This window comes from Xyrauchen texanus, chromosome 21 (assembly GCF_025860055.1).
Source record: "Xyrauchen texanus isolate HMW12.3.18 chromosome 21, RBS_HiC_50CHRs, whole genome shotgun sequence".
NCBI lineage: Eukaryota > Metazoa > Chordata > Actinopteri > Cypriniformes > Catostomidae > Xyrauchen > Xyrauchen texanus.
The window spans coordinates 5,617,586-5,761,764 of NC_068296.1; the positions used below are offsets into that span (position 1 = coordinate 5,617,586).

The following is a 144,179-nucleotide window of genomic DNA, read 5'->3' on the forward strand; positions in this document are numbered from 1 at the left end:
AAATTTCTAAGAGAAACTGTAGCTACTCTAGTAATGTGAAATGGCATTTAAGGAGAAAGAAAGAAAATGTTCACAATGTATTCCAAATGCTCACATGGCCACTCCACATAATAATTTTTTTTTTTCTATTAGAAAGGAAGAAAAAGTAAAATAAGACAAGGATAATCAGCTGGTCATTATGGATCATTAACAAAAGGGTCTTGAATCACCATGTCGGGGTTAATTGTGTGATAATGACGGACTGACTGTACATTTCCCCCTTTATTACAGGGTACGGACAAGAAATCTGGATTTGAGCTTTTGTTTTATTATAATTATTATGTGAGAAGACAGTGACCAGTGTGATATGGCATTTATTTTTTTAATTGAGTGACTAAATAAGTGGGTCCATGTTGCAGAATATGTGTCCAGAATCTCTGAATCTAGTCATTAAAAATGGAATTAACATTAAAAACGAAACGTGACAAATTTTGACATATTAATGTTTGAATGCACAATTTTTCAAATTAAAATTGTGATCTGTCCTAGTGTACTTATTAAGTTGCTAAAGGCTTTTTTGAAAGAGTTATTTAAACATGCCAAAACATATAAAAAAATGTCCGGCCTGGAATGGAAACTTCAAAGTAGAATATACTGGCTGTAGCATTGTTATCGGAGAAGCCAGTATTTGAACTTATTCTAATTCTCTAATGACATATTGTAATTTTATGCGTGATTCCGCACACCCAGCCCCTAATTAGGCTGATGAAGCACGAGAGGGATAAAGGCGACAGAAGACGGCAGTGCGACAGAGTTACGGGTAGCTACCTGACACCTGTGTGAATTTGTCTTTTTGGTTAAGTTTATAAATAAACTATAATTTAAATTGTCATGCCGGTTCTCTCAAATAAATCAAGGATGGCCTCGACATCATCTTCCACCCCCATCTTCAGGAGTGTGGGTGGGGGTAGGGGGCTGTGGTTGTCACGGCCAGGGCTCTCTCCTGGCCGTGGAGGTTCCGGATCATACGCCGGGCCTCTGCTTGAGCTCGCAGGATCTCAAAGAACTGACGATCTTGGTCTTGGCTTAGCTCAAGTAGGGATTGATGGTTGGCTTGATGCAAGCTGTCGAGGGTCTGGAGGATCTCAGCTAACTGCGAGTACTCCATGGGGCAACTTCAATTCCTGGGTTGCGGCACCAGTGTTACAAAGTTCAGTGGAAAGGAGGAATCGAGAACCGGCTTGACAATATAAATGATAGTTTAATTATAAACTTAACCAAAAATACAAATACACTCAGGTGTCGGGCAGCTGCCCGTAACTCTCTCTCTCTTTCGCACTGCCATCGTCGTTCACCTTTATCCCTTCGGGGCCGGGTGTGCGCAATCATGACCCGGTTCCGCCCTCCGCCCTGCCACAATATTCAAAACGGCCATGACAGTGTTTTTCTGGGACTTAATTTAATGTTCACTATAACACTAGATAGAGTTTGGGCATGGAATTCATTACTACCTGCTGGTGGACTGCAAACTGCAAATGAGGAACTTGAGTTGCGCTGAGTTAAGAGGTGGTATTGAAACGTCTTAGCATAATGACTCAATTGTGCTTTGCACCACTTCATTTTCACACAATACACCCACAGTTTGTGCACCTACACCCACAGAAGGCAGGACACTCCCAACCATGACCATTTGCGCTTTGCACTGGCAGGAAAATTTAACTTAGAATTAACAAAACACTTAGCTCTCACGAAAATTAGATAAGACGTTACGCACAGTCATAGCGCAGTCGTAGCGCGTAGTGGTGTGATTTGTGTACTCACGAAAATAGAGCCCCATGTCATTTCATGTCTCTTCTTTGACTCTTTTGTCTCAATTGTCAGCTTGAGTGCTTGACTTGTCTTGAATGGGATCCTCCAATGACAAAGTCCAACACTATATCTGGTTAGCTATCGCAGAAGGTAATCACGTTGGAAATGTGTGTAATCTGAATTAGTGGGTCTGTAATACAAGCTTTAAATGTATAATTTTTCAAATGATGTTAGAGTAAAAGTGCTATGATATCAAAACAGCAGTGAGTGAGTGAAAGAGCAAAACAATAAGTGTTAATACAATTATAATCAGCCGTTGTACTTGTGATTTGTGAAAGTGAATAAATCTCTAGTGCTAATTTTTATCAGGAAACTACAGCAAAACGTAGTTTTAGTTGCATTAATTATTGAGACTAGGTTGCAAAAACTTATTTTTTTCCTCCAAAATAAGAGTTTCATTTAAATGGAAATAAGTATACTAAAAATACTATTGTAGTTGTAAGTATGAAATATTCTCTGTAATAATAATAATAATAATGCATCAGTAATAATTATATTATATTTTAGCAATATCTGACATCCGTGATGATCTGTTGTGCAGCACTTTATTTGACAAAAATAACTCTAATGTTGTGTTTTGGATTATGCTGTGAGGATCTGTAAAAAAGCTAAATATAATGCAACGCTATGTTGAAAATTTTCATTTGATTAAAGTTTTAATTAATTAATTTGTTAATTTGACACTCTTGATGATAAAATGTAATTAACATTTTGAATACGAAATTCAGAAAATGTTTTATGGAAAACACTGAATTGGTGAAAAAATTACAAATAAATTAAAACAGAATTTGAAAAAATAAATAAATCTGATTTCATAGGTCCCTAAATAAGCAAATACATCTTAGAATGCATTTTAAATATTATCTTCATTGTGTGTTAGTAAATAGGTCTCTTTTTTAATTTTTTATCCCCTTTTCTCCCAATTTCGGAATGCCCAATTCCCACTACTTAGTAGGTCCTCGTGGTGCTGTGGTTACTCACCTCATTCCAGGTGGTGGAGGACAAGTCTCAGTTGCCTCCGCATCTGAGACCATCAATCCGTGAATCTTATCATGTGGCTCACTCTGCATGACACCACGGAGACTCCACATGTAGAGGCTCATGCTACTCTCTGCGATCCATGCACAACTTACCAAGTGCCCCATTGAGAGCAAGAACCACTAATCATGACCACAAGGAGGTTATCCCATGTGACTCTACCCTCAAAGCAAACAGGCCAATTTGGTTGCTTAGGAGACCTGGCTGGAGTCACTCAGCACACTCTGGATTCGAACTTACGACTCCAGGGGTGGTAGTCAGCGTCAATACTCGCTTTAGCTATCAAGACCCTTAGTCTCCTTTTTAACATTTCACTTTAATTTTTAATACTAATAATATGTATAGATCAGAAACCCATGTTCTTCCACAGTAGCAGACTGTAGTATACTCTAAGTGTGTTTGTATGATTTATTATGAGCCTGTCTCACTTAGTCCTTCATAACTGTCTCTCATGTCTGATTGTGATGTTACCTTGTAAATGGCTGCATTATTCAGAACTTCGTATCGGTCCACACAGCAGGACTTCCATCTAAGAGGAGCTCCATCAACATCAAAGAGCTTTCCATCACAAAAGATCCCTGGACTCGTTTTATTAAACGAAGCCTTGTTAGAAGAAATCAAATGGCACAGATTCTGATTCTGTCTTTTTAGATTACATTAATTCAAGGATACTTTTATCCATCCTTTATTTTGTGGACCAAACGGATGGCACTTATTTCCGAATTAATTTTTTTTTTGGAGCACTTTTCTTTTATCTGATTTTTTTCCTGAGTGGGGGATTACGCAGCACAGTAGGTGACTTCTGAAAGTGAATTATAATTTACGATTCTAACAGGTAAAAGCCAAACAACATGCCTGCAAATCATCCTCAAGGACAGCTTGCCCCAGTGAGGACCCACCTGCTACCCCATTAAAAAACACAGGCATCTGAAAGCCATTTTTAATTTTAATATCTCACACCCACACTCATACAATTAAAAGGTGTAATTCTGTAGCACATTGGGTTAACCAACACTGTTCTTATCAAGAACATTTTTCACTGAATGGAGTTCTTGAGTTGGCTATTTAAATACTACTCTATGCATAAATACTTATCCATTTAAATAACGTTTTTTCTTATTAACGTAATGGGAATTAGTGGTTGTTGGGGGAAATGTACTTAACTGTCACATGGTTATAAAATAGGCTTCATTTTCTTTATATTTCAATATATAATATTGCATTTTTTTCCTTTTGATTTTGGGGGTGCAATATGACCCGGACAATGCAATGTTGACCAGCTTTGTAATATGCACTAGCAAATTTCCACCTGTAAAACCAACCATTTGTATTTTGTGTATTGCATATGAAACTGAAGTTAAAGTACTTGCTTCTAGATACCAACAATCATAATACCCATAAATAAATCATGATAAATAAAGACAATGCAGCTCATTGACCAATTACATCTTCAGCTCAACCTTAATATCTTTTAACTTGAGAGCTATTCAAAGTTGAAAAAAAAGTAGAAGAGTATAACAGCATAGCTAGAAACATATTGCTGTCATCAAAGGGTATTCTGAGGACAGTGTTTCAAACATTAAGAAAAAAAGTAAATAAAGTGACAAGCACCATAGGTCTTCCAAACAATTTGAAAAAGGGTCTTATGAACAAGCGGTGCACTCTGCATTTAACTGCAAGGCCAAAATAAGCTGATTTTATTTATGTCCTTTAAAAAATGGCAACAGTGGAAAATGGAGAATGTACAGAATGCATAAGTGCTGACTGAATCACAATACACTATTGATGTTCCTTTTCTAGTAGTCAACTCTCTTTGTGCCAGTAATTGAGATATTTCTCCTTGGCTTTATCCTTGTGTGTTGATGTGTATATACTTGAGCAAACATATAGCTAATAAATGGGAATAGATGGTAAAGGTTGGTTAGCAGTAGACAAACCTATACTGCTATTTTATTTGTATAGTTTTGTAAAACTGTCATATTTAACTCAATAATTTCCTTTGTTTATATCCATTGCTAATATTCGCCATCTGTTTGCCATCCTATGTTTGTGCGGCAAATTAATAGTTGACATTTGCTGAAGTGAATCCATATGTTTTGGTGGTCTTCGGTAATCGTGTCACTTGGTGTCAAATTCAAATGCCACAAGGAATTTAGCTGAATTCTAAAAACAAACAAAAAGCACAGAAAGGAAAGACAATGGGCCATTCCAAACTTTGTATATGATTCATCATTGACCTTTCAAGCATTTCGTCTGCTTCCTATTGCTGGCCTGCTTGCTGGAAAGAACAAGGGGCAACGATGAAGGAAGGGGGCTAATTAAATCAAACCGCAGAGCAAGTAACCTCTATGTTCGGTAATTATCTGCTAGCTGTTTTTTCAGGGGGTCAAGGTGAGAAACAGAGGTAAATCGCTAATAGAAGACTGAGCAGATAGAGGATTTTGGCATAAAAAAAGAGATCTAGATGAATCATGCAGTGTTACGCAAAGCCAGGCAGTAATTAGAGTCAGGTAATTAAATGCACTTGGTCCATGAAATAATGCTGCCACAGCTTTTAAAGATTTTGTCAATGTCTCTTCCCATCTCTCACCTCCCTTGTCTGATCACAAACCACATTTTGTATGAAAATCTGCATAGAACATTTTCAGGTTTTATTTCACCCCAAAATCAAAAGAAAGCTAATGAAATTGGCAAGTATTTACACATTACTGCAGTAGTGTACTGTTGTACTGCCTTTAATTGATGCTGATTATATATATATATATATATATGTATAGGTATGTTTTTGAGTAAAATACAATTTTTGGGTTTTATTCTATAATGTACTGGCAACATTTCTCCCAAATTCCAAATAAAATTATTGCCATTTAGAGCATTTATTTGCCAAAAATGACAACTGGTCAAAATAACAAAAAAAATATGCAGTGTTTTCAGACCTCTTATAATGCAAAGAAAACTAGTTGATATACATTTTTAAACAGCATAAAACTAATATTTTAAGTTAGGTTCAGAAATTCATATTTGATGGAATAACCCAAATTTTCAATCACAGCTTTCATGTGTCCTGGCATGCTCTCTACCAGTCTTTCACCTTGCTGTTGGGTGACTTAATGCCACTCCTGGCACAACAATTCAAACAGCTCTGCTTTGTTTGATTGGTTGTGGCCATCCATTTCCTCTTGATCTGTTTTCTTAAAACAGAATTCATTTTTATTTATGTAATATACAGTATATATACAGGGTTGGGGAGTAACAGAATACAATGGGATTCATATTCTTGATAATATTTCTTGTATTGTTTTCCTGTAAAAATATCAAAAAATCCTTAACCTGTTAACCTGCACCAGTGCGCAGTCGCACCGAAGAGTCCCCCCCCCCGTTTAATGTTTATGAATATATTTAACGTGAAAGAACATCATTAATCTTGGCAAACTATATATCATTTTAAAGGTGTAAGCCTCAAGCATCGATGATAGAGCTCTGTTTTTCGATGAAAAGCTTATAACGAATGTATTTCTTGCATTTATGTAAGCAATACAGATCAAACAAACGTAATCAAAAACGGAGTACTTACCAGTATTGTCGTAATAACGAGCCACACACGCATCCACTGCTAAAAGTTCCAGATTGGATGGAAAGGTGAGGGTCCACTGAATAACATCCCATAGAGCATTTTTAGTCCAAAGAAACAATAACGTTGTAACATTGATGGTTATTCCTTTGTTTACATCGAGTTTCTTCAGGGTGAAGTATCATACTTGTCGGTTATGCAATAACATTATGCATAAAAACAGACTCCCGGTAGCCGAACGTTATATGGGTGTGTTGCTTAGAGAGTAATGAACAAATTAAGACCGCACACACACACACAAATACAAAGATAGGCAATATATAGGTCGAAATATCCAAACACTGCCGTCAGTTTTTTTGACGTCATGATATGCTGTTTTGTCTTTACAACGAAAGCCAATGAAAGAATTGAAATGATATGACTGATAGGAAATTTAGCCAAGCAGTGCACGATTCCAACGATATCCGGGAAGTTTAAATTCCTCGCGAACAAGATGTTTTTTTATTTATTTGAATCAGCCACTCTAACCTGCGAATTAGGCTGTGACCACACCCCGCCATTTGACAACAAACGAGCCATAGTAAAAAGACGGTTCCCCAGTCAACATCTGTTTTCGCGTCTTACTTACTGGATGGATTATCTCATCAAATGGATCGTCAAAAGAAGTTTTTTTCTGCTGAAGATGTTTTATTTGAGATCACTCGAAGCAGCGATGACGAAATTGAGGAGTGAATACAGCGACGACGGTGATATACTTGAGGACGGAAAAGATGGTCCAATTTTACATCGGTGAGTTGCTATGTAACATGCACACATTATACGTGTGTGTGTGTGTGAGAGAGAGAGAGAGAGAGAGAGAGAGATAGAGAGAGAGTGTGTGTGTGTGTGTGTGTGTGTGTTTGTTTTCCCATTTGATTTATATGGTAAATGCATTGTGGTCTGAAAAGACCAAATATAAAACAAATGGCTTGTCTGATGGCTGGCCATCAGTGTGATTGTTTGTTGGTTCTATGTCTGACCATCCATATGAATGCTGTCTGTATCACTGGCCATCACCAGCCATTGAATGTTGAATGGGCGACTATCGGTATGAATAGTGTATATGACTAAAATAGCTTGCAGTACCCTTCATAACATTTGATCATTAGGTTGCTTTTTGAGGTATCCAAGGAGGCTTCTTGGTACCTGGACATAGTCTTGGAAAAAATATTGCAGAAATCTCATTTTTCATAATATCTTCCTCAAATGTGAAATATAAACTGATGAGACTTGTGGCTTTCAATCAATTGCCTAACTGGATTCATCCAGGTTTGTTTTCATTGATTTTTCCATAAAATAATGAAATGTTACTTGCAGTACAAATTATCTTCAAGACACTTTAAATTCTATAAATTTTTGTCTGTGTAAGTTTTTTCAACTTTTACATTTGGGTAATAAACTCCAAAGTGTCTTCTTTTAAATATGTCTAAATTGTGCATGTAGAGCAAATTGTTCAGTAACTACAATTATTTTAGTTTGGGGATGTCATTTCTGGGGATGTGCCTCAGGCAGGGGAGGTAGAAAGGGAACCGACATAGTCTTGGAAAAAAGCTTGCAGGAACCCCATTTTTCATTATATCTTCCTCAAATTTGAAATATAAACTGATGAGACTTGTGGCTTTCAATCCTTTACATAATTGGATTCCTCCAGGTCTATTTTTATATATCTGTACATGAAATAATAAAACATTTTTTGAAGTTCACATTATTTATGAGGCACTTCAACTTTTATAACTTTTTATTTGTTTGAGCATTATCAACTCTGATTTGTTGTTAGTAGAGTGCCAAGTGTCTTCTTTCCAAAGAGACCTTAATTGTGCCTGTGGTACACTGTTCTCAGGAGCTATATTTATTTTAATTCAGGTATGTCATTTTCAGCTGTGAGCCCCTGAGTGGGGGTGCAGGTTAACAGGTTAAAACAAGATACATTTTATTTATATTGTTTTAGAAACAACACTGCATAAGATATTTAGGTTGTTCAGAGAAAATATTTTTAACATGTGTATTTTGTCTTACTGTACTGGCAGAATTTTTATAACCCTCCCAACCCTGTATATATATATATATATATATATAAGATTCAAAAAAAGTTGAAAAGTTGTTTTCGCATATCCCAACTAAGCTGGGGTCAGAGCGCAGGGTCAGCCATGAAACACCGCCCCTGGAGCAGATAGGGTCAAGGCCCTTGCTCAAGGGCCCAACGCTGGTATCTTGGTGGTGCTGGAGCTTGAACCCACGACCTTTCAATCAGTAACCCAGAGCCTTAACCGCTAAGCCACCACTGGCCACTGACCATACATATATATATATAGATTTAGGGCTGAAACATAATCTATGCAAGTATTTGAACGCAAATGCTTTTAGCAAACTTGATTCCATGCATAATTGCATTCCGAAATGTGTCAAAAGGCAATTCATAATGCAAGTACCAGTTGCAATGTAAAAATTGTCAATGATAGGGGTGGTAGGGTGGACTGTCTTTAAGGTCAACTACTCAACTACTTCGGGTCATGTCGGAGCATCCGGTTAAGAGAATCTTTCAGGGCAATTTAGTTAAAGTTATTTGTCAACATGTTATTCTGGTTTAATGCCACAGACATTTTAGTTAACTCTATCACCCTTTTAAGTACTGAGGTTTGTTACCACAACATTAGAACTGACATTAAGTATGTACAACAGGACTGCATGTTTACATGCGCTGCCAATCGCCTGCAATTGCATACCTGCACAGAGTTTAGTTTCTGGCCTATGGAGTGAAATGTAACATAAAAATGTTTTCACAACATTAATCAAACTTCCTCTGACTATATATACTTTTGTTGTATTCTCTCAATCACTTGGTATTTTCTTCTCTTGGTTTCTCACAGTTTATTTCCGCATGAGTGCATCAGATGCAAGAGTATTAGATTCTTTCAGAAGTCACATAAAGTTCAAACAAAGTCACAAAGAGGATTAGTGCATGGTGACAGAGTTAAAATAGAGAGAGAGAGAGGGAGGGAGACAGTGAGAAAGAGAAAGAGAGAGAGTGAGAGAGAGAGGGAAGATTTCAAGAAAAAAAATAGAGAAACATGCTATAGCAAAAGGCTCTCGATCTCTCAGATATCATTCCTCACACAATATGAAAAGCAAAGAGATACTCTTGCTTCTTAGCACGCAGGGATTGCTAGATCAGCACCTTGCTTTAAAATTTGCCAGTCTGTCAGGAGGGTTTTAAGGTAAGCTGTGTTATATACAAGAGAACTGACAATTCAGCACCAAGGACAGCAGCTCTCTCCTCACACTGAACTGCTACCTGAATGCAGCTGGAACAAAAACACCTACTGCTACAGTATATCTAAGAGGGTTCAGAGAGGTTTATAAGGAAACCTTTCAGCTGTGTTAACTGACAGATGTCTGTTGCAATAAGTGGTGCTTACTAAGGTGTCACTATAATTATTGCTCAAAGGTTGGATTAGGGGATTAATCTAAACCCCAAGTATCAAACTTCAGTGCGTAAATCAAGTGTTATAAACTAAAGTGTAAGAGCAGTGCAGATGTGTACAAAGCAGCTAGATGTGCGTCTTTTCATTTTTCCCTCTTACATTAAAGATTTTAGCCAGTAGGTGGTGAGAAAAGACAATTTTTATGTGTTGCGAACAAGTTCAGTTGATGATATTCATTTGAGTCCACACTGTCAGTTAGCAAGCGGGTTTATTTGAAGTCATCATCATTGTTGCTCGCTCCATGATTGCTCAAATTACTACTACACTACAGCTGGGAAACAGAGTTAAACTAACAGCTTTAGCATTAAGGCTAATCACAACTGATGAAGTAATCACACATTCTCAATGTGCTTACCTTCCGGAGTTTCCGCATTGGGAGCAGCATGTAAACATTCCACATGGCAGAGGAGAGAACAAACTAGCTACCGAGAAATACTCAGGGAGGACCCTGCTCGGATGTCTATTTTTACACAGAGAAAATAGGATGTATTTACCAAAATTCTATTCTATCTTCTAAATTCTATCTTCAGTAAGCTGATAAACACACAGCTGTGCCACAAGAAGACAAAGAGACCCAAGAGCAGAGGAAAGTTCAAAGTTATTTACAATAAATTATAACTTCAACTGGGCTGGTGAAGCGTGGAGAACCCAGCACCGGCTGCGGTAAGAAAGTGATGGGTGTGTTCGTCGATGAGTGCACGCCATGGCTGTGCAGTTAGCAGATCCGTGACTCCGTGAGCAATCCTCCATTGAAGAGTCGTGGGTGCAAAGAGCAAGCAGACAGCAAACTGGAAGGTAGCCACACACACACAAAATTATAGCAACCAAAACAGATACATGAGACAGGACCAAATAGGCAGAGAGAGCAAGGTGAGTTACTTTAACACCAAACAACAATCTAGCAAAGGTACTGACAACAAAAGGATTAAGTAGGCAGTGAATCAGCGGAGAAGCAGGTTAATTAGTGGCATGATCAGCGTTTCCAAGGGAACAATCAGTGTTCCCATGGAAACACTGATCACGCATGCCGGCAGCGACTGAGACACACGAAGGCGAGAAATAACAAAACAAACAGAACAAACCAATGGACTTACCAGGAACGTGACAAGCTGAGGAATAGAGTTAAACAGCTAGAGCTTTACTGTTCATCTATGTTTAGGAGTCGCGACAGACGCAGGTAATCGCACACACTCAATATCTCTCTCTCTCTCTCAAACATACACACACCCACATCCTTGCTTCTCCAATAACTGGTCCAAATTTTAATTAGTTCTAAAGTAACGTTTTTAATTTGGTAACGGAGGCTTGGGGACATCTTTTGAACTAGCAAATGTAGACCCTGTTCCTATGGCCTATGGCCTTGTGCTTATGGCCAAATCACAGCCGTGCTGATGTAAGGCCATACAGCAATCTTGCTGGTGTGATATTGCTTTATTATACATATTAATCTGTCATAAACTACTAAGCTAATACAGATATACAGCTTATACAGTTACTATTGAAAATGGAGCACCTTAGCACCTTAACAAAGCCATGGCAACCACCAATAACACCCTAGCAACAGCATATCATTGCATTAAAAAGAGTGAGAACACCTCAATAACTGCATAACAAAGCCCTGGCAACCACCCATAACACCCTAGCAACCGCAAATCATCACACTAAAACAGATAGATCACATTACCAACTACATAACGAAGCCCTGGCAACAACCACTCACATTTTCTTCAGGAAATGTAAAACATTTAGTTTTCTGTTACACCAGCAAATTGTATGTGAAAATGTTTAATGTGGTACAGTAGAATATATGACAATATATTGAAATAAATATATAAATAATATGCTTAAAGAAACACAGGTGCACATTTCATGAATTAAATGGTATACAAACTACAAAAATACACTCAAAATTAATTTGCAAGTATTTTAAATGTTGTTTGCCTGCCAGTCTCTGCGTCACTGTTCTCCATATTGAGCGGGAAAAAAAAGATGTCACCTCAATAATGCACATGGCCCAGTGGACAACACATTAATACTGGTGCTTAAAATCTAGGCACACAATCTCTCACCCATTCCATTTCAATCCTGTCACTCCTTTCATTTGCTAACGGCTTGCTGATGAATAAAATATGGCACCAAATTTAGTCATGTGTTGATTTGTTAGATACATATGAAAATCTCCTTTTTTGCTTTAGAGAGAAGAATGTCAACTGAGATGTAAAAGCTGACAGCGGTCTGATGAGGAAATATGTAAAGGAGAAATATGTTATTCAAACAGAACAAAGGGTTTAAAACGAGGCAAGTTCTAAGTTGTTTTTGTTTACTTTGAATGTATAACATTTACACTTAACATTGCCAGGTTTGACCAATTGTGCACTCTAGAATGGCAAACGGACATTTAGGTCCGCTCAGAAAGCTAAACTTAACCTACTAGAAATACTGTAGTTTGGGATTTTTAATTACCTGAGATCAATTGAACTGTTTGGATTATGCTAAACTGATGGAAAGCAATTTTCTGGATTATAGACGATTGTGGATGTTAAAGAAATAAAATGAGATGTGAAAATTCAACAGTGGCAAATTCCAATTCCAACTGCACAGAACTCATATCATATCTGATACACATAGATACAAATTGCCCAATCCAAAGCACTATTTCCTAAGTGCTACTTAATTGAAAAACATATAGCTATATGGAAAACCTTTTTGTTCAGAAGAAATAAGAGCCATGAAGTAATGAGAGTGTAGATTGTATCTGTAGCATGTTACATTCTCTTATCTATAAGCTAGTGTATGTCTTATATTTGCATGACAGTATGATTGAGAGTAAATGGTCGAGAAAGACAAAAGAGAGAAACACTGCTTTTCATTCCCGGCATCAGATCATATACAGTGCATCCGGAAAGTATTCACAACGCTTCACTTTTTCCACATTATGTTACAGCCTTATTTCAAAATGGATTATGTTCATTATTTTCCTCAAAATTCTACAAACAATACCCCATAATGACAACTTGAAATAAGTTTGTTTGAAATGTTTGCAAATTTCTTAAAAATAAAAAATGAAAAAATCACATGTACATAAGTATTCACAGCCTTTGCCATTACACTCAAAATTGAGCTCAGGTGCATCCTGTTTCAACTGATCATCCTTGAGATGTTTCTACAACGTGATTGGAGTCCACCTGTGGTAAATTCAGTTGATTGGACATGATTTGGAAAGGCACACACCTGTCCAGATAACAGTGCATGTCAGAGCATAAACCAAGCCATGAAGTCCAAGGAATTATCTGTAGACCTCCGAGACAGGATTGTATCGAGGCACAGATCTGGGGAAGGGTACAGAAATGTTTTTGCTGCTTCGAAGGTCCCAATGAGCACAGTGGCCTCCATCATCCATAAATGGAAGAAGTTTGGAACCACCAGGACTCTTCCTAGTGTTGGCCGCCTGGCCAAACTGAGTAATCGGGGGAGAAGGTCCTTAGTCAGGGAGGTGACCAAGAACCCGATGGTCACTCTGACAGAGCTCCAGCATTTCTCTGTGGAAAGAGGAGAACCTTCCATCTTCAACCATCTCTGCAGCACTCCACCAATCAGGCCTGTATGGTAGAGCGGCCAGACGGAAGCCACTCCTCAGTAAAAGGCACATGATTTCCTGCCTGGAGTTTGCCAAACGGCACCTGAAGGACTCTGAGACCATGAGAAACATAATTCTCTGGTCTGGTGAAACCAAGACGCCTGAATGGCAAGTGTCATGTCTGGAGGAAACCAGGCAACACTCATCACCAGGCCAATACCATCCCTACAGTGAAGCATGGTGGTGGCAGCATCATACTGTGGGGATGTTTTTCAGCGGAAGGAACTGGGAGACTAGTCAGGATCGAGGGAAATATGAATGCAGCAATGTACAGAGACATCCTTGATGAAAACCTGCTCCAGAGCACTCTGGACCTCAGACTGGGGCGAAGGTTCACCTTCCAACAGGACAACGACCCTAAGCACACAACCAAGATAACAAAGGAGTGGCTACGGGACAATTGTGTGAATGTCCTTGAGTGGCCCAGCCAGAGCCCAGACTTGAACCCGATTGAACATCTCTGGAGAGATCTGAAAATGGCTGTGCACCGAAGCTCCCCATCCAACCTTATGGAGCTTGAGAGGTCCTGCACAGAAGAATGGGAGAAACTGCCCAAAAATAGGTGTGCCAAGCTTGTAGCATCATACACAAAAAAGACTTGAGGCTGTAATTGGTGCCAAATGTGCTTCAACAAAGTATTGAGCAAAGGCTGTGAATACTTATGTACATGTGATTTTTTATTATTTTATTTTTTATTTTTATTTTTTTAATAAATTTGCAAAGATTTCATACAAACTTCTTTCACATTGTCATTATGGTGTATTGTTTATAGAATTTTGAGGAAAATAATTCATTTAATCCATTTTGGAATAAGGCAGTAACATAACTAAATATGGACAAAGTGAAGGGCTGTGAATACTTTCCGGATGCACAGTACATATTAGACAAGAGATAACTATTTCAAAATATTTTTTTTCATCCTTAGCATTGCCTTCGATCATACATCTTTGTGACTTGTACTTAATTCAAGAGATGATATTGTTTGAAGATGTAGTTAATACACTCACAATGCACATCATTAAAATAACTATTTACAGTAGAATGTAATTCCTTTCTATTTGAAAGATTATTTGTGTTGAGTACACACTGTTCATGACTACTCATCTCAATAACACTAACCTCAATATTGTTTTGTTTTTATGAATTTATGTGTTTTCTTTAATTCTTAAATTCTTGAATGTATTATTTTTATTTCTTTTTTCTCTCTCACTCTCTTTTTTTCTTGAATTCTTGAAATCTTTCTTTCTTGAATTCTTCTTTCTTTCTTTAGAAATTGTTCTTTCTTTTTTTCTCTATTTCTTTCTCTTTTTTTTGAATTCTTGAAATCTTTCTTTCTTTCTTAAATTCGTAAATTCTTGAAGGTTGTAATGATTGAATTCTTTCTTTCTTTCTTTATTGTTTTTAAATAATTTTTTCTTTAATTCTTTATTGAATTCTCTTTCTTTTTCTTTCTTGAATTTTGTTTTAAATTCTTTCAATATTTCTTTCTAAAATGATTTCTTAAATAATTTCTTAAAAGTGTTTATATAATACAATATATATATATATATATATATATATATATATATATGTATTTCTTTCTTGAATTCTTAAATTATTGAATTACTCCTTTCTTTTTTATCTTTCTATTTCATTCTTTTTTCTTTCTTGGATTCTTTCTTAAATTCTTGAATTCTTAATTTCTTAAAATCTTGAAATCGTGTTTCTTTCTGTCACATATTCCCTGTTGTCTTTTGGTTTTGAGCTTTTATGTTGAAATTCTTGTTTAGTTCCCACTTTCCTGTTTCCTTTTTGTTTTGTAGTCCTTTTGTAGATTTATTTCACGATTGGTTCTCCCTGATTGTTTCCCCAGGTGTTCCTTGTTTTCCTTTGTATATCTAAGCCCTTGTTTCCCCTGGTTTGTTGATTTCTTTCTTTCTTTCTTTCATTATTTCTTTAATTTTGGAATTTGCTCTTTTTTTATCTTAAACTTCTTGCTTGAATTTATTAAATTCAAGCTTTTAAAACTACTGTTTTAGACTTGGCTTTATCAAGCCAATATCACAGTTTGCCTTGATTAACTTTATTACATAGATGCTTTTAAATTTTTATGTTGCTACATACATACCTGTGTGTTTGGTCCCATTCTTCTGCTGAAAAAACTAGCTGTGTGCCTCAAGTGGAAGGTGTTTATAGCAAACACGTTGTCATTAGTGACGCACACTGCTCATGTCTACGTCAATGCAATTATGGAGAAAAAATTTACAACATGGACTTCTTTGGGTTGCAAAAATCCTGGGGAGTATATGCAGGGATTCTGGATAAATTGTCAGAGTTTGGAAGGTTGTATAGGTATTTTTGCTAAACTGGGTTAAAAAAAGTACTTCATTCATTACGTGTCACCATGAATTTTGACTGCATGAATTCTTAAATAAAAGAAAAAAAGAAAAGAAACAGCCTAAAAGTCCAGTACTTTCCATTAAATACACATGTTTTGTAATATGAATGTTGTGGCGTGTGAATACATTTTTTTTTTAGGATATGAAAGTGCATGATGCAAGTTCAGTCCTTTCACAAGAAAGACATCTATTGCTTCACTGTTTTAGCTTTTGAAAAATGGGGTGTTTCAGTTTCATACTGGGATAAAACAGAAGAATTTGTCAGAGCAGATCTAACAAGCGCTCCAACTTCTTGTTTGCGTGGACAAAAATGGGCACTGTGGAGATCTGTGCCCTTTGGCCGATCCAAACACAACTCATATTGATCAAAGCCACAGCTTATTCCATTACCAATACTACTGAGCCATGCATGCCTTGAAGGAACACATTATTATACAAGCCTAAATGCTCCATTAAATCAGTTGGACAAACACTTCATACAAAACGAAGCTTCCTTCCAACAAAAAGCAATCGTGTTGTCCCCTAACCCTTGTGTTTTGTTGACTGAACTGTTTTATGTTTGGGGCCCCAGAAACCCCAATGATTTACATGAAATTATTATTATTTATTTTTTTTTTTGCTTTTTCCTCTTTTCCTCTCATTCTGTCTTTCTTTTTCTCTGTGAAACTGTAAGCCCTAATGTGTATAGTGTGTTTATGTATATAGGCACATGCGTCAAATATGTTCAAAATTATTATTATTATTATTATTAGTTATTCAAGAAGAAAAAAATTAAAATTGTATCTTTTTAACTGAAGCACAAATTTCCATCCTATTATTTGAAGGACTGCTATAAATTTCAATTTCACAATCATGTAAGAAAATGTTTTCTCTGAATGAAACTATTATTTTGGCCACACGATACACTATGGCAAGCTTTTCTACATGTTTGGAATAACAAGTGCGCTGTTGCAAAACATTTTGAGCTGCTTCCTTTTCAACACTCATTCAACAATTTTAAGGTGGAGAAAGAAGAATATATATTCAATATAATTTCTTGGTCAGGCTGGGAGATGACTTAAAAGAATATTCAATAACAAATAAAAGGAAAAGAAGAGGAAAAGCTAAATCAAAAGCATATGTGGCATTATGTTGATTAATATATATATATATATATATATATATATATATATATATATATATATATATATATATATATATATATATATTAGTCTTTTCTTTAAAAACAGACACTTACAATAGAAGTGAATGGGGCCAATCTATAATCATTCAAATACGCACTGTTTCAAGAGTACAGCCACAAGACATAAACAATATGTGTGTTAACATGATTTTAGTGTGATAAAACTGTTTACTCACCTTGTCTTTGTAAAGTTATAGCCATTTCACATTTATGTTGCCATGACGATGTAATGTCAACAAACCCTAAAATGACTGTAAAAATACCAATTCACTTACATAGCTCACTATAACTTAGATTTTTTAAGAACATTACAGACAATTTGAAATCATTTTTGTGGTAATCAACATTATAGCACAAATGCTGTGGATTGAACTTAACTTGTATTGAACCTGGAATATTCCTTTAAGACCAGCAAATCAGCTTAGGCTGGTTTAAGATGTTTAGTTCAGCAGGAAGCTCCCTAGCCTAGGCAGAATGTGGAAAGCACATCTCCATAAGGCAAAGGTGATATTTAATGAGATGGCTTTCATTTGCAGCTTCTCAATTTAGGCCAAATGACACTTAAACACATGCAAATAGCCTGGAGTGGCAGACTCCAGGGCTTTCATTCTGCTGTAATTAAAGACCTTCCAATGACACCAAAATTACCTTAACCTCACTTTCCACTCGGTGCCGAAATACAGGTCGATACAATCTCCTAATATTCAGACTCAATTACAGCTGGACCAAAATAAACTTTTGTTTACAGATCCATATGCTGGACTAAGTGTGACTGGAACACTCAACTCTAGATGAGACAAACACACTTTCAGCAATGTCTTACTGGTGTCATCAATTACAATTTTAAGTAAATTTAAAGAGCATAAAGTTACAGTATATGCTCCATGTTAATTTCTAGAGCAATTAATAAACGATGTTGCTGCCTTCCCTTTATTAACCTTCAAAAAACTAATGTCAATGGTTCTATCATTGTTAAAAATAATTGCAAACAATCTTAAAAACTTAAACAAAACATTTAAGTTTCATGGAATTCTGAAAAAAGTTTACAACATGGTTTTAGAGCAAGTGAAAATGCATCATTAAAATAAGACACTAAGATTAATGAATGCTGGGCTCATTTTCCCAGGAGAGAAATCTGAAAAGCTTGAGACTTAAAGGGGTGGGGTATTTGTTCGCTGTCCTTTTCTGCATATTGCGGCGCCATTTTGGGGTCGTTCTGCATAACGCAGTGGCTCATTTTTGCTTATCGCAGCCCATTCGACACGTTTTGCGGACGTATCACCGGCCCATTCGTTTCTCCCGCTGGCCAGTCCACCCATGGTCGGCCCCAAAGTGCGTCGGCCCACTGGGAAAATGTCTGGTATGCCAGATTGCCTGTCCAGCTCTGCTCACCCCTGTGTTTTTATTTTATTCATAAAAGGAGAATTGTGAAAAAGTTTGTGCTCAGTGATGTCATACAATGGAAGTTTATGGTGACCACATCTTTAAGCTTCAAAAAAAGCAAAAGTATAATTCAGAAGTCTACTAAATTATTCCACGAGACTCATGATTGTTATGAAAGCATACGATAAGGTTTGGTTTGAAACAAACTGAAATCGAATGTATTTATTTAGTTAAAATATTCACTGGTGTTTCTGTTTCATATTGGGATAAAACAGATGAATTAGTCAGAGCAGATCTAACAAGCACCCCGACTTCTTGTTTGCGTGGATAAAAACGGGCTCTGTGGAGATCTGTGCCCTTTGGCCGATCCAAACACAGCTCATAATGATCAAAGCCACAGCTTATTCCATTACCCAATACTACTGAGCCATGCACACCTTGAAGGAACACATTATTATATACAAGCACAAACACTTCATACAAACACTCACCCCTGTGTTGTTATAACCCTATATGACTTTCTTTTTTTTATCACAAAGGGAGAAATTGTGAAAAAAGTTGTGCTCAATAATGCCATACAATGGCAGTTTATGGTGACCACCTCTTCAAGCTTCAAAAGAATTCAAGAGTATAATTGAATCCTCATAAATTATTCCACGAAAGTCATGATTGTTATGAAAGCATACGATTAGATTTGGTGAGAATCAAACAGAAATTGAATGTATTATTTAGTGAAAATGTTCACTGAGAGTTGATCTCCTGTGCGTGTTCATGATAGGGTATGAGAGCAACAGTTCACGTAACCCCTCGCGACATTGGGGCGTTCACTCGTTTTCTTTATCTAAAAACAGGCTGGACATAGAAATGCATCAATTCTTTGACTACAAACTCTTCAGTTTAGTAAGTTCTGTTCTCTGTTTTGTGTGCAGCTGTGTTGTGTTCTGTTGTGACTATTGCTGTTGAGGACCTGTTTATAGATAAACAAAACAAGTTTTCGCTTGTACTCCCCAATGTCGCTAGGGGATTGTGTAAATTGTTGCTCTCATGCCCTATCACGAACATGCACAGGAAATCAACTAATTAACATTTTCACTAATTAATCCATTAGATTCCAGTTTGTTTCTCACCAAATCTTATCGTATGCGTTCATAAAAATCATGAGTCTCATGGAATAATTTATTAGAATTCAATTATACTGTTGTGTTCTTTTGAAGCTTGAAGAGGTGGTCACCATAAACTGCCATTGTATGACATCACTGAGCACAACATTTTTCACAATTTCTCCTTTTGTGTTAAGAAAAAGAAAGTCATAGTGGGCTTTAATGCTATAATAACACAGGGGTGTGTAAACAATGACTGAAATTTCATTTTTTGGGTGAACTAATCCTTTAAAGGTGCACTAAGCTTTGATGTCATCTTGCACTTACACTGACACCTAGTGGTGTGGATGCAGCATTATTCAAACTCAATAGTTTTCAGTTACTGATGCCATTGCAGAAATCCTCTATTAATAGTTAGCCATGATTAGATTAATCCATTAGTGAAATCTCTCTCTCTCTCGCACTGCAGCTTCCAGACGGCCTTTATCCCTCTCTGAGGCTTGATTAGGCTGATTAGGGGCCGGGTATGTGGAATCACGACCCGGCCCCGCCCTCCACCCTGTCACGATAGGTTATGTTTCAAAATGATTATTCATTTCCTAAGGAGTTCTACTTTTGTAATGAGGAACAAATACTGAGTGTCCCTTTCAGCAAAATCTCCATTTGATTTCCATGTAATCTCAATAGTCTCTATGTGAGACAATTGATGCAATAAGAGATCTAATTTACAATGATATCTATGATTATTTTTTTTCATGCGCACTAATTTCTCACCTTCAAAATATTTTCATCCAGTTCTACACAATTTATAAACCTGTCGTTCTATAAACTGGCTTGATTGCCTGTAAAATTATCGCTGTTGCCAAAATTAAACACTGATATTTTTGTTTATAGTCATTGAAAACTACTCAGATGATTTTGCATTAGCTTGTGCACTTGATTCGCATCTACAACGGCAGTTGATTTTGTGTGACTTTGCACAACACTCTCTTAACTGACACTCTGAGTGCCATTAAGTCAGGTGCTGTGCTTCACTTATTAATGAAATGGCTCTCTTGGCATACCCTGTGATTTAAACTGCCAACAGGAATCCCATTCAATATCAGGGACTGCCTGTGGAGTGAAAACAGAGAGAGGCATTTCAGGCTAAACAGCATTGCTTATTTGCTCAGTCATAGATGTTTGGATCACAGGATTTGTAGTCTTGCAGAAGGTGTTCAAATTGATTTCATGTCATTTCATGGAAATGGTCTCTCCAACTCAACTTTAACATTATTGGCATCAATAATAAATCAGTAATTGCCAGTCAGTCATTTTATTCATAAAGCACATTTAAAAACAACAATTGTTGACCAAAGTGCGATACAATTCTAGCAATTAAGAGAAAACATTACAATAAAACAGGAGTGGTGGTGGCGTAGTGGCTAAAGCACAGGGCTGTTAATCAGAAGGTCCTTGGTTCGAACCCCACAGTCACCACCATTGTGCCCTTGAGCAAGGCACTTAACTCCAGGTTGTTCCGGGGGGATTGTCCCTGTAATAATTGCACTGTAAGTCGCTTTGGATAAAAGCGTCTGCCAAATGCATAAATGTAAATGTAAAACAAAATTAACACACAAAAACAAAGATGAATATAGAAAAACACTGCTACTGTAAGTTTTATCCATAAGCTACAGAGAAAAGGTAAGTTTTAAGAAGTCAATCGGTTCATTCAGATACTAAAAAGTATTTTAGAAATGAATCAGATTCAAGTTCTTGTGCCATTTTGAGTTTATTTTATAGCTAACAATATTTTTTTTACTAGGTTTTTAATGGTTAACAGTTTATTTTAAGGGTGCACAATAATGCACACTTCAGCTGTCAATGCTAGGAATTAATATTTAAAGATTAAAGATTTGTTTGCCTAATTTGGCATACCTTTTGGCATATCATTATGTTCTTTCCATGGTGTTGATGCATTTTGAGAAGTATAGAATATGTGTTTTTCATGCGAGTGAGCAGAGTATAGAGCGCTGTTTCATATTTATTTGCACATGTATTTTGCTACGAGTATATCCCAGTAGAAACAGCACAAGACTCCCAAACCCATCTTCTCTTTTTATTGTGCCTGGGTTAATGCCTGGATAATATAACACAAGGTACAGTTATATAAATACACTTGGAATAATGTACATTAAGAATAACATGTATAGTATAAAATATGATGCATAATTTCAATATAATATAAAAGAAAACACTGGCTCACTGTATTTTCTTTATTTAAACTATTGCAATTTTTTTTTTATATTATCCTTGAAATAAAAATAGCAGTGTGGTTCTGCAGTCCATTTGTCTACAGTAAAATATTGCTTGTAAAAAGTATTTTTAAGGGCTATTTTACAACGAGCTTAGTGCAAACAAATTGCCGAACCTTGCTGCTATTTTAATGCCATGAGACACACTGAAACCAAAAGGCACACTGATATACAGTACATATTGAAAAATGTACATTAAGACTAAACACTAAGAGCACACTTTCAAAAACAGACCAGGTTTATGCTTGCAGTACAAAGGGTTCATGAATTGCAACTATTTATTTTTAAGTATGGCCTTCAGGGGCGTATAGCAGCTGCACTTCCAATGCCGATGTTTGCCAGTTTATTAGCGCCACCAACTAACTGAATTTAGCAGCTGCAGATTACTATTGTTCATTGTTCATGCTAGTTCATAATATATTAACTAATGTTAATGTATTACTTTTAATGTAAAAAATTTGTTCGTATATGTTTCATTATCTCTTAAACGCATACCTTGGGTCTTTTGAGACCTGGGACCTCATTCCACCCCCTGTACAATACCACATACTTTTTTTGGAGTTGTGCCCACACATCTTTAGTATTCCTCAATCTATCTCTCATAAATAGTGTAACACACACACACACACACACACACACACATACACATATACACAAACATGTTTTACATAGACATAATGATTTTTATACTGTACAAACTATGTATTCTATCCCTTAACCCTAAACCTACCCCCATACCTAACCCTCACAGAAAACCTTCTGCATTTTTACATTTTCAAAAAACATAATTTAGTAAGATTTATAAGCTGTTTTCCTCATGGGGACCGATAAAATGTCCCCACAACGTCAAAAAGTTCGGGTTTTACCTTGTGAGGACTCTCCATTGACATGATGATTTTTATACTGTACGAACTATAGATTCTATCCCCTAAACCTAACACTCTTACTGCATTGCATTATCTCTTTGATTAATTATCCATTTTTGATAGTGCCGGGACTCTAAAGACCCAAATATGTAAGAGTGTAAGGAAAATTTGTATGCATTTCAGGGTTTACTAAGATTAATTAGTGCTGTAAAAGTATTGTTTGTGGTTGGTTCATGTTATTACACTAATGTAGTTAACTTACGTTAACGAATAAAACCTTAATGTGTTATCGTTATTCAAAATAATAAAAATAGAAATAATATGATCTAATAGTTAATAATAATTATTTCATTACAAATATATTTTCCCCTTAAATAGCTCCAATGTATTTAGCTACTTATTGTTTATACCTAACCTTTTTCAAAAGAGTAGCTCAACGATAGTGTAAGGGCTTTAAATTATGTAAGTAACTTTCATTAAATTGTTCATAGTCTGATACAGAGCAAACAGTATTGGGAATGAAGAAATAAAGCTGAATCTACGCTCTGAAGGTGCAACATCTGGTTTTGGTAGTACATTAAATGTAAAGGTTCACACAAAGGTGTTTCTAGAAGCAACAGTAATAACCTGACTGTGAGCTCACTTATCAGGCTTCTCGTCCAATCAGATTCGAGGACCAGGACAAACTGTATATATAAAAATACAAAATTGTGTTACAATTGAAAGTCATTGGTACAAGGTGCTGAATTGGAATAAACATTAAGACACACACTGTTTCAAAAGAATACCAACAAGACTTACACTTTATACACATTAACATGAGACTAGTGTGATAGAATGTCTTACCAACCATTTATGTGTTATTACCAATTTTTTCAGGCATGACAATGTACACGCACTAAACACTTTATTTGGAACACCTTTACACCTACTTATTAATGTGATTATCTAATCAGCCAATCATTTGGCAGCAATGCAATGCATACAGTCATGCAGATACAAGTCAGGAGCTTCAGTTAATGTTCACATCAATGGGGAAAAAATTTGATCTCAGTGATTTCGATCATGGCAAGATTGTTGGTGCCAGATGGGCTGGTTTGAGCATTTTTGTAACTGCTGATCTCCTGGGATTTTCATGCACAACAGACTTTACTCAGAATGGTGCCAAAAACAAAAAAACATCCACTCAGCGGCAGTTCTGTGGACAGAAACACTGGTGATGAGAGAGGTCAACAGAGAATGGCCTGACTGTGAGCTCACTTATCGGTCCTCATGAAACTGTCAAAGATGCCAAGTTTTCCAAATCAACACTCAGGGCAAAAACACAACTGAAACCAGACGCATCATGACAAAATGAATGTGTAAGGCCTCATTGAGGTGCCATATCAGTAAAATGGGCTTGTTCCGAATAGTGCTAAAGATGCCTACAGACACAATCAGCTTAGCAATGGAACTAGTTTGAAATATTTGCAGATCCTTTGTCTGTAGTGAAAGAAGCCTCGATTTTGAATAGAAATGTGTCCATCATTCAAGAATAGCAACATAAAAGAATAGTTGAAGTTGACACTAAATTTAACAAAAATCTTGCTTGTTTTGATTATTACTTTCTTGTTTTGATTAATGAGGTTCCTCCGCCACTCCCCTTTTGGTGTGTAAATGCATGTACACTGCATTTTAAAAACAATGCTTATCTATGCATTTATACCCAAAAGATAAACCTCAAGAGTTTCTTAAGAGTCAACATTAACACACACACACACACACACACACACACACACACACACACACACACACACACACACACACACACACACACACACACACACACACCTGTCATAGTGAAAACTGAAGCATAAGGAGCAGCAATTACCAGGTATCGGTCCTCTCTGCCCCCTGTCGACAGTGGCCAGCTGTAATTGGTGTACGAGTGAAAGGTAAATTGCATGAGCGCGTCGCTGTGTCATCAAGTGTCACCCAATGTCACATGGTGAAATGACTCGTAAGGAACCATTCAAACCGCCTGTTATTGGGTCTGTCAGCAATTTAGCGTCACTTTAGAAATCACAGCATGACTGTGTGTGTGTTCTAAAATTAACTCAAGCTTTGTGCATACTTTGGAATATTTAAACCTCAGCTAGCATCAGCTAAAAAAAAAAAAAAAACCTGCATATTAGAAAACTATTAGTCGTTTAACTTTTAAAATAGTATTTTTTTTAAAAAAACATATATAGATATAGATATTAACATACATGCACTGCTCTTACACTTTAGTTTAGAATGGTACGAACACAAGTGGAGTGATACACACAGTGAAGTGTCCCAGTGCTGATAGCGTGAGACCATCAGTACTCATGGAACGTATCTCGTCCAATCAGATTTGTGGACCGGAACTAAGTGTATATATATACACGGGCAGCCATCATCCTGCTCCAACACAATTTGTATCCAATCAAAAGTTCTATAGAAAGATAATGTTCACTCCCAAAGTCGTTCTATACAAAATAAATAAAATAATAATATAAAACATATGCATATTTACAAGATTAATGCTAAAATGTATAAGATTTATTTATTTATTATTTATTTATTTTATATTCATAGCAAATTTACTTAAAAAACATTTACTTAAAAAAAATTAATAATAAATAAAATAATACAACTTTTAGATAGACACTGGTGGCCAAATGTTTGGAATAATGTTCAGATTTAGCTGTTTCTGAAGTAAATTTGTACTTTTTTCAACAAAGTTGCATTCAACTGATCACAAAGTATAGTCAGGACTTTACTAATGTAAAAAAACAGCACATCACTATTTTAATTTTGTATTTTTTTTTATCAAATCTAGACAGGCCCCATTTCCAGCAGCCATCACTCCAATACCTTATCTTGAGTAATCATGCTAAATTGCTAATTCGGTACTAGAAAATCACTTGCCATTATATCAAACACAGTTGAAAGCTATTTGGTTTGTTAAATGAAGATTAACATTGTCTTTGTGTTTGTTTTTGAGTTGCCACAGTATGCAATAGACTGACATGTCTCAAGGTCAATATTAGGTAAAAAATGGCAAAAAAGAAACAGCTTTCTCTAGAAACTCGTCAGTCAACCATTGTTTTGAGGAATGAAGGCTATACAATACTTGACATTGCCAAAAACCGATTTCATAAAAATGTGTGCACTACACTTTTCAAAAACAAAGGACAATTGGTTCTAACAAGGACAGAAAGAGATGTGGAAGACCAGATGTGCAACTAAAAAAGAGGATAAGTACGTCAGAGTCTCTAGTTTGAGAAATAGATGCCTCACATGTCCTCAGCTGACAGCTTCATTTAATTCTACCTGGAATTCAACACCATGTACAACAGTAAAGAGGAGACTCAGGGTTGCTGGCCTTATGGGAAGAATTGCAAAGAAAAAAAAAAAACTTTTGAAAGAGAAAAGAAAAAGAAAAGGTTAGAGTGGGCAAAGAAACAAAGACATTGGACAAGAGATAATTGGAAAAGAGTGTTATGGATTTTAACCATAATATATATATATAAACACACACTGTTTCAAAAGAATAGCAACATTATGAGACTAGTGCGATAGAATGTCTTACCAACCTTGTGTGTGTTATTACCAAATTTAAAATTATTATTTTTTTTAATACTTTATTAGGAACACCTTTACACCTATTTATTCATGTGATTATCTAATCAGCCAATAGTTTGGTAGCTAAGCAATGCAGAAAATCATGCAGATACAGGCCAGGAGCTTCAGTTAATGTTCACATCAACCATCAGAATGGGGAAAAAAATTATCTCAGTGAATTGGACCTTGGCTTGATTGTTATTGCCAGGCTGGCTGGTTTGAGTTTTTCTGTAACTGCTGATCTTCTGGCATTTTCATGCACAACAGACTTTACTCAAAATGATGCCAAAAACAATGAACATCCAGTGAGCGGCAGTTCTATGGAGAGAAACTCCTTGTTGATGAGAGAGGTCAACGGAGAATGGCCAGACTGGTTTGAGCTTACAGAAGGCTACAGTAACTCAGATAACTACTCTGTACAATTGTAGTGAGCAGAATAACATCTCATAATGCACAACATATCGTACCTTGAGGTGGATGGGTTACAACAGCAGAAGACCCCATCTGGCACATTATTAGGATCATAGAGTTCCTAATAAAATGCTCAGTGAGTGTAAAGCTGGTAAAAGTTACCAGAAAGGGTTCTAGTTAGTACTAGACTGTAGTTGTAATAGACTGCCATTGTAAAAGCATTATTGTAAAGATGGATTTTGTTTGTTTATTTCAGACATGAAAGCTATATCAGACTAAAAGTCATATGCATAAAATATGCAACCTTATTGGTTTATATCTGCAGGATTCCACGGATGCTATATGCTTTCTCATCTTGTGCTGTGTGTGCAGTGTTTATGCAGTTCCTTTTAATGTAATACAGATGCTTGATTTCAATGTTGTTCCCAAACTTGTTAACAATTAAGTGGGAAATGAGCACTGGTTATGCGTCATTCCTGTTATGGAGTAAATTTTGAACTCTGTGGGGGAAATTCATTAAAATTAATTGTGCCTGGAAAAAGCCTGGTTATTTGCATGCGCAGTGTGCACTGATTTGAAGCTCGATTCACTAAAATAATTAGGCAGATCAGGCAATGGTGAAAAATGCGCCCACAAAATCGTTGCTGAATCCAATTTGCACTCACAATTCCAATCTTGTAGGCCATTTCGAGGATGCAGCAGTCCACCGTTATCTGACACACTTTGGCAGGACTGAAAAGCATCTCTGACCACTGTGATCCAGATGCCTGAATCATTGCTTTAACATGTCGATAGTGCGCATGACTACACCGTGCATCTGGATATATGTAGGTAATAACACTCTTCTCCATCATTTGATTATTATTTGATTAATTGCTGCTGATGTGATCGATTGAAAATGCACACAAACATATTTGTAGTTGTTTTCCCTACAAAATGATGTCACTTCCTGGATGATGACGTAATCAAGGCACAAGCTAGTTAAAGAGATATCGCAAATGTCTAACAGATTGGAAAGCGATCAAGAATATAATTATCAAATGGCAAGAAACATCTGAAATATGTATTAATAAATATTTGTTTTCCATTTTAGAAGTTTCCATTTTAAGACATGTCAAAAATGTTGGCTTTTGCTCAAACCAAAGTAGTGATTATTTAAAATGTCCAAACATGTTCACTTAATTGTTATATTGTGAAAAAAGTAATATGATTTCCATAGTTTAAAAACTGTGAATACATTTTTTTAATTTTTCCAATTGGCTATACTAAAACATATGATGGCAGTAGGAAAATGTTTTGCATAGTCACAATGACCCATTTAACCCATTTATTTATTTTAAAGTCCTTTTCATAACAATGGCTCTTCCTTTTCATTCTATGACCACTGTTTAGACTAATGGAATGTATTTGTTAAGAGCCAAACTAAATACTGCAAATATTTAAGCTCAATCAAAGGCCACCAAACAAAACCTGTGTAAAAACAAACCTTGAGTGTTATGGTTTTGTTCTTTGCTATTTTGTTCTCGATACATGTTTTGTCTAATTTATTCCAGCACGCAGACACAGCAAACACTCACAATTGCATGTGAATGCTTTTAAGTCACCTGAGTGCACTTTTCATCTTTCATGTTTCCCTTTTGTTTGGAATCTTTTTTTTTTTTTTTTATGTTTTGCCCTATTTTCTGTCACAAGTGCTTTTCTCTCATTCTGTTGGAAATAACAAACAGTCTTTGTTTTGAGGCTTGGTTAAATCAAGATGGCACTCAGTGTCTGTTTTGATTTATTTGAATCAGACTGATTGTTTTAATGTACCTGAGCTTTGAGTGATGTTTGGCTTCCGTGGAGGGAGGAAAAACACAAAGAAATTTCTTTGTATATTAAAGCAAATATTATCATAAGATCAGCAAGTCAAATCACTCATAGCCTTCCTGAGGTTAAAATAATTTGAAATCGTTTTCCAAGTTAACTTACAACTGTATTATTCTTTTACACATCACTAGCTGGATGAACATTTAATGGTAACATATACAGAATCAACTCAGTAAATAAGCTAAGAGCTGATATTTTTTATAGCATAGTTGTTTTAGAAGTTTCTAAATAAGTCATAAATAATTGTTCTGTGTTCTTTCTCAAACTCGTGCCTGATTAGTAAGGGAATTTTACACTTTTTCTCATCTAAAAACTGAGCCACATTCTGTTATTTGACGGTCGGTATCCAGCCTCAGGGAAGCAGAACCGCTGTTCTTTGCTAATTAAATACATGCACTGTATAAACCCCTTTTGCATAATACAATCCCAAATAATCATTGCCTCAGTCGGAACATCTCCATCCCATTTCACTCTTGAAAAAAGTTTTCAATGATCATTGTTTTTAGCTACTGTCTCAATATCAAAGGCACACCTGTCCACTGCCTTCCTTGCGGTTGCCACGTCTCCAGCATGCGATGATTGCCAATAAGAGCAGAAATCAATTTACAGTATCCATTGCATACTTGATATCATTATGTTTACTGTAGAATGAGTAATTGATTATTATCAAAATTTCGTCGTGCATGAAGCAGGCCCAGCAGGTACTCGCCACAGAGAGGTTCTCTCATTAAAAGCTGTGATTGTCGATAATTAGGGGTTATCATTATATTCTCACTCCTTTAAATGTCTCAATTAGAGATTCAGTCTTTTAAAATTGACCTGTAGATGCACAACCAAGTTTCATCTGCCATTAATTACAACTATTACGCCGGGTTCACACGTCCTCCGTTAGCATGGTGTGAGCGGAGCGGTGGCGTTTGACATTCACATTGGCTGCACCTCTTCTGCGAGAAACAGCAGCACCTCTGCCCAGGAAATTATGTTATCTATGAGGTCTTACACCAATTATTGGTAACACTTTATTTTACGTAGTCCTTGATACAGAGTAATTACTTAGTTAATTACTTAGTAATAAACGTTGCAATTACATGTACCAAAATGTAATTAACATGTAACTAAGTTATGGTACAGCCTGTACTTACAGATTGTAATTACACACATGTAATAGGCAGCTACTGTTACACATATGTAACAAGCCGAGTCTGTTACATACGTGTTACAAATATGTAACAAGCCGAGTCTGTTACATACGTGTTACAAACTTGGTACACTGTAATTATGCAAGAAAGTACTTAGTACCACACAAGGTAACAAGAAGTACTTAAATATGTTAGGCTACTAAGGTCTGCAGTTACATATGGCAAATGTGTACGTTTTGTAGCATTACATGTATGTAACATAAAATAAAGTGAATCAAGATTGTACTTAAGTGGACTTCATGTGTATCTACATACCTTATCCATCTTAAATAACCCACTAGTTCACCGCTAAAATACATGCATTAGCTTCTTTATTACATTAAAATTACAGAAAATTACACAGGTATAAGCTACGTAAAATAAAGTGTATCAAGACTGTACTTAAGTGGACTTCATGTGTATCTACATACCTTGTCCATATGTACCTTAGTTTGAATTAACTCACTAGTTTACAGCTTAAATACATGCATTAGCTTCCTAATTACATTGCAACTACAGAATATTACACAGGTATAAGCTACGTAAAATAAAGTGTATCAAGACTGTACTTAAGTGGACTTCATGTGTATCTACATACCTTGTCCATATGTACCTTAGTTTGGGTAAACTCACTAGTTCACAGCATAAATACAAGCAGTAGCTTCCCAACTACATTACAATTACAGAATACTGTATTTTAACTCAATAGTGTAGAGTTGAATTGATGTGGTTACACTTTCCATCCACCTGCCTGCACACAAAAGGTGACATTATCAAAATGACAAGTCAAATTGTAAATTTATTTTTCCCCTTCAAATACAACATATAATTAGCAATGTAATTAGGAAGCTAATGCATGTATTTAAGCTGTGAACTAGAGAGTTAATTCAAACTAAGGTACATATGGACAAGGTATGTAGATACACATGAAGTCCACTTAAGTACAGTCTTGATACACTTTATTTTACGTAGCTTATACCTGTGTAATTTTCTGTAATTTTAATGTAATAAAGAAGCTAATTAGGGCTGGGATAAACGATTATTTTTAAGCGATTAATCTAGCGATTATTTTTCCGATGCATTGATTAATCTAACGATTAATTTTTCCAGTCCGATTCGATTTCGATTCGATTATCTACCCATGAATTGACTAATAGCAATTTATACATGTTGATTTACATATCTGAATGAAAAAAACATTAATTCCTTAACATTGCAATATATGTTTATTGCTCTTAAAATTCCAAAATAAAAGACTATACAAGTGCAAAGTAATGCATTCTTAGTCAGAGTTAGCATTCAATAAAACCTTGAAGCCTTGAAAACACATAGGCCTAGCTTACTGAAAAAGTGCATCTTGTAATTCTTCTTTCAGATTAAAATAACAACTTAATGTCTAGCATTCAATAAAAAATAAAGGTCACCCAAAATACTTGTTTAGAGCAATTGAAAGAATACAGTAACCAATGTAAACTTGAGGGCTTTAAGCTAATACAGAAAGTGCTTTTCCAACAAAAAATAAATAATGAAAATAAACATTCAGAATTCAACATTTATGGGCCTAGCTTACTGAAAAAAGCATCACATGCAAATAACAACTTACACTTTCCTTTCACCTTAAGAATAGTGTGTGTGTGTGTGTGTGTGTGTGTGCTTGTCAGCTGTGCCGGGTAGCGCCTCTTCAGGTGCTGGTGCATTGCCGTGGTGCTAGAATGGAAGGCCATCTCCATTTTGCAAAGATGACATATCACGGAATTGTTTACTTTTAAATGAAAGAATTCCCATACTTTTGAGGAGCGAGTGCATGCCGCCTTGCACTTCTGATAGTCTGAGGAGCTACTTGTGTTGCTACTACGCTCCGGCGCCGCCATCTTTGTTTTGGGTCTGACGAATCGGCGCGCATATTTTGCGTCGACGTATTTTTTGCGTCGACGTCATCGCGTTGTCCCAGCCCTAAAGCTAATGCATGTATTTAAGCTGTAAACTAGTGAGTTAATTCAAACTAAGGTACATATGGACAAGGTATGTAGATACACATGAAGTCCACTTAAGTACAGTCTTGATACACTTTATTTTACGTAGCTTATACCTGTGTAATTTTCTGTAATTTTAATGTAATAAAGAAGCTAATGCATGTATTTTAGCGGTGAACTAGTGGGTTATTTAAGATGGATAAGGTATGTAGATACACATGAATTGCACTCAAGTACAATCTTGATACGCTTTATTTTATGTTACATACATGTAATGCTACAAAACGTACACATTTGCCATGTGTAACTGCAGACCTTAGTAGCCTAATATATTTAAGTACTTACATTTACATTTACATTTACATTTATGCATTTGGCAGACGCTTTTATCCAAAGCGACTTACAGCGCACTTATTACAGGGACAATCCCCCCGGAGCAACCTGGAGTTAAGTGCCTTGCTCAAGGGCCCAACAGTGGCATCTTGGTGGTGCTGGGGCTTGAACCCCCGACCTTCTGGTCAGTAACCCTGAGCCTCAACCACTGAGCCACCACTGCCCCACTTCTTGTTACATTGTGTGGTACTAAGTACTTTCTTACATAATTACAGTGTACCAAGTTTGTAACATGTATGTAACAGACTCGGCTTGTTACATATTTGTAACAGTAGCTGCCTATTACATGTGTGTAATTACAATCTGTAAGTACAGGCTGTACCATAACTTAGTTACATGTTAATTACATTTTGGTACATGTAATTACAACGTTTATTACTAAGTAATTAACTAAGTAATTACTCTGTATCAAGGACTACGTAAAATAAAGTGTTACCCAATTATTTTCTTTAATAAGGTCGTACAAAGCTGAGGTTGTTGCTGCTTCAAGGACAACAGTGTGCAGTCATGTGCACTTCATCTTTATCAGCACACATGGTTGTAATTGGTTATTGTTGTGTCTATACCTATATACACAGAATGGCAAAAAGGTCCGGCAGTTTATTAATTCTTTACTTTATTTTATTGAGTTTATTTGCATGGATACAAATAAATTGTAGTATACTATAGGTTCGGTTTGAAATATTTAATATTTCATATCGCAGTGCCATTTTGTGGTCTGTTCTGCATAACGCGGAGGCTCATTTTAGCTTATTGCGGCCCATTCGGTCCAAAAAAAACTATCTGCTCACTGCCGCGGGGGTTTCACGTGGAATACAACACACGGCCTTACCTGGTAGGAGCGAAGCACATCGTGCAGAGCGGCGCTCTGGTACATCCTACCTGAAGGGGGATGAGCTACTACAAAAACGGCGATCAAGGACAGAGGGCCCTCTGCCCAAGGAAGATGCGGTTTATCGGCAGGGAAACCATTTTGCTGAATATACATCACACGGGGGACAACCAGCATATGTGAAGCACTTAACACAGTACGGGGGCCTGGGTGATGCCCATAATGGGGTGGCAGCGAGCCTCTCTGAAGACTCGTCTGCCGCTAGGCTAGGGAGGAAGAATATTCAGGGTTCACACTTCTTGTGAACACAACTGGGGAAAGAGCGCACGTCTTCACCTCAAGGGAGGGGAAAGGCGCTATGCACAAGCGATGCACCTGGCCAGCTGACCCGAACTTACCTGTTTGTGTCACCTGATAACACACAGGATGAAACTGGCTCAACAACTGTAACAACAGTAAGCTCACTGGGGGGAACGCATACTTGCGCAGCCCCAGGGGCCAGCTGTGTGCCAAGGCATCTGTGCCGAGGGGAGCCTCGTCAGAGAGTACCAAAGTGGGCAGTGGGTGGATTCTGGGGAAGCGAACAGGTCTACCTGTGCTTGGCCGAATTGACTCCTGATCAGCTGAGGGTGGAGTCTCCACTCTCTCCTGAGTGTAACCTGTCATGACAGCGCGTCCGCTGTGCTGTTGAGGTGGCCCAGTATGTGGGTGGTTCGCAGCGACTTGAGCCACTCCAAAGGAGGAGACGACAGGCGAATTGTGACATTCGACGAGAGTGTAGGTCGCCTTGGCGGCTGATGTACGCAATCGTCGCTGTGTTGTCCATCCGGATTAACACATGCTTGCCCCGGATCAATGGAAATAGCCTACTCTTGGCAAGTAGTACTGCCAGAAACTTGAGGCAGTTGACGTGTAAACGCAGTCGCGGGCCGTTCCAAGGGCCGACGACTGAGTGCCCGTTACACATGGAGCCCCAGCCACGCTGGGAGGCAGCTGTCGTAACCATGACGTGCCTGGGGACCTGGCCTAGGGGAGCTCCTGCCTGTTGGAATGCTAGGTCTGACGAGGCTGAGTAGATGGTGAGGCTGCGTGACGAGGACGAGGTGTGTGCCGTACTCGTCTCTAAACTCGGGCCTGTAGCCAGTGCTGAAGTGGTCTCATATGCATCAACCCAAGCAGCGTGACCATCTCTAAGGATGCCATATGCCCAGGAGCCTCTGAAAGGATTTTAGTGGGACCAACGTGTTCTGTCTGAACATATGCAGACAGTCCAGCACTGACTGCACGCGCTCGTTGGTGAGGCGCGCCATCATTGAGACCGAGTCTACTCCATACCGAGAAAAGAGATGCTCTGAACCGGGGCGAGCTTGCTCTTTTCTTGGTATGGAGTAGACTCTTTTTTGACCCGAAGCCCCAAGCGGCTGAGGTGCCTGAGCACCAGGTCCCTGTGAGCACCGTGAGTCCTTAGGATTAGCCAGTCGTCAAGATAGTTGAGGATGCAGATGCCCACTTCCCTTAGTGGGGCAAGGGCTGCCTCTGCGACTTTCGTAAAGGCGTGAGGGGACAAGGACAGGCCGAAGGGGGGGACTTTGTACTGATATTCCTGACCCTCGAAGGCAAACAGGAGAAAGGGTCTGTGTCGAGGAAGAATCAAGACAAAGTATGCATCCTTCAGTTCTACCACCGTGAACAAATCATGATGCCGGACGATAACTAAAATGCGTTTCTGCGTGAGCATCTCGATGGGAGTCCGTGCAGAGCCCGGTTCAGAACTCGCAGGTCTAGGATTGGCCGCAATCCGCCACTTTTTTTGGGTACGAAAAAGTAGGGGCTGTAAAACCCCTTCACCTCGGCTGGAGGGATAGGCTCTATTGCATCCTTTCGTAGAAGGGAGTTCTCGCCTCTCACCGCAGTGGAGTAGATGCCGTTGAACCTGGGCGGGGTCCTGGCGAACTTAATCGCGTAGCCGAGTTGGACGGTCCTGATCAACCAACGCGATGGGTTGGGGAGCACGAGCCACACCCCCAAGCTCCAAGCGAGAGGGACCAAGGGAACTACAGCGTCGGACGTACCAGTGGCAGGGCCTCGCGACGGGGCCTCGCCCGAGGTGCTGAGTCTAGAGACGTCAAAGCACTTACCTAGCTCCTTGTGACCGATCCGGAACAGCCTGGTATGGGGGAGGAAGATTTTTGTCCTCGTAGCCTGTGGAGACATCAGGGGCAGATTTTTGCCTCCGAGGCGCCATGCTTGCTAGAGTACATACATATATATATATATATATATATAACCAAATTTGTTCAATCCGTAGTTTTCTGCTGGAATGCGCTGTAGATCCAACAGCCTAGAGAGAGTTGAATGGAGATGGCAGGAGGAATTCAGCTCAGTGAACTTGACTGCTCGGCTCCGAAGAAGATATCTGATGTGCACTTGCAGCATCACTCCTTTTAATTTGTCAATGTATACAAACTTATTTTGCATGTTGAGTTGGTAAAAAGTCCACAGTGCATTTGCATTGTACTTTCTCATGAAAGAAATAGGCTCAGTGCCTGTGTCTCCGTTTCTGTTATGCAGCATGCCGTCCTGCTTATGCGTTAATATGGGTGCCAAAACTAATTTGTGCCACTTTTGTGCTTCTTATGCAAGCTGTGTGAAATTGAACTTTGTTTATAATGTCTGATCCAAAAACAAACACAAATACAATGTATTTTTATGAATTACATTTTATTTTAGAAGATATAATTATGTTACATTTAGACACAATTAACATAATCTACTATAAAAAGCTCCCCACATAAATGTTAAATAAATGACTAATTATCACATTGCCACGCATATGCACTTTTTTTTGACTCGGCTTTCATAAATAAACAAAAATAATCATGCCATTGCTCATTTCTAAAGCGCATCTCAGTAGATGACATTTGTTCACGTCTATGTTGTCTTCCAGGTAATGGTGAAAGTCTTATTCAAAGTGTGTGATTGTGATGTTGTATCAAATTCCAAAACCTGAAATTGAGAAAGAAAATACAAAATTGGAAATGTGATGCAATGTTCAGTTGAAACAAAACCTATAACGTTCCACACTCTAGGTGAAATCAACACTAATACATTTTATTTTGGACACTAGTCATCCACAATAGTATGCCGTTTTGCTCCACAGCCTTGTGAAAAGGCTCTCCATTACCGCATTCTCTGGAATAAGATGCCCAAAGAAATCTAAATCACCTATTGATACTGGGTGAAAGCAGACAGAATCTGTCCATGACATCATAATGCCATAATGAAGAAAAATAATTGTTAAGAAACAGCACCATTGATCTGACATACAAGGCGGAGAAGGCAAATATACACTTGTGGAGACTAATGAAGCTGCCTCTTTCAGACTTAGGCCTATTATGCAGCCGGGAAATACTAAGAGAGATAAATGATTTGTGGTGGGCTAGAAAAGTAGTTATTCAAATCCACATGCACATTGCTTCGTTGTCATTTCACCCGTTCGATCCTTCTCACAACTAGCATAAATCTCCGTCTCAAGAGCTTCTGCATGCATTCTTATTAATAGAAAACATGCAGTCAATGTGCACACAACTTTAAAAGAGCAGCTCTTTAAACAGCCAAGGAGAATGTAAACTTTTCTCTTTCTTTCACAGAGTTTACCATGCAATACTGATAGTATGGAAGGCCAGTAGTGCCACTATACTATATATATTAAATTAAGAAATTAATCACATGAAAAATCAACCCAAAGATAATAATGAAAAGGATGCAAAATAGTGCTAAAATGAAATACAAGGGACATTTTTTGAATCATTTTGTAAGCATGTGTCTTTTCATGTTTGTTTTCAGGGTTGCAGTTATCAGGACCACACTCAACAACAGAGGCTGTTACACTTTAAAATTGTGCCAATAAAAAAAAGATGCAAACTAGAGCTAAAATAAAACACATTGGACAATTAAGATTTATTTAGTGATTTAGTGGATGCATAGTAAGAATTACTATAAGTAAGTCATTAAATACATAATGATAATGTTGCAAAATCTATACAGTCATTCAAATAATAATTAAAATCAATTTTATTTTAGCATTATCTTTGGGTTCATTTTTTTGGGTTAATTTAAGCATGCACTTCTTGTCTTTTCATTTTCATTTTTAGGGTTACAGATTTTTGAGTAATGTTCTGATAACCATAACCCTGCAAATTAATATGGAAAGATTTCAAATCTACCCGAAGTTAATGCTAAAATGAAAATGGACACAAAATAGTGTGAAATTCAAATAGAAGGGACACTCATTGAATTTGATAATACATTTAATGATTTTGTAGTTTGTTCATTGTGCATTTAATGATTTATTTGAATATTTAAATATTTATTTAATGATTTAATTTTAAGTAATGTGGCCCTCAATAATTTTAAAGACAATTAAAAAAGTTTTCCCTAAAATGATCATTACCGTAATGTACTTAACCTTTGAATTTTTTATCATTCCTATTTTTCTCTGAGGCAATTTTCATAAAATTCTCATTACTGTGATACAATGATTGTGTTTTTACTCAAAGGCAGTTCAACAAATGCGACCATGATTAATTTCAAAATGAAATGTCAGTAATGTACATTTAAAATGTGTCATTAAAATGAAATGACTTAAAGCACTCCTTGTCAACCACTTCCAATTTAATCAGCAAGATTAGCCTAAAATGTATTTGCATGGAGCATCTCACCTCTGTTTCTGTGTTGTGTGTGAAATTCAAGTTGACGTTAGCCGTCTCAGAACCAGTCATGTTAACCTCTTTAATTGGCACTTTTCCGGCACCCCACACCTTCACAACACCCAGGGTCAACTGGTCTTTTTGGTCAAGGTCATTTGTGCTAAGCATGTTTGTAAGAATACCCTAAAACAGAAACAAACAGGACATCTATTACACAACAGTATCCACAAACCCATTCATAAGCAAAATGGTAATGTCAAAGCCTATGCTTTTGTATGCAAATGCCATATTTTTATTTTATTTTAATAATGATATTAATAATAATAATAATATCTAGGGAGCACAGTAATGATATTGGAAAACTACATACAGTAATCTCATAGACTCTCAACCACATAGTCAACCACTTAAGATCAACAGCCCAGCGTGCTGGAGCAATAGATACAAACTCATGCATCTATTTCTCTCAAAAAAAATAAAAGAAATGAGCATATCACATTTCACCCCAAAGTTATGTCACTTTAAGAGAATAAAGCCTATTTTAGAATCATTAAGATTTTGATGGCAGTTTAAGCACATGTTCCAAAAATGGTCATAACTGTAATCTAGCCAGATGTTTTACAGATGTTTGTAATTCTTATTATTTTAAAATAAAATTTCAATTATATTAATACAGTTTTTTTTTTTTTTTAAATCAGTCTAAATGTAGTACAACAAATACTATTATGATGTATAAATAATTCACATTTTAAATAATATATCATTATATATTATTTGTGTTTTATTTTATCCAACATTAATGCAAAATAACATTAATTAAACATTAACATTAAACCAGATTGGTTACACTTTACAAGAAGGTTTGATTCATTAAAATTAGTTAACTATATTAGTTACCATGAACTAACGATAAACAATAGTTTATCAAGACCTATTAATGTTAATATTAATTTTAACACATACTAATATATATTTTTTGTATATGTTAAAATTATGAAAAAATATGAATTAATTATGATTTTTTATTTATAAGTTAAAAGAACAATGTTAATAAATTCTGTTAGAAATATTAGTGCATGATACTTAATGCATGTTCTGTTAACAAATAGAAACTTGTAAAGTGTTACCACAAAATTCAAACAAAATTACAGAAATGTGTTGTTTTGGGATTCATGTCACATATCCGCCGAGATGACTCAAGCTAGCTGTGGTTAACCTTGTAAAATATAATGTATTTATTTTTTATGTTTTGATTTGTTTTTTTTTACGTAAATGTGACCCGAACATGTTTTTTGCGCTTTTTGTAAGTCGTCGTCTTACATCTCACTAGAATAGAATGAATATTAACCAAATTGGTTAGACTTTACAGAAAGGTTTCATTATTTAAAATTAGTAAACTGCATTAGCTAACATAAACAAACAATAAATAATATTTTTACAACACTTATCAATCTTGTTTAATGTTAATTTCAATATATACTACTACATTTTTTTAATTAAATTTTGTATATGTTAACATTAGTTGATGCATTATAAACTACTGTGGCATGAATTAACAATGAACAATTGTATTTTTATTAATCAACATAAAACAATATTAATAAGTTCTGTTATTTATTTTTTTTTAATTGTATGTTCATGGAACCTAATGCATTTAATGGAACCTTGTTGTAAAGAATTGCCTCAAAATTCATATCGGATATAGAGTATTGTGTTGATTTGGGATTCATGTCACATCTGTTCCGAGACAACTCAAGCTAGCTGTGTTTGACCTTGTTTTACATAAAGTCACAGACACCGCTGGGGCGTGTTTTTCCCCACTGCTCAGTTAATCTCGCTACATATGACATCAAACCCACAGGAAGTCCGGCTCGCTGTGACCTGGGCCAAGTAGCTCTGGGCTGCTACAGCGTAAAACAGTTTTTGGAGCGAGAGTGGCCACAGATGTTTGGCTTCAAGTGACATGGACAATCTTTGAAAGGCTGTTGTGTTTAATGGCAAATGCGCATGAGCACAATCCAAATCTGCTTTCTGCAAAACAGAAACAGTACCTTAGTTGCTCTGAAAGATGTCACAAGGATTTTTCCATACTTAAGAGTTTCTGTGAGGAGAGAAAAGGATAAATGGAGAAAAAAATTAGAAAGAGGTTAGCAGTGAATGACCATTTTGCAGTTGTGCACTACGGGCCTCGTTCATGTAACACAAATTGATAAATTGCTGTGTAAATCCATTCAATGTAAAATGTTAGTTCAGTGTGACAGCTTATGTGAGAATCACTTTTGCAAACAATTTATACAAACACACACACACCACATAAAATGCACAAATGTTTCAGAAAAAGGGTGATTCTCACAAAATATGCCATGGTCATATTTTACTCTAAAATCAAAAGAAACAAATATTTTGCATTTAGAAAATGAAGCTTAGTTTTAGGGCCATTAAGATCGGACATCACAGTTACACACACTTTTACCCTGCAATTCTCATTATGGTCATTATGATATTTTCATAACCGCAACATGAAAAAAAGATATACAATTGAAATGTTAAATCATTACGATGGGCCATAACCAGAGTGTTATCTTGAAAGGTTTTGGGAACATATTACCCACAGGACCTTTCTTTTTTTACTGTAATACAGTAAACAAATGATTATGTTATGGTAATGAGAATCATCATTGAAAACAATGTGAATGGTAAAAGTAAAAGGTCTGGATGTGTTAAGGTAATGAGAATTGGGGGTAAAGTATCCTGAAAATAATGTAAAAAGACTAAATAAATCTTAATGATCCTAAATGTTTGCTTTATTTTCTTTATGCAAAATATAATTTCATGTATGCAGTATATATATATATATATATATATATATATATATATATATATATATATATATATATATATATATATTTCTTTGTATTGCATAGGGTTAAAAATGGCCAGGACATTTTCCTTTCTGTATATACACAAACACACATATTAACTCACCAACACCCTCTCCATCGTCCCAGAACAGTGAGCCCTGTGCTGACCCATCATCATCAAGAGCAACCAGCAGACCCAGAGGATTCAAACGACTTCAAGAAAAGATGAAAATGTGGTCAAACAAACTAAATTACCTTTAAACACATTCTTTTTTTTCTTTTTTTTTTGTTCCAATTTGGAATACCCAATGTGCTCTAAATCCTTGTGGCGGAGGACAAATCCTTATCATCTTATCACGTGGCTTGTTGAGCAAGTTACCATGGAGATATAATGCTTGTGGAGGCTTCCACCGACTCAACATGTGCCCCACCGAGAGCGAGAACCTCATTTTAGCGATCACGAGGAGGTTACCCCATGTGACTCTACCCTCCCTAGCAACCGGGCCAATTTAGTTGCTTAGGAGACCCAGACACCCTGGAATTTGAACTAGTGAAATTCAGGAGTGGTAGACATCTTTACCGCTGAGCTATCCAGGCCCCCAACACATTCTTATTCTTAAATAAAGTGTAGTTTTACCTGTATTGAGTGTTGTTCGCTGGGTTCTGCCAGGGCAGTATATATCCTCCTCTCACATGCAGGTTAATTTTATCCAATGGTGTATTCATATCAACAAGCTGTCTTCGCACCCCAACATTCTGACCCTGGGTGATTAATCAAATACAGGTAGATAAGAGACTCCGATACACAAAGGCTGGTGTGCTTCAGGTTCAGTTTTTTTGGATGCCAGCTGTATTATAAGTAGTTTAATATGCATGCTACTAAAATATTGCTAATAAAGACTTGCAAGCTTACTAATAAAATGCTTACATGCCGATAAAATGCTTACCGTGTAGTAATCGTACCAGCGGGCATCTGGCACATAGCCTTTGACAACAGTCACACCCTTAAAAAACAAAATCAACAAGAAAACATTTATAAACAACACAAATAACCCTAAAATTGTCTATTTAATTATTTATTTTTTTAAAGACAATTTGAACAGCATTAAACATTGGAAAGTGGAAATAAATCGGATATGTATCTGACTTTTTGCAATGTGATTTTGTGAATTAATGTAATTTGTATGTTAATCTAATGAAAACTGACAGTGGCACAATAGTGAGGTGTAAGAACTCACTGATAATGTAAATTGAGGATCTTATGTTATTAATCTAATCTAAAATTCACAATGTATAAATAATAATAATAGACATTAATAAACCTATATTTTACAATGTATATAGTTATTTAATTAATACATTATATTAATAAATAATCTATTATATTACCATGTATTATATTATTAATGTAATCTATTCATGATTTATTAAACAATAATTTATTCAAATTAGCATTGATATTATTATATTAAGAAATAATTGTATTATTTTTTATTTATTGTTTATCAGGTTGTTATTATATTATTATTGCAATTTACAATGTTTAGTCATTTTAAAATAATGTATTAAAATTAAACTCATTTATATTTTTTACAAAGTTTTTATAATTCATACATATTCAACATATTAAGTTCATATTTATTATTATTATTTACTTATTTTGTTTAATTTAGTTCTTTTAAAATTGATTTATTCTATAATTCATGATTTATTACAAAATAATACACACATGTATATATATATATATATATATATATATATATATATATATATATATATATATATATATATATATATTTTTATTGTTATTAATATTAGTATTATTATTATTATTATTATTATTTACAATTTATAAAGATGCATAATAAATTTAAATTATATTAAATAAAAGTCTGGTTATGGTGTTTTACACATAAGGGTCAGTTGAGGAGAGTAGTCTCTTGTAACCTATTAAATCACCAACAAATCAGCAATGTAGTCACCTCTTTGGACCAGTGTATGTTATGCACCATATTTCAGGTCATGGGAACAACCAAAACAAAAAAAAATCTGATCTGAGGAAAACATCTGAATTAAGCACTTTGCCTTGAAGTGTGAATAAAGCCTATGTGTCTTTTTGTACATACCTTTTCTAAAGCAGGTGTGATTAGAAGAGCGGGACCCCAGAGGAACTGCCTATCGATGTCCCATGTGTGTTCATCCGTGACAAACCTACATTACAGAACAGTGTGCTGAGAACACTATCTATTCAACACATTACAACAAAGACAGAGAGTGACAAACAGTAATGGGGACAGAAAAAGAGTAAAAGAGAAAGAGGACACCATGACGCAGAACAAAATGATTCATCCAAGAGATCGGACAGCTGAAAACAGGGTGGGAAAGGAAGGTTATACACAGGACAGCAGGACAGTGAAGGATAGATCAATGCTGGCTAAAACAATTCTAGATTCAGAAATGCACAACCAGTATTCAGACAGAGGATCTGGCCTAAATTCAGATTATTTACTCCCATGATGCCTTAGAAGAGATGTGATTGCAAGGTATGGATGAACTTAAAAAAGAGGAAGAAAAGAAGGTGTAAAGGAGATAGATTTTGCGGGAAAGAGATATAAAGAACAAGCTAAAGGTCACTTTTGAAACATCAATACAATTCAGAAACACTCACTCATGTAGCATGGGTCTGACCACAGTGTTTCCATGGACATGGGCTTCATACATCAATGTGTTCAAATAGGGCAGGAGGGTGTAGCGAATATTCAGCACATTCCGAGAGATGTTAGCAAACCCTTCTCCCCAAGCCACAGGATCTTGTCTCTGTCAAAGACCATAAAAAACAGCTCACAGTGTATTTATTAACAGTAATATAATCTATAAAAAAAAAAATAATGGTAATTAAAAAAAAAATGCCAGTTAGTTTGATATTTGTTGACATTTTGGAAAGATTTGGTTTCAACAAACCACAAATCCTAAGTCTTAAACTGTGAACTTTGAAGCTCCAAAATGCACATAAATGCAGCATAAAAGTAATCCATAAAACTCCAGTGGTTAAAACCATATATTCAAAAGCAATAAGATAGGTTTGGGTAAGAAACAGATCAATATTTAAGTCCTTTTTTGCTATTATTTCTCCTCCCTGCCCAGTAGGTAGCAATATGCACTAAGAATGTGATTCTCCAAAAACAAAAGAAGAAGAAGAACGTGGAAGTAAAAGTGGAGATTTTAGTAGAAAATTACTTAAATATTGATTGGTTTGATGTTTCAAGATATGGATTTCATATGGATTACTTGCATGACTTTAAGTGCTTTTTGAAATTTCAAAGTTTTGGCACCATTCGGTTGCATTGTATGGACCTAGAGAGCTGAAAAAAAAAATATTGTAAAAATCTTCATTTGTGTTCAGCAGGAGAAGGAAATACACATTGGGGATGGCATGAAGGTAAATAAATGATGAGAGAATTTTCATTTTTGTGGTGAACTATCCCTTTAAGGAGTGACCAAAGCCATATCTAGAGCCCAGACTATCATAGAGACTTTTTACTATCCACAATACCCTAGCATTGTGAGAGCGACTTCTGCGTGGGCAAACGTCACTCACATTAAACTCTAGTTATTTAATTTATGATCCAGCTGCAAACAGATAAAACTAGAACAACATCACATTTCCTACAATACGCATTATGACACCATGGGAATACACACTTTTGGCCAGAACTATTTTCAATATTTTCATGATCCAAATATGGACAGCTATGGCCCACCAAATACAGATGTAACTGTATGCCACATTGAGCATCTGAATCCGTGTGTGTATGTACAGGCAGAATGTTAATTGTCTGCCAGACAGAGAGACAGTTTGCCCCGTCGGCTGGCCTGTACGTGGGTCCCTTGAGTCTAGCGCTCATGCTGAGTGCTGTTAACAGTGGTGGGTTTGAGTTAATGTTCTCACAGATAAAGGTGAGCCATAATCTGATAATTACTTCTCAAGTACTACACATTCACTGTGATTGCTAACACCCGCATGTCAACACTTCAACATATTTGAAACCTGGACTAAACAATTCATAAAGCTAATGTTATCCAGTTTCTCTACAGTACGTGTGCTAGCTTGACCAAGGCAAAATACTGAAGTACACGTAATGTTGGGTTAGATCTGATAACTCATCCTCTCTCATTACTGTTTAGATACTGCTTAGTGGTATTTGCTAAGGTAAACATCTCTTTTTATATTGCTCATACTTAGTCTCATAGCATGAATGTTAATATAACTACATTTTTGCAAACAGAGTTTTATGTGCTGCTTTCTACGTTTTGCTGCAGATTCCTGGTGAAATGAACACTAGAGACTCTACAACAACTGTGTGTTTTAGTCACATTCACACAAATCAAGTACAATGGCTGATTTTGACTTTTTAAACACTTATTTTTTTGCTCTATTACTCACACACTTGAAAAACAACACATTGTAATGCTTGTATGACAGACACACCTACATTTACACATGTATTCCACAGGGGCGAACATTTTATCAAAATGTTGGGGGGGACAATAAACATAACAATTCTCAAGAGCAATTTTTGAAGGGGACACCAAGGGGTTTTTTGTTGTTGCCCCATTTGCATTTGTATTATTTTATTTCTTAAACAATTATTTTAAGAATATATCATTAAATTATTTACAATACACATATTTTAATTATATTTTAGGGGGGGCAACCCTCAGATAGGGGGGGTCCTGATCCCCCCGTGATTTCCGCCTATGGTATTCCAATGTGATAAGCTTGCATGGTAGCTAACCTGATAGAGTGTTGGACTTTGAACGTGGGAAAACCGATGCTCGAGCACAGACTAAGACACAAACTGACGATACAAAAATGTCATAGAAGTGACATGAACTGATGTGATCACTATCGGTTAGGTTTAGGTGTTGGTTTAGGATTAGAATATCTGTTTTGTTCACCTCTCATTTGCTTTTAGGACACTATTGGTAAGGTTTAGGTTAAGGTTTTAGGTTAATAAGAGATGTTTTACTCATTTAAACCTCCATCTAAAATTCACTTTGAAAACCTCATCTGATTTTGACACAATTAAACTCGCTTTTGATTCCCCATGCTGGGCATTTCACTGGGAAACTGCAGCGAAACATGTAATAAAACACAGAATTTTATTTAGCAAAACTTTTGCCACGATCACATTATTGTCATGAGAGCAGGCTGGGATTTAAACAAGCCTCCAACCCAACTGTAAGTATTAAAATGTGGTGCACATCTCCTGCCAAACCATTTGTGCTACAGACATGAATGACAGATTAAATTGTGCACCTTGTTGAAAGTCTGCTATTACTTTTCTAAGCGATCTGACTTTCCATTTATGCCTGGCAGGCAATAAAACTGGTGAAAAAAATAAAATAATCATAGACTTTGAAGGAGGGAACCAAACCATATCAGACCGGAATATAATAGAGACTAAGGTGTGGACTCTTTTGAATAGGTCAAAAAGTGATGAAATAGCAACCACCCTGAACAACCAAGCAACCCCATAACTTTTTTTTCTTCCTGCAAGACTATGTACTGTAGAGCATAGTAAGCCAATATTCTCCTTACCATTTTGACAATTTCTTGGATTTCCCTCTGTCTCCCACACAAAGGGAATGGAATGTTCTTTCTTCTAATGTAATGGGAAATGCTAATATCGCAGCGTTAATGTGTTTGAATGGACTAGATTGTCCACCTGTTAGGAGTTAACTGCTGCTCTCAGACAAAAAGCCAAATTATTCAAAATGTTCTAGCCTCTGACCCCATTAGCATACGACTTAGCGTGATGGAGAGACACCCGCGTGTCTCCAGCGAACTTGGAAGCTGGTAACAAGACTTATAGCTGTATTCACAGAAGGTCTCTCTCCCGTCTGGCATTGGTGTGAAGTTTTGAACTGGCAAATTACTTTGCCAAACATTAGGAGAAAATAAGGTGATCTATTTCAACTTCGGTTTATCTGTCGTCAACATGCTACCTCTTTTAAAGACTGTTTCCCTGTCTGTGGGGTTTGTTCTGTATCTTCCCAAGGTGCCTTTTGGGATATGCTCAAACTAACTGGTCAGTTAGCAAGCGTCTCACAGAGGTGTTTTGGTGAGTGCTTATTAATGAGAGTGGAGTCATGGATTCTTTACAGAATCTGTGCTATTTGTGATTAGAATTAAATCTTGCTTTTTTGTTGTCTTTGGTGAACAACTGATTGTAACAGAAGTGAGATCAATAGTTTTCCTAAAAAATTATGTCCTCATATGTGGATAGCGGGACTAAGTTCTGAAATTGTAAGAAATACCAAGCTATAGAAAGTCAGATTTCTTTTTTTTTTTTTCATCAAATAGTATTAGGTGTACAAGAGTTTTGGTTATTCATGTTTTATAGACGTTATAGACATTACAACTGATTAAAAGTAATGGCAATCATCATCAAATCACAGTCATGTTAAAATAAAATTTAGAATTATACAGTTCTTAATCTATGTACAGATTATCATTTGTCCAATGTCTGTCAAACATGTTGAGTGGTCCAAACATCATCTACAGCCTGCAACAGAAATGTTTGGTCGGATTTTAGGAGTGAATGCACATAGCTGCATAGGAAAGCTATAGAATGCACCCTCACTCCCTTGCTCCCTATTTAGTGAATGACTTAACCTCCAGTGTGTTGTCTGTCTGCACTGGTCTCTGCAGTGGTAATAACTCCTTACAAAGCCACTGAAAGCAACATTTTTCAGCTTTTGGTTGAATATATTTATTCTCAATGTGAACATGCAGTCAATATGTAGGAATATGTTTACTAAATGATGATCCAGATCATCTGTTCTGATTCTGCTGGACCTTTCTGCTGCCTTTGACACAGTCAACCATCAGATCCTACTCTCCACCCTCTCTAAACTGGGCATCACTGGAACTGTGCTTGACTGGTTCAACTCTTATCTCTCAGAAAGGTCCTTTGAGGTAGCCTGGAGAGGGGAGGTATCCAAGCCACATCAGTTACTTACTGGGGTACCTCAGGGATCAGTGCTTGGGCCACTTCTCTTCTCCATATACACAACATCACTGGGACCCATCATCCAGTCACATGGTTTCTCTTACCACTGCTATGCTGATGACACACAACTCTACTTGTCTTTCCAGCCCAACGACACCACAGTGACCGCTTGAATCGCTGCCTGTCTGGCAGACATCTCAGCCTGGATGAAGGAACACCACCTTCAACTCAACCCAGCCAAGAACGAACTCCTTGTCTTTCCAGCCAACCCTGCTGTTGAAAACAACATCACCGTGCAGCTGGGTCCAACTACAGTTTCCCCTTCCAAAACGGTCAGAAATCTAGGGGTAACCATTGACGATGAGCTAAATTTCACAGACCACATTTCAAAGACTGCAAGATCATGTAGATTTACACTCTACAATATCAGGAAGATAAGACCCTTCCTCTCTGTACATGCCACACAACTGCTCGTTCAGTCACTTGTCATAACAAGACTGGACTACTGTAACGCTCTCATTGCAGGCCTTCCTGCATGTGCTATTAGACCTCTCCAAATGATCCAGAATGCAGCAGCACATCTGGTCTTTAATGAACCTAAGAGAGCACATGTTACACCACTCTTTGTCTCTATCCACTGGCTGCCGGTTCATGCACGTACTAAATTCAAGGCCCTGATGCTAGCATACAAAACACTGGGTCTGCTCCAGCATACCTAAAAACATTTATGCAGAGCTATGTTCCCACCAGAAGCCTGCGGTCGGCTAAGGAACGTCGCCTTGTCGTACCAAAACAAAGAGGCACCAAAACACTTTCCCGGACTTTCGGTTTCATCATACCACGATGGTGGAATGACCTTCCCAACTCAATCCGGGAAGATAACTCACTCTCTATCTTCAAAAAACGGCCAAAAACACATCTTTTCCAAAAGCACTTAACCGGTAACAACAACAAAAAAAAATAATAATAATAATAATTGACATTTCTTGTTGCACTTTAATCTGTTTTGTATACTATTCTGATGATAGAGAAACTTTGTAATACGGCACTTTTCCTACCACTGTCTCCTTAAGATGATTCGCTTTGGATAAAAGCGTCTGCCAAATGAATAAAAGTAAATGTAAATGTAAATGAATAGCACCTTATTGTACAGTGTTAACAAACACAAATATAATAACATTTTGATTAAAATGAAGCAAAAGGACCCATAGAACTCATCCCAGTACTTTGTTCATCAGAAAACTAAATCTTTAAAGCAGCATATCAAACGAAACTAGAGACGGTACTCTTTACAACCAAACAGGTTTCAGTGAAAAGATTAAATCCCAGAACTTGACTCCATGTTGTTTGGTCACGTGACTTCATGCATCAGAATTCTAACCCTTAAATGACTCCGTAGAGTGTCCTGAAAATGATGCAATTTATTAAATAAATTTAAATCCAAAATAGCGAGTCCTCGCATGAGGCCACCGGGTCGCACAAGGTTAAAAGAGACATAGTTCAACGACAAATGAATTGTGTGGGTCTCACCTTTGAACACATATTACACAGAACAAGTCAAACCAAACTTTAATGTAGGTAAAAGGATCTCTGTGCTTTTACACTCTATACTACTCAACCACTAGTGAGTGAAATCTGAAAATGTACCCGTCAGTGGCTAATCACAGACATTTTTAGTCACATAGCGCAAATTTGGCCGCATATGTAAGTGATTTGCACACCGAGTTAAAGATAATTTTGTGGATTTTAAGAATCGGAAAATCGATATTTCTACCCAGCCCTACTACACACTCTCTCTTTTAAAGGGTCATAGCATAACATTTTTATATCACTTTCTTCCTGGAAGAATTTTTTTTTTGTACTTCCGCAAAACAGTCAGAACAGTCAGTTTTCATGACACTTTCCACCCTCTCGCTGACCTTAGAATTAAACAAGCCTTTTTTTGCTTCAATGCCTTTAAGGCATCTAAAAAATTCAGTTCATCTAAAAAAAAAATTATGATGAATACACTACAAGACTCATGTCAAAGATGTCCGTCTAGTGCATGTTTACATGTGGTTCGAGTTCAATTTGAGTTCGGTTTGGTGCCCCTAAAGGTAAACTAACAACCTCTTTGCAAAGCTGCATTATATTATGACAGATTCACAACCCAATCTGCACCGAAATGTGCTGCTGAAACTGTAAAGATCAGACTGAAATGATCAGAGATCTTGTGAAAAGCTCCAGCTGCTTGTTTCAAATGTTGGGATTCTTCAGAAGGATATGCAAACCGGCAGGTACTACACACAGCTAGAAACAGCAAAAGGTTTGGCTGACTTGTCCTCTTATTTTTAGTTGCTTCTGGTATATAGGACTAATACCGTCTACCCTGCTTTTTCCTTATTAACTCATTGTACATGTTGTTGGCATGTAAACATGCACTCAACAAAAAGATTTTTGCTGCTTGATTTTTGCTGCTTGTTTGAACTGTCACAACTAATGCATTCCATCCATATAAATTTGTCAAATGGAATTTACCTAATCCATTTAGTATTCATGCAGTTGGGACGACAAGAATACTTTTTGTGGTGTTATGTAGCATTGATGAAACTGGCTAGAGAATTTTTATTTTTTAAGCATGCTTTGAATGGGGCCCGATAGTGAGAGTAAATGTTAAAATGAAGTGTTATTTTATGTGTTTTTGTGCAAGATGAATATAAAGGGGGATACTTCTTATTGTTTAATGTTTGTTATGTTGAGATTTAGAAGAGTATCTGTTCTTTTGGTGATTTGGGGGTCACCATTATGATGAACAAATTGAGCTATCAATGAGGACAGGAAGATGTCATGCATGAATTAAATTGCTCATTTCGTTGAGCAAATGTTGTGCTAACCATAACATAGTTACAAAACTACATGTAGTGCTTTCAACCAGCATGTGTTTAGAATGCTGACATTCACTTTCACTAGTTGGAAAATCAAGTTCAGCCAAAGAGCTATTTTTTTTGTCTGGGGAGTCATGTGTTCAGTTGTTTAAACTGAATTATTTAACATCAAAAAGTTGCAGAAGTTCAGAACGAGAAGTTTTTGGAAATTAGTTTCAACAAATATTCTTTTTTAAAGTTCAGAAAGTTACAGTACGTATTCGTGGTACATCAAGCTCTTTTTATCTCAAAAGATCAAGGAAAATTTGAACCCTTTAAATGTCTCTCTGACTCTTCAACACTCTCTTTCATTGTTTGTAATTCTGGGCTCCTTGATGCCCTCCATCCTTTGTCGTTTCTCTCTGGATGACCTTCCATTTGCCTGCGTAGCCACATTAAAGCTAATGGCATGTTGGCGGGGTAATTACAGCACCAAGGGGACGTGCAGGGATAAACATGTCTGGGTGCAGGGATATTGGGGAGCAGAGGACACGTTCTTATTGAAATTGTCATTGAGCCTCACAGCGTGTTCGTCCAGACTGGTGCAGGTGAATGACTTGGCAGAATCAAAGCAACAAAACAAAAATAAATAAAATAAAAGCATTTTACTGACAGCAGAATTCAGATGGATGGATTTTTATCCATATTATTTTAACAAACTATTATGTATACACTGGCGGACAAAAGTGTGGAATAATGTACAGATTTTGCGCTTATGGAAAGAAATTGGTACTTTTATTCACCAAAGTGGCATTCAACTGATCACAATTTATAGTCAGGACATTAATAGCGTGAAAAATTATTATATTATTATATTATATTATGAAACAAAATTTCAGATCTTTCTAAACTACTTCAAAGAGTTCTCATAAAAAAACAAATTACACGTGCAGCAATGAAAACTTTGCAGATCCATGGCATTCTAGCTGTCAGTTTGATACTCGGGTGACATTTCACCCCATGCTTCCTGTAGCACTTGCCATAGATGTGACTGTCTTGTCAGGCACTTCTCATGCACCTTACAGTCTAGCTGATGGGGTTAAGATCCATAACACTCTTTTCCAATTATCTGTTGTCCAATGTCTGTGTTTCTTTGCCCACTCTAACCTTTTCTTTTTGTTTTTCTGTTTCAAAAGGGGCTTTTCCTTTTCAATTCTTCCCATAAGGCTGCACACCTGAGTCTTCTCTTTACTGTTGTACATGAAACTGGTGTTGAGCAGGTAGAATTCAATGAAGCTATCAGCTCATACATAGGCATCATGAACTTAATTAAATGTTTCTTCAACTTTGGGCAATTGCATGTCCCAGTGGTGTATTTTTATAATATATATATATATTAGGGCTGTAGATTTAACGTGTTAATTCAGTGCGTAAATTGTACAAAAAATAACGCGTTAAAAAAATTAACACATTAACCCTGATAAGGCTTCCCTAAAAGCATTGAGGAAGTCCTTCATGACTTTGTGGGGAGAGTTGGTCCTTTTAATGATGATGCCGAACCAGGCAAGAGATAGCCCGCGAGCGTGGCATCACCATATACCCCAGAGCCTTAGCACCCACGATAGTCGAATATGTCGACGTCGAGGGTACAAAGATATGGGAACTAAAAGGTTTCCCCCATGAATGAGTCAACTCATCATGGAGTTCATCAAAGAAGGGGAGAGGCCATCAGACAGAAGTCTTCAAATTTTTTACGTTTGGGGGTCTCTTGTTCATGCGACCAGTCTAATTGTAATCTGGCCACCGCACGAGTAACCACCTCGAGCAATTCCTCAACCATTTTGTCATCACACGAGGAATGCTCAGAGGTAGGCAACTCAGATTCCGCGGTCCCAAGAGATTCATCGTCCCTCTCATGAACTGAAGAGGCGCCGAGGAGTGCTTCGAGATCATGCGCGGGACAGGTTGGATCCGGAGAGAGCGCGAGTGATAGGGACAAACCCGTCTCTCGCTACTCAGCCAGATCCATATGTGAGCCCCACGACAAAATGGTGGGGGCTGGCTCTTGGAAATAAGCGAGACGAGTGCGCAGCATCTTCACTGTGAGCAGCTCACAATGCTCAAACCTGCCTCGCTCCAACGCAAGAGCAGAGTGCTCTTCCCCCAAACAAACAAAACAAAACTGGTGCTTGTCCGATTCAGCCATATTGCGTAAACAGGGAAACACACACCGTTTGCTTTGTTTATCGCTCATTTTCTCTTTGTCTTTCACACTTAAGTGATAGAAGAAAGAAGAAAAAGAAGAAAAGATTTCTGCACACTGCCTGACAAATCTAACTCCTACCAGTGGAAAATACAGAGTTTGAGAAGCTTGAGAAGCACAACACATCACAGAGTGGTCTGAAGACAAAAGACCTGACGATGCACCTGTGGCAAATCTGTTTATAGCCCTGGTACTGGTGCATTCTGATGATGTCACCAAGAGAGGCTATAAATTCGAGTCAATTTTATTGACGTGTTGCACACATATTCACAGCTGGTCACTCCTAAAAGACGTTCCCAAAGCACTGAATCAAGTGTAGCACTAAGTGCAGCTTTTGATGAGGGAAATTAATTTCCACCACACAAAACAATTTTTCCCCTAAAAGTTTTTTAGGTTTCTAAAAAATTCTAACATATACATTGAATTAGTATGAGCATTCCCTAGGTAGAAAATCAATCAGGATATTGAATTATGACACACATCGCAAAAGTATTCCTGTATGCATTCCATCATGATTTTTTTGCCTAGGCCAGACACATACACCCACCCACACTGTTTCTGTTGGGTCAGTCCTTTGTTTAATCACACATTAGAAAATAAATTTTTAATTGATTGAAACCCAGAAGGTGTCTAGATAACTTTGCACATTTAATCATACCCCCCAAAATCAGATATCAAAAAAGTTGTGAAATCCCCTCAGTGAAGAATTTTCCCCACGCCACATCGATCCCACTTACTCCCTGGGCGTATTGGATTTTTGTGACAGTTCCCAGCGGTTGCAAAGGTCACATTTTAAACAAGCTCCAGAATGAATACCTGACAGCCCAAATGTCTACGGAGTATGTGTCACGAACGCTGGTGAAGGCGCCTCCTCCCTCAGCCGTCAGAGATCGCTTTCACCTGAATACTGATTATTTAAACTACATTTCCCCACTGCCCGCATACCTAGGTATGATTAATCCCCAGCTGTTCTGTGTTACCCTGCCCTATTTAACCATGCCGGTTTAATCCTTCTTTGCGAAGTCTTGTTAGCCCCGGCGACATTACCAAGCAAGTTATACTCTGTCAAATTCTATAGTTATTCTGTGTGCCAACCTAGCCTGTTACTTAGACCTTGCCCGTTTGCAGCCTGCCTTGTTTACCTCTTGCCTGTCTCGTACCACGATCGTTTGCTGCCTGCCCAGACCCCTGCCTGTTCTAGTTACGCTATTGCCTGCCTGTTATATTCTCTGTTTGCCTGCCCACGACCTTGCTTGTACGACTTGTGTTCTGCTATTCAATAAAGAACCGCAGATGGATCCCAACTTGCCTGAGTCTTCGTTACAGTATGGATATTAATCAGCACCCTGTGTGCGGGGCCCCTTTTCAATTGCACCCCCTGTTTTGGGGCCAGACACACATACAAAGGCTAAGTGAAAGTCTGTTACAATGGAATACAATTTGTTTAAGTTCCGACACAATGTTCACATTACTTTAAATGTGCTGTAAGCAATGTTAGCCATTCTTCCACCATACTTTTTTATTCACTATTTTAATCTTAGTTGTCAAAAGTTATGATAGTAACATAGCATCCTAGCACAACACACTGACAACTGATAAACTGACCCTCGCGTCTTCCTCCTTCTTTGTGAAGAGCAAAATTATTGAAAGTGGCTCAAAGTCCTCTCATCGGCTCAACAAAGAATGTGAAGTCTAGGACCATCACAAAGACAAGTGTGATATTTCAGTCACCTATTTTTCATTGATATCTATTAGGGATGTGCATGAGTAATCAACTAGTCGAATACTTTCACCAGCTAGTCGACTATTTAAAAACACTACTCGAATATTGCCAAATAATTTTTCCTTTGCACATTTGCCTGGCATAGGCAAAGCTGACTTGTCCTGTATTTTCCCTTTGGATCTGTCAGCAAATATCACAGTTACAATTGGGTCCACTGGGGGGCACTGTGAATGTTTGTTGTCAAAGTGTTGGATGAGAGAAGAAGAAATGATGGCAGCTTTATGTCTAAAGCCAAGTGTGACAATACTTATAATATTTGTATTCTTATTGAATTCTAATCTATTGGTTTTCTGTTCTGGTTGGAGTCATGTGAATAAGGTTCTGTTTGTATGGTAGAATGAATAGGCGAAGCGGTACGAGAAACTCTGAAGCTTAACATACCTCTATGTGCATAATATACTGTATGTCAGCACTGGCAGAGTGCCTTTTATAAAAAGCCAACTTTCAACACTTGTTTTTCTGAATTATAACAAGTGAAATAATAAAAATGTGATAGCCTTTATGTAGTCTCTGAGTTTATATATGTGCATAACCCTTATACCTTCAGTATTGGTTTCTATGTAAGCTCCAGGTGAGTGCAAATGCCTTTAGTTTTTTTTGAGTGTTTGTTTTTTTCTAAAAGAAAAGCATAGTTAGTTTAATTAGCTTATTTTTAAATCATTTTTGGTCATGTTTTTTGTATAAAACAAATATAAATTTCACACTCTCTGTTGAACAATGGCCCAAAATGTCTGTCTTTTGGATACATCAGATTTCAGTCAGACCAAGTGTATGTATCAGAAATATAACTTTTTTACAAGGCAATATTTCCCCCGGTGTTATTTTAAACTTTACCCACAATATTTTCAGTGATTTCACTGTATTCGGACAGGTTGGCGGAATTTCCGGTTGTAACTTCATTTTCTTCTGCCCCTGAATCTTTTTCCTGCCTGAGTGTCCTTGCAGGATGCCCATGTCTTCCGTTAAGGGAAAAAAAAATTATTTGGAAAATAATGTGGTCATTAATTCATTATTGTTTGCACAACCAGAAGTTCCGCCAATTTCGCCCACAAGGCATCATGGGACTCTGGAATATTGTGGATAAGGGTGATGTTTTTTTAGAGCTATATATTTTGCATCTATTTATGCCAAATGTTTATGTGTGTGATCTTACTGGATTGTTTAAGCTATTGTGATTTCTGGAGAATGGGTAGAAAGCTCCAAGCTGCATCCAACGCAAGCACATCTCTTCTTCAGCAGGATTGAAGAAGCCACAAATATCAGCGCCGGTCTGGAACATAAGCGTCATAGAGAGAGACCGAGAGAGCAAGACTCAATTAGAGTTCTTTGTTAAAGCAGGGACATAAGAGCCAACTCCAAAACATTAATAAATGAACTCTAAAATCTGTGTAAAGTATGCGTGCTACTGTAATGCACCCAATTGAAAAAAAACAAAAACATTATTTAATAGAAATAAAGAACAAATGAAAAACCAATAGCTGCGGTAGTATGAGAGAGGCACTTACGTAAGAGATGCCAAAAATGCTAAATTCCATCATGCCTGACAGAGAGAACGAGAGAGAAAGAGAGAGAGTTAGTTTATTCAATCCATTGTACACATTGTTAATCTCAACATTTTTTTTTCCAACAACAAACAAAGCAAACAAACTGACAGACCATGACTTTATGAAGGAGCTGGGTTAAAAAATAAAGGGCAAAGACAAACTAGATTTGTACATTTCTGATGAAAATGTGAGCAGTTCTTGTCTGTACAAAACTCGCTGCCATGATGTTCCATTTTTTTGGGAGCTTTGCCATGCAGTACATAGGGTGTTCTAAGTTATTGCTAGGTAGTTGTTTACTGGCCCAAGTAAAAAGAGCTCTATGACATTCAGGTCACTAGATATGCCTCAGATCCCTCCTTCAATGTGAGTCTATGGGGTTTTCCATGCATTTTATTGTCTATCAGGTAAAAATTGTAAGTCGAGACCGACTAACTAAATGACAAACAAAATTACTTTTATGAGCTGATTCTTTTGAATCAATATGCAAAATGCAGTGCTACCAGTGAAGACCAATTCAAAAACAAATGTCTCCAAAGAGAATCTACACTGTTATTGTGTTATGTAATGTTAAACTTAAGGCTTGTAAGACTTCAAATGCATTTGTTGACTAGTTGTTCATATGACAGTGTATAGAATTATATTTCTCATTTCCATATATTTATTCCTCAAAAGTACTAAGACAATCGTAAATGGAACTGAATTGGAATCTGAACCAGAATGATTAAACTACTGATGATTCTTAATCCTACTATTAATTATATACTTGCATACCTATAATGGACTTTAAAAGCTGGTCCCAGGCTGATACGTTGTCTCCCAGCCAATGTCCCGCCCATTGGCCACTGGTTGGGTATGTGGAACGGGTGACTACAACACCTCTCTTCCCGGTAACATCATGGAGAGCACTGTGACACACACACAAATACCCCAGGACTCAAAAACTGAATTCAACGACAACCAATAAATAACTTTACAATCTATAAGCCAATGAGAGCTTTATTATCCTCCAGTGGCTCAAATATGGAGACAGAGGAATGGAAAACTCACTCATAAGTGGGTTTGGTGTGAGACCAGCCATACAAGTTGTGGACATCGTAATGTCTGACCCGTGTGCCATCAGGAAGGATTTGCTGACTGTTCATGCAAAGAGTCTTGTGGTTTAGACCTTTTTCTCTGGATTCCAATGCTGAGAATAGATTACAAACATACACATCAAGAAATGGTAAATTACTCAATCTGCTTGGAAAACCGAATACTACTACTTTAAATTCTAAAATATATATTACTGAAGCCCTAGTTAAGTTTTCAGAGTCCTTTTGTTAAATCAAATATGAACCAATTATCCATTGGTCACTCATAGCTGTAAAAGTTGTTTAAAGACTTCATCTGGAAGAATTTGACCATTGGTGTTGTAAAATCTCACCATCCAAGTCTATACATGGCAGCCTCAGGAAACATTGACAACAGTTAACATCAGTGTTGAACTTACAGGGCATGTATGGAGGATTTTCCAGATTGGGATCCCCAAGACAATTCTTTCCGACGGTACCATGGACAAAACTGGCTGGCTCGTTCATGTCCTAAAGGACAAAAAAACATATGTACAAAGGTATCAACCAATTTATTGTCCACTACTATGGAAATGTATCTTATCATAATCATAATTAGATAAACAAATAACTACAGTTACATGTAAAATGAAGACAAGATTTGTCAAAGTGCACAAAATTTAGCGTTACTCAGCTGATTCTTGAAATTGTTTCACTTTTTATTCCAACGTAGAAAATTAAATAGACATGGCACTCACGATCCAAATGCCGTCAAACTTCATTTTGTTGTTGTAAAAGTCCTTAATCTCATCGTGCCACCACTTAGCTGTAGACGTCTTCAAGAAATCAGGGAATGCCACGAAAGCTCTGAATTGCTAAACATTGGAATGGAATAGACATACAGAAACAAAGATGATTAAAACTAGGAAGGGGTTTATTTTGACATAACGACTGACTGACTGTGGACTATATCACGTATAACATGGCCCCCTAAAAAATATACAAATAAATGGACATGAAATAATTATTTGAGTCAAAATAACATTATTATGTGAAAAGAAAGAGACCACCAAGTCTCCAGAAACAGCTGAATTCTAAATTCGGTTTGCGTCAAAGTTCTTTTGGTGTTTTTTTTTTCTCTGACTACTCATTATCCCAATTATTACAAGACTACATGCCAAAAAAAATAAATAAATTGACATAAAATATTTATTGAAATTTACTTTACTTTATTTACTTGTAGAGATCGCAGAGTGATTTGAGAAGTCACAATACCCAGATGACCAGTGAAATATCACTAACATTATTGAAAAATATCAGACCGCTGGATGGCGTGATTGACCAATCAGAATCAATAATTTCAAAGAGCCATGTAATTATGTTATTTATCTGCTGATTGGCTGCTTTAATAGCATCTACTATGTGCTGGTTGGCTGATACAGTAGTGGGATTCCACTATCATCTCTTTTGACTGCATTTACATTGCAATCACAGTCCATTATATTGATGATTTCAGTATGAATGGACTTGAATTTGGGGTAACAAAAGAAATGATGTCGTTTGCTGACTACAGAGAACTGAGAAGCATAGTACAAGATAATGAGAGAGAACAATGGATAGAGATATAAAGAGCAAGCGAGAGAGAGAGAGAGAGAGAGAGAGAGAGAGAGAGAGAGAAGCATACCTCCACTTGAGTATCCCAGTCCAACGAATTGTCTACAGTGATATTGGGATAGTCAGGCCACACCTAGGGACAGACAAAAATAACAGCTAAAGTTTAAGTGATTCAGGTTACTTTAAAATATAACTGACTGGTACCACCGATAGTTATTTCTCCGCAGAAGAGGGAACCAGATTTCTTAAAACAAAACTACTCTATGTGGCCAAAAGTGTGTTAATACCTTCCTTTTTCTGTTTGACATACCTTGCCCCAGACAATTTCACTGCTAAGCTCTGGAGGCCATTTGATGAAAACGTCTTGCTCTATTCCATGGTCGAATGCAGGATAGGTATTTTCTGTTTCATTGGCTGATATAGCTGGGTCCTTAAGCACAGAAACGAAAAAGGCATATACCGTAGTTCAGTCAGGGTAAAAAATAAAATCTTACATCATTGTCAAATCTTGACATCAGTTCAAATGCATATTAACCTTTAAAGGGCTACATTACATTATATCTATTCTCAGCCTCAGACAGCCCATAAACAGGCTACAGTCTGTTCACTGAATAATTCATGTATATCGCAAATAAAGATGGTAATATTTGAATTTATTTTTACATGTTATCAACACTTTTAAGGTAAAACTAACTGCTCTGTTTGTCAAAGCTTAGAAGCATCGACTCTATATATTCAAGAACAGAACTTAAGTTTTGTTTTCAGAGTTTTGTCTGGGAAATAATCTGTACTTTACATAACTTTTTATTTGGGCTGTTGATTTAACATTTAAAGTGTGATTAATTATGTCAAAATTAACTAATTGTTAAAAAATACAATGAGTCATGTCGCTGGACCATTATAAGTAATATTCCTACCATCGTCACAATATAAGCTTGAGGTACCACCTGTGTTCAGCAGGGGGCAGTAAGTGAAACTCCAGCTGTATAGGCAACATGCAGCTGTACAGAGAACAAACCACTCTCAGGCTTGCTATACAATAGTGTTCTTGTGTTCAAACACAGCTAAACAGAGCACAATTCCGAATGCAGGGATCTCAAGATGTGTGTTTTAAGTTTCAAACTACATTTAACTAGACACAACAACCTCAAAAAGCTGTGTATAGGATGCAACACAACCAAAGTGAGACGCTCCAAAAGCATGTGTCTGAGGCATGTGTACACTGATGCATCCTTAGAATAGCCCTTATAATAAATCAATTTTGGACAGATTGACAAACTCATTTACAATATGGATTGCTGTGGACTGTAGGCTAATGATAGGCTTATGTTCAATAATATGGAAATAAACAATATATGCAATCAAAAGCCACTTTTTGATTTGCCTTATCAATGCGTCACTCGTCTGCTAAAATAATGTAATGCATTTCAATGATATGAATTATTCTACTTATATATTCTACTTATAATTATTTAAATAAAAACATTAATACTTTTTTTAATATTTAAATATTGAATTATTGTTATTTGAGCCCTTTTCTCAGCAAATATTTACACATAAGTGTAATTGCAATTAATTAGATTAATTAAATGGCATAACATGACATTAATTCGATTACAATTATTAAATCGATTGACAGCTTAAGTTTACTTTAATCTCTACTTCACTTTTAGACAGATCGAATTAAAAACTTAAAAGTGGTTTAATGCTGTGACACCTGTTCTTGGCTAGAATAAGCTGCAAATTAGACCAGATTTTATGCCGATAGTCTGACTACATTAAATCCTTGAATAGAAATCTCTCCTCTATGTTTCATCACTTTTTTTATATTTCCAGAATTTACATTATATTAATGAGCTTTGCTCTCATACCAGTTGAACATCCATTACCACTTTAGGGGTGACTTTAACTTTGTTTCGCCAGAGTAATCGCTAAAGGAGAAGTGTTTGTACCAAAATGAAGATGAAACGCATTCCCTCGCCCCTCATGCGGTCAACCAGAGCAGGGAGTCCTTTGAAGTTTTTCTGGTCCAGCGTAAAGTCCAGCTGCCTCTCCATGTAGTCAATGTCGGCATATTGCACATCCTTTAAGGGATCAAAGGTCGCATGTGAAGATCATTCAGTAACATGACAGTGGAATAAACCAAAGTAATCTCAGACTAATTAACTAATGCATATGAAAAATCTGTAATGTTTCTACTTGTGTTTATAACTGAAATGGAATGCAAATGCAAATGTAAAAAAAAAAAGGATTATGATGTCAGTTTTATGAAAAGATGAACTTTTATGAGTTGGTGACTCACTAGTAGCACAAATATGGCAATACAGAGAAGATGAATGACTTTTGTTGTCGTTCAAGGAAGTTGCACATTACCATGAAGTAACTAATTGAAATATTTACAGCGAGAAGTTTAATACTCCTGAATTTCTAATGCAAGTTGTGGAGGTCTATGAGAGTTTCTTACTGTAAGTGTACGTGCAGCATAACAGGCTTTGTAGCTTCATGTGTTTATTGTTGCATTCAGAGAGACATTGAAAGAGATAAATGCGTGCACACACACACAAACACACACACACACACACACACACAGAACAGTGAATTGAGATCACTTACATAGGGAATATCAGCAGCTCTCATTTCGTTGTAAAGATCTTCGATCTCCTGATCGTTGGCGTAGCCATAACGACAAAGCTGAAATCCAAGCGTCCAATAGGCTGGAAGAACTGGCCGGCCAATTATCTGTCAGACAAAATGCACAAACCAATGGGAAAAAAATTCTAGAAGAATTTTCATGAACATAAATATTAAAGTTGTTTAAGAGAATCTAATGGCCCCTCCTGTCAATGTGACAAGCAGGCTTTCTTCAGATAAATATTTATGTTTTTATTTTATGCATGCAAGTTTATGAATGTTATTGTGTGTGTGTGTGTGTGTGTGTGTGTGTGTGTGTGTGTGTGTGTGTGTGTGCATATGTGCGTGCGTGTGTGTGTGTGTGTGTGTGTGTGTGTGGGTGTGCGTGTGTGTGTTTAAATTGAGTATACTGTGGGCAATGAGGCAGAGACACTACAGCTGCTAGCCTCATCAAGCCAGGAATAACACACACAAACACACACACACCTCAGTGTACTGCTGGACCACAGCCTCTGGAGTGGGTCCCAGCATCATGAAGAAGTCCAGGATTCCTCCAACAGTGCGGTAGGTCAAAGAAGGAGTAGGCTGGAAGGTCACATCTAAGAGTAAAACAATCCCAAACAAACAGCCGCTGGTTATGACATCATCTCTGGGACTCAATGAGTTGGCCACACATATTTCTTTAACCACATACACTGAACGGAAATTGATAATAAGCCCCTTTTACATTGTTCTGATATATTTATGTTGGTCCATTATTATCTGATCGGGCACAGTATATGATAATGTTTAGGTCCAAAAAAGTTATACAAAATAAATAAATAAATACAATGAAAATATGCATATTTTTAAGATTAATGCTAAAATGTATAAGATTTAATTTTGCAAGCTTTAAAAAGTTTTTTTTTTTTTTTTCATTTTTAAATATACAGTGTATATATATATATATATATTATTTTTTTATTTCTTATTTTTTTTATTACTCAATTCAATTTTATGGAAATGTGTTGTGGCATTACAGTTTTTTGTGAATACTTAAACACTAACAGTGATTCTTGAAGCACTATCTCTGAAACTATTAACACATGTAGCCAATGCATTTACCAAGTGTGCTAAAGTGTGCTAAACTGAATGCACGTTCTCTGCTTTAAACTCATTTTGTAATTTTATAACACACTCTTTTGCAAAACTGTAAACAACTCACTGCTTTACACTCCGTTTGCAATATAGTAACACACATCTAGCAAAACTGTAAACATTGGTCTCTACATTGCTACTCTATTTTGCCAATAGCCTTTCCACATTGACACATGTGAAAACACTTTTAAATAACGAGTTCACTAACAAATCAGAGCACTATAAATAGCCCACAGTTTTATGGCAAGACCCACAAATAAGGCGAGATGTAATTGTTTTCTTTGTTTCATTCTTTTTTTTCTAGCAGAAATGTTTTAGATTTCTTCAACTGCACTTTTATTGTTTAAGGAGTGTTAAAACATTGGGAAAACAAATAAATAACTTTTTCCTCTTATTTGCATTGATAGTGTGTTATGTTCGGAATACACATCCATACTTTACACATTTGGATGCCTGTGTGTATGTGTGTTTACTACATGTATTACAACACTTTATTGCAAACTGTTATGCCCTTTCACACTGAAAATAAATAGAATTTATATCAAAATATAAATATAAAAAAATAGCCTATAATTTCAAAGACAGTGCCTAAGCGATCAGAAAAAAACTGTAAAATGTGCAAATGTAATTTATTTATTGCATGTCCAACCCCAGCTTTCTTGTCATTTCACATTTACATTTAGCAGTCTGTTTGTATGTGGTGAAGTCCTAAATATGCCTACATTCAAACTGAAGTGGCACTACTTTTCAAATGCTTCAAAATGCTACTCTACTACTGCAATTATCTGAACACTTATTTATTCAACTGCTTGTGTGTGTTTATATAAGAATTAAAATGTGCTTGTGAGGTAAAGTTGAATGCAGAACACTTTCTGAAAGCAAAGCTCTTTTATAACTCAGCAGCTCCACCATCCACCACTGGCTATCGGGAGAACCGGGACTTTCCTCGCTGGGCCGGCCGTGAAACGGGGATGCGATATGCCAAAGTGGGCCACGATATGATGAAGGGGGCCGAGATATGAAGAAGGGGGCAGCAAAACACATTTCCACATTCACGTTTGTGTTTCCGTAATTGAGGAAAGCATGTTTTCTGATACATATGTGAGCAGAAATGGAACACAAATATTTACTGTGTGTGCTGTTGTGTTTGTTTTTGTACTCACCCATAGCATTACTGTTCAACAGGAAGACACCATGAGCATTGTTTGATTTCTCTAGACCCATGTAGAAGGGATGGACACCATAACTGTTCAACTTAAGCTACAGAAAGAGAGGAAGAACATTTGAGTTTGTGATGTTCAAACATTTCAGTTTTCCTCAGTGCTAAAATGACAATTATGTGTTTTTATTTGGCTTAAATGAATGAATCCTGCAAATCCCTTCTCTCTGTTTTTATTAACCTAATTACATCTTTGTCTCTCTTTCTGAATGTAGCAATCTATTTTCCTTCTCTTTCTTGGGGCGTTGTGTCATTCAGTGAGTCAGAGAAAAAAGTTTGTTAGTGTGTTCAGTCCAGACGAGTGACAGCCAATGACAGGACGGTAAGCCCGCCTCAGCCGAGAGGATGCAGAATCATCACAGCGCCTGAATAACTTTTTTTGTGTCATTTTTTAAAAACCCACTAATAAGATACAAGTGCTCATGGCCCGTTCTTCAAGATATCTTTGGGGAATCTTTACTGACAATATATAACCCTATATATATATGTGTGTGTGTGTGTGTGTGTGTGTGTGTGTGTGTGTGTATATGTGTAGCAAACCCTGGCAATAAAGATTTTCTTCTTTTATGAGTTACAGTCCTTGAAGTTTATTGTCAATAAATTTTAAATAAAAAGCAACAAAAGCTTTTGATTTCCTAAAGGGAAAAAAATGGCATTTAAATTGGTGTTAAAGTTTTAGGTAAGGTTATAGGTTTCATAGTTTTATAGTTTTATGTTCAGTGTAAATGAACACATTTTTTATTTATTTTTTTGTCCGTTTTTAAATGAGAACTAAAACACAGTCACTGTACTGTGTAAAAGCTGCTTTATATGCTTAAACCCTTAAACGCATAACTCGGTTCTTTAGAGACCCAGAACAACTTCTCACCGCCTGTACCTCATCCATTTTTTGGAGTTGTGCCAAAACCTCTTTATTATTCCTCAGTATATCTCTTATAAATTGTGTATAAGAAAAAAAAGGTCAACATTTCTTTTTCTTTTTATAATAGTTTAAGTACCAAATGTGTATAGGGTCTTTAGAGACCCGAGGTATGGTGTCTGTTTTGTTTTTCACACTTCCATAAATTATATTTTTTATGATTATTATGACAGTAGTACACCCAAATGACGATAATTATATCATACTGTTCATGTGTTACACTTTCATGTGCTATAGTTTACGTCAATGTTGTTTCTACGTCAGCGAGCTATGTCAAATGTAAATCAAATCAATCACTGAAACATCAGCGCCACCTTGAGTAAGAAATAACAAATATAATATGTATATGTACATGCAAATGGGATACTGCTAATTCACCATTGTTGATAATTAATTGTTGCACAGAAAATCTATATAAATGACAGAAAGCGGGCCTGGGTAGCTCAGTGAGTAAAAACGCTGACTACCAACACTGGAGTCATAAGTTCATATCCAAAATTGGCCCAGTTGCTAGGGTGGGTAGAGTCACATGGGGTAACCTCCTCATGGTCGCTATAATGTGGTTCGCTCTCAATGGGGCGCATGATGAGTTGTGCGTGGATGCTGCGGTGGATGACGTGAAGCCTCCACACACGTTCTGTCTCCGCGGTAACACACACAAAGCCACGTGATAATTTGCATGGGTTGATGGTCTCAGACGCGGAGGCAACTGAGATTCGTCCTCCACTACCCGGATTGAGGCATGTCACTACGCCACCACGAGGCGTAGTTATGTTTTTCTTTGTGAGATTCATCTAGGTGAACCATTTTAATTGGTACAATTTTAACTGTAAACTAGGGCTGACTGTGAAGTGAAGTGTAGTTTGGATTGCACAAAAGGGGTTGTAAAATATCACAAAAAACCTGACACTCACCCCCGGAGGCTGATCCTTTGCAAACAAGCCGTATGTGTGAAAGTTGAGGTCATGCTTGTAGCTGATGTGCTCTGTTTCACCAAAACCATAGACATAGTTTGAGGGGAGACGAGTGGAAATCTGAAGGAACAAGTCAGAGAACGTGAAGCCTGGCATAGCAGAGTCCCATCTGGAATTAGAGACGGACAGTGAGGTATAATGCAATTTTGTTAATAACTGCATTAAATAATATATAATAAAAATTGGTAAATAATAAATAATACATTTGATTTAATGTTGATTTGAACCCCTAAATGTACCCCATCAGCATTGTTTAAAAATATTTTGTGCTAAACTACTCCTTACAAAACAAAACAACATTACTTTTAGTTTCTCCAAGAAATGAAAGATAAAGATGGAGAATGAGTAATTAAAAAAGTTTTTTTATATATATATATAACATTTAGGTTTATTACTCACATCATTTCATTTGTGCTCTTTCTGATCACCTGGATCCCAAATTGCTGTTTACTGATTTGGACCTTGTAAAGCCTATTGTCTTCGTTTGTCTCAGGTGTGTCTGGCAGGTTGATGGTAACTGGGACCTCGTAACGTTTATTGGATGGGTCAAAAATCTGGTGGAATAGGGTGAAAATAACTCAAAAGGCACTTTAGTTCTCAACAAAAACATTCTGACAACCTTCCTCTCATTCTAGTCATAGTCAGCGATGTCTAAAAAAATGCAATGCTCTTAGGCTTAACATAAGTAGAACAAAGTAATACAATTATGTTTCTCAATCTTAGTATTATTTCAATTGTATTTTTAATCTTGAAAAAATTACCTTCCATCGCAGGCTGTGGCTGGAAAGATACGTAATTTCAACTCTGAGCTTGTCGATGTCTGGAGATACAGAACGTTGACTAGGGAAATCAGTATTTCGGTCTAGATCTAAAGTCCAGCCACTTGCGGTCGGAATCAGGTTGGTGGCAATGTAGCCGTGGTCCTCAGGGTAAAAACACCAGGGCTCTTCAGCATTATCTGAAGGCTAAACATAGAGAGTAAAACATTTTTTTATCAAATTTGGTGAATAGTTACCCCAAAAAGTATTTGGACACTTTAGTCATTCTTAAACATGTCTGAATGTCATTGCATCTCATGACTGAAATATCAAATCAAGTGGCATCTGCAAACAAATGATGCTATAGATTTTCTCAGAAATAATTTCACTTTTCAGATTTTTCACTTTTCAGTGAAAATATATAAATAATAGCAAAAAAAATAAATAAATAAATAAAATTATTTTCTTTTGAACAATATATACAGTACTGTATGTACATTTCCGTGGTAAAAATTTTCTATAAGGTTGCATTTGTAAATATGAGGCAACATATTTGCATTAGTTACAATAAACTAACCATTACCTATACTTTCACAGGACTTCTTAATCTTAGTTAATGTTTCAACATACAGTACTAACACATAAAGAAGTTATAAACTAAAAGTTGTGTATGTTAACATTAGTTAATGCATTATGAACTAACATGAGCTAACAACGAACAATTGTATTTAGAAAATTAACATTAACCAAGAAAAATAAATGTTGTTAAAATTAACATTCATTGTTTGTTTGTGATAAATAATTTTCTGTTGTCATTATATAGAACCTTACATTAAATTAAATTAAACACTGTTAAATAAGGCAAAGTACTTCAATTTTTTTCGGCCACTGTATATCTCAAATAATAAATGATATAACAAAATTGTCATACTTAAAAATTAATAAACGTGAAATACAAGACTCTTTGTCAATATAGACATATATCAAACACTATCTATAAAATCAGCAGGGTTGCAAACTGAGCACTGTCTCTCAGTCTCTCTCTCTCTGACCTGCCAGATACAGCCACGGGCTTCGCATTTGGCCTCATCCCTGTTCTCCCCAGGTTGGCAATCGATGCGTTCTGAGACTTTGACCTCCCAGTTAATGGTGTAGTCCTTCCCAAGCTCCAGTTCCAGATCCCTCAGATACATCACCTGGCAAAAACACCAAAGATTTATACAGTATATACCGCAAAAGACAACAGTAGTATTCACGTAAGAACGCCACGAGACACAGTTGGCACCCCGGATGAGCTAGTCAAATGACAAAAATGACAAACGCCGCTGTTTTGTGAAGTCTTGTCTCTTTGCATTCATTGGCAGACATGCTATAACTCAAAGCAACTGACATTTTTTAATGTGCGATGTGTAGTTTAAGAGCAAGGTCTGAACGTCCTGTTGTCATTCCAAGACCTTGAGGAGAAAGCAGCACCGTTCATCACAGCCTAATGGAAGTGTGTCTGAGTGTATGTGCATGCTTTTGAGAGTACTGACAAATTCAATCACTGTTTCGTGAGCATCCCTAGACATTCAGTTAGAATGACAGGGCCTCTCCTGGGACCCTAGGGAATCTTTCTCTGTATTAAACTAAAGCTGGCCTCCAATTTGTGGGCATAGTTTGTCCTAATTGCCTGTAATTGGGGGTGACTTTTTCATCTTTTCCTGAAAAGAAAAGGTTAAAGAAGATTCTGTAAAGCCTTGGTTGTCTTTAAAATACAGGCGATGGCTTTCAGAGCAATCCATTGTTTTCTAATCTAGCTACTTTCAAATTCTGCTTGCTTCATACACACAATGACATCCGAAGATAACTGAGGCTTTACAGAATTCTCTGAAATTAGGTTTAAAATGGCCAACGAGAGCCATTTTGGTGGTGCATGGAAAATGGTGTTAAAAAGATGTTTCCAATATGAGACTGGGCTGTAAATTAGAAAACATTTCTCTTTGGAAAACCAATATCTTGAAACTTTTACCTTGTTCCCCCTTAATGCTCAAACACTATGATTATTACCTGCTTAATGAGATCATGTTGAATCTGGGACTCATTCAGTGCAGTAGATGTGGTTCCATCTGACAAAAGCACGTTGGAGGGACTTCCGTTCATTCCCAAGACTGTAATGTTCTCAAACTTCAAGTTGTTTGGATCGCTGTAACCATTGTGAACAACGTGAATTGACAGAAGACCCTAATAAAGCAAAAAGAATCAGACATTACTACAGATTAGAATTTTGTATACAACTCAAATGTAGCTTTAAATGTGCAAATTGATAGGAATAGTTCACCCAAAAATAAATGTTTTGATTATATGCTGACATTTTGTCTGTGAAACCAAAAAAGGAGACATTTTGAAGAATCTTTACATAGATATTTTCCACTACAACAGTTATTAGTGACTGACCACAACTGTCAAGCTCTGAAAAACCTAAAATCACCATAACGAACCACTACATTTGTCCAATACATTTATGCTTATTCCAAGTCCTCTGAATACATATGATAGTTTTGTATGAGAAACATACGAAATGTTATGTTGTTAATCACTGATAATCTCCTTCGTTAAAGCTCTGTAATCTAATTCATGAACATGTTCTGATTAAAAAATGGAGGATGCATCACACCAGGTTAGACGTCACTGAAGCTAAAAAGCCATTGGTTCTCACATGTGTCAGAACCAAACATAACACCAGTTCAAATATATAGGATTGAAAATGGTATTTGAGAGTTTCAGATAATGGGAAGATTTCCTGTCACATAATAAACCAACATTTTGGTCCTTTCTCGAGCTTGACAGATGTAGTCACTCACTATGAACTATGTCATATTATGGAAAAATGTTACTTAGCTGTGCTAAGATTCTCCCAAAATATATACTTTTGTGTTTCACAGAAAAAAGTATGAGCATTTTTATGTGAACTATTCCTTTAATGTCATCTTGAAATAAGATAAAGTGCCATTATGCAAACGTACATTATCCACAGAAAAATGGTAAAGAATGTGGTTGCCAGACTTGACAGTATCTAAAAGACCGAAAAACACAGTTATGAGAAACAAATACAATAGTAATCAGTTTTTCTCAAGAAAATTGGAATGTAAGTACAAATATACATATATCAACTTGTTTTCTTCATCTAAGTTTTGTATCTTACAGTGAACTGCTAGAGAAAAAACCCACATAACTTTTAATTATTGACAAACCCCTCCAAAAATACCTCTAGAATCCCCGTCGTCCCAAAATAGCTCGCCTGACGCTTTCTTGTTGTCATCGAGAGCGACAATCAATCCCATGGGATGACGTCGACTGAGGATACACACACACACACACACACACACACACACACACACACACACACACACACACATGTTGTGTTTCCATGTTTTATGGGGACTTTCCATAGACATAATGGTTTTTATACTGTACAAACTTTATATTCTATCCCCTAAACCTAACCCTACCCCTAAACCTAACCCTCACAGAAAACTTTCTGCATTTTTACATTTTCAAAAAACATAATTTAGTATGATTTATAAGCTGTTTTCCTCATGGGGACCGACAAAATGTCCCCACAAGGTCAAAAATTTCGGGTTTTACTATCCTTATGGGGACATTTGGTCCCCACAAAGTGATAAATACACGCTCACACACACACACACACACACATCACATGAACTCAAAACTTTTTTTTTTTTTTACCAAAAACTAAAGAGTAGGAAGAAATCAGACCCTTTTAAGTTTAGATTGGATTCTTGTTTTGAATAAAATGTAACAGGCTTCTACTGTAAGGAAAAATCAAATGAATTTTAAATAACTAGCACCCCACCTTTTAAATGTGATGCATTTGTGTATATGTCATCCCTACTTTGAATGCATATATACCCCAAAAATGCTTACAGTAATACAGAAGAATTCCATTTCTGTTTTTGATGGTGTAATATACTTATTGGGGAACAAATACAATAAACTGCCTAAGGAGCACAAAGAGAAGTTCAAATAATTTGCCTGAATAAAGCATTGCCTTATTTCTTCCTAATTTTAAATTGAATTTTCAATCTCATGCAGATCAACAGGAATGTGCTTGTAATGACAACACCTGAGAGAAAAAATAAAGACATACTTGAATGTTTGAAATAAGTGTTTTCAGAGTTTTCGGAAGTTACAATACCTGTATGTGGTGGTGACATCTGACTTTTGAATTGGCAGAATAGCTCCACCTCTCAAGTGTAAACCGAGTTTATCAATAGGCAGGGACATGTCAACCTCTTGCTTGCGTTGTGTAAATCTCATCTCCTATTAACACACAAAAGCACAACATTGTACATATAAACAGTATTTAGCCTTTTTCTTTGTTTGATGCTGAAATAGAATTAGAGGAAGGAGATACAATTTAAAAGAAACACTATTTTATATATATATATATATATATATATATATATATATATATATATATATATATATATATACACTCACCTAAAGGATTATTAGGAACACCATACTAATACTGTGTTTGACCCCCTTTCGCCTTCAGAACTGCCTTAATTCTCACGTGGCATTGATTCAACAAGGTGCTGAAAGCATTCTTTAGAAATGTTGGCCCATATTGATAGGATAGCATCTTGCAGTTTATGGAGATTTGTGGGATGCACATCCAGGGCACGAAGCTCCCGTTCCACCACATCCCAAAGATGCTCTATTGGGTTGAGATCTGGTGACTGTGGGGGGCCATTTTAGTACAGTGAACTCATTGTCATGTTCAAGAAACCAATTTGAAATGATTCGAGCTTTGTGACATGGTGCATTATCCTGCTGGAAGTAGCCATCAGAGGATGGGTACATGGTGGCCATAAAGGGATGGACATGGTCAGAAACAATGCTCAGGTAGGCCGTGGCATTTAAACGATGCCCAATGGCACTTAGGGGCCTAAAGTGTGCCAAAAAAACATCCCCCACACCATTACACCACCACCACCAGCCTGCACAGTGGTAACAAGGCATGATGGATCCATGTTCTCATTCTGTTTACGCCAAATTCTGACTCTACCATCTGAATGTCTCAACAGAAATCGAGACTCATCAGACCAGGCAACATTTTTCCAGTCTTCAACTGTCCAATTTTGGTGAGCTCTTGCAAATTGTAGCCTCTTTTTCCTATTTGTAGTGGAGATGAGTGGTACCCGGTGGGGTCTTCTGCTGTTGTAGCCCATCCGCCTCAAGGTTGTGCGTGTCGTGGCTTCACAAATGCTTTGCTGCATACCTCGGTTGTAACGAGTGGTTATTTCAGGCAAAGTTGCTCTTCTATCAGCTTGAATCAGTCGGCCCATTCTCCTCTGACCTCTAGCATCAACAAGGCATTTTCGCCCACAGGACTGCCGCATACTGGATGTTTTCCCTTTTCACACCATTCTTTGTAAACCCTAGAAATGGTTGTGCGTGAAAATCCCAGTAACTGAGCAGACTGTGAAATACTCAGACCGGCCCGTCTGGCACCAACAACCATGCCACGCTCAAAATTGCTTAAATCACCTTTCTTTCCCATTCTGACATTCAGTTTGGAGTTCAGGATATTGTCTTGACCAGGACCACACCCCTAAATGCATTGAAGCAACTGCCATGTGATTGGTTGATTAGATAATTGCATTAATGAGAAATTGAACAGGTGTTCCTAATAATCCTTTAGGTGAGTGTATAAAAATATATATATATATTATATTTACGAAGAGTTGACACGAAATTTCTAGCAGTTTCAGTTTCCTCTATAATTTATTTCAACTAATCGTTTTTTAATAATTTTTTATGAGTTTTCATTACCTCATTAATTTAGAGACTACATGGAATATTTGCAATTATAAAAATTCTGCAGGAATATATACTGTACATTTTTATTTTTGTCCGGATCTATCAAGTTATACAAAAGTACATAAAAAATGCAGTTCATGCTAAACAATTAATTTAATACACCTCTTCTGTAATTAACAGTTTTCAATTTCTAAGTTAAAAAAGCTGAAATTAGTAAAAGTAAAAATTTTCCAAGACCCCTTTAGACCCTCATGACTTTGTGTGAAATAAAAAATAAAAATAAATAAAATACAATCAGATATTTTGAAATTATTTAGGAAAATGAACATTTTCTTCAGGCCAAATTGAGTAATGAGTATGCTATATTCATAAGTAATTTCAGGTCTCATAAGGTTCTCTGTGTCCCTCCTCTCCATCAAACTAGCTCTCTCTGTTGGGATCAACTCAAGAACTGCTTTACCAAATCACTGCCTCTCTAATTGACCTGTTCTGAAACGCACAACACTTGGAAATGAGCATCTTGGACATGAGTATCTGCAAACACAGTGTCCAGATCAGGCAAATTAATAAAACACAGCATGCTGTCTTATCTAAGAGGTTTTAAAAGTACAAACAGTGAAAGAGAATGGTCTTACCGTCTCAAAATCATACCAGATGGCATCTGGGATATAGGCTTTCACTGTGTCTACATCCTAAAGCAATAAGAAAACAGGAAAATTCTGTTGTAATAAAGATATAAATGGATATCTGTGCATGTTCACGCATAGTAAGAAGTGAACCGTAATGACAGCCATTATTTTGATAATTTACTAATGAGCATTGTTTTTTTTGTGAACACTTGTATTCCTTTATTTAGAAAAAAAGATTGGTGACTGGTGTGCATAACATAAACCAAGTTATTACATGCTTTCAAGGTACATATTTTCCTTTGGAAAAGTAAATATTTTTTTATTTTTTTATTAATAAAAAATAATGGATATAAAACTTAAATATAGCTGCAAGCAGTGATGATGGGCCCAAGCACAACAGGTCCATTTCCACCCGATGGCTTTTGGAAAACAATGTAAGGTGGACACATACATTTGGCATTTGACATTATTTGTAACAATTTTGAAGCAATGTGAGTAAATATAAGAGGTCTATTTTAAAGTCTGTTGTAAGAGCCACACTTCCTGCTGCCAGGTGGCGGCGCTATGACCGACTGGGCTACGACCCAAAATAGTCAAATCCAAGTGATTATCCCCCAAGACTTAACATACATCTTAATGTTTATGTAAATCACACATTGCACAAAGAAGATATGAGCCACTTCCTTTTTCAATTTTTCACCATTAATGTAATGCCTTGCCATGGCAACACCGTTTGATATATATTAAAATATTTTTGCAATTTAGCCTCTTTAATGTCTTAGAATAATGGTGACTAAATGACAGTCTTATATGACAGTCTTATGATTCCCCTAGGAGGAGTATTTAAAAGTTCAGATACTTCAATATAAAAACTTATTTTTGGGCGGACCTAATGGCAATAATTATGAAAGTTGTTTGGCTTGATGAGAACTCTATATGTACCAATTTTGGTGATTGTAGGTGAATTGTAATTTTAAAGGGGGTGCTACAGAGACCCCCCCATGTCCAAGCATGAACATTTGCCCAGCCCTAATGTCTGATGACTCTGATGTAGTGGTGGTGGCGTAGTGGCTAAAGTACAGGGCTGTTAATCAGAAGGTCACAGGTTCTAACCCCATGGCCACCACCATTGTGTCCTTGAGCAAGACACTTAACTCCCGGTTGCTCCGGGGGGATTGTCCCTGTAATAATCGCACTGTAAGTCGCTTTGGATAAAAGCGTCTGCCAAATGCATAAATGTAAATGTAAATGTATACCTTGACTCTGCGGTAAGACTCGCGGTGGTGGCTTGTGTGTTTACATCAACACGGAATGGTGCAAGAACTCTATGCTAGTCTCTAGTTACTGTTCATCGCTGTTGGAGCTTGTGACTGTTAGATGCAGACCTTTTTATCTACCACGGGAATTCACCACTGTTTGCATAACCGGAGTTTACATTCCCCCCAGCGCTAACGCTAAGGAAGCGCTCTGTGAACTGTATGGGACTATGAGCGAACTGCAGAACGCTCACCCCGACGGACTGTTTATTGTCGCCGGAGGTTTCAACCATGCAAATCTCAATACAGTGCTCCCTAAATTCCATCAGTATGTGGACTTTGCAACGAGAGGGGCGTACGCGCTTGATCTTGTTTACACAAACATCCCAGGCGCGTACTGGGCGGAGCCCCGCCCCCACCTCGGCTACTCAGACCACATCTCTGTTATGTTAATTCCAGCATACAGACAGCTTGTCAGACGCACAAAACCACTTCAGAAGCAGGTGAAAACCTGGCCAGCAGGAGCCATCTCTGCTCTTCAGGACTGTTTTGAGTGTACTGACTGGCACATGTTCAGGGAGGCTGCAACATATGGCGATTCATTTACATTTACATTTACATTTACATTTACATTTATGCATTTGGCAGATGCTTTTATCCAAAGCGACTTACAGAGCCCTTATTACAGGGACAATCCCCCCGGAGCAACCTGGAGTTAAGTGCCTTGCTCAAGGACACAATGGTGGTGGCTGTGGGGCTCAAACCAATGTCCTTCTGATAACCAGATTACCAGTTATGTGCTTAGACCACTACACCACCACCACTCCATTCTACCAACTTGGAGGAATACACAGCATCAGTGACCAGCTACATCAGTAAGTGCATTGATGATGTCATTTTCTCCAAGACCATCACCACACGCTCCAACCAGAAGCCATGGATGACTGCGGAGGTGCGCACGCTGCTGAGGTCCCGAGACTCCGCCTTCAGAGCAGGCGATAAGGCAGCCCTAAGAACAGCTAGGGCCAAACTGTCACGGGCAATCAGAGAGGCAAAGCGCGCTACGCCCAGAGAATCCACAGTCACTTCCAGGACAGCGGTGACACGCGGCGCATGTGGCAGGGCATCCAGGCCATCACCAAATACAGGACAACATCAGTTGCCTGTGACAAAGATGCCTTCCTTCCAGATGCGCTGAACGACTTCTACACTCGGTTTGAAGTGCAGAACGACGTAATGGCGAGGAAGTCCACCCCTCCTCCCAACGACCAGGTGCTCTGTCTTACCACGGCAGATGTGAGGAAAACTCTACGTAGAGTCAACCCACGGAAGGCTGTTGGACCAGACAACATTCCTGGCAGAGTGCTCAGAGGATGTGCAGACCAGCTAGCAGATGTTCTTACCGACATCTTCAACATCTCTCTGAGCAGTGCCGTTGTTCCAACGTGCTTCAAGGCCACCACCATCATCCCCATGCCAAAGAAGTCTTCAGTGTCCTGCCTCAACGACTACCGTCCCGTCGCACTTACACCCATCATCATGAAGTGCTTTGAGAGGCTCGTCATGAGGCAGATTAAGACACAGCTGCCCCCCTCACTAGACCCACTGCAGTTTGTGTATCGTTCAAACCGTTCAACGGACGATGCCATCACCACAACCCTCCATCTGGCCCTCACCCACCTAGACAATAAGGACTCATACGTTCGAATGCTGTTCATAGATTTCAGCTCAGCATTCAACACAATCATTCCCCAGCACCTGATTGGAAAGCTGAACCTGCTGGGCCTGGACACCTCCCTCTGCAACTGGATCCTGGACTTCCTGACTGGGAGACCTCAGTCAGTCCGGATCGGGAACAGTATCTCCACCACCACCACACTGAGCACTGGGGCCCCCCAGGGCTGTGTGCTCAGTCCACTGGTGTTCACGCTGCTGACTCACGACTGTGCAGCAATGCACAGCTCGAATCACATCATCAAGTTCGCCGATGACACGACCGTGGTGGGTCTCATCAGCAAGAACATCGAGTCAGCATACAGAGAGGAGGTGCAGCGGCTGACGAACTGGTGTAGAGCCAACAACCTGTCCCTGAATGTCGACAAAAAAAAAGAGATGGTTGTTGACTTTAGGAGAGCACAAGGTGAACACACTCCGCTGAACATCGACGGCTCCTCTGTGGAGATCGTCACGAGCACCAAATTCCTTGGTGTTCACCTGGCGGAGAACCTCACCTGGTCCCTCAACACCAGCTCTATCACCAAGAAAGCCCAGCAGCGTCTCTACTTTCTTCGAAGGCTGAGGAAAGCACATCTCCCAACCCCCATCCTCACTACATTCTATAGAGGGACTATTGAGAGCATCCTGAGCAGCTGCATCACTGCCTGGTTTGGGACTTGCACCGTTTCGGACCGCAAAGCCCTGCAGAGGATAGTGAGGACAGCTGAGAAGATCATTGGGGTCTCTCTTCCCTCCATCAAAGACATTTACAAAAAACACTGTATCCATAAAGCAACCAGCATTGTGGACGACCCCACACACCCCTCACACAAACTCTTTACCCTCCTCCCGTCTGGCAAGAGGTAACGAAGCATTCGGGCCCTCACGGCCAGACTGTGTAACAGCTTCTTCCCCCAAGCCATCAGACTCCTCAATACTCAGAGACTGGTTTGACACACACGTGTCCTGAGTTGCACTTTAATTACTGTCACTTTATAACTGTCTGCTACCTCAATAACTGCTATGTGCATAGAACATTATCTCATAGTATGTTATGTTTACATTTTTAGAAACTGTCATCTTTTTGCACTACTGAGTACTGGTCGGCGCTGCAGTGTCTATTGTCCTGTTCATTGTCAGTAATTTGTTGTATTGTCCTGTACTTTTTGCACATGTTTGCACGTGCACTTTATATAGGTATATATAGGTAGTTTATTTAGGTATTTTATTTTGTTGTGTAGTCTCATGTGGTCCTATGTTGGTCCTTTGTTGTTTTTATGTAGCACCATGGTCCTGGAGGAACGTTGTCTCGTTTTGCTGTGTACTGTACTAACTGTATATGGTTGAAACGACAATAAAAACCACTTGACTTGACTTGACTTGACGCTAGGGGTCAAACAACTAAAAATCAAGTCAGGAATCTTGGTGTGTGTCTAGAGTCAGACCTTAGTTTCAGTAGTCATGTCAAAGCAATAACTAAATCAGCATACTATCATCTGAAAAATATTGCAAGAATTAGATGCTTTGTTTCCAGTCAAGACCTAGAGAAACTTGTGCATGCTTTCATCACCAGCAGGGTGAATTACTGTAATGGACTCCTCACTGGCCTTCCCAAAAAGACCATAAGACAGTTGCAGCTCATACAAACGCTGCTGCCAGGATTCTGAGCAGAACCAGAAAATATGAACATATCACACCAGTCCTCAGGTCTTTACACTGGCTCCCAGTTACATTTAGGATTGATTTTAAAGTATTATTACTGGTATATAAATCACTCAATGGGCTAGGACCTCAATATATTGCAGATATGCTCACTGAATATAAACCCAACAGATCACTCAGATCATTAGGATCACATCAGCTAGAAATACCAAGGGTTCACTCGAAGCAAGGAGAGTCTGCTTTTAGCTATTATGCCAGCCGCAGCTGGAACCAGCTTCCAGAAGAGATCAGATGTGCTCCTACAGTAGTCACATTCAAATCCAGACTCAAAACACATCTGTTTAGCTGTGCATTTACTGAATGAGCACTGTGCCACTGTGTGTCCGACTGTTTGTACTGTATTTTATTTTATTTTATATTCTAAACTGTTTCAATTATTCTTATTTTTTAATTCTTATTTTAATCTCTTCTATGTTAAGCATTTTGAATTACCATTGTGTATGAAATGTGCTATATAAATAAAGTTGCCTTGCCTTGCCTTGCCTTGATGTGTGTGCAAAATTTAATGACATTTTAAGCATGCCAAGTTCCTCAAAAACACCCAAATATAGGAAGGAAAAATTACAATTAATGTGTTGCCATGGTATCAGTATTTAATATATGAAATATTTACAATTTTACATCAGCAGTGTCTTGATCTATTAACAGTGCATTACTTCCTGCTGCCAGTTGATGGGGCTATGAATGTGACCCTTAAGAGCTGCATCAAAGTGATCAGACCCATTACCAAACAGCTGAATTTTCATCAAAATCACACAATGCACACAGAAGATATAAGGCATTCCTGTTTTCCATTTTTTGCCATAAATGTATAGCTTCCCCATGGTGACACCATCAAAATAGCAAATATCTGTTCACAATTTAGCATCTGCAATGTCTTGGCATGATGTTGCACAAATTTGGTACCAGTCACATGAATCCCCTAGGAGTATTTAAAAGATCAGAGCCTGTGATTTTCAGAGAATCTAAAATGGTCGATTTCCTGTTGGACAGAGCTAATGACTGTGAGTATGAAAGATGTTCAGCATTATAAGAACCAATTTTGTTGATTGTAGGTGAAGAGCCCCACTTACATGCCCATTTTCAAGAGGGTGCTACAGAGCACCAGTGATTAACAGAAATTTGCTTCACGTTTTTCAAGTTTTCAAGTTTTCACGCATGTTAAGTACCACAAAAGTACCAAAAACCTTGACAAAAATAAAATAAATAAATAAAAATAATCATTAGAAGAAAAATTGGGCCACCGCACTTTCAGTGTTTGGGCCCTAATAAATAAATAAATAGGGGGGAACAAATTCCAGGGCAGAGAACCAAGGGTTCAAATCAGTTCTGTTACAATGTCTGAAATTTGTGTCCAAGCCTCAACTCTTTTGCTCTTTACTCCCTAGAATTTGCTCCAATTGCTGACCAGTGCCTGGGGAATGGCTTTCTTGACTACTGTGAGTGCAGCAAGAAGTTTGCAGTGTGACCGAGAGCTTCAACAAAGAGCTGTTGTTTAGTAAGACCAAAGAATAAGATGCCATAAGTTTGTGTCCCAGAGTGTCTGAAAGAATTGAAGCTACACTGGACTAAAATACAGATATAACAGGGCAGTTCCAGAACATATGCATCACTGTGCCAACAGTCCTAATGTTACATAAGTGACAATACGGATCCTTGGATGGTTTAATGTGAAAAAGTTTCAAGGGAGTGATGTATGCCCTTTAAATTAACTTAAAATGTATTTACAGATGTGCTAAATTCCAAAAAGAAAATAAAGTGTTGCCCCAAACCCTATCCCATGCCAGACCAGTATCCAGTTGCAAATATCACTTCCAAATCATAAATGTTGAGATTTTCTGTGGTACCTGAACACATTGATTATATAGAAATGATGCAACACCCTTACCCACAGAGAGATATTTGACCAAGGGATGAGAAACTAGATGTACACCCAAAAGAAATTGTATATGCCTGAAATACAAAGCAGATCTGTAAATAAAATAAGTAAGTATAACCTGGGAGAGAGAAGGATGTTTTAACATCTTGGAAGGTGCGCAAGCCATCATCACTGAATACATCCCCAAATGTGTGTATGCCTTTAGAGAGCCATGCAGAGTTCTTAAATGGTTGGCCACCTAACATAAAAGTAGGGTTATACCATGGAGGATAGGAATCGGTATAAGGCGGTGCTTTGACTGTATTTATGCTGTCATTTGTACAACACTATGAGGGAGTGACTAAAAATGGGATCATATTTAACAGAGAATGGTACATCTTGCAGGCGTCATATTGGATGTTGGCATCGATGTCCCTCTAGGACACATGCAAATCTTCAGTGAGCCACACCTGGATGGCCCACAAATGTAATTAAAATTTTTAATTGCTAGGCCACCCCATCTTGTGGAGAGATAGATACAAGTTTGTTTGCCACCCCAAAGGAAATTTGAAAGCATAGGGTGTGTCTTTTTAAATAAATCTATTGGTGGCCCAAGAGGATCAAAGAAACCAAAAGGTTTATATGTGGAAGCAAAACCATTTTTATAATAGACACCCTACCATGTAAGGAGAAATGTAGGACTGACCACCTCTCCAAATCAAACCCAATGGATTTGAGGCTTTTGGAAAAAATATCCTTCTTCATTTCTGAGAATGATCGTCTAATTTTAATTTCAAGGTATGTAAAACCTGCTGATGGCCATGGGAGACTGAGAAAGTACATTTGATGGGTTGTTGTCTTGCAGATGCATTAAAAAATATTTTTTCATTTTTGTTTTTGCCATAATATGAGAGCACCCAGTAATAAGTTACTTATGTCAAATAAAATAAGTAGTATGTTGTCCGCAAATAGAGATATAACATGTTACGTTCCCTTAATCATGATAGGCTTAATACTTGGAGACTGCTGGAATGCTTGAGCAAGGGTATCCAAAGCTAAAATAAACAAGAGAGTGCTTAAGGAGCAACCCTGACGAGTTCCACGTTGTAGAGAGAGAATGGTAAAAATATGTAGACTTTTTGGTGGTGTAGTGGTCTAAGCACATAACTGGTAATCTGGTAATCAGAAGGATGCTGGTTCGAGCCCCACAGCCACCACCGTTGTGTCCTTGCGCAAGGCACTTAACTCCAGGTTGCTCCAGGGGGATTGTCCCTGTAAGGGCTCTATAAGTCACTTTGGATAAAAGCGTCTGCCAAATGCATAAATGTAAATGTAAAATAAATAGCCTCATTCCAAATGTTAAAATGCTTTTTTCTGTATCTAAAGAGAGAACAGCAGCCGCATGCAAATTGTTGGTTTTATCGATTATGTGTGCTAGCCTGCGAATATTATCACTAGTGAACCTACCTTTCAGAAAACCAGTTTGGTCATATTTTATAAGTAAGTAAATAGGTGAGTCAAGTCATAGTGCTAATGCCATTTTTATATATATTATTCAATCAGAATTTACAAGACTGATAGGCCTGTAACTAGCGCAATGTAGTGGGTATTTGTCTTTTTTGAGAATTAGAGAAATTTGGGAAACTTTTTGGTCACGATGAAAATAACTATTCTCTACAGCATAATCAATATAATTTTGTATTAATGGATCCATAAATCCCAGATTTCCAACAGCAGCTCTTTTGTTGTCAGGCGATTTTAGCTTTTTCATTCATTTAACTGCAGTGTATAGCTCAAAAAGAGATAGAGGGGCTAACAAGGAATCTTTTTGTTAAATTTTAAGTGCTGGCAGGTCCAGAACTGCAAAATCTTAGGAGCAGCTGTGTTAGCAACAGATACCTCAGAAGTATAAGGGAGGAATTAACATAAGAAGCAAACAATATAAAAGCATTTGGTGGTTGTCAGCTGATTATTCAGTTAGTTCTTCACAGATTTATAAATTCAGTATTTTGGAGCAGGGAAGTATTAAACCATCTCTTGGTTTCAGGAATACTAAGCAGAAAAATAAATGAGTAGAGAACTGAACCATGATCAGATAGTAGGATTGGAAAAATATCAGTTTTGCTGATATCAGAAAAAAATGTGGGGGAAACAATCAGATAATCAATTCGAGAATATACATTATGTCTACTAGAAAAAAAGTCTTCGGTATTAGGGTTTAACCATCAGCAGTGTCGCAGCTGTATCATCTAGAAAGTTTGGTTCAAATGGAATTGGTGCGTATATTGACGCAAAGCTATTTTTTTCTATGCATTACTGTACAGAGCACGTAAGTAAATTGAACATCACCATCAGATAAGCCGCTCAGCCCCTGTCGGACAAACTTGAATGTAGCTGGCAACATTAAGTAAGACAAGATCTCTCATACACCATTGGATAAATTGGAATGCCTTTTGTTGCTGGGCCATTTCCCAAGATAAATCCTAAAAGAATTGGAGCTTGTCTGCAACGTGCAGAACTGTGCTTGCGTTGCACATGGCTTTCATTATAGCTTGCATATCTTTAAAGTTGAGCAAGCGAAAGATCAGAGATCATTCCCTCTTGATCTGCCTGTTCCCCGTCTGTCGCTCACTTCGATGTTGTGTCGAAGAAGCGACACTAGGGGTCTCTCTTGAGAGCCTCGCGCATCTCTGAACTTGAGAAACGGAATTTGCATGTTCCGCCCCTGGACATACGGATATAATGGGAGGGAAATGCGTCTGTTCAGTCAGAAAATGTCTTCGGAGCTAATCGGTTGTGTGAGCAGCGAGCAGCGAGACTGTTCACCTCATCTCTAAGAGTGTATGCTGTTGGATCTATGTGCATATCAGCGGCTTTCTCCTTCTCTGCACAGCAATGCAGCTTTGCCCCTGGGCGCTTGCACTGCTGTCAGCGCTGTCTAAAAGAGAATATTGTAAAAGACTTTGATTCTCTAAAAGAGCAATACACAGTGGTGTTGAACGTCCTTTTCAGGACACATCTTTATAAAGATGCCCTTCCACCCTGTGTAGTTCCTGGATGCGGTCGAGTTCTCTCCGCTCCTCCGCTCCTGGACACTCTTGTGTCTGGGCCATGATCACACTGAGGCAGCGTTTGTGGATGGTTCTTGTTCTCACTGCGAGAACCTTATCATGGCAACTTTGCGGTCAAGGCTTTCCTTCCTAAAAAGGAAGGAAGGGACGCTGAGGGCGTCCTCCTGTGGCTTCCAGAAAACGTGCAGCTCCGCCTCAACCTGGGCCCAGCTCTCAGCCCCAGTGTCGAGCGCCCCACAGGAAGCGTACACCCCCCGTCTAACGAACACCCTCCAGGACCCGGAAGGCTCCCAAGCGTTCCTGAGACGGACGACCCAGAGATCGAGATGTTTTCTCCGGAGCTGGTAAGCAGACCACTCTGTCCCCCGGTGGAGGGCCGGGAGGAGAATCCTGTAGTTTGTTTTCTTTCCCGCACCCTCTTCGGATTGGTGCGCAGTGGTAGACCTGAAGGATGTGTACTTCCACATCATACATCGTATGCCAAGTGGAGAGTAGAGACTCCACCCCCAGTCGGTCCAGCTGATTTGGGAATGGTTCGGCAAGGCACAGGTAGACCTATTCACCTCCCGAGAGACCTACCACTGCCCGCTCTGGTACTCCCGAATGGAGGTTCCCCTCGGGACAGACGTGCTGGCACACAGCTGGCCCAGGGGGCTGCGCAAGTACGCATTTCCCCCAGTGAACCTTCTTGTACAGGTGCTATGCAAGGTCAGGGATTATGAGGAAAAAGTCATTCTGGTGGCCCCTACTGCCTTAGACTTATTTCTTGGATCTCGTGCTCCTCGCGACAGCCCCTCCCTGACAAATTCCCCTGAGGAAGGACCTTCTCTCTCAGGGACGGGGCACCCTCTGGCATCCACGCCCAGACCTCTGGAACCTCCACATCTGGCCCCTGGATGGGATGTGGAAGGTCTAGCTGGCCTACCACCTGCCGTCAACCAAGCCATAGCTCCCTCTACCAGGCAACTTTACGCCCTGAAGTGGCGCTTGTTTACGAATTGGTGTTTTTCCCAGTCTGAAGACCCACAGAGGTGCGCAGTCGGGTCAGCGCTCTCATTTCTGCAGGAGAGCTTGGAGGGGAGGCTGTCCCCCTCCACCTTGAAGGTGTATGTTGCTGCTATTGCGGCCCACCACAACGCAGTAGACGGCAAGTCTTTGGGTAAGCACGACTTGGTTATCAGGTTCCCTAGAGGCGCTAGGAGGTTGAACCCTTCGCGGCCAAGCCTGTTCCCCTCCTGGGATCTCTCAGTGGTCATCTCGGGCCTTCAGAGATCCCCCTTCGAGCCGCTAGAATCAGTTGAACTCATGGACCTCTCCCTGAAGATGGCCCTCCAGATCGCGCTCGCCTCCATCAAGATTGTCGGGGACCTGCAAGCATTCTCTGTCAGCGACACCTGCCTGGATTTCGGTCCGGCAGACACTCATGTAACCCTAAGACCGCGACCGGGCTATGTGCCCAAGGTTCCTACGACTCCATTCAGAGACCAGGTAGTGAACCGGTTCAGCGCAAGGCCTGATTGAAATTGGACCCCTAGTGTCGCTTCTTCGACACAACGTCCCGTTCCCACCATCAGGGAATGGAAGTTACAACAGTAACCTTAACGTTCTGTGAACAATTTCAATTTCTAGGAGCTGCCTGTTAACTCTTTCCCCGCCAGCGTTTTTAAAAAAAGTTGCCAGCCACTGCCAGGGTTTTTGACGATTTTCGCTAAATTTTAATGGCCCGCAGAATATTTTCTTCCATGAATATATGAAGATGCTATATATCAAAATAAAGATCTGAGCCTCTGCTTTTAGGCAAAAAAAAAACGATTTTATTTTATCTTCATATGTTCTTTTTTTATTGCCACTTGAACAGAGGTAGGTTTTGTCAAAAACAACATTTCGGACAAAAAGCTGAGAAAAACGCATTTTTATCAAACAAGTGCTTTAGTATTAGTATGGTGTTCCACTTCACGTTTGAGACGATCGCAGTCTGTTTCTTTGATCAAAGAGTTGCGTACTTTTTCAAAACATGCGCGCGGGTCTTCCTTACCATATACCACCTAAAACACGGATACCCGGAAAATTCCGTGTTTGGCAGGGAAGCGTTTTTTCATAAAACCCGGAAAATTCTGTGTTTGGCGGGGAAAGAGTTAAGCATAGGGAGCCATTTTGGTAGATTTTCCTGTAAGAAGGCAATTCAGTAGGTGCCTTCAGTTCCTTCATTACAGCCCGTCAGTCATAGATTTGATCTACGATTACAGACTTCAGCATAAAAACCCTGTTCTGTAGTTCAGAGTTTTTTCCATCTGTTCCTGCACTATTTGTCTGTCTTCTTGCTGCGTCTTTTTGATGTTATCCACTCGGGTTTGCAGTGTCTGGACTTTGGCCAACTGGGCCTCAGACTGCTAATCAAGTTGATTCAATTGCACATTCACGTCATGTAAATCATCGCGGATGCCCTTCACAATCTCCAACATTGCCATTACTTAACGCATGCATTGTTTAATGGTATCCATCAGCGGCCCTCTCATCCCTGAAAAGTGTGTTTTTTCTTGGGTCGCAGGCATGTTTTTGGCAACAGCGGGGAATAACTCTGTAACTGTTTTGCCCTTTTTCTTCATTGGAGAACATGTAGGAGACTTTATAAACGACATAAGCCTCTTCTTTGAAGTATGCATAAGCAAATTAGCAGGAAATAATCGATGGATAATAACCAAAAATAACCGTTGAGCACTCGAGGGGACGGAGCTCCTCTTCAAGTTCCCATCTTGGACGGCTCGTAAACCGGAAGTCCACTAATGAGCATTATTAAATAAACTAATGAACTAATGGGTGGGGATCTGGGATATGTGTTTCTCCTCTCATGGCTTTTTCAACCCTTCAGCAGAGAAAAGACTCAGAGAGATAAAAAGTGACAGGAGATCTTAGAGAGAAAAGAAAAGAAGATAACCAAAAAAGGAAACAATGATTCATCTCATTGCCTGAGGGAAAAACCCATTGCACACTTCAAATGCTGTCACTCAAATGTGATATTCATATCAACCTAAAAAATGGAGTGTGCACAATAAGCCATGAGTGACTTTATGTTATTAAAGTGCTTTGCTCTCAATCCTGATCGGACCCATGTTCGATTCTGGTGTCAAATTGCCAATATATGACATAGGGGATGTCCCCCTTGAACGTTTTTCCATATGAGCATTAGCACCCCCAGTAAAGGAATATTCTGGGTTCACTCTAACCCTAACGGCATATCGCAGTTAACCCTAAAACAAATAATGTACTAGCATTTAAAACTTATAAACTTAAAATTTCTGCCTTTAAAATCTAAAAAAATCCATTCCATTGTAAAAGCCTTACTTTAACCTTGATTTTTGCTTTTTTTTAAAGAAAAAGACATTATGCCACAAATAATGTTGACTGTGCTTAACTTGTATTGAACCCTGGATATTCCTTTAACATTTTGCTATGCTTTGCAAATGCTGCATACCACATAAATGTGTCAATGGCAACTGCAGGCTAAGATACAAATTATTGTTTACAAAATGCACAGTGACAACACTTTTGGGTTCTGCTGGCTTCCCATGAAGGCTTCATGGGCGCTAAATTAAAATTGATACAATTTTAACACCACGTTTCCAAAAGATTATTAAAGACTTGGGCTTATTTTTGTTTTGTTCTTTATCCCCTTTTCTCCCAATTTGGAATGCCCAATTCCCACTACATAGTAGGTCCTCGTGTTGGCGTGGTTACTCACCTCAATCTGGGTGGCAAAGGACAAGTCTCAGTTGCCTCTGCTTCTGAGACCGTCAATCCATGCATCTTATCACGTGGCTCGTTGTGCAAGACAACGCAGAGACTCCGCATGTGGAGGCTCATACTACTCTCTGTGATCCACACACAATTACTATGTGCCCCAGTGAGAGCGAGAAACACTAATCGTGATCACGAGGAGGTTACCCTATGTGACTCTACTCTCCCTAGCAACCGGGCTAATTTGGTTGCTTAGGAGACCTGGCTGGAGTCACTCAGCACACCCTGGATTCGAACTCACGACTCCAGTGATGGTAGTCAGCGTCAGTACTCACTGAGCTACCCAGGTCCCCAAGACTTGTGTTTCTTTTCATTTCTATCAGGATTGTTGGATCAGGACAAACTCAGGATTTGACATGAATTATGATATTTCAGTAATCGCCTCAGCTCTAATAAGACCCAATTGCCCCGCAGATGTTGTTGGTAGATTTGATATTTTCACGAAGAAATTGCTACAACTCTGATCGCAAATGGCTGCTTTCCAAATTATTACCTCCACGTGTACTGCTTGTTTGTAAATGCATATGAGCAGAAAAATAATGTACTACTTAAAAATAAAATAATTATTTGCATTTATTTTGAAGGTAGTAACTTGTTTAATCTAAATCAACTCTTTTAATATAGAATGTTTGTATATGTCAAATGTATGTATTGTATGCACCAATAATTTAAGTAGTATGGACGCATATTGCATGTCTTATAGTAGTCTGTATTTGTTTATATGCCAAATTTCTCAGGTTTTAGAAATGTGTTAAACATGTAAGGATGTGTATTTATCAACTTTTTACACATTCTCCAAAATCAATCAAGTTAGAAACTGTTAGTTTAAAAAGAACATACCTACAGTATATTTCTTTACTATAAACAATAGATATCCCTTTATAATAACTTTAACAGATTATTAAAACCGCAGGGCTGCTCATATCCATCTTTAAAAGCTGATGCTCAAAATAGCCTGAAAGTGCGATTGCCTGCAGTGTGACATCAATGTAATTTTTTTCTATATTTAGTTGCACTAATTTGAGCTTCATTCCAAGCATTATGATTATTCAGAAAATAGATCTAGAATGTATTATTGTCTGCATTACTCTGCTTGTCTGTGTTTGCTATGAAGAATTACCATGGTATGTCCTGCTCTGGCTTCATTTGGAACTATTTGCAGTGGCAGAAAAATAGATGTAAACTAAATAGTGGGCATTGTGTCTCAAATGCCTGTAAATTAATGTTAAATTCTTGTTTATTGAAGTGCTATAAAATATTTAGATTAAGAATACATTCTAAACATTTGACGTTTTTGTGTTTGTATGTGTGTATGTGTATGTGTGTATGTGTATATATATATATATGTGTGTGTGTGTGTACGTGTATATATATATATTTGTATGTGTGTATATATATGTATATATATATATATATATATATATATATATATATATGTATGTATGTGTATATACAGTATATATGTATGTGTGTATGTGTATATATATACACATACATGTATATATATATATATATGTATGTGTATGTGTATATATATATATATATATATACACACATACATATATATATATATATATATATATATATATATATATATATATATATGTGTGTATATATATATATATATATATATATATATATATATATATATATATGTGTATGTGTGTATATATATATAATAATTTCAAAGGCATTTGTGTGAGCAGTAATCTGGGGAAGTTATTTAGCAGTATTTTAAACAATAGAATTGTAAGCTTCCTTAACGAACACAATGTCCTGAGCAAGAGTCAGATTGGCTTCGTTCCAAATCACAGAACTACGCACCACATTTACACCCTACACACCCTAATCAATAAACACGTAAAACAGACCAAAAACGGAAAAATATTTGCATGCTTTGTCGATTTCAAAAAAGCATTTGATTCTATTTGGCACAACGGATTATATTACAAACTTTTACAAAGTGGTGTAGGGGGTAAAGTCTATGACATTATAAAATCAATGTATTCGAACAACAAATGTGCAAAACGAATTGGCAACAAACATACAGAATTCTTCACCCAGAAAAGAGGAGTGCGGCAGGGCTGTAGCCTGAGTCCAACACTGTTCAACATCTACATTAATGAACTAGCGGTGCAGTTGGAGCAGTCTACAGGCCCTGGACTCACTCTACAGGACAGGAGCATCAAGCTCCTGCTGTACGCAGACGACCTGGTGCTGCTGTCACCCACTGCACAGGGACTACAGCAGCACCTGGACCTGCTGCAGAACTACTGCCAGAACTGGGCCCTGGCAGTCAACCTCACAAAGACCAACATTATGGTCTTTCAGAAAAAGCCCAGATGTCAGGAACACAGATACCAGTTCAGTCTAGGCAGCACCGGCCTAGAGCACACGATGCAGTACACTGACCTCGGCCTGGTCATCACTGCATCGGGGAGTTTCAGTGTGGCAGTTAATGCTCTAAGAGATAAAGCTCGAAGAGCTCTATATGCAATTAAGAAGAAATGCCAAAACACTGAATTACCGATTCCAATCTGGTGTAAAATCTTTGATAGTGTAATTCAGCCCATTGCGCTGTATGGAAGTGAGGTTTGGGGTCCACTCAGTGATCAGAGCTACACTAGATGGGACAGACATCCAACAGACGCCCTACACACAGAGTTCTGCAAAATGATTCTAAAACTACAAAGGAAAACACCCAATAATGCATGTAGGGCAGAATTAGGCCGATTCCCATTGATTGTTAATATGCCAAAAAGATCCCTCAAATTCTGGATGCATCTAAAATCAAGTCCCACAGAAACGCTACATTTTAAAGCACTACAAACCCAAGAACTGAACCCCGAAAAGAGTCTCCTCAGTCAGCTGGTCCTGAGACTCACTAACCCTACTAACGCTAACCAGTCTCAGACCAGCACTGCTTTTCACACACACATCAGAATAAACCAAATTATCAAACAGTCTAAAAATACATATCTGGAACTTTGGGATCAGGAAACTAAAACACAAAGTAAATTACAATTCTATCGAACTTTGAAATCAAATTATGAATTGGCAGGATATCTCCAGAGTGTGAGAGACACAAAGCAGAGACGGATCCTGAGCAAGTACAGGCTGAGTGAACACAGCCTAGCCATCGAGACGGGCAGACACAGAAAGAGCTGGTTACCCCGAGAGCAAAGGGTGTGTGTTCAGTGTAGGACAGGAGAGATCGAGACAGAGACACACTTCCTCCTTCACTGTCACAAATACAGCTCAGTCAGAGAACTGTACTTCAACAAACTCACTGACTTAATACAGGACTTTACAGCCATGACTGAAATAGATCAGACAAAGACCTTACTAGGAGAGGGACAGACAGCAGCACTGGCTGCCAGATACGTGTCTGTGTGCCACAGCCTGAGAGACAGCAGGTGAATGTATGTGTGTGTGTGTGTGTGTGTGTCTGACCTCAGTGTGTTTCCCTACTGTCCACCACAGTGACCCTCAGTAATGTATATGTGTGTGTGTATGTATGTATATATAAATGTGTTAAAACACTGTGGTATCGAATGTTCACAGATATTGTAATCTGTTACTCTGTTAAGTTGTACAATGAATTTAATTTGTACATTTAAATTTAAGTTATATACTTTATTATTTTGATGTCTTAATAATTATTCTATGTGTTCCAAGCTTTGGCAATATTGTAATATATACAGTCATGCCAATAAAGCAATTTGAATTTGAATTTGAATTTGAATTTGAATTTGAAATTATATATATATATATACACACACACACACACACACACACACACACAGGTATATGTGTATATACAGTATATAAAGCTTGTGCCATATCCTAAAATTTCATACTGAAAGGCAGATCTTGCATCAGCTTTGCCTACTGAGTAACAGCACAGTCAGTCCCTCTATGTGTGCTGAAACACAGTAGGCAACATTACAAATTTTTTTTAGTTTTGAAAAAGTTTGAAAGCAGTCCTGAAGCCCAACACAGCATGGGCTTCTCTGTCTCTCCTTTTGAAGCTTATCAACATACTTGATTCTTTAATTGAGGGTCCCAAAATGTGACCATTTGAGCACATAAAGACAGCTAAGATGACAAAAATAAATTTAAAGGCGGAAGGAGATTTCCCCAGTCAAAACCCATGGTGTGAAGATCAAAGTTCAACTGATCTGCAAGTTAGATGCCATGTGTCATTAAGGTAAATTAGTGCGATGAAAAACAAATGTGTTTTTTTTTCCTTTCTTGTAACTTGTTTCAGCACCATAACAACCTGCAGGCCCAGTAACTATCATAATCTTTCATGTGGCTGATGCATATGCATTTTACTGGTGTTTGAAGTCTTTACATCACACACAGCTCTCTAAAGATTTGAATAACCCCTATGCACACTTTCTTGACGTATGTGCATCAAACTTTCACAAAACAGGCCTTTTCTATGTTCTCATGGGGCACTCTTTGAACAGAAGGAGCCCATTTCTTGATAAAATGCGGGAAGCCACATTAGACTGTTTAAACAATTTATCACCCATTTTCACATGACCACAATCTATATTTGGTTCTAATTTCTTCATAATGAGGTCGACGATCTCATTAGAAAGAGAAAAGAAAGGATGAAATGAAAAGAGCAAAAAAAAAAAAAAAAGAAACAAAGTGCCATCTTTTTCTCATTTGTCCCAGAGGAGGTCACCAGTATGGGCATAAAGGAAGTCATACAACATAGTTTGTGTGTGTGTGTGTGTGTGTGTGTGTGTGTGTGTGTGTGTGTGTGTGTGTGTGTGTGTGTGTGTGTGTGTGTGTGTGGCACTCACAGGATCCAACACAGGCGTGATTAGAAGATGAGCTCCCCACAAGAACTGGCGGTCAACTGCCCAGGTTGCTTTGTCAGAATAGAACCTGCAGAGTAGAAAACAAAATGTTTGCTAAAGTGATATTCATATATCTAGGGTTGGAAACCGAGAACCGGTTCCATTAAAAATAAATACAGCAACCAAATGATTTCCATGAATTTCATTTCCATTAAAGGTTCTCGAATGTGAATTCACCATGCATTTAGTGGCACTGCAACACCGCTAATCAATCTACAGCACAAAATATACAATGCAACCAGTGTAGTCCAATTCCCGAATTAATTTGTATGTTTATATTGGCTGTTATAACCACTCAATGGTAAATGAATGATATACCGTATGCAGTAGATAATGTGTAATTTGTAATGTTTACATTCTGAATTCATGGCGCTAATCCTAGCATGCTAACATTGGCCATATTATGCACCTGTTACCCACTTTATTTTATATTATGATGGAATTTGTGAAAATAGTCCTTGTAAAACCATACTTGTTTTTTAAGGAAAATGTCTGATGCTACTGCAAAGATGAGTGGTCAGTGATATGGGTGTTACTATGGCAGACAGATACGAGGATTAGTCAATGGGCAGAATACAGACAAAAGAATAATAATCAGAGGATTACAGACTTCTGATCTGTCCAAAATGAACCTTTCTAGCATTCACCATGATGCAGGGTGCGTTCTATTCAGAAGTGATCATCCCTATGCCCTATTCCCTTTGAAGACTTTACCATCCACTGTGAGAGCTTTGGAGGGCTGAAAGGTGAGGGGCTTTTTAATCAAATTTTTAAAGTGCATGTAAATCCACTCACTGACTCTAATGATCCAGTTCTTTTGAATCTACTGCGAAAATCATACAGTACCACCAGTGCTGCATGATTTCCATACAAATGACTCTTTTCAGCCAGTTCTTCTGAATCTACAGCTCAACCACTGAAGTCAGATTCCCAAATGAATGATTCTTATAAGTCAGTTCTTTTCAATCTACAGCACAAAACATTCAGCATTACCATTGTAGTGCGATTCCTGAATGAGGCACTCATATGAATCAGTTATTTTGAATCAACACTGCAAAACATACAAAAATTCCTAATAAACAAATGACTTTCATCAGCACATCCTTTTTAATATTTACTGGTATGTCCACTAATTTCTCCCATAAATGAACATCCTGTTCCAAACACATTAGTTTGAGTAAATTATGACAGAATTGTAATTTTAGGCTGAACTATCTCTTTAAGGTATAAAGTAACTGTCCCCATGAGTCAGTGAATAGAAGACCAATACAGGCTGTTTGTCAGGATTCAAACTGTCGTGTAATACAGGCACTGCTGTTTGCATATTGTTAAAGACTCACTCATGCATCATGGGACGTACTACAGTCTCTCCGTTGACATGGGCCTTGTAGAAGAGAGTGTAGAGGTATGGCAAGAGAGTGTATCGAATGTTTAGGTAATTCTTGGAGGTGTTCACCAACATGGAGTTTTCTCCGAATGAAGCAGGATCCTGGTCCTATTAGGAGAAGAACATGGATAAAACTAGTCAGGGATTGAGAAATGATGAGGCAGAGAAGTTGAAGAGGAAAGAGAGAATGAAAAGTCTGCTGGAGAGGCTGAGAGAGAAATGGATTTTACTGTGTGGATACTGATAATATGCTCATCATGGCAGAGAGCCATTGGTGCCAGAGACAGGCGTGGAATGATTACTCTCTGACTAAAAGGTCAAATCTTATTCATCTAATTTCACCAAGAATATAATTTTCCATTAATTCTCATTTGCCCCCTCAAACCCGCACTCCAGAGGTCTGATTGCTTCTCTCACACCAATCTCACAATAATGATTAGGGAAATAAATCTTCAACAAATAGCATTTAAAGAGAGAAGACACGTTTGTAATTCAGAGTGTTGCAGTTAGACCTGAAACATGTAGCTAAGAAGACGTTATGTACACTTAAGTTTGAATGTTTAGCGGTATTTAATGGGAAGGACCTACTTTGTAACCTTGCGCGTTGTGATTTCGGCTGAAGGGGTAAAATGCACCGACTTGCATCCAACGTGTGCACAGATCCTCAGACACGTCGTCGAAGAAGCCACAGATATCAGCGCCAATCTGAAAAAATAATACAAAAATCAAGCAATGGTGAAATTCAGTCCATCACCCTTAGAAAACAAATCACAAATTACATTGTTTATTGTCTCAATTGTTCCTCCTGGACAACAATATTAAATGGAGACGTTTGCTTCTTGGAAACTCCTGCTTATCAGATGTTTCTCCTGAAAGACAGGCCTGAATAATCTCACTTGTCTACTGTAGAATTTTAGATGAGATCACAAGTCTCAAACTGTACTTAGATTTGGCAAGATATTGAGGAATGCAATCAAAAGTTAGATATTTCAACATTAACTGAAACATTTATGATCCAATTCTTCCAAGACCAAATTTTTGAGATATGCTATCCACATTAAATATATATATATATATATAAACATTTAAAAGAGGTGCTTCTCACATTAAATATTCATTTGGGACAGAACTGTCAAGTTACTATAAACCTCAAATTCTTAGGATAGTCACTTACAAATGATTTGCTATACAAATAAATGAAAAAGTTTCAGGATTGGATTGAGAATTGTGCAACATCTACGTGACTTTCGATACAACAATAAAAAGAGTTTGCATTGTCCATTCCATTATAAACTCATTGGATCTGACAACTGAGTCGGTCAGTCAATGTTAACTCAAAGTGCCCATTCAATTTCTCCTTGCATGTCATGGAAGCTCAATCATATCCAAAGTTAGCCCAATTTGTTGTCTCCAAAACCTTTCCTATGTCTCTCAGTGGGGATGGTGTGTTATAAAGAAAGACTAGTGTCTACTTTTGATGTCCTAAACCAAGGCAAACCGCTTACGTAAGGGATTCCGAAGAGGTTAAACTCCAGCATGCCAGGAATGGCCCATTTAATGTCATTCCAGTTGGCGCCGTTGTCGCCCAGCCAGTGCCCTGAGTATTTGCCCACCCCAGGGAAAGAGGATCGGGTAAAGACCATTGAACGGTTGTTCCCAAACACTTGTCTGGATGCCCTGGAAGGATATTGAGAGGTAAAAGGACTGTTGGCACCATAACTCAAAGGCAGTAACATCAATAAGGGAATTGGAAAAACAATGCCAACAGGTAGGAGGGAGTGTGGTAAGGAAACATAGAGATGTAAAAAATACAGGTGGGAGTTAAGCCGAGAACGAATGAGAGAAGGGAAGAGAGTGGAACAAATCAATGTTGTAGAAATAACAAGATGAGTAAAATAAACTTCCAGAAAATAAAAGCAAAAACATAATTAACCCGACCCTCTTGATTCTCCTTTGAGGAAGACATCATGCAGTATGACTATAATGGCCGTATGCTACACAGAAAGTGAGTCATGCATTACACGACTTGAGTCACTACTGCTGTGACTTTGACTCAGTGCTTCTGTGTTATCGTACTCCTGGTTTATCAAACTACATAAGACATTTGTGTAATTTCAAAACTTTATATTCTGCTGAATATACTAGATGATTCCAGCATGGATTTCCATGCTGAACAAGGCTGGCTTATGCTTGTTAGTGCTAGGGCTAGCCAATATATAACATTCTACAATATAATCATGATGATTTTGCTGTTGTATAAAATTAAGCAATGTTGTGAATATCAAAATGCTTTCGTACTAGTTACAATCACAATACAATCACAATACAGATATTTTTCAATTAACGAGAAAGATGCTGACTAGCACCCCTAGAGATCAAATTAGCCTTGTTGCTAGGGAGGGTGGAGTCACTTGGGGTAACCTCCTCATGGTTGCTATTATGTGGTTCTCGCTCTCAGTGGGGCACGTGGTGAGTTGTATTCTCCGCGGAGAATAGCGTGAAGCCTCCACATGCTATGTCTCTGCAGTAACGCACTCAACAATCCACGTGATAAGATGCGTGGAGTGACTGTCTCAGACACAGAGGCAACTGAGATTCTTCCTCCACCACCCAGATTGAGGCGAGTCACTATGCCACCACAAGGACTTAGAGCGCATTGGGAATCGGGCATTCCAAATTGGGGAAAAACTAGGAGAATTTTTTTTTACATTGCCACAAGTGACAACCATATTACAGATATCAAATTGAGCATTTTAACTAGTTGTTATTCAGTTGATTATATCAGAAATGGCTATTTGCAAAAGTAACAATGTTATTATTTAAGGAATATTTCAGGTTCAATACAAGTTAAGCTCAATCAACAGCATTTTTGGCATAATGTTGATTACCGACTGATAATTTTCTTTAAAATACAGTGAGGCACTTACAATGGAAGTGAATGGGGTACATTTTTGGAGAGCTTAAAGGCAGAAATGTGAAGCTTATAATTTTGTAAAAGCACTTACATTAATTCTTCTGTGAAAACTCATGTATTATTTGAGCTGTAAATTTGTTTAAATCATAATTTTTACAGTCCTTTTATGGGTTGTTGATATTACATCATCATGGCAACGAAGTTGTATAATTGGTTATAACTTTACACAGAAAAGGTTAGTTAGCAATTGTATCACACTAAAATCATGTTAACAAGCATTTTGTTGTTATACTTTTAAAACAGTGAGTATTTTAATATTTATGGATTGGCCCCATTCACTTCCATTGTAAGTGCCTCACTGGATCCCTTAATTTATTTATTTTTTTAAGAAAAGGAAGGGCAAGTCAAAATGTTTTTTTGTTGTAATCAATATTATGTTGATTAATGAGCTTAACTTGTATTGAATATTCTTTTAATATCAGAATATAATTTTTACCAGTAAAAAATGCATTTCTTACATGTGAATCTAATTTGAACTACTGTAGTAAGAAATTAATTATAGATATTTGTAATTGCATTTTGAATAGGAGTCAATGGCAGATCATTGTGAAATTCTAGTGAAAATGCAACTAGAAATTCAAAAATCTAATTTGTACTAGTTTACCATTTTTTATATCAAGATTGACTATGTCTGTGAGTGATGGCATCAGTCATTAAATGTTTTTAATATATCAAAAATGAATGTTTTTACCAGTGCAAATGTAATTACTGATATTAAAAATAGCACTTTATAGCACAAGTAGAAATTCCATTCCTGAAATCAAGAATTAGCTTTTTCTATAGTGGAGATAAAATTGATATCTATAATTTATGTTCTGCACATGATTAAAAGCCAATTTGGCTTGACATAAAAACCTTTCTATGAAGGGATATACAATTATTTAATTTCAATAAATAAATACATGAACAAATGGATTGTGTGTGCTTCTGAGTGAATGGGTGACATGCTGTTCTGTGCAAGCACAGGGCTCACAAGACGCCATTTTCAGTGATGTTAGAATATATCAGAAAATATGAAAAATCTAATCCTCAAAATAATAATAATCACAACAGTTCAGTAATAATATTAAAATTAGTTCCAAAAAGTGAGTGAAGTTATTGCACACCCTGTTCATTGACATTAATTAATAATTTTTGTATGAATAATATTCTGCATACAGTATTTAAGTACATTTGATTAATTAAAAATAAATTATATTACTATGTATTGTTGTATTTGTATATATAAATAAAAATGATTAAAAATCATTATTACTTGTGCACCTGTAGTGAATTTTTTTTTATTTTATATATATATATATATATATATATATATATATATATATGTGGCAGGACGGGTTATCACCCCTCCCACTTGTTTGAGGTTTGGCCAATGGCCGGGCACCTGTTGCGTATAAAGAGCACGGGCTACCAGTTCATTGATGTGCGTCATTTTCCGGGGCCGTGACGTCATCTGCGCGCCCTGCTGTTTTCATTGCTGGAGTGCAGTGTTGACTGTGTTGATCGTAAAGACCGCTAAAGCTGCTTATCCACTGGCTGTGCTGTCTACTGAGTGTGTACTCCTGGGAAGTCGAATCGCGGACAATCGAGACAGGTAAGGGAAGGGTTGTGTGCGGCGCTTTTGGGGTACTTTTGAGTGGGTAACTGACTAATCTGTATGCTTCATGTAGTGTAAGCTCTATCGGCGTTTCCTGCCAATGAGTTTTGTCGGAGACATTTGGCTCCATCCACCGCATAGTTTGGGATAGTGATCCTGGGACAGCATGCTTTGCTGTGAGTATATTGCTCGAGCGTGAAGCTAAGGGTGAATTAATTGCAGTATAACATCTTCTGTTTCGTTTTAGGCATGCGCTAAGGGCAATAGCGGCGTTCGAATGAGTATGTGCTCTGTGCCTCATCATAATGTGCTGATTGCTCCAACACCTGCGCTTCAGCATAAGTGCTGTTTGCTTTGCTTCATCATAGACTGCTGTTCTGTTTCCACTGTTTATCCCGCATCCAGCACGGGACTGATACGCTGCTCACGAGCTCTCATGTGTCTTAAATTGAATGTTTTGTACTGGGCGCAGTGATTTATTTAGTGCTTGGGGTATCTTTTGTGTCTTTTGTTTATTTCTTTAATTGATTTCAATGGTCAAGCAAGTGTTAAATTTATATCTTCGTTTTGAATTTAATGGTGATTTAGAGAATTACTGTATTACAGTATTACTTATCAAAACAGTATAAATTTGTAACTCAAATTTGGTTGAGTTACACAGCCGAATCCATTTTGACCATTTGTTTTATTTTGCTTTGCGTTTATATTGTGTCTTGTCATTTTTTGGGGTTTTGAGTTGGGACCAACTGGTTGGTTCCTTCTCGGGATTGTATTAATTTATTATATTGTTGTATGTTGTTTTCTTTGCATACCCATGCTCTTTCTTAATGTCTTTTTCGTTTGTTGACAGGACCTGGGCACCCGGGGGGGCAGACGAGTGATCTTTTGGTGGTGGCATACTCACTGTGTGTCGTGGTCTGCTCTGAGTGAGTTGCTGAGTGTGTGCTAGTGTGTGTGTGTGTGTGCACTGGTGAATAGTGATTTTTCCTAAGGGTGATATCGTGAGACTGCCCCTGTTGGTAAGCCCGGGTTCCTCTGTTGCCCACGATAAAATGAACAAGTGGATGAGAGTGATTGTTGGTCAATGCCTTTTTTTAATTACTGTGTTTTTAACTAATTAATAAACTTTTTGTACGATTACCATGGTCTCTGATTCCGTCTATGATTAGGATCTGCGTGTGCCTTTAAGTTAGGGGTTGTTAAATTCTTGGGGTGAAATTCCTCAGGTGGCGTAGTCGGAAATAATATCATCCGGAGTTGAGCGTGGGTATAACTTTTTGCCCCGCCCGACTCCATCTATAATAGAGCTGCCCTCACGCGCTTTGCCACATATATATACATATATATAACTTTATTCCTTTTATCTTGATAGTTAGCTCATGCATTAAACATTTTGAATCAACTTGGCCTCAATGGCTTTTTGATTGAAACTATGGCTTCTCTTACTGAAATAAAAATCACAGTTTTAAGCCATTTCAGACCAAATACATTGCTGTAAAAATTGACACATTACCGCATGCAATTAATTAAAAAAGTTTAAAGTTAATTTTTCTAAGTCGCGATTAACACATTTACCATTAATACAGCATAAACCAGCATAAACACTAGTCGAAAGGGCGGAACCTTTGTAATGTGTCCGCCCAGAGTCTTTTCACTGACGCACACACCACAAAAACACAGCAGTGATTAAGTGTCAGTGATAAGTGATGGGAAAAGGAGCTCTTAACACTATTTGTTGTACAAAACAAGCCTAGATGGAACTTTTCACAGAAATTAAGCAAGTTCAGCCTCTTTAAGGTGCATTTTTAATTACCAGACAAGCACACCAATCTTAACTATTACCAAAATGCAGAATGAGACGATTTTGTCTGCATGTGTTTTTCATGTGGAGTTTAAAGCTATGTATGATGCGAATCATGACCGTGGCTCATGATTGCTGTAGCAAAGCAGACAGCCACAGTCGGCCTGCAGATTAATATTGTGGAGGATGAGAGTTTTAATGCCCATTGCAATAAATATCCAACCTATATGGGACTCATTCTTTCAATTAGTCAAAGTCCAACTCTGACTTTGCGAAACGTTTAATGTTACTTGAATTGGTGCTATTTTAGTGCATTTTTATCTGTATACTGTGGAAGGCTTTGGTTGAAAATTTTTAATAAAGCATTTAATTGTTACATATTATTTTGTTTTCTTTCCTAAGAAGGAAATAAATGCATTTTGAAGGGAAAAAAATAAATTTAAAGTAAAATATCTGAACTTTTGTAATCTGCGATTAACTACGGAAAATAATGCGATTAATCACTATTACACATTTTTATCTACGGATAGCACTAATTAAGGTATTTATCAACTATTTCAATGATAGGCAATATGAAAATATAATTTTTGTAGTTATATCACCCAGCTCTAGTTAGTGCTTGTTTGGTCTAGCTAGTGGACCAGAATAGTCATGTTGTTCACCAGCAAATAATGCTGGTCAACCAGCTTGGTCTTTCTAATAAAGTTGGTTTACCAAGGAACTATAGCTGATTAAATTGAAAATGTACAAATTAAGCTGAAACTGAGCTGCAAAACAGGCTATGTTGACATATCAATGTCTATTAATCAACTTCCCAGATGAATGACAGTATAAACTAAGCTGGTAGGCAGAGGTTAGCCAAGCATTACAGAGGTCTTTTACAACAAAGGATTCCTAAAGGTATGGTAGCAACATCATGAACCCTTACTTTTCTGTGGCCAGGACCATGGAGTATCCATAGAGACTGTGGACATCATAGTGGTTACCCCATTTCTGTTTAGCATCCATACATAAGGTTTTACTGTACATGAGGTCATCGAGGATACCTTTAGAGAGAGAAAGAGAGAGAGAGATGAGTGTATGTGAATTATATAAAATGAGTTGATAATATGCACCAGGCATGAGTAAATCTGGTTGAAGGTGTATTTCAGAAGACTCACTTGGTGTGAATGGAGGATAATTTAGATTGTTATCGGCACAACCTTTGTTGGATCCCTTCACAAAACTGGACACCTCATTCATGTCCTGGGATACAATACAGCAGTTAGTTCAGCTCTCACTAATTTTGGGGGCTTATTGTCTCTAGACTAAAATAATGTATTTTATGGAGAATTTAAAGTAAACTGTTTCTTGAAATAATGTGCACTGCTGAATTATGCACAATGATAACAGGACCATGTTTTGAAAAAATAAATAGCATCCAATTTGATTTCATGAGGCTACATCTTTCAGTTTATATTCATGTTTGTATCATGATGTATACGTATTGATACAGTGACATATAAAGAACTGATTTGGAGAGACTGTAGTATATGAGAGATGATGTCATGTTCTCTGTTGTCTTTTGTTTTTGTGCTTTTATGTTGAAGTTTAATTTAGTTCCTGTTTCCTGTTTGGTTTTTGTAGTCCTTTGTAGTTTCTTTTTATGATTGGTTTTCCCCTGATTGTTTCTCCATCCCTTGTTTGTTCCTTTTGTGTATTTAAGCCCTTTAGTTTCCTTGTTTCCCTTGTTAGTTCTTGCATGTGTCACTATGGCCTGTGCTAGGTTTCCTTTGTTTTTCCTTTGTCCTGAGTTTTCCCTGTTTTTATTAATAAAAAGCTGCATTTATATCCACATTCTCTGCCTGCCTACGTCACAGATGAGACCCTGAACATTTTTCATGACCATTTTTTACCTTTATTCAATGTCATTCAAAGGATCACTTTCAATATTTGTTCACAGGTAATGACATCTGCAGGTTACTTACAATCCATAGGGCGTCATGATTGACTTCTCTGTGGAATCGCTCAATTTCATCAACCCACCAATCAATGCAGGCCTGGTTAGTGAAGTCCGGAAACACGGTTTCCCCAGGCCAGACCTGTAAGAGGAGAGGAGACATGTCATATATACAGTATAGATCTGCTAAAATGTTGTTTTCTCAACTTAAAAAATTCTGATGCAATGGGGACTTTAAACTCTTTGGAGTACACACCACTTATGATACTTCTGCTGTTAATATTTTTTATTTCCTATTATCTTTATCAACCTGGAATTCATTCACTCCTCTCTTAACACACACACACACTGGCATGTGCAGGATATAAAATGCTCTATTTCTCAGAGGAAAGACTTCAGTTTGGCACATGTCAGGTTGAGGATAGTCACTTGTCAACGGTCTGTTTCCTGTTCTCTCTATAACTGTAAAAATGTTTATTCCACTTGAAACCCTTCAAGAACATGTCCTGTGCACCCCAAAAATAAAATAAAACATACATTAAATTAAAATGTGTAATATATATATATATATATATATATATATATATATATATATATATATATATATATATAAACAAAATTATTTTTATAATTAATTTATTATTTTAATGATGATACTATTTTAATGATGGAGTAAATGTGATCACATTTAATTACATAAAAATGTAATAAAAATTACAATATTTTTAATTTACATTTCTTTTTGTTTAAATTGAATATTATATTTACATAATTTTAGAATGTGTTCCATTGCATTAAATGTATGCTGAATTTTAATAAATAAAAAATAAAATAAATAATTTAATACAGTAATTTTTTACAATAATACAGTGGGAAAATGCTACATTACAGTAAAAGGAATATAATGAAATATAATTACATTAAGGTATTAATAATATGGTCTGCACTTATATAACGCTTTTTTAAGCCTTAAAGGTATTCAAAGCGCTTTACACTGCGTTCACCCATTCACACACCAATGGCAGCAGAGCTGCTATGTAAGGCACTAGCCTGCCATTGGGAGCAACTTGGGGTTCAGTGTCTTGCCCAAGGACACTTCGGCATGTGGAGTTGTGTGGGCCGCACCAACCCTGCGATTAGTGGCCGACCCGCTCTACCAACTGAGCCACAGCCTAATAATACAAAAAATGGGGAGGGGGACTAATTTTCTTTAAACACAAATGTATTTATTTTGATTTTAGGGTGACATGCCAACTGGATATTTTTTTTTGGGGAGATCCCACAAACTTTTGTTTAATGTGTGTGAGACACCCACAAACATTACAATTGGTCACACTGGATACCGTGTACATCAGAAAACAAGCCTGTCTACATGTTTTCTTTAATTTATCTCTCTGTGTTTTTAAGCAACTTTCATTTTCATTCAACTCTCTTTTGTTCTCTGCTTTTTTTAGTCTAGTATGGCTCTAAGCTGTACGAGAGCGTTATATTGAACTCTATTGCAAAATCATTGCAAACACTGACCTGAAAACCATAAAAAAGCAATTAGCATCTGCCAGTGCTTAATCGACTAAATAATTACAAGTGATATAATTGCCATGTGATATGTGTCTTATTGGCCTGAGGGGTGATATGTAATCTAACTCAAGGTTACAGATTATAAAGTAATGGCCTCTTTCATGTCAATCACATGGCTGGACCTCATGTATTTAGAAAGCACATGTCAAACTCCAGATGGCCTTCACTAACTTAACTCATTGTTATAAATCATATGACTAAGATTGATTGCTTCATAAACCAGTCAATAAAAACAATATAATTGCCCAATAAAGTGGAACTACATCATGATTAATAACGTTCAGTGAGTAAAAGCCAACATAATGCCTTTCTCTTAGCAGTGCTTGAAGTGGTAAAAGCATCATCTTTTTATCTTTTTACAATTAATAAATAAATAATAATAATACAATTATATTTTTATATAAAAATATTTTATTTCAAAATGAAATAAAGTAAAAAAATTAAAATAATAAAATTAAATAAAGCTTGAAAAGCATACTTCTCCCAGTAAAGGCGTTTCCCCATCTGCTTCAGTGACCCAAACTTTAGCTTCATTCCCCCTGAGGAACGTTTCGTAGCTTCTGTTCACTCTTGGACTTGTGGCCACGGCAGGGTCCTATGATGAAGAATATGTTTAAATGTGCTCACCTTCTCAAATAAACTAACACACAGTGTCAGCTAGGGGTCAAATGTTTTCTTTGACACTTGCAATGGCCTAGTCTCCAAAAGTCAGAACTAACTTGTCAATCTATCAAACTCTGCAACACAGAATAAGGAAAATTACAATTGCAAATACTTACCAGTATGATAATATATTTCTGTCCATTCTCATGCATGTAGTCTGCAAACTGAGGTAGCTCCTTAAAATTAATCTCATCATACGTGAAGATCTTTTTGTCTTCCATATAGTCAATATCAGTGTACTGGACATCCTGAAACATAAACCAGACTCATATAAATGTAAGCTCTCCTATAGGTTTTCACCCAGGCAGACTTGGTTTGACCCCTAGTATGGGATAGTGTAATGCACTATTCAGAATTAAAAAAAAAATAATTGTATCATACAACCAATTGAAATGCAACCAATAGAAAACTAAATGTAAATAATGTACCAATAATCAATAGATTCAAATGTTGTCATAATGTCCATCCTATTCGTTAACATTAGTATAGAGCCCTAGTGTGGTGAGGCTTAAACTAATCTTGTTTTACCTAAACAATGAAAAGAAAGAGTTGGAATCATGATCATGTCTTTAATTCAATGTGGCAGGGCGGAGGGTGGAAATGGATCGTGATTCCACACACCTGTCCCCTAATCAGGCTAATCAAGCCTCAGAGAGGGATAAAGGCCAACTGGACACTGCAGTGGGACAGAGAGAGTGATTTATGGACAGCTGTCCGACACCTGTGTGTGTGGGTCTTTGTCTTTTTGTTTTTTTTATAATTAAAATATTATTTATATCGTCACGCCGGTTCTCGCCTCCTCCTTTCCATTAATCCCTTTACACTGGTGCCGAAACCCAGGAAGGAGCACAGAGATCTTGCCGCTACCATCCACCCCAAAGGAGCAACAGCGGCCATCTGACGGGGAATGGAGGAGCCGACCGCAAGGGGAGGAGTGGCTCCCAACCAACCGCCTGGTGCGGCTACCTCTGCCAGGGGCGGGTGAGACCCCTACCGTCCACCAGAAACGCAGCAGGGCGTTTCATCTGCCAGGAGCCAGAGGACTTCCTCCGATCCACCCGGGGAGGTGCGGCTGTTGTCCATTAGAGGGTGGAGGAGTGGCCAAGGACCAAGCTATGGCGTATCGGAGAACCGCCGAGTAAATGTTTTTTCTCTCTCTCTCCCACTGACACTCCGTGTAGACCTTTCCCTCTCTTTTTTTAAATGTTTTGTTAATTTGGCATGATCGCCGTTACGCCGTGTAGGTGCCACACTTTTTTTTTTGTTTCCCTCCCATTGTACCCTCCCTCATCCAGGTAGACAGGGTTGACCTGCCGGCAGACGGGGCGGAAGGCACGCCTCTCCCTTGGGAAAGGGGGGTACGTCATGCCGGGGCTCCCCAGCCTAAGAGAACGAGGGAGGAATGTGGCAGGATGGAGGACGGGGCCGGGTGTGTGACCACACTTGATTAGCTTAATCAGGCTAATCAAGCCTCAGAGAGGGATAAAGGACGACTGAAGACGGCAGTGCGACAGAGAGAGATTTACGGACAGCTGTTTGACACCTGTGCGTGTTTGTCATGGTAGAGTTTTATATTAAACTATTATTTATATTGTCAAGCTGGTTCTCGCCTCCTCCTTTCCCCTGAACCCCCCAATACAGTCACCTTTAGAATCAGCACTTTCAGCCTTAATTTATTTGGTAAATGCCTGTTTTGCATGCTAACATTATAGAAGCGCTGTTGTCTGTTTTGATTTTTCTGGAAGGCTTGACTTCCATCAACCATCAGCAGATGGTGAGATTCTCCTGCCAGTAATTTGCTAATGTTAGTCAGATGGAGATGCAATATCCTGACATGCTAATGTTGTCTTTGTTTGAATTACATCAAACACTGCACTTCAATACATCTTTCAGCAGTGAGAGCCCCACCATAAGATGCCAAACGCTCCTAACTATATATAGGTGACTTTCACATAATTAGAGTCACACTTCATGAATTCCTAAGATACAGGCTTTGATCCAAGCATTTCAAGTATTGGGTGAAGCCAAGGTTTTTAGTCCAAAGCAAGGGCCCTCTTTCTGTTCCTGATACTTACATATGGAAGGCCGACCTCTCTGTTCCTCTCCACGGTTCTCTTCACCTCTTCCAGGCTGCCGTAGTCCCAGCGAGAGATCTGGAAGCCCAGGGACCAGTATGGAGGGATAAAAGGCCTGCCAATCAACTGGAAACACATATAGAAATGTTAGACACAGAAAACATCAGAGAAGTCCCTGAGGCTAATGTGGAGGTTTCATCTAAATTATTTTACGTCAGTTATCGGCATAAACTAAGGTCAAATAGCTTTGATGCAGAATTGGATTCATATTATTTCTGAATGTTTTAATCTTGTTTTCAGTGAAAAGGTTCTTAAGCATTCTTAAAACAAGGTGCATTTACTTGAGATGCAAAATTATGCAAGATATTAAGACTTGCTGACAGAGAATATATCTTGAATTAAGATGAGGTATTTCTTACCTCATTAGCATGTATTCATTTTATTTTTTTTAAGTAAGGGTACATCAAAACATTTTGTAGATTTGTACTTAAAGAAAATACTTTTGCTTAAAAAAGGGTAATACTTTACAATTAGTTTTTATTTGTTAGCATAAAGATTCTACATTAGTTAAAATGAACTAGCAATGAACATTAACCAAGACTAATATATTCTGTACAAATATATTATTATTGTTTGATAAATGTCACTATACATTTTATATATATATATATATATATATATATATTATTTTTTTTTTTTTAAACTATAAAATTATACTGAGACAGAAAAAACTGTTTTAAAATATATCCATCCATCCATACATCCATCCATCTTCAACCGTTTATCCAAACTCGGGTAGCAGCTCCAGCAGGGAGCCCCAAACTTCCTTATCCCTAGCCACATTAACCTGCTCTAACTGGGGGACCCAGAGACATTCCCAGGCCAGTGTGGAGATATAATCTCTCCATCTAGTCCTGGGTCTTCCCCGAGGCCTCCTCCCAGCTGGACGTGCCTAAAACACCTCCATAGGGAGGCGCCCAGGGGGCATCCTTACCAGATGCCCAAACCACCTCAACTGGCTCAACATCCTCACGGATGACTGAACTGAACTTCTGAGGAAACCCATTTCGGCCGCTTGTACTCGTGACCTAGTTCTTTCGGTCATGACCCAGCCTTCATGACCATAGGTGAGGGTAGGATCGAAAATTGACCGGTAGATCGAGAGCTTTGCCTTCTGGCTCAGCTCACTTTTCGTGATAACGGTGCGATAGAGCGAGTGCTATACCGCCCCCGCTGCCCTGATTCTCCGGCCAACCTCCCGCTCCATTGTCCCCTCACTCGTGAACAAGACCCTGAGTTACTTGAACTCCTTCACTTGGGGCAATATCTCCTTCCCTACCCGGAGTACGCACTCCATCGGTTTCCTTTCAAATATATTAAAAACATTAAACATGTTTTTTAGAAAATTTTAAAATATATACTTTATATTATATTATATTATATTATATTTTATTATATTATATTATTCCATGCCAAGAAAAACAACAAATACATAAAAATGTGAATGAATGTAAAATCAGCTTTTATATGTTCCTCTTTTTTTATATCTTTTTGATAATGTGCTATTAAAAAGCCTTTCTTTTTATTAAAATAATGTATTTATTTGTATTGTTTTGCCTTTAAATGATGAAGAGCGATGTGGGATCAGGAAATGATATGAGCTGGACTCAAACTTGGGTCGCCCCCTTACAAAAGCCATGTCTACGACGTGAAAAAGCATTTCCAATGTGTTTATAATTCAGCTCACAAGTGTCTCTGACATTTCTATTTATATCAGTCAGCAATGCTCACCTGTGTGAACTCATCCACAACTGCCTCTGGTGTGTCTCCAACCAGGATGTAGAAGTCCAAAACTCCTCCGATGGTTCGATAGGTTACGGCCGGAGCCGGCTGTATCGTCACATCTGCATGCAGACGTTAATAGACAGACATAAACAACTTAAATTGCACTAATTGTCTAACCTTTAACAAATGCAGTCACTCTACACATACAAATACACACTGAAACACACTGCAAGGCTGTGCACAGATATCACAAATCATGTTATAAAATATTATGACTTAAGCCAACGGCAAAGCACATGCTTATGACCAGCAAAGTGCAAAAATACCATTATAATCAAAAAAAGAAAGCTTCTGAAGATTGCATGGTGCATTTCTTTACCCATAGCATTGCTGTTCATGAGGAAAACGCCAATGGAATGGCCACTCTCATCTTCCAAACATGTGAAGTAGGGATAGTGGCCATACAGGTTATGTGTGCCCTGGGGTAAGTGACAGAGGCATTTGGGCAGTTAGGTTTTTGTATTGGGAGATTTCAACCTTTCAATCAGCTTATGAGGAGTGTTGGGGAAGCTACTTTAAAACTGTTTAAGATATGTAGAACAAATGTTTGATAGATGTGTCTATATGTGACTCACGCCATTGGGAAATGCATCTCTTGTAAAAATAGGCCAGGTTTTCCAGTTGGTGTCATGAAGGAAGTTTTGATGGACGTGCTCTCCAAGACCGTAAATGTTGTGAGAGGGAAGTTTAGCAGAGAGCTGGAGATACTGATCAGCAAAAACCAGTGGCCCAATGGTTGTGTCAAACCTGACAGAGAAAGAGGAAGACAAGTTTATATAAATATAGGATTACAATGCACTGGTGAATTTCACATAACCTTTCAAGAATCTGTACAGGTCACATTTCACCCCAATACATAAAAGTCCTAATTAGGACAATTAATTGTGTCATAGCTTTCATGACGCTTTCTTTCCAATTATTTAGTTTGTTTAGAGACATCATTCATTTATAAGTGTAATTTTATTTATTCATTTATTTACAGCATTTATTTGTTTTAATTCCCATTATTTTCAATTGTGATTCTAAATACATTATTTTGCACTATATAGCAGTTGTTTTTATGGGCAGTTCAACAAATATTACAATTATGCATAAATACGTCACCATTTTTTTATTTATTTTTTTGGTCCCCATTACGGCAATGACATTAAAATAATATATTTTGAATGTGCTTGACTGTCATTAAAATAGCAACAGCATGTAAACAGCAAAAGGGAGAGTGATTGCTCTTCATTTTGGTCAAAAAGATTCTCTAAAATGTTTCTTTGCAGTGCTCTTAGCAATGCAATGAACTCAAAATGAGTCAGAATATGTGACAAGGAAGAGAAAGACATATGGTTCCCCTAAGGGTTTCACTCACAGAAGTTTTTTGGGAGATGATCTCCAAACTTTCAGTCCAAAGGGGTTCTGGATCAGCTCCAGTTCATATTTTAGTGGATTGGCAGGAGGGCTGGAAGGGGGTTTCACATTTTCGTGAGGAACCTCATACCTGGCCTTGTTTGCATCAGTGATCTGGTAGAAAAAAATAGAATAACACGTTATACGTATAAACATGTTAACATTGATGTGGTGAATTAATACAGTAACACCTAAATAAACAGACTATATTTGATAAAAAAACTCATCATTTACTCAACCTCATGCCATCCAAAATGTGTATGACTTTCTTTCTTCTGCTGAACACAAACAAAGCTTTTTAGAAGAATATCTCAGCTCTGTTGGTCCATACAATGCAAGTGAACAGGGTCTAAAACTTTGAAGCTGAAAAATCCACTATGGGTTACTTTTGTGCTGCCTTTATCGGCTTTTTGAGCTTCAAAGTTTTGCACTCTGTTGACTTGCATTGAATGGACCAACAGAGATGAGATATTCTTCAAAAAATCTTTGTTTGTGTTCAGCAGAAGAAAGAAAGTCATACACATCTGGGATGGTATGAGGGTGAGTAAATGATGAGATAATTTTCATTTCATGTGAACTATTCTTTTATTATAAATAACAATATTTACTATGTGCTATTGCTAGTACAAGGCAGCTAGAATTAGGGGCTGGCACCTTCTAGTCTAAAGAGTATTTTAATGGACAAAAATTTGAACATGCAAGATGAGTCATCAATATTCTTGTCCTGTTCCCATTTAGATTTTCACATGTGTGTGATAGTGTGTCTGTTTGCATCAGTTTGCACCCGTCTAAACAGACCTTAAACCGAAGGCGGTTTTCTGTCTGCATGTCAGCATAGAACATCAGCTCTTCGATGTCAGCTCCAAACAGAGATGGGGCGCCCATTCTCTTCAACCTGGCCTCGATATCTACAGCAAAACATTTTCAACGAGGAAAAGGATTTTTAAACTGTCTGTTGAACTACATGGTCAAGTGCACAATTTTCAGAGTACAATGGAAAACAGGACTGTACGTTTTCAGGATAAATTGTGAGTGGCACTTTTTTTTATTATTATTTATAGGCACACAATCAGGGCCAGTGAAATTTGTTTGCAACTTACTTAACTTGTTGCCATATCACTGGGCAATTAACTTTTTACAGTAAAGGATAGTTCCCATAAAGAAACCTTGCACAACGGCAAAATGGTGATAGCTCCTGGTGATATCCACTATGCCGCAACACTCCCAACGTTAAAATAATCATTGAATAACTCAATACAGATTGGTTATATAAAGTCTTATCTAAATTCTGTATTGTATCATTATGTTTTATAATAGTACCTACAAGGTACAGGCCGAACTCACGTGTGTTATCAGGTTTGTTCATGCTGACCACGGTGTAGCCGTGATTTTTGGAGAAGAAGCACCAGGGGACGCTTGTCTCGTCAAGCGGACTCCAACAGCATCCTCTGGCCATACATTTTTGCTAAAAGGACAGGCAAAAAATGACACAGTTGATCAGGTTGGGGTGTTTACATTTATGCATTTGGCAGACAGTTTTATCCAAAGTGACTGCATTCAAACTACAGTACATATTATATTAGCGCATGTGTTCGCTGGGAATTCAACTCATGAACTGGACAGTGCTAACACCATGCTTGGATTTTAAGTTTACCTGGGAAGCGCCTGCATCTGGAAAACACTCCACTCTCTCCGCAAGAGGAATGTTGGGGCATTCCGGGGTGATGTTATTTCCTGAATCTGAAATTTGTGGACAAATGGATATATAGCAAATGAGCATTGTGATATGCTTTATAGACAACACAACAAAATATCAAAATGGACAGTGAATTTAATGATTAACTTGAATTGGGGGAAAAAAATATACCTTTTATAAAATCGAATAGTTCTGGTTATCTGTTTGAATGGGCCAAATTCAAAACCATTAAATAAAACTGGTATTTAAACGCATGTGACTGCACATCATTTGAATTCTTCTCTAATATATTTAAAAAATATGTTTCTTGGCTAATGTAAACAGCCTATATATGGTTATTTAAGATAAAACCTTTTTTTCTTCTTCTTTTTTATGGCACTAACAACAAAGTAAAAAACACACACACTGCAAAAAAAAATAAAAACAAATCATACTGTATTTTGTGTTATTTTCAGTTACAAATATCTTCAAAAACATCCTTAAAACAAGAAAAAAAAAAATAATAATAAAAAATATATATATATATATATATATATATATATATATATATATATATATATATATATTAATCCTTTTTCCAGAGAAATCTAACAAAAATTTGTAAGATTTATGCTTTAAACAAGAAACAAAAATATTTTATAACTTATATATATATATATATATATATATATATATATATATATATATATATATATATATATATATTATTTATTTATTTATTTATTTATTTATTTATTTATTTTACTTTTTTTCTTTTTACAAATTACATTTTTATTTAATTTTATTTATTTATTTTATTTTTCTCCTTACCCCATTGGCAAGTTTTTATTGTAATAAGCAAAAACGCTACAAAATTTTGTTACATTTCTCTGGAAGCAAGGCAAAATATCTTAGAATTTTCCTTTTCAATTAAATGTATTTTCATAATGTTTCAATATTTTTACTGGAAAAAAATACAACAATACTCAGTAAGAATGTATTAATTTATTTATGTTTGCAGTGCAGCTTCACATGGCTTATTGCTTCATGATATGTAGCATAATGAATAAGGCCAGCATTCTTCAAATAATTACATAATCCCACAAATATAACTCTTTGACCATTTATCAGTGTGAAAACTTCAATGTGTGTACTGTACAATAGGGCTGAGCACGTACAGCCATATCAATGTATTTCGATTGTATTTCCCACTATATTGTATGGTGCGTTAGATCGTTAAGTCAGTCACCTAAATGAGTACAAAAAGGTGTGGTACTGGACAAAAGGAAAGAGATCTTGGCAAGAGAGACTTAAGATGATCACGCTATTTCACTCTTTCTTGCGCATTTGCCGCAGTTTCATGTCGAATCATGACAAATGTATTGCAATGTGTAGATACTCAGCCCTAGCTCATACATAGCCTGACTACCAATTCATGCAATTAATTCAATTATAATTATCACAGTAGCATGCCACACATAATGTGTTCCAAAAATCTACTTGTTTGTTTTGTAACCTGATCTCTATCAGTTCCCTTAAAACAAGGTAATCTGAAACTAAAGAGACTACCCCTCCCAGAGCAGTTGTCCCAGACTCAATTTGTTGCTTTTAAATATAAACAACTTGCCCAACATCAAGGCAGTAAATTGAAATTGAGAGTGACAGCTGTCATAATAAGAATGCCTGAGCGTGCTTGACTTTGCTCGTTCCCTTGCGAGCCATTGACCGTTGCCGTTGTATGCTCTATGCTTTGAATTTCTCTCTGCTGGGTGTCCTTAATAACTATCAGGGAAGACGTATTCTTCATGCTTTAATTGAACATTGAGACTCGCATTTCTCGCCGTCCTTGACAGCATTTTTGTCTTTAATAAAATGCTCCTAGGGAGCTGCAGTCCCACTGGACAATATTTCTGCCCTTAGTCCACAACAAACACTATTTTGAGGTAATAATTTGTTTCTGTTAAACATTAGATGGGTCATTCATTCAGTGCTGTTTATTGCCATGTCCCCATCAGATATGTCTTATTATATTGGGTACAAATATTGAACACAATTAGTTAAAAATGGAAATCATATTACAGTAGTTCATCTATCTCAACTAAGTGTATCACAGTAACCGGAGGCTTCCTATTAGAACTGCGGCATCTCTATTTTTTTTAAATCAATGCTTAAAACATATCTATTTTAATTGGCCTTTAATTTACCGTGAACCATTACTCTGATGTGTTTATATCACTTTTATCTTTCTGCCTGTGATTATCTTTTATTGTCTCTTTTGGTCTGCTCTTATCTATACCTGCTTTTGTACAGCACTTTGGTCAACCCTGGTTGTTTTTAAATGTGCTTTATAAAAAAATGTGACTTGACTGCAAGACCAAAGGTGTGAATTTTAAATACATTTTACTAATTTTGTTTGATCGGATGTTGCCAAGTTTGCCATGTTTTTGCTCAACTTACAGGTATGTGTAAAATTAAAAACTGGCCATTTATAAAGAAAAATTTCAAGTGTTTATCCTTTTTCTAACAAAGCATGTTTCAATTGGTATTCCAAGAACAAACAAAAGCTAATTTCCTAGAGTTTGTTATGCCCTTTTATAGAAGGGCTTTCTTATATTACAAGAAAAGAATAATAAGTACAGGACTGACCCGGACACCTAAGTCATAGATGCATACAACCATGCTAAAACCATTGTCAAACCCTCCTGTCTTCTTCTAGGGAATCTCATATATATATTTAAATGTGTTTATCTCCCAACAGGGTTAAATCATGTATATTTGTGTCTCTACTTTAGTGTTTTTAGTGTTCTAACCTATTATATTGCCATTTAATCACATACCTTCCTTGATGACAGCTGGCTCACCAAGGGCAAGGAAAATGACCAATGCAACAGCGACCACTAGCACCAGTGCAAACAGCACCATCAGGGCCACCTCCAACCCTGAGAAGTGACGCTTTCCCATCTGATCAACACACAAACAGATTGTGTAAATAAGCATAAACATCATATAATTCATCCTCTTCCATATCTTGACATACACAGTGCATGCCCTTGTATTTCTCTGTGTATGAAATCCAAACGTTCAATGTTCAAAAGATTTTCCACTTGTATAATCTACTTTTCCACCATTATTGACTGAAGTGAGGCATGAAACATCCACCAATATCACCAAATCTGTTAGTATTTCTTCATTTATCTTCTCTTTTATGTGAAATATCTCATGTTTTGTTTTGCTAAAATAAACAGGAATTGTACAATGCATTACCAACTATTTGTTTTCAGCTAGAAATCAGCCAGGGGTATACATAGAACAATGTAAACTTTATTCTGTCTTCTCTACCTTCCATTATCTCTTTCAACATGTAAAACTGGAAAGGGCGAAGGGCTCACTCACAAACATATCGGTCCGGAGTGGAACCCTTTTAATGTCTCTGCGTTGTTCTGTCTTTTCTGAGCAATGAACCAAAACAGTCATTAATTTGCTCTTTACAAATTGATTCAAAGCAATTAATTGCAAAGCATGGGAGACCTGAATGCATATTCCCTATATTAAAACTACACACATAAATGTGTGGGATTCTCTCACTACAGAGAACCACGATTCCTTTGTCATCTCTCCTTAAATACCAAGCGATTCTATTGTTATTTCAGATGTGTATGTTTGATGTTACCCAGGTTCTGGTTTACAGTTTCGGGGTTTGACGGTGGACCTTTGAAACTTGTGATTGAGTAGGTCTATTGATGTTTACAAAGAATGCATCAAATCATGCATACAGAGATGCACTCTCTGTGAGAGTCCTGGGATGGGGTTATGCCTCTGACAGAAATGCAGTATTTTACTAAGTTCTTAAATCTTACTTGATCTGAGACCTCTTGAATGATACCAAACATGTATGATAAAAAAAATCCCTTTTACATTACAGAACAGGATAAATCATAAGTTTTAGGTGACTAAAATGACTTGAAGTGAGGTATGTAAGAGAGGCGGCAGATGTCGATGAGAACTGCGTTTTATGGTCCTTGCTCAGTAGGGTGTGTTTTGTAATGTGGAGATGTTCTTCTGTGTGAGAGTTTTTATGACTTGGTTCTGGCAGAGTTGCATAGTCATCTCAGTGCTAGCAGCCTTACAAACAACTTTGGAAGGTTTTTAAACAATGATTTTTCCCTTTAATACATTTACTTCACAAAAAGCTTAATGTTCTTTTTGCAAATAAAAAGTACAAAAGTACAAATATAATATAAACATATTTTAACCTTGAGAAGATTTTTTTTATAAAAGCAATTTAGGAAGATACAAATTGTACTATCAATATCTAATATCTGAAGTATGTATATATATATATATATATATATATATATATATATATATATATATATATATATATATATATATATATATATATATGTATGTATATATATTGTAATAAAATTAGTCCTTATAATTATAATAAATCCATGTCCTTAATAATAAAATATATTTATATTATTTTATTCATTTTATTTTATAACATAGTAATATGTTTAGTGCTATATATAGCCTTACCTTCCCTGTCCTTTACTCCTTCTTTTGATCAGTATTTTGGTGTGTGGAAGTCAGAGTAAATCAGAGCACACTGCTGAAGACAAGAGATGGACTGTCTGTCTTATGTAGAAAAAAACATATTAAGTGTGTGTGTGTGTGTGTGTTTTACAGCTTTACAACTATAGGTTTTTGTTGTGATGGGTTTCTTCCAAAGGTCAGGGCTGTGGAAGGGAAATTCTAAAGAATTTGCTTTTGTGTTCAATTCAGGAATCATTCACAGAGAGTCACTTAACCAGATATTATTCTGCATGTAGTGCTGCTTGTTTATGTAAGGCATGACTAAGATTCTGTGTTCATGTTACAAGTGTGATCTTATCCATATCTACCCAAAATTACAGCAACAGAGCCACATACAGAATAAACAATATCACAATGTTTTATAGCTCCCTTTGCTGTTTTAAGATATCGAATGAATTTCCCCCTGCAAGCAGTTTCAGATCGTTTTTGTCCCACATCTATGTTGAATGAAAACTATTTTGCAAGATACTTTCTTTCCCAAAAATATTGCATGAACTCTTTCAAAATGTTTCAAAGAAGTAATTAGACAAGACTGGTTTCTTGAGACGTTCAGATTTAAGCCTGAAAAGTGCCATTACTTTTTAATGATGTATTGGAGTAGAGCTTAGAAACATAAAATGATTCGGCAGACTAAGTACATTATAATGAAGTAATTACTTGTCATTTATGGGCCTCTTTAAAACTTTATTAAGTTGCATTGTTTTATGATCAGAGGATTGACATTTGACATGGAGAAATTAGTTAGTTGAAATTGAGTAAAGCTTCTCATTTTGTAAGCTGTTTGTTCTTTTTGTTAGCGGACGGATGGACGGACGGACAGACGGACAGAGAGACAGACAGACAGACAGACAGACAGATAGATAGATAGATAGATAGATAGATAGATAGATAGATAGATAGATAGACAGACAGACAGACAGACAGACAGACAGACAGACTGGGCATATTCATTTAATTTTAGTGGAATATTTAGTGGATTTGGTTTTGTCCTTGACGTGGCAACCTATTTTTTTTACATGTATTTAAATCATATATGAATATGCAATATCGGTAAACCCTGTAATCTGGTGAGTCAAGTCAAGCTTTTAATTGTCATTGTACAAGTACAACAAAATGATTGCCTTCCACGGCTGTTGTATAAATTTAGAAAAAAATAAAAATAATAATGCAGGGATATATAGAATCTAGGAATATCTAAATATACAGGAATGCAGGAAAATGGAAATATACAACAAATAATAATATGCATGAAGGTGCTTGAAATTATTAATCATAGTGAATGAGGAAGTGCAGAACATTGTTTGTGCAATCAAATCTTTGCGTGGAGTGTGATGCACATGCTGTGGAAGGTCCAATGTACGATGGTGTGCTAAGTGTTCACAGTAAAATAGAGATATACAACAAATAGTATTAGTTCAAATGATTATTAAAAGTTAACATGAAGGTGCACAAAATTAGTAGATCAGATGCATTTTAGACCAGTGCAAAATGCCGTAGTAGTTCAGATGTACAGTAATAGTGTAGTGTATAGACTGGCCCCATTCACTTCCATTGTAAGTGTCTAAAGTGTCACAAGAATTGTTTTTGCACAACAATAATCAGCACTGCCTCATATATTTCCTCTTTTGTAAGTTGTTTTGGATAAAAGTGTCCTTGAGTAAAGTGTTTATGACTAAAATATTTTTCACTGGTCTAAAATTGTTATATAATTGTATATCTCTATTTTACTGTGAACACTTAGCACACCATCGTACACTGTATCTTCCTGAACATATGCGTCATACTCCACGCAAAGATTTGATTGCACAAACAATGTTCTGCACTTCCTCATTCACTATGATTAATCATTTCAAGCACCTTCATGAATATTATTATTTGTTATATATTTCTATTTTCCTGCATTCCTGTATATTTAGATATTCCTAGATTTTATATATCCCTGCATTATTATTTATTTATTTTACACTCTTTTCTAAATATATACAACAGCCAGTGTAAGACAATCATTTTGTTGTACTTCTACAATGACAAATAAAAGCTTGACTTAATTTATCAGATTACAGGGTATTTTCACGTTATTAATGTCCTGACTATACATTGTGATCAATTGAATGCCACTTTGGTGAATAAAAGTACCAATTTCTTTCCATAAGATCAAAATCTGGCAGCCAGTGTGTGTGTATATATATATATATATACTGTATATAAAAAAAACAAGGGATGAGTGTAAATTGTGTTTTGTTGTAAACAATATTCTGCCACAAGTCAAGTCATTTTTATTTGTATTGCACTTTTCACAACATACATCATTTCATAGCAGCTTTACAGAAATGTATGCTATAACAGAAAATGAAGCTGCATTTCTGTAATGTCTTAGAGTCATCATTGTGCAGTTTGATTAAAATGTGATTGTATTGTTGCCATGAATTCTGTTGATTGAGTCTAACTTTAATTAAACATGCAATGCTCTTTTAAAACACTGCAAAAACATTAACAGCTACAGTTCAAGACCTCATTGTAGACAGCCTCTTAACTCCATACTATAGATGTTTAATTGAGAGATTGAGCAGAGTTCAATCCATTCACTAAATTCACCTCTCCCTAACCACCCTCTTTTTTACCCTGAAAAGGTATCATATCAGTATATCACTTCTACAGCAAGCATTACATGAAGGGGCTATGCTGACCAGTAGTGTCTATTGTTAAGAACTCAAAATTGATGCATACTCTTGTGCCTAATAGCTCACTTTTAACCCTGATGAAAACTACTTGGGAACATAGTAATTGAGAACTACTATGGAAAATGACAGTTACAACTACTGCTCACGGCATCATGCTTTATCTCAAACTAGCACAATGAGCCACAATGAGCTGGCATGGCGGTTTTTCCAGATGTGCCTAAGCTTGCGGTCAAGCTTTAATGGCCATATCAGGTAAAGAGCAACGCAAGCAGCCATCACTGCTGACAGCAGGTCCCAAACTGAAGGAATCAATACCCTGGATTGAATTGCCAGTTCTAGTTTCAGGTACCAGAATTGAATTGGAACTGCAGGTCCATGTGTGAATGAATAGATTTGGAGTTGGCTGTGGTGAAATAGATTCAGTACAAAAGTGAAGGAGATATGAGTTTTACCATGTGCAGGAAATTAGTTAAAGATCTGTCAAGGTCTGGGTAGATTAGATGGTTAAGTGAACAATCAGTTCTCATAGTCAACATGTTGAATGCAGGGGAAATGGGCAGGAGTAATGACCTGAGCAACTTTGATAAGGGCCAAATTGTTATGGCCAGACAACTGGGTCAGAGCATCTCTGATACAGCAAGGCTTGTGGGGTTCTCCCGTACATTAGTGGTGAGTACCTACTGACAGTGGGCCGAGGAGGGATAAACCACACTCTGGAGACAGGGTGTTGGGCGCCCAAGGATCATCGATGCGTGAGGGCAACCAAGTCTATCCTGTCTGGTCTGAACCGACTAAATGTCTGATGTGCCACAAGTCACAGAAAATGTTAATGATAATTAACAGAGGAATGTGTCACAACTCAGTGCATCGCCCCCTGCTGCGTATGGAGCTGCGTAGCCGCAGACCCATCAGAGTGCCCATGATGACCTTGTCCACCACCATAAGCCGTGGAGCAGTTGAAGAAGGTCGCCTGGTCCGATGAGTCCTGTTTTCTTTTAAATCACGTGGACCTCCATGTACGTGTGCGCCATTTACCTGGGGAAGTGATGGCACTAGGATGCATTGTGGAAGACAACAAGTAGGTAGAGAGAGTGTGATGCCCTATGTAATGTTTTGCTGTGAAACCCTGGATCCAGCCATTCATGAGAATGCCAATTTGACACGTGCCACCTACCTAAACATCGTTGCAGACCAGGTACACCCCTTCATGACAATGGTATTCCCTGATAGCAGTGGCCTCTTTCAGCAGGATAATGTGCCGTCAAAAATATATTGTAGTGCCACTCAAATGGATGGAAGTAAACTTTCTTTCTAAAAAAAATCATGGATAGAAAACAATCCAATCAAGTTGTGACTAAATGTTCTAGAACTGTGTTGCTTTAGTTTATTTTAATGAAGTCAATTGAAAAAAAACAGATTTATTTTTTTGGAGAATACATTTAAAACATCATGTTCATGTGTCTTTTTGAATTTCTGTGACATTTAAAAAAAAAGTCTTTAATGAGTACTTGCAAGTTATGTTTATTTTTCCCATAAGGTGATTAAAATTTTTAGAAATAATGTGTAATTTGTATTGGATTACTTTTTGAGTAATTTACCAAGCACTGTATCCACAACAACAGAGGTTGGGAGAAAGTAATTGTTTTGCAAGTCACAAGTAAGTCTCAAGTCTTTGCATTAAAGTCTCAAGTCAAGTCCCAAGGCCTCAACTTTAAGCGTCAAGTCTTAAACAAGTCATTAGTGCTCTTTGCCCAAATTAGTGTCAAGAGTAATAATTACTATAGTAATTACACACTCCACAGTATCAGCCTGTTTTAGCACAATGTGTGGAGTTTTCAGACGACCCCTTATTCACCATAGGCAAAATCTTCTACTTGTTGTTATGCTGCCTTCAAGTGGACCAAGGAAGCTTGTAGCTCTGAGTCGGGCATTTGTTACAACGATATGTCGCATTCATTTGGGAAACAAAATACGTAAGAAACCAAACTCAAGCAAATACACAATGAATGACACGGAAAAAGCTATTTTTCTGTATAAATAACATAAACATAAATGAATACATTAGCATAATGACATATATGATTTAAAAATGCATGGTATTTAACAAATTATTGGTGAGTCACTAGTTGGGTGTCATATATAACAAATGAATATTAATTAAATAAAGTACAGAAGTTGAAATATTGGTGAAAAATCATTAGTTTCTGTCATCTTTCCTGTCAACTCCCCTTCCAACATCCCATCTCGATAACTCATGTATCATTTAGAATTCTGAGTTTCCCACTAGCAAGTAAGACTTTGCTTGATCGTTCTTGTGATCGTAACTCGTATGTACAATATTTTTGACTCCACTTGAAGGGCATATTAAATTAATGATCTGTAATTATTTAGCCACGACACCATCTGTCCAGCATAAATCGCATCCTGTAATGATTCTTTAGGGGACGCATCATCTTCATCTTTAAATATGGGATGATCCTGTATTTTAAAGGACGTGTGGCAACTTTCGTTGGTCCACAGTGTATCTTTTAGCTGGTTTCAGCAAGGAGACAGGCAAATTAAATAATTCCAAAACTGTAGTTGAAGTACACTGAGCTCTGTGGAACAAAGTAGCTAGCTAGCTAACCCAGCTAACATGAAAAGTTAAATGCTGCTGAACCACAGCTGACATGTAACAGTTAATAATCTCAATTTACCTCTGTCTTTGGGTTTTCAGATGCCTCACAAAATTGGACGTTGTTGATATAGCATCTGTATACACTGCTTCTACACATTGCAATCATTATGTTGCTTTCAATATTGTATTCATTAAATCCACATTAAATTACCTTTGGTATCATTTTGACTGTGTCGTACTTGAATGCGCAATCTTCAAACTTGGTCCTAGTCTCACAGAAGTTGGTCCTCTGATTGGTTGAATGTGGAGTGTGGATGTGCAAATGCAGATTTGAAAACCAAATAAATTGTTTATTGGGAAATGAATCGTTGATTTGTTGCACATTTTTAAATGTACAATTCTGATCTTTGGTTTTAGAAGTTATAAAGTCTTTCCAATTCAGAGAGCTCGAGTCTGTAATGCTGGGAAGTCAGGGGAAGGCAGACAGGAGGTGCGGATCCAAATGCAGGTTTATTAGCAAACTTGAATAAAATAAACAAACACAGGAACAAAAGAACAGTCCACAATGGGAAAATAAAACTAAAGCACGGACGAACATAAAGAAGCTACACGGGTTGGGGAAACATCCACGAAGGGCCGAACGAACACGAATAAACATCCAGAGAATAAGAAGACCAAGAGTGAACATCAGGGAGCGGGAACAGTGAGCATGAAACGACACATCAACATTCAACAATCGACAGTCACTAAACAAAGAACCAGGGTTTAAATACACAAACACAATGAAGACTAAACGAGACACAGGTGAGAACAAAGAAGAGTGCAGGCAGTGAGAGAGGCCAGGAATTGTGGGAATTGTAGTTTATACAGGCGGACAACAAGGAAAACGTGACATGGAATGTGACGTGCTGAGTGAAACAGAAAACACGGACCGGAAGTGGCATGTGAAACAGACAACACGGGGCAGACAACACAGAAACGTGAAATAAACGTGATGGGTGAAACAGAGAACATAGGGCAGACACACAGGAACGTGACAGAGTCCAAGTCAAGTCGCAAAATATTGTTGTGAAAGTCCAAATCGAGTCGCAAGTCTTCTTAGATTAGTGTCGTGTCGCAAGTCAAGTCCAAGTCAAGCGACTCAAGTCCACAACCCTGCACAGCAAACACAGAATGTTCCTCTAACATTAGTGTATTGTTCCCTTTTGTTAATTTTTTGGGAACCAATTCCTGACATGAAAGAAATGTTCTCTTTAGGTTCTATATTTTTATAACCATAAACTAATGTTCCCAAAACATTGAATGGAGGTATTTTTGACAACATTATTGTTAGGATTTATTATATGTGTATATATATATATATATATATATATATATATATATATATATGTATGAACTAACCTTTCAAGAACGTTGTAGAGTTGATGAGGTGTTTAAATAAAATTATTGATTTATTAATCAATGGATCAGAACAGGACAATTAATTTTATTATTATTATTGACGTACAGCAGGGTTGCAGAGAGGATATCAGAATATAGAGGTTTGTAAAATGTTAGGGAAAGATCTCCAAGCCTACAGGGAATGTTCTATTATTCGTGACAAACAAAAAATGAAAACTTTCCTGCTAACCAAAAGAGAACGCTAGAATATCCATTCTGGGAATGTTCTGGGAAACAAAAAAAAACTAGCTTTCCTAGAACATGCTGTTAACCAAAAATGATTAGCTGTGTATACTATTAATACAACTGACAGAATGCACAATCTGTATGCATTACATGCCCGAACTCATGTCGTATGCCCTTATATATCCTGCCAACATGTAAAACATCCTACTATCTCTGATCATGCTGTGATAATATTAATAACGTCTGCACGTGCAAGCAAAAAATTGTTTCACGTTGCAAAATTAGATCTTGAGCTCTATACCCAATGATGCATATTCACATGTGTGTGGCTTATCTAGCCTTTATGAGTGAAATAAAGTAATCTGGTGGTACTTCTGATACAAAGACAGAGAAAGAATACAGGTTTAATTATTATCTGACTGGATGTCACAATAAGGAGAAGGCTGGGGTGGGCAAAAGTCATGTGTGATGGACTTTGCACATAAGCAGATATTTATGGCCAAATCACATTGGCAATAAATTAATTGACAATAATCAAAGATAAAATTACAGAAATAAAATACTTTTTAACTTTTTTATTTTTTTTTACTAATGCATTTAATGTAACTTATTAATATACAGAGAGTGAGTATTTTTAGAAAGATGATTGTTGCAGGGTGGAGGGTGGGGCCAGGTGGTGATTCTCACACGGTCCCCATTCAGGCTAATCAAGCCTCTGAGAGGGATAAAGACTGACTGCGGAAGATGGTGTGGGAGAGAGAGATTGTTTACGGGCATGTCCGTCATGTGTGTGTTTGTGTCTTTTGTTTAAGTTTCTCATTAAACTATTATTTATATTTTCAATCCAGTTCTCGCCTCCTCCTTGCCCATCTAAATCCCTTTACAATGATAATTTTCATGTTTATTTGTTTATTTTTGCCCAAGACCGTGTATTTAAGTATGCTTCATATTTTTTAGTATTTATACAACCAAAACATGTTAACAATGTTTGTCTGTGTGAAGCGTCCAAAATAACTTTATAAAAACAGATTTATTTCTAAATTGAGATTTCTAGCAGCCATATTTGAAGCTGTTATGGGCTGTTCAGACCAAATACGTACTTATTCTAAAAAAAGCTAGATGCAGCGCAACGGATATGACAGAAAGCAGGTGTCTTGACAAACGTAACTGGAGTTAGTTTTACTTGATATGCCATCCAAAAAACACAGTGCTACTGTGCAATATGCTAAAAAAAACAGAGACATGGCACAACGGGCAAAGATATATGTCTAGACAAATGCAGTGTGAATGGCCTCTTATAAAGCTGATATTTACAACTGTGACCACTGATTCAATGTTAATGCGGCAAGTTGTTATGTTGCTTGGCAACCGTACACAGCCTAACCCATAGATATCTATATGTAGATATTGTATTAGCAGCTGTTTCTATGGACCATGATACATCGGTGCATCCGCCATATTGGATAGGTCAAGAGCCATCCATCAACACACAAATGTAAATTGACAGATACAGTCTGCAAAAGTCTTTTGTCTTTTCAAGCCAACTTTTAGATAATCTGATTTTCCATAAACATTTGGCAATATTTTAGTTTATATAAAAAATGCTAACATCACTTCTAAAAAAAATTTTTTTTTTGAAGCCGGAAATAATTTTTGTTCCAACTAATACTTTAAATGGTTATTATTCTCCATCTGGATCACTCGTTTTAGTATTTTTAATATTGTTTCTTATAGAAACCGGAACCAGAGAACAGTCTAGCAGCAATCAGAATCATCATAGCGCCACCAAGTGGTTGGTCAGGAAAAAGGTGGATAGGCTAGTGAACAGTGCTGGTAGTCACAGATTATATGTAATCTGGTTTACATAATCAGATTACAAAACTCAATTACTTTTAATTATAATAAATTACATTGTCATATGCTTGTATGGCAGTATATGGTTAATGATTTATTGATCCCGTAATACTTCAATTTAAATCAGACACTCAAATGATTAAACCATGACTTCTCATGATATATAATTATACAACTTACTAAACACCATATCCAGTGATCTTCACTAATTATTGATTCCAGAAGTCTGGACAAAGAAAAAAACAACACAAATCTGGAAGATATGAGTTAAAAAAAAAATCCTCTTCTGAGTAAACATCATTCATGCAGACTTTTTGTGCTATCTTGGACAAAAAATACGTATCAGGAAAAATGTATTTTTGATAGGGCTGTCGATTTAATGCGTTAATTCAGTGCGATTAATTATATGAAATGTAACGTTAATGTTTGTTAATCATCATCGGCGTGTAATAAGGAATATTCCATCCATATAAGCAATTTAAGCATGGGGTACCACCTGTTTTCTCCAGGGGGCAGTAAGCAAAACTTGCTGTATAGGCAATGCGCAGCTCAAATAGACAGAGAACAAACTGTGGGCAGACAACAAAAGGGCCCTGTCCCAAATAGCTCACTTGATGTGGACTTGCAGTCTCTTGGCCTTCATTTGTGTGTTCCTGCAATGTCCACGAGACCGCAAGGTGTCCTATTTGAAGTTTTAGCTCTCCAAGGGGTGCTTGCAAGTGCCCCGTTTGCAACCTCAATGTATCCTTCGGCTGAGCCTGCATCAGAGCAGGCTCCACAGCGGACTACTACCCAACAGTCACTGCTGCTGATCCTCTCGACCAATCACAGAGGACTGTAGTTTCTGAGCTGGAGGAAAAAAACATGGCAGACATGTTATTTTAATAATCGCTTTTTCTGATTGTCAACGGCGGATATAGGATATAGAATCACTTTTAAATCTGATGATTACTCCTATTCAGTTTATTGTTATTGTTGTTTCAAAGAGGATTTTAGAATTATTGTGAGTATCTAAAATTTCAAGACAGGAAATAATAATTTAATGCACATGGCTGTAGCTTGTATGATTGCTTATATTTATTGATATAGCAACATTCGTTGTTTCTATACATTTTACTGTGTTCTATGTACCTGCCTGTAACCATCCATGTGTCTGAATAATGTTTATTTGTTCTCTAAAGATATAAAACAATGTAATATTTTTTTGCTGTAGTCATATGTGCGCTTTGTTTTTCTGAGGTTCTTTATTATCTAATGCTTTATTGTCAGTGTGTTGCTTGAAATTATTTAATAAAAAAAAATATCCAATAGTGAGTTTAAAGTGTGTTCCTTTACCCTATCTATCAATGCCATGACTTTTTATATAATAAATAATAACGATGTAAAAAATGCGTCATCTGATTGAAGTCTTAAAGTCTGTCCCAAATGCACACTTTTACCACTCTTGCCCCTCATTGACTTGCTGACTAGTGCTCCATCGGTCTGCACTCTCTTACATCATCAAAGTCTGCACTCAGAGGAAGACTGCAAGGGTTGAGGGTGCCCTTTGGGACAGGGCCAAGATGAGAAAGTGTTCTTGTGTACAAACACAGGTTAATGGAGTGCAAATCTGTAGGCAGAAATCTCAAGATGTGTTTTTCTATGTTTCAAACTTTAACTTGACACAGTGACCAAATAACAGTATGATTATGACGCAACGCAACCAAAATGCTCCAAAAGCGTCCATCTGATGCAGGTTTACATTGACGGGTCCTTAGACAAGTCCATCTAATAAATCTCGGACAAATTCAATTACAAAATGGCTTGCTGTGAACTGTAGGCCAGTAATTGGCTTATGTTCAATAATATGGAAATAAACAATATATTGCATTCTAAAGCCGCTTTTTTTATTTTTTAATGCTGAACGTGTGTGCCTAAGTAATGTAATGCATTTTAAATGTTCTGTACTATTATTTATATATATATATATACAGTGCATCCGGAAAGTATTCACAGCGCTTCACCTTTTCCACAATTTGTTATGTTACAGCCTTATTCCAAAATGGATTGAATTCATTATTTTCCTCAAATATTCCACTATTCTACAAACAATACCGCATAATGACAATGTGAAAGAAATTTGTTTGAAATCATGGCAAATTTATTACAAATAAAAAACAATAAAATCACATGTATGTAAGTATTCACAGCTTTTGCCTTTACACTCAAAATTGATCTCAGGTGCATCCTGTTTCCACTGATCATCCTTGAGATGTTTCTACAACTTGAGTCCACCTGTGGTAAATTCAGTTGATTGGACATGATTTTGAAAGGCACTCACCTGTCTATATAAGGCCCCAAAGTTAACAGTGCATGTTAGAGCACAAACCAAGCCATGAAGTCCAAGGAATTGTCTGTAGACCTCGAGGCCCAGATCTGGGGAAGGGTACAGAATAATTTCTGCCGGATTGAAGGTCCCAATGAGCACAGTGGCCTCCATCATCTGTAAATGGAAGAAGTTTGGAACCACCTGGACTCTTCCTAGAGCTGGCTGCCCGGCCAAACTGAGCGATCAGGGGAGAAGGACCTTAGTCAGGGAGGTGACCAAGAACCCGATGGTCACTCAGACTGGATCTCAGACTGGGGCGAAGTTTCATCTTCCAACAGGACAACGACCCTAAGCAACTCCGTGAATGTCCTTGAGTGGCCCAGCCAGAGCCCAGACTTGAACTCGATTAAACATATCTGGAGAGATCTGAAAATGGCCGTGCACTGATGCTCCCCATCCAACCTGATGGAGCTTGAGAGGTCTTGCAAAGAATAATGGGAGAAACTGTCCAAAAATATGTGTGCCAAGCTTGTAGCATCATACACAAACAGACTTGAGGCTGTAATTGGTGCCAAAGGTGCTTAATACTTAAGTACATGTGTTTTTTTTTTTTTTTTTTGTGTGTTTTTTTTTTTTATAAATTTGCAAAGATTTCAAACAAACTTTCTCGTTGTCATTATGGGGCATTGTTTATAGAATTTTCAGGAAAATAATTAATTTAATCCATTTTGGAATAAGGCTGCAAAATATGGAAAAAGTGAAGCACTATTAATACTTTCCGGATGCACAGTGTATATATATATAGTTATTTCAAAGAGCCCTACAGGATACCACAACCAAATAACCAATTAAAACAAAGACATTGGTTAAGTACATTGAATAATAATGACAAAAAATAGGCACAATGAGAGACCAGTACACAGTAATGCATAAAGATGACAGTTTCTAAAAACGAAAACATAACATTTCATGCCAATGCCACATTTTACTTGCCTTTGCCACTTGACTTCATATGTGTGTGTGTGTGTGTGCACAGCATTGCATGTAAAGAATTCTGTGTTTATCGGCTCAAACTGAGAGCAGTAATTCACTGTGAAAGCTAATTATCTCCTGTCCTGCTCTCACAATGCAGGGATACAATCCCTCCTCACACACACACATCCAATCAGCTCTCAGCACTCCAGGAAGTAATCGAAAGCCCCTTTTTCTATTCAAAAGTTTGTCGAGAGTCACTAGCCTCAGACATTTTCTTTCTTTTCTGTTCTGACACAAAAAACGTCTCGGGTTACATGAAAAAGGCGGAACGAGATGTTGCGCTGCTAAGCGCTATGGGGGAGACACGTCTTAGTGTGACCAGCTGAATATGTATGCAACACGTCAATGAACATTGACTGGAATTTATAACCTCTGCCGATGTAATCATTGGACGCACCTGGCGCAGTGGCTATAAATAGATGCGTCACCGGTGCATCATCAGATATTTCGTCTGAAGAGCAGTCCTGGGACGTCCCAGTGTGGTAAAGCAGCGCAACATCTCGTTCCGCCTTTTTCAGGGAACAAGGGTTACACATGTAACCCGAGACGTTCCCTTTACAAAAGGCTTCACTGCAATGTTGCGCTGCTAAGCGCTACGGGGAACGCAATACCCACACCGCCGCACTTGGGGCTGTCCGGACCCCTACGGTTGTGGTGTGCTCACAAAAACGCGAGAGGTCTCAGACATGAGCTTGAGATGTCGAGTCAAGGGCGTAAGAGCCCGGAGTAGCATAAACATCTAAACCAAGAGAATTTGATTAATGTGTGCAGAGAGGACCAGCCTTCCGCATCACAGACTTGTTCAGTGTCAACTCAAGGGCGTAAGAACCTAGAGTGGCAAGAACATCCAGACCATAAAAGTTTAATGAATGTGCGCAGAGAGGACCAACCTGCCGCACCACAAACTTTCTGCAGAGGGAGACCTCTAGCAAAGGCTTTATAGGAGGAGAGCCCTCTGGTAGAGTGCGCCCTAAAACCTACTGGCGAAGCTTGACCACGCGCCTAGTAGGCCTGGGCAGTAAGGTCCCTCACCCAAAGTGACAACCCGGTCACGGCTTCAAAGTGAAGAACTGCTGCCCTGACTTTACGCCACTAGCAAGTGCGGTGGACATAATTCTGAAGAGCACAGACTGGACAAAGTCTGAGTAGTCTTTAGCTGCTCCGGCATTTACAAACGGCAGGGAGCAGAAGGCTTAGAGAATGACTGGCCAAGGGTCGAGAAAGGCACCTTGGGCAGGCAGTCAGGGTGAGGGTGCAAAGAATGCTCTTGGTCCTACCTGTTACAACTCAAAACAGGCCGGCAAAAGAGACAGAGCCTGTAGTTACCCAAGTCTCCTTAGAGATGTAATTGCCATATGAAAAACCATCTTGAGAGTCAGAAGTCTACCAAACGCTGACTCTAGAGGTTTTAAAAAAGGGGGGTCTTACCCTATGAAGAGGTCCTAGCAAGGATGCCTCTTAGAGGGCACCCCGCCCACCAAGGCGTGGCAAGCCGAAGTGGAGGCCACATAGAACCTGGCAGTGGCGAGGCAAGTGCCCGCTGACAGTTCTTTCCACAGAAAATCCAGAACTGAAGCAAACTGGCAGTTAGCTGGTTCTGTAATTTGAACTTATTAGAAGGAAATGCATGCAGGCGCATTTTTGCCATGTATGCGGCACCACGAACAGCACCCCGGGGACTGGGTGACTCGGGGAGAAGTAGGGGAGACATTGCGATATCAACAGAGGCGAAGAGGTCCTCTTCTGCCCTGTAAAATCTACCCAGATCAGTTCCAAGGGAGGGAGCCCTAGCACTTGCAATGGTCTCGATAACTTCAGGAGAAAGCCCTGTGAACCTCAGCTGGTACCCTACAGGGGCCAAGCATGAAAGGTTTCACAGTTCGGGCCGGGGATGAATATGCCCCCTGAGCCTGAGAAAGAAGGTCCTACCTGATTGGAATTGCCAAAGGCGAACCGTCGAGGAGAGATATTAACTCCGAGAAACATATCCTGTTCAGCCAGCGCAGCGCCATTAATAGGAGGCAAGACACTTGCTGGTGAACATTGCCAAGACACCCGGGAGCAGAGAAACCGGGGAAAGAAACGCATACAGACGCATTCTGGGTCATGTATGTGTTTTAACGTCCAGACCCAAGGGGGCTGGGTGATTTCAGGGAGAAGTCGAGGAGACATTGCGCTATTCATAGAGGCGAAGAGGTCCTCTTCTGCCCTAAGATCTCACCCAAACTTGTTCCAAGTAGAAAAAGCCCGGCATTTAAAAAAGGTCACGATAACCTCAGGAGAGAGCCCTGTGTCCCTCAGTTGGTACCCTTAGGGGCCAAACATGAAAGATTCCACAATTTGGGGCAGGGATGAAACATTGCCCTGTCCCTGAGACAGAAGAACCTTCCTGTTCGGCACCGCCAAAGGCGAGCCGTCGAGGGAAGAGATTAGCTCCGAGAACCAAGCCCTGTTCAGCCAGCGTGGTGCTATCAGTAAGAGGCAAAAACCCTTGCTGGTGAACTCTGGGCAACTACTACCTTAGGGTGGAGTTCTTAACTCCCCCGTTGGTATTTTCTGTCTGGACCGTAAATCTGCTCCCATATACGGGCATCCAGGGATATAACTACCTGAGTGACAGGAGCTTGCCCTGGGCCCTAAGGAGAACCCAACATGTCAGAAATACAGCTGACAAGAACGTGGGACTCCTTGATGATTTATGTAAGAGGCTACCACTGCATTGTCTACCCGCACCAAGACATGGCAGCCTCAGGAGGAGGTATTTCAGGGCCAGAAATACAGCCATCAACCCGAGACAGTGACTGTGACAACCGAGCTGATGACCCTCCTATCCCCTTAAGCTGGACGACCACTTAAGGTCGCTACCCCACCCATCAGGGAGGCATCTGTCGTTAGCAGCCTGCGACAACAAGACGCACCTAGAGTGGGACCCAAGGCAGAAAACCGGGGTCTGAACCACATAGAAAGGGAACGAAGCCTGAGGCGCGTAACCCTATTTAGCCTAGGGGTCTTGGCCCTTGGAAGAAATCCCCTGGCTTTTGGCCACAACAAAAACGGTCTCATGAGCAGAAGGTCCAGAGAGATCACTGTGGACGCCTTCGCCCTGAGACCTGGAAATCATTGATACTGATAACAGTGCAACCTTGACCTAGCCTGACTTTGCTCAGGGTGATCTAAATGGACTCAATACTAGCGGGAGACAGTTGTGCCCGCATTGAGATTGAACTCCATGCGATGCCCCGATAGACAGTGTTCTGAGTGGGAGAGAGGATGCTCTTCTTGGCGTTGAGCCTCAACCCCAGAGAAACAGATGAGCTGAGACGATGTCCCTGTGCTGAACTGCCAGTTCCTGTAACTGCGCTAGGATCAGCCAGTTGTCTACATAATTCAGAATGCAGATGCCCCGGAGTCGCAAGGAGCCAGCACTACATCATGCATTGTGAATGTGCGGGTAAAAAGGGCTAGGCTGAGAGAAAGAACCTGACCCTGGAAGACTTTGCCCCCGAAAGTGAACCTCAGGAACTTTCCATGTTGTGGCAGAACATCTAAATGAAGTATAGAAGTGCGTCATAAGATCGATGGTGACCAGCCGAACGAGTTGTAGGGCTTGAGACACGACCGTCTTAACAGGCATCATCTTGGACTTGAACACCCACGGGTAGTTCAAGCTTTAAGACCTAAGCCAGACGCCACCCCTCACCCTCCATGGGAAACGGGAAGTATGTAGTGTAATAGCCTAACTCTCTCTCTGGAAGGGGAACACATACCGTGGCCCCTTTAACCAGGAGATTGATTTTTCTTTTTACATAAGAAGAAATCCGGTTCACAGTAGTGGGAACATACTGTTGAAGCACGGAAAAAACGGCGAGTGAATTAAATCCTGATGCCCTTATAAGACCCACAGAAAAGAATACATCCGGCAGAAGTTTCCACACTGCCAGGATCTACGAGGTGGGTATTATATTTGAACACTTCCTGTTGAGGGGGTGTCAGGTGTTCCGCGTCCTGAAATAAGGCAGGAACAGCGGTACACCCAACTTTTAGTTAGAAACCTCTGCTTCCTAAAACGCCAAAGGCGGCGGGAAGGAGAGGATTCGATGAGGGTACCGGGAGGGCGTAGTGAATAGAACACGCGCCCGTCCGAGGGAGCTACCCCACTGGGTTAAGTGCAAGACACTCAGGGTTTTTCCTCCTTGAGATAACTGCCCTGAGATCTTGCTTTGGAGGCTGTCTGGGGCGATGAGCCTTTCCCCAGTCCTGACGAGGGGGAGCACAGCCCGCCACGCTCTGTTTTTGAGCCTCTCTTCTAAGAGCACCGGGGTGGGACTGGGTGGCCGATGGCCCCGCCCCTGAGTGCGGCGAGGAAGAATTGCCCAAGCAGCTCCCTCATGGCTTTTTGCCTTCTGGAACCTGGAGATAACCGTTGTCAATAGCGTCTCCGAAAAGCCCAGACGGCGAAATTGGGGCATCAAGGAGAAAAGTTTTATCTTTGTCCTTGATGCCTGATAGGTTGAGCCATAAATGTCTCTCCGTGCTGACCAATGCGGACATAGACCGGCCAATGCTTGGTCGCACGAAGAGACAGGTCCGTAGCTCGACGAAGCTCAGAAAATGCTTCCTCGTCGGGCGCGGAACCTGCACTCAGGTCCTTAAGCAGATCGGCCTGGTATGCCTGCAAGACCGCCATGGTGTGCAGGGCAGCACCAGCCTGACCCGCCGCTTGATATGCCTTCCCCACTAGCGTGGAGGTGGTCTTGCACGGCTTCGTGGGGAGTGAGGGTCTTTTCATTGATGACGCCGAGCCTGGTGAGAGATAGCCCGCAAGTGTCTCTTCAACCTGCGGCATCATCGAATACCCCCGTGCCTCAGCACCCACGATAGTCGAATATATAGACGTCGAGGGCACGTGAACACGGGAAGTATAAGGTCTCTTCCATGAACGAGAAAGCTCGTCATGGAGATCATTAAAGAAGGGAAGGGACTGATGAGGCATTCCCTTCCCCCGGCCACCAGACAAAAATCTATCTGCCAATTTGGAATGTTTGGGGGTCTCTTGTTGTCGTGGCCAGTCTAATTTAAGCTTGGCCACAGCATGAGAAACCACGTCGAGCAATTCCTCTGCTGGTTTATCAAGCACGGAATGCCCGGCGGTGGGTAGCTCCACTGAACCAAGTGAGTCGCGGTCTTCCTCATGAACTGAAGAGGCGTCGTAGCGCGCTTCAAGATCACGGGAAGGACCGGCTGGATCTGTGGAGAGAGCGGGCGAAAGGGAAAAACCCGTCTCCCGCTCCTCCGCCAGATCCATGCGAGAGCCCCACGAGTGAAGTGTGGGCGCTGACTCCCGGAAGTGAGCGAGGCGAGCGCGAAGCACTCTGCCCGAAAGCAGATCACAATGCTCGCACCCGCCCTGCCACAACGCGAGAGCAGCATGCTCTTCCCCAAACAAATTAAACAAAACCGATGCGTGTCCGTCTCGGGCAAAAAGTGGAGACAGGGAGACACGCATCGTTTGCCCTGATTCTCAGTCATTTCTCTCTTTTTTTTTTTTTAAATAACCGATATATATATATATATATATATATATATATATATATATATATATATATTTGTATTTTCTTTTCTTTTCAGAGGAAACAGAAAGGAGAAAAGGTATCAACTGCACACTGCCTAACGGAATCTAACTCCTAACAGAGGAAAGAAAGTTTGACAGATTTGTGAAAGCACACATAACAGAATGGCTCTGAAGACGAAATGTGTGATGATGCACCGGTGACGCATCTATTTATAGCCACTGCGCCAGGTGCGTCCAATGATTACATCGGCAGAGGTTATAAATTCCAGTCAATGTTCATTGACGTGTTGCATACATATTCAGCTGGTCACACTAAGACGTGTCTCCCCCGTAGCGCTTAGCAGCGCAACATTGTAGTGAAGCCTTTTGTAAAGGGAACATTACTTACCTCTGTGCACCTGGAGATTACACTGTTTTAGACTTAAATGAAGGCCTTCATGATGGTGACACTTAATGTTTAATGTTCAGAAAAAGATGATGGACTATGTAGGAGATTTTATCAGGTATAATCAATGTAAACGTTGTTGATTTGTACCACAGTTATATCTGACAGGCAAACATACAGTTTACTGTGTGTGCATGAAGGCCTTAGGAATGTGTGTTCCATATATGTGTGACATTTGAAGGTGTGTGCAGAGTAAGCATTAACGTAGGGGGCTCTCATGACTGCTGGGAGAATTTATCCCTTCCAAAGGTGGTTCTGTTACTTCCTAATATGGTCAGATCAGAGTCTGAGGATGATAGATAATGCATGTTTAAAAAAAGGATAAGCCCAACCTTGTTTGAGGAGATGTATTTAAGTGAACGGAACCCAGAGTTAGTTAGTTGCTCTGCAGACTGACTCGACTTTATTGGTTGTATTAATAAAGTCTAATTTTCTGGAATCAAAACCTAAGAATTTGAGAGTGATTCTTCACAGATTAAGGCAAAAAACTACAACAGCAACAGTTGTGATATTAGCCACACATACTATAGATGTTATGTCTGACATAAAGTACATCACCTAGCCTCAATGTGACCTTGATCTCCACAGCAACTTTATTGATTCACAACATTGATAATTGCACTTGGAAGCTGGAATTATACCTACAATTACAGATAAACAAATGAACATCATGGTTATTCAACATCTGCGCATACTGAAAACATAATGTAATATATTTTTAGAATTGTAATATATTTCTATTAGATGTATTTAAAAATAATAATACTGTTTTAATGAACACTTCCTTTATTTCCTTAATATGTTTATCATGTGGTAACCCTTGCTTTATTGTGAATATTGTCACGACTGAAGTGACTATCTATTGTATAAAATGTTAGTAAAGTTAGTATATAGTTTGTGTTAAAGTTAGTATATAGACCAGAAAGATGGCGCCACGGATGGCCACCTTGGTGAGGAGCTCTCCAATTCTTTTGTTGTTTTTGTTTGTTTGTCCTATGTTTAGTAATCTATTTTCCAATCAGTTTTACCACGAACGAACTGCTGAACATTCAGCAGCATCTACCAGACAATCTTTTCCCGGTTTTTGACTATTCGGACGCTTTGCTGGACATTTTAGTTGGAGGCGCAGCTGTGTTGTTCAAGAGACACAGGTGAGGGAGACAAGCTGGCATCTAGTCAAGCTCCGTCGGCACTGCTTTCAAATAGCGCTGCTGAATATTCATCTGTCGAATCTCTGCCCTGTTCCTAACAGAACAGATGAACTACATCTCCTCACCCGTACAAACAAGGACTCTGAAACCTCTACTGCCTTGTGCTTCACAGAAACCTGGCTGAGTGAAACCATTCCGGACAATGTGTTACATCTGCCAGGCTTTTAGCTGTTCAGAGCAGATTGCATCTCGGATTTAATGGGGAAAACGAGAGGTGGTGGAACAGGCTTTTATATAAATGAATGTTGGTGTACAGATGTAACAATGTTTAAGAAGATGTGCTGTCCTAATTTGGAAGTGCTTTTTATTAACAGTAAGACTTTCTACTCGCCGCAGGAGTTTACCGCGTTTATTCTGGTGAGTGTTTATATCCCACCTCACGAGTGCAGACAGTTGTTTGAACAGCTGGCTGATCAAATCACAGACATGGAACAACAATATCCAGAATCAGTTATATCTCATAGTATATCTCACACATGAACTGCCAAAATACAAACTGCATATTACATGCCCAACCAGAGACAGAAATATACTGGATCATTGCAATACAACAATAAAGTATGCATATCGCTCTGTACCTAGAGCAGCTTTGGGACTCTCTGATCATTGTCTGGTTCAACTTCTTCCAACCTACAGGCAGAAACTAAAATCTGCTAAGCCTGTAGTTAGGACTGTAAAAAGTGGCGCAGTGAATCAGAGCTGGAACTACAAGCCTGCTTTGACTACACTGATTGGAGTGTTTTTGAGACCCCAGACACCATAGCATATATTCGTGTTTTGTGAGTATATGTGCTTTCCTACTAGGACTTTAACATACAACAATGACAAACAGTGGTTTACAACAGAACTCAAGAAAATTTGTCAAACCAAAGAGGATGCTTACAGAGGTACACATTGAATAAGGAAATCAGAGTGGATAATCAGAAGATAAAAAACAACTAACGACACTACATCAGTGTGGTGTGGCATGAACAATTTACAAATTACAGGACTCCAACCCTCAACACTTTAGGGGACCAACATCTGGCTGAGGATTGAATGTGTTCTACTTTAGATTTGAAAGGACCAGTCTCACACCTCACACCTGCTTTGACCTTCACTTCACATAAACTCCTCCTGCAAAAAAACCCTCCTCCCCCCTCCTGCTACTCAATCTTTTTCTGTGAAAACGAGATGTGCAGTGTCTTCTGAAAACAAAAGACAAGGAAAGCACAGGGCCCTGATGGTGTTTCACCCACTTATCTTAGATCCTGAGCTAACAAGATGGCCCCATGGGCCCGTGGGTCTGCAATCTGAGGCTGACACTAAAACAGCCCTTCAAATGCTATGATCTGACAGAAAATTTGGATCAACTGTATTCATATTCCAAGAAAACAGAATGTGGATTTACAATCCACATTCGACTGGATAATCAAGACACTCTGAAGTTATTTTTCTCTTTGTAGAGCAGATACATTTTATAACCTCCTCAACAGATTATTTTACTCCATTTACTACACACACACACAAACATGTTGGTGCGGCCATCCTTATGTGGACTCTCTATAGACATAATGATTTTTATTCTGTACAGACTACAGATTATATCCCCTAACCCTAAACTTAACCCTCACAAAAAATTTGCTGCATTTTTACATAAAATAAATAAATAAACCTTGTTTAGTATGTATTTTTTAACGATTTAAATTATGAGGACACTAGAAATTTCCACATAAACCACATTTATAGCATTATACCCTTGCAACATAAAAAAATAATCATCAAATACAATGTTGGTATCTCATGATACCATATATCACTATTAACTTCTCCTGCTAGATTTAATCTTTGTTCCTCACAGGCAGCAGCATCAAAGCTTCTGAATAAACTGGATCAATATCTTCACGTCTGTCAACACACAAGTGATCGTGTCACACTTATGAGGTGAGAGATGATGGAGCAGTCATCTCTAATGAATCGTGGCGTGGGGTCTGCTGTTTGTCACTGAGAAGTGACTCACACACACACTGTGTTCATAGCAGTTTGTTCTCATGTTAAAGAGTTTATATTGACCCAATTTAATCAAGTCAAGTAAAGACATTTTTATTTGTATAGTGCTTTTCACAACACACATCATTTTAAAGCAGCTTTACAGAAAATCATGCATTAACAAAACATTTAATATCTATAAATCCTTGAGTGATCATTGTGTAGTTTGATAAAATATTATTGTAAATTGTGTATAGAAATAAAATAATTAAATAATAATTGTATTTAGACCCCCTGTGTGCAAGCTGAAGATGACTGTTGCAAGGAACACAAAACTCCGTAAGATGTTGGTTAATGGAGAAAAATAACCTTGAGATAAACCAGGCTCACTGTGGGGGCCAGTTAGCCTCTGGCTAAGCAACATGAATATAATGTCAAAATGTGTTATTTATGTGCAGTGCAAGTCATGATTTTAGAAATGTCAAATTAATAAGCGTTAAGGTCCATTGTTTTTTACTTTTAGGTAAAAAGGATATATATGTATATATATATATATATATATATATATATATATATATATATATATATATATATATATATATATATAAATATATACTTTTTTTACTTTAACTTTAATAACTTATGTCTTTGAAGTTCATCCTGGATTAACTGCATAAATTCACATTGATGAATTGTCCTTTGTTAGTTGGCTGATGAAGGCTTTTGTTGGCAATTGAATGATAGTCTATGTATTCAATTTCAAGAGTGTAGTCCATCAAAAGACAAAGGTGATGCAGGCAGAGATTAATGAGGTACATCATAGTTCAACCTGCAGGCCATTTCGGTGAGATTCAGTGGGGTCCATCCTAAATCCAAGGTTCCGGCAGTGACATATGAAGTAACCAATGTCTTACAGTTGGAGTTGGCATCAGTTCATCCTCTGAAGTCAAAAGATCGAAGTGATGTCTGGCTGGCATGGGCTGTAGTTTATTTACATCTTTCACGTAGCAGTGGAGTCCGACACCAAGCAGTAATGGAGCTGGATCTGGCTCTCTCTGGTAACCTCGGGATATGAATTCCAAGGTTGAGACATGGAAACTAAAAATTATAATATTGGTATGGATGCCATTCAATATTAATCGGAGATACAGATCATGATGGATGTTCTTGGTTCTGGCAGACCTAACTAAATCAGCCTAAATGGGAGTTGAAGTATAAATTATGTGAACACCTGGCTAAATAGATTCTTTTGTCTAGACTTAAACTGAGTGAGTGTGTCTGCATCCTGTCTGCATCCTATACAGTCTTAGGGAGACTATTACATAGTTGAGGAGCCAAGAAAGCCAAAAAAGGATATACCTCCTTTTGTGGATTTTGAAATTCTTGGAATTATTAACAAGCCAGCATTTTGTGATCGCAATGAATGTGATGGAATATAGCATGTCAGAAGGTTACTTAAGTACTTTGGAGCTAGACCATTCAAAGCTTTGTATGTAGTTAACAGAATTTTTAAATGAATATGAAATTAAACAGGTAGCCAATGTAATGACAATAGAATGGGGATAATATGATCATATTTCTTGGTTCTAGTCAGCACTCTGGATGCTGCATTTTGTACCAATTAAAGTTTATTTATCAAACTTGCTGGACATCCTCTCAGTAATGCATTAAATTAATCTAGTCTTGAGGTCAAGAACGCCTGAATTCATTTTCCGGCATCATTAACAGAGAACATGTGTAGTAATTTAGCAATATTTCTTAGGTGGAAGAATGCTGTTCATCAAACATTGAAAATGTGATTTCAGATTGGACTGAAGGACAGATTGGTATCAAATATAACACCTACATTTTTTTGCTGTAGAAGATGATGTAACAGTACATCCATCGAGAGTTAAATTGCACGTTTTTGGTCCAAACATTTGTACCTCTGTTTTGTCGGAATTGAGTAAAAGGAGATTTTTGGCCATTCAATCTTTGATTTCATTGATACACTCTGCTAATTTGGAGATTGTTAATGTTCATTGGGTTTAGAAGAAATTTAAAGTTGGGTATCATCAACATAACAGTGGAAATTAATTACAGAATATCTCCCAGGGGAAGCATGTATAAATAGAATAGCAGAGGTCCTAAAACTGATCCCTTTGGCACTCCATTAACTTTTGTTTTATTCGACAATTCCTCATTTACATATACAAAGTATTAGGGGTCTGATGAATAGGACCAAAACCATGCTAATGCAAGTCCACTAATGCCAACATAATCCTCCAGCATATCCAAGAGAATGTCGTGATCTATCATGTTGAAGGCAGCACTAAGATCTAAAAGCACTAGAAGAGAAATGAAGCCACGATCAAATGATAAAGAGCAAGTCATTTGTAACTCTGATAAGTGCAGTCTCTGTGCTGTGAATGGGCCTAAATCCTGACTGAAATTATTCATATATTACATTTCTCTGTAGAAATGAACATAGTTGGGAGGACACTAACTTTTATAGTATTTTCAACATAAATGGTCAATTTGAAATCGGCCTGTAATTAGCCAATTCTCTAGGATAAAGCTGTGGCATTTTAATAAGTGGTTTGATAAAGTTGTCCTAAGAATAGCGAGGAGTTAATAATATTAAGAAGATGTTCTGAGATTACTGGGGATACCTCTTTTAAGAGCTTAGTTGGTATTGGATCTAATATAGATGTTGTGGCTTTTGATTTTTTGAAGTTTTGTTAGCTCTTCATGAACTCTGAAATTGAAGGATTGAAGCTGCCCGTGAGCAAAATTATGAGACACTGTTTTCTGAGGTGCTGTAACATTTGATTGAATAGTTCCAATTTTATTTCTGATTATTTAAATTTTATCAGTAAATAAATTAATGAGGTCATTTATATTGTGCTGCGATGGAATATCTGGTTCAGTAAATGCTTTATTCCTAACCAATTAAGCCACAATACTGAATAAACACTTAGGATTGTTGTTGTTATTTTCTATGATGTTTCTCAAATATGCTGACTTGGCAGCTTGTAACTATCTGTAGCTACATGGCACTATCCTTCCATGCACTGTGAAATACCTTCAATTTGTAATTATTCCACTTGCACTCTGTTTTTTTAGCTGCTCTCTTGAGAGCAAGATTGTAATCATTGTACCACTGTATAAGGTTTTTTTCTTTAATTTTCTTTAATGGAAGGGGGGCAACACTATCAAGAGTGCTAGAGAAGACTGGATTTATGTTATTACATCAAGTTCTTTTTTGGTTTACTGAGTATGTGAGACAATTCTGGAAGATTATTAGTGAAGCTATCTTTAGTGGTTGAAAGAACAGTTATATCTGAATGATAGCGATGTGTAGATTTAGTGACATTAGCTAATCACAACAAACAAGAAACAAGTGAAGAAATCTGTGATGTCATTGCTCTGCGGTATAATTTCTATAGTATCAACATCAACTCCATACGACAGAATTAAATCTAGCCTATGATTATGGCGATGAGTTGGTCCTGTCACATTTTCTCAAGAGAGTTGAGTATATCGATAAATGCTAATCCCAATGTGTCATTTGCATTATCTATGTAAATCTTCAAGTCACCAACAATTAAAGCTCTAACTATATTAACTACTAGATCTGATAGAAATTCTATATAGCAATCTATATAATAGTGATCTATATACTGTAGCAAGGGCAAAAGATGACAGATATTTTTAATTTATATCTGACGGTGTCTTATTAAGTATTATTATTTCAAAAAACATATATACTGTCCTCTGAGTAACACCAAACACTGAGTAACACTTCACTGTAAATTGTAGCAACACCTCCTCCTTGACCCTTCAGGCTCATGTTTCTAACAATAACTTGGGGGGAGTAGATTCATTTAAACTAATAATACATTTGGTTTAAGCCAGGTTTCAGTAAAACAGAGCACATCCACACTATGATCTGTAATAATTTAATTTACAATTAGTGCTTCGCTAGAAAGATATCTAATGTTTAGTAGCCCTACATATAATGTTTATCTTTTCCTTTTCTTTTTTTTTTCAAGTTTGACCATGATCAAATTTTCTTCAAAATTATTTAGCGAGAGTTTTGTGTTTGGTAGTTAAGGGAACAGACTATGTGTGATATCTAGGTGATAGAGTCTCTATGTGTTGTAGTTTATGTGACCAGTGTGATGTCTCAAGGCAGATAGCAGGGGTTTGGATTAACCAGATTATACTTCCTGACTTGGGCCCTAGTTAGTCAAATACTATCATTAGTAAGACTATGAGAAAAATGACTAGAGAGGAGAGCGGCACCTTCCCTGGAGGGTTGGAGTCCGTCTCTCTTCAGCAGGTCAGGTCTACCCCAAAAACTCTTTCAATTGTCGATAAATTCTATGCTATTCTCCAGACACCACTCAGACATCCAGCCATTCAGAGACACTAATCTACTATAAACCTCGTCACCACTACGAGCAGAGAGGGGGGCCAGAGCATATTACAGTGTCTGACATCCATTTGCAAGTTCACACACCTTTTTAACATTATCTCTAATGATCTCTGACTGGCAAAGCCAGACATCATTAGTGCTGACATGAATAATAATTTTGACTGATGCTCTGGTACCCGAAATGCATTTAACAATGTTGGCTGTATTCTCTATTTCCACATTACTTCAATAGAATCACAAATTCTTAGGGCTCTTTCAACATGATTCTCAGTGGGTACATCACTCAGTGGGGAGAATCGATTGGAAACCCTAACAGGAATGGGAGAGTGGTGTCACTTTGCTGAGCAAGTATGCCGAACAGACATCACCCAAATGCCCTGCTGCGGAGGCTCTACAGCTGGAAACAAAGTGTGTGTGTGTGTGTGTGTGTGTGTTGCTCGCTGTATTACCTGCATCCGAAACAGTATTTACTGGCTTCAATTTCTCACTGACCTCAACTAGCTTTCTGATGCCTGTCTCTAACTTATTAATCTTCTCCGTCAGCTTGACTAATTTCTTACATTTATCGCATGTAAACCCCTCACTGCTGATTGAAGAAGCTATATTAAACATGTGGCATGTAATGCAGGAAGCAATAAGCAATATAAAAATAATGAGCGAATGCCATAACTAACCGCAATTGTTTGTTTTGGTTGTTCTAGAGTGGTGAGGGTTTGCGATCGATGTGGTTCCTTATCAGCAGATGTTTGATATTGATGCAATAATCTCTGTAAACACAGTGGAGAAAATGAATGCACACAGTCAAAACGTGAGATGTAGACAAAAGAAAAAATTGGAGAGAAACAGGTGTGTGCAGTATAATACACAGATGAAACAGTAGAAAAGATGAAAAACCTGAAGCACACGGTAAAATGGATCAGGATAATTTTATTTTATTTTTTTTATTTACCTTTAATTTACCAGGAAATAGTCCCATTGAGATTCAGAATCTCTTTTTCAAGGGAGTTCTGGCCAAGACAGCAGAATAATAGTTCCATATTAAAAAGTACATATACAAACAAAAAAAAAAAGAAAAAAAAGAAAAAAAAATACATTTTGGCAATTTAACATACTCTGAACACAATCACCAGCCGCTCTCAGTAACAGCACATGTGCATCTAGTACTCAAACAGTCCTTTATCCTCAGTTTAAATTGTGTCATTGTCGGTAAACAGTCAAACTTTAGCTGATTTTGCAATTTATACCAGGAAAACGGTGCAAAAACTTTAAAGGCACATTCACCGAAGACAGTTTACGTTCGGTAGGATTTCATACATGATTTGCCCATATGATCTAAGATTACATTTCCTGGTAGTGACTTTAATAGTCAAAAGAGAGCATAAGTAAGAAGGCAGTTTACAAAGGATGGCCTTAAAAAGAAAAATATACCAGTGCTCCAGCCTGCGATTGTGCAGAGATGGCCAACCAACACTCTCATACAAGCTACAATGATGAGTACGGAAACTGGAATTAGTTACAAATCTTAGTGCTGCGTGATATACTGAATCCAGCATTTTCAAAGAAGATTTATTTGCATGCATGTATAAAATATCACCATAATCCAGCATTGACATAAATGTTGTTTGTATAAGTGTTTTTCTCATACTAAAAGAGAAACAACCTTTGTTTCTATAATAGAAACCCAACTTTAATCTTAGTTTTTTTGTTAGACCCTCTATATGCTGTTTGAAGTACAGATTTTCTTCTAAAAGGAAACCAAGGTATTTATAGGCTGATACTCGTTCAATTACTTTCTCATCTAGTGTAGCAATTGGACAAGCATCTTCTGTTTTCCTTGATTTAGAAAAGAACATCATTTTAGTTTTATCTGAGTTTAGTACAAGTCTCAATTTCTGCAGATTCATCTGAATAATTTTAAAAGCAGATTGCAGGTCCTCAATAGCAGTTGTCAATGCTGGTGCAGAATAATACAAAACAGTATCGTCCGCATAAAAATGACACTTTGCATTAGTTACATTTTGACTCAAGTCATTTATATAAATAGTAAATAAAATAGGACCCAAAATGGACCCCTGGGGGACACCATTTTGTATAAGTAATGAGTTTGAGGACACACCATCAACACGAACACTTTGTGTTCTGCCACTCAAATAATTATCAAACCATTTGACTGCTTTTGGAGACATTCCAATATCCACCAATCTCTGAGACAGGACATAGTGGTCAACTATGTCAAACGCCTTTGAAAGATCTAAAAACAGTGCAGCACAATATTCTTTAGAATCAATATCACTTATAAAATCATTTAACACTTTCATAGTGGCAGTGACAGTGCTATGTTTTTTACGAAAACCCGACTGTGAATCATTTAAAATATTTTTTATTAGTAAATAGTCTTTTAACTGGTCACTTATAAGCTCTTCTAAAACCTTGGCTAAAGCAGATAGCTTAGATATTGGCCTATAATTATTTGGGTTTGATCGGTCACCACCCTTTAATAAAGGAGTGACATATGCTGACTTCAAAACACTTGGTATTAATCCAGTTTCAATAGTCAGGTTGAAAATGTGTGTTAAAGGTTCTGCAATATGTTCAGCAGCAATATTTCAAAAGTATGGGTCCAACCCATCAGGACCAGCGGATTTCGTAATATATAACCCTATAAGAGCATCATACACCTCCTTCGTTCCAATAGGAACAAGATAAAAATCGATTGGTACATTTTCCCTAGACAAAGAGTAGTCCTCTTGTCTCCTCTGTTTTGTTGCATGCTCAAACAACAACCCAGAAGATATAAAGTGCTGATTCAGTGAATCTAGTATACTTTTCCTATCCGTAATAATTTAATCGTGTAACTTCAATATATTTGGCATGACAGTATCTCTAGAGTCAGAAGACAGTGATTTTATAACTTTCCAAAAGTTTGAGGGATTAGCTGAACTATCACATATTTCATTTACATAAAAATCTGATTTTGCTTTACGAATTTGAGAGACACATTTGTTTCTCAGGTGCCTAAAGTTTTGCCAGTCTGAGCTATTTTTGGATTTCTTTGCAATTGACCAAGCAAGATCACGTTCATGAATTAGATCAGACAATTTCTCTGAAAACCATGGATTATCACGCCCTTTAATCTTATATTTCCAAAAAAGGAGCATGCTTGTTTATAATCTCCAAAAATAGTGATTTAAAATATTTCAACGCTATTTCGTGATCTGGTATCAAATTCACTCTGGTCCAGTCACAAAGATTAAGATCAATAAAAAAGGCTTGTTTACAGAACAATTTCAGATTTCTCTTAATTATTATACGCGCTTTACATTTAGATATCCTGGCATCTCTCACACCAGCAATAACGCAGTGATCACTCATATTATTTGCAAAAACAGCAGTAGCTTTGTATTTCTGCGGCACATTTGTTAAAAACAAATCAAGAAGCGTAGACTTGTCCGGCTGTTTAAAATTTGGCCTAGTAGGTGAGTCTATAATTTGGGTCAGATTCGCTGAGTCACAAAAACTTTTAATTTGATCAGATGCAGATGTTAGCCAATCCCAATTTAAGTCACCCATTAACGCCAACTCAATATATTTTATAGAAGTCAAACAATCAGACAATGAGGACAATGTGTCCTTTGGCGCAGAAGGAGGTCTATAGCATCCCGCAACTTTCATAACATAATTTTGCGATAATTAAATTTTTAACACTAGCAATTCAAATTGTCTAGGCACAGAC

At 37.8% G+C, this 144,179-nt stretch overlaps 1 protein-coding gene across 1 annotated transcript; it reads right to left on the reverse strand.

Annotated features, from left to right (window-relative positions):
- Positions 1–35,897: 35,897 nt before the first annotated feature.
- LOC127661589 (sucrase-isomaltase, intestinal-like) lies at positions 35,898–113,071 on the reverse strand. Its single transcript, XM_052152352.1, has 47 exons — positions 112,948–113,071; positions 110,090–110,175; positions 109,780–109,900; positions 109,234–109,343; positions 108,398–108,549; positions 107,613–107,784; positions 107,357–107,456; positions 106,984–107,096; positions 105,193–105,318; positions 103,234–103,365; positions 102,933–103,049; positions 100,905–101,018; positions 100,098–100,182; positions 99,866–99,983; positions 94,071–94,242; positions 93,154–93,270; positions 92,519–92,673; positions 91,122–91,206; positions 72,890–72,946; positions 70,624–70,748; positions 69,673–69,761; positions 69,431–69,480; positions 68,475–68,648; positions 67,478–67,621; positions 66,429–66,632; positions 66,067–66,221; positions 65,608–65,776; positions 63,719–63,815; positions 61,905–62,017; positions 61,401–61,526; positions 60,740–60,871; positions 59,098–59,217; positions 58,858–58,920; positions 57,932–58,048; positions 57,614–57,704; positions 57,172–57,310; positions 56,896–57,029; positions 56,086–56,120; positions 55,734–55,850; positions 43,344–43,492; positions 42,802–42,886; positions 41,623–41,679; positions 41,313–41,437; positions 40,800–40,888; positions 39,866–39,915; positions 37,827–37,997; positions 35,898–36,111 (listed from the first exon to the last, which is right to left on the reverse strand). The coding sequence occupies exons 1-47, from the start codon at positions 113,069–113,071 to the stop codon at positions 36,037–36,039; spliced, it is 5,451 nt and encodes a 1,816-aa protein (XP_052008312.1). The 3' UTR covers positions 35,898–36,036.
- Positions 113,072–144,179: the final 31,108 nt, after the last annotated feature.

Bases quoted from the DNA above. Each gene is read 5' to 3' on its own strand.
- LOC127661589 (XM_052152352.1), bottom strand. From the start codon at position 113,071: ATGGGAAAGCGTCACTTCTCAGGGTTGGAGGTGGCCCTGATGGTGCTG. The intron at 107,785-108,397 runs GTGAGTGAAACC...TTTCTCTGTCAG, and splicing joins TCATCTCCCAAAAAACTTCT to GTTTGACACAACCATTGGGC. The intron at 69,481-69,672 runs GTATTTTTGGAG...TCGGTCTTTTAG, and splicing joins GGACGACGGGGATTCTAGAG to ATACTGTCAAGTCTGGCAAC.